We start from the raw sequence: 144,179 nt of genomic DNA on the forward strand, positions 1-144,179 counted from the left end.
AAATCCACCACTCACACATTTAAAACTCCTGCAGTTTTACTTAACTTCATTATATCAGATGGAGAAAATATATCTTGTTGAAAAACATTTCTGACAGGACAGTGTCAATATTCAGAAACTTAAACATGGACGATAAGTGAAATCGTAATGAAGAAACATATTGTGCATAGAAAAATATCTGAAGGCAAAAATATGATCTTTATAGAGATCGTCAACTGCCATAACCCTAACTAATCACTGCACCTCATCCATCATGTTCAGAGGTAGGTAAAGTAATAGATTCCTAAGTAAAGCTCGGACATGATTCTACCACTTACAGTGTAAAATGGCCACTTAATGTATTTTTGTAAAGCGTGCTTATGTTGCTCTCTCTTGGTGAAAAAGTAGTACTGTTCAAATTGATTGCCACCGATTTTTAAAAACTTTGTTTAAAGGTTTTCTTGTTAAGAGAAACAGTCTGTTTCAAAACAGCATTTTCAGTGCCATTTGCACAAATTGAAGTGCTAATTGCTAACCTTAGAACAGCTAGAACTGCTTTAAATAATTCCGAGTTTCTAAATTGACATGAATTAGAAGCCAGTTGGAGCACACACTTAAACGTTTTCATTTATGGCCTGCCAGGAAATTTCATTTTGTAATAAACAAAGTACCAAAGAAAATGAACAGGAGGGTACTAACTACTTAAGAAATTCAGCTTTGAGAACCTGATTTACTGAAAAGTAAAAGTCTTTGCAGTTTCCTAAGTGCTCTATCCATTTACATATTTGCAGAAACAAATTATGAACCATTTGAAAAGAAAACTTACTGTATAAACATAAGTAGTAGCAAAAGTCCAAATGATTAATAAAAAAAAAAAACTTGTGTGATTACCAATTTTAAAATCAGAGCCAGTGGTTTGCTGGAGCCAACCCTTACCAACTTGCAAAAGCTGACTCTGAAAATAATGTCCCAACTCCATGTTCACTGACATAATTTTGATATTAGAAATCTGTCATGTGGGAGTATTAACACTACAGAAATTGGCAAACACTGTAAATCAGCGTTTTGTTTTTCTGTATGTGTGTGTATTTACCAGCACACCACCAGAAATGTCAAAAAACATGCCAAAAAGGTCTTTCCCACTGGTTAACGACAATTGATCTATAATTAACAAATTAACGAAAAACAAAATTTTTCCTAATTACGATGAATATAAACACTGAATAAAGAACCAGGGGAAGCCATTACCTACTAAACATTGTATAAATGAAAATACAACTAAACTGAGTGTAGAATCTTGGAATAAACAGGCATCTTTTCCTTTCTCTTTAATTCACTTATAATTCAAGCAACATATAGCATTTTATTGTCAGAATAGAAACTTCACAATTACCATTTCCTCTCCTCCAAATCAAGAGTCTTTTCAGAGAGTCACTCCAGTCATACTTTAACCAGTTCTCTGCATTAGTCAAATAGACCTGACTAACCTTTGGGAAATTTAGCTTACCAAAATACCACACTCAACCAACAAAGTGAAAGAACGTTTTGTATGCTTTTGTATTTTAAATACGAGACTGAATAAAGTGGATGTTCTATCACGTGAACGAAGACATGAAAGATGTAAGCAAAAGTTTCTTTGACAAAGACTTGAAAATGGTATTCCGTAAGCCAAGCCCCTCTTGTGCTCACTGGGTCATCTTTGGAAGGCAAGACTCAGGGACTTCAGAGTTTTCCTTTCCCTTGGAAGACTCACCCATAAGTTTAGAGAAATAACCTCAGGAAACAAGTGTTATGTTGTTTAAAACCTTAGAGCAGGACTTTCTATCTACAAGGTACGAAAACTTGACTTCTGAAGTATCATAGTCTTCTGCAGCTCACAGATGTCAAAGGCAATGCAAGGAACTCACAGCGCATGGTCTGGTAGCTTGCATCTGCATTAAGTACAGCTCACTGTGCAGGGAGGATTATCAAATAGAGGTTTGATTATTATTATTTCAGTTCTGCCTCTTCCCACAGGATCTGCTTGAAGATGTTATACCACAAGGTGACTATTTTATTGAAAGTAATATACTATTAATTAATTAATGATTACATATAAATAATGGAAAGAGACTAACTGAGCAATAGTTCAGTTAAGTAGCTTAACAATGTCACTAAGAGTGACAGCAGAGCTGAGCAATGGAAAAACAGTACCAGATACTGAGGGCAGAAACAGTGTCTTTTAAATTAATCTTTCCATGTATTTCCTCCCAATGAAAACCAATAACAGAAGCACATTATAGATGAAAAGATGTTAGAGAATATATAATCATTAAAGCAGCAAGAGTTGTCTCTCTATCATTTAAACCTCAGAATAGAATATCTAGTGATATAAGGTTGTTGCTAGTATTATTGACAAACAGGAAGATCATCATATCAGTAACGTAGAAAGAAAGAATTATCACACTGCAAAGATCAATGGGAATGCAATTTGCACTGTTACAAGTCATTCAGTTGAAGATATGTGAGAATCAAGTTTTAAATACAACATATAATCAGAGTCTATTGTGAAACCATATAATAAAAATAACTTTAAAAACTGCATCAAATCAATAAGGTATTTCCTTACTAAAATAAAAACCTGACCTCTGGTACAGCTATTTTGAATGTTATCTAGCATAAGGAATGAAATGCATCTCTCTCATTGATGACTTCAGAAATGCACAAAAAATCTTCATAACCACCCTATCAACACTGTCATTATTCTCCCCATTTTACAGATAAGGAAAATGAGAAACAGAGTATTAAGGCCAGACTCTTAGGAGGTGGTAGGACTGGGATTCAAATCCTGACAGTTTCACTTCTGAGTCCTGCCTCCAAGCAGCTGCATTACACACCTCTCATCATTTGGACTAAAGCTGAAACTGTAGAAAATCCAGGAGTCCTTTCTGAAGAGAAAGTTTAACTGTTTTGTTTTCTTTTTTTACCTCTTCCTATTATGTGCTCCTATTTTTAATCTAAATATTAAGCATCAATTCCGCTTTCTGTTAAGCAAATTACTCATGGTACCTGGATGCCTATAAGGGCAATTCCATCTGGCAACCAGAGCTAAGCCCGCACATTACAGAGGTCCTCCATGTCACCAAGAATAGAACATTTTACAGAGTTCCTTACATATCTCTGTTACTTATCCTTAGTATATTTTATTATAACGATCTATTTAGATGACTTTTTCCTCTGCTGGAATTGCAGCTTATGGAAAGTGAGCATGTTGTCTTATTAATCATTTGTTTCTCTGGTATCTAGCACAGCTCCTGACATACAGCTGATACTTGATACATGTTTGTCAAAATGAAATTACATGTCTCAGCCAACAAAAGCAGGCTTGAAAGGAACAACTTCAGCCTGCATGTTAAACACAAATTTTTTACACTAAATTGTTCACAATAATTTTTTAAAAAGTAGACAATCCCTTGATCTCTTTCCTTCATTCCTCATATAAAATAGGTCCAAAGGTCTGAAGGATTCTTCCTCAGAAATGTCTCTTGAATCTGGATCCACCCACCTAAGTTGAGGCCCTGGTCCTCACTCCAGTCCTAACTAGTTTCCTGCCGCCCAGCTCAGTCTTCCTCCTTCTTCCACCAGGCCAGCGTAGCCAACCCCATAAGTCGCAGACCCCACCTCCTTACTACTTGATTTTTTTTTAATGCTCATCGATTCCAGTGTGTAAAGGGTATAATCCAAACTCTTAACTGTAGCATCTAAGGATTTTGCAGTTGGGGCTCAACCTACATCTCTTCATCCACTCCATACCCCAACCCACGCTGAGCCACACGGAGCTTCTCGGCTCTGTGAGTGAGTCGGGCCCTCTCACCTCTGATATTCCCTGTATCTGGAACCCTCTTCTTTTCTTCTGAAATCCTGCTCATATATCAAGACCTAACACCACTGCTGTCTTGTGACACTGTTCCCAGTTCTCCCACGCAGGATGCTCGTGGTTTCTGCTGTTCTCGCACAAAACCCTCATATCTCCATTGTGCCACCTGCCTGCGTTACCGCTACCTAGCAGTGCCTATGTATCTCCCTACCCAGAATGTGAGGTCTGTATACCCCAGAGCTCCGTTCAGCAGTGCTTGGCAGGTAGGAGGCCTAGTGCTGTTTGTGGTGCTGACAGCATACATCAAGCCCTGCTGAGCAAAACCAAGAGCAGCCCATAAAAAGTTTTCACTTATTATGATTTTTCTTTACATCTTGTTTCAGAAAAGGCATGTGCACGGTAATTCTGTGATGTTTATACTTAGCATTTCCTAAGAACAAATACGTAAGTCTGTTCCTTATAGAACACTCTATTTTCCCGCCTATTCAGTGTATTCAGAGATCTTGATGGTTAGAGGAACTTTTGGGGAATTGAACAGACACATTGTTCCCTTGACCAAAACGGACCTGCTTCAAGAGGAGGCACGAGCTAGACAGCAAGGCTGGAAATATGTGATGGGAGGACCCAGAGCATGGCCCAGAGTGCTGTGACGGTTCGGGGAGCTCTCAATCCTAAAATATCACCACAGAATTGTGTTTCTCTGGGATGGTGGAGAAAGGCATCACGTGGAAGTAAAATGACAGCAACGAACATTTATTGGGAGGTATGCACCAGGCTCAGAACCCTGCATAGAATAGTCCAGTTAGTTCCCTTACAACACTATAGGGAATGCCCTATTCTACCATGAAGAAACTGAGGCTCAGAGTCATTGAAACCCAGGTCATCTGGCATCTGAGGCCAGTCTTTCAACCAGCATCTTACTTTACTTAGAATAACAAAATCTACAGATTTTGGTTTTGTTTTGTCTAAAATCCCTGGCTGTGTAAATAACTTTTTTTTTTTTTTTTGCGGTACGCGGGCCTCTCACTGTTGTGGCCTCTCCCGTTGCGGAGTACAGGCTCCGGACACGCAGGCTCAGCAGCCATGGCTCACGGGCCCAGCCGCTCTGCTGCATGTGGGATCCTCCCGGACTGGGGCACGAACCCGTGTCCCCTGCATCGGCAAGCGGACTCTCAACCACTGCACCACCAGGGAAGCCCTGTGTAAATAACTTTTAACTTACTTGTGATCTTGAGACTGAATTTAGTGGGTATATGTACGGTGCTTTTATAGAATGGGTGAAGATGAGCACGACCTGGTAACAAGTTTCCTTCGTCTCATTCTTACAGATCCTGACATCCTGATGATACCCGACAGACTCAGAATCACAAAGAAGAGTCTTCTGATCGTCGGTGAGATTTTTTTTTATATACAATGGGGAAATGACACTACTTTACTACAGAGACTAGTGCTTCCTATATAGACAAAGTTGGTTTTTATTTTTAAGAAACGAAGACCCTGTCCCACTCAGGTAGATCATAGCAGAACCAGGATTGGAACACACATCATCTGCTTCCTATTCCATTGGATGTTCTATTACATAAGAAAAGTAAAAAAGATAGTAGATGAGAAATAATAAGCTAAGGAAGGTAATAAAGCAGACTCCAACCTTTATAAAGAACTTCCTTTTATTTTCCCAAAGCCTTGGGATTACTTAGCAAGGTGTTATGGTGCCATGGAGTTCTCTAGAAATCTGTAATCCCCTATTTAATAATTAAGTACCTAGGTCAGATGTGCAAACTGGTGTGGGAATTTCTAGCACGTATAAGAAGCAAGATCGATATTAGAACATTTCAGCTCTAGAAGTGAGCTTCTCCTGGTTTATCAGGATGTACATTCTCAGGAGATTCTAAACCACACAACTTAAGAGAAGTGAAACCATTTGCCTGTTGCTCAGAAAAAAATGGATACTATGTGGACCAAAATGCTGAAAAAAGTATTAATCCAAAAGTGTAGACAATAATGCAGAAGTGGAATCTGCCTTTGCACTTTGTATACATTTATAAGAACTCAATGTTTTAGTTAAAACAACCAAAATAGGCAATGACCATTTAGTATTTTTAAGAGAGAATAATGTGGGAATGCTTCACATGGTAATAAGTGGAACTAGAGGAGATGAAATGCAGAAAATTAGAAATGGTCAGGAAAAAAATTCAAAAACACAAATATAAGTAAGAAGCTAACTTCTGAAGAATGTACTTATTCTTTATTTGCAGTAAATGTTTCATGACAACAAGACTGTTGCTTCAGTTTGGAAGAGTCAGAAACATAACGGGATTAGCTAAAGTTGCTTTTCTTAAAAATAATCCCTTCATTTTCTTCCACAAATGTTGAGTTTTCCTTTGTACATCACATTATGATGTAGAACATTTACTGAACAAATACCAATTTGAGTTTAAATGATATTAGGGTTTGATGATCTACCTATTTTTAGACTAAGGACTATGTGATTTTCTGAATTCACATTTTCATCATTTTAATGAAAATGAGGTAATATGTTGAAATTGTATTTTCTTAGATTGCATTAATGTTTATATATTCTGTATTTTTCACACACACTGTCATATATTTTCCACAAAATCAGATATATTATAACCATGGCAATATATTAACATTTTTACTGCTAACAGCATACTGTATAGCCATTTTAAAAAATAAATTTTATTATGTTTCTTGACCTTTAAAAAGTTATCTTATTCTATCACTAGCAACAGCAGCATCTGTAATAGAACAGAGCTTGGCTAAATTTACATAGTTTTGTTATTATTCTTGAAGGTTTTTGTTACAACAGTGCCAATTTATGTGGTTTATGTCCGCTTGCACCTGTTCTTAGGACAAAATTTGGAATTTGCTTACCTTCACTGTATATTTCTACTTCTATATAAAATATTGAAGGCTGCCTTGCTATAAAGTTATAAAAATGGTGTCATTTCTGTACAAAAGTCTAGACACTACTTTCCAAGCCAAAATTTTAGTATTTTTGATAACTATATAAAATAGTTCAGTTTAGGCCATTATAGTACCATTCAGTGTATAACTCCCTAAATATATTGAATAGCAGTATTTTTCCTATATTTTTAAAGAGGGAGACTAATTTGGCAATATTTCATAAGGACAAATAGAAATGAAAGACGAAACTTCTGAAGGCTCCCAAAGTGTCTAACATACTGCTTAAGGAAAACTTAACCACAGAAAATAAATTGGCTCAGTAGATTTTGTCTCCCACAAATACAACAAATTTTTAATAAATTCCAGCTCTGAAGGAAACTTATCAGCCACAAACAGGCCTTTTTGTTTATATAAGAAGAGTCTTTCAGATGGCCAGCAAGGGCATCTAGATATATTGTCTGTTATACAAAGCTCTTATCATCTGCTGATGGGTGACGTTAGACTCTCATTAAAGACAAACTTTTATCATGTTAGACCCAATACATCATTAATAGTTTTTCATAAGGGTTTGAACCACATTCTGACCACATCTTAAGCATTTTATATTACTTTGCATATCATGATTATGTTTCAAGTATCTAATATAACTCATGTTTACCATTAAGACTACTTATCTGCAGTCATCCTTCTTGGGTCAAGACATTCCTGCTGAAACACTTGTTCAAATATTCCTCTGGAAATGACCAAATTCTCAAGCAACAAGCGCAAGTAAATTCTTGCACTAGATTTGTCAGTGTTCATAATTATACCACAGTTTATATTAAATAAATAAATACCTTGATTCCTTTATTAGTGAATGACTTGGTGTAGTTAGGTGTTTTCCAAACCTTAGTCAATAGAAGACTAGTCCTGGGAGATGCATTTCAATAAGATACCATAGTGAAATTAGTTTAGGAACTAGTGTATGTCCCAGTCCCTCGCTGGGGACTCTCAAAGCATCTTAGAATACTAAAGACTCTTGGTAGGTCCTGAAAGATACATACAAAGATACAAAGATGTATCTTATACATCCAATGTTTTCCACATTTACTTGACTGTGGTGATGGACATTTTCATCACTATATTCTATATGTACATGAATAATCACTAAGAGACTACTCTCTGCAAATTAAAGATCTATTATCTTACTTTCTACAAAAGAGCTAAATGTTAATCTTATTTTAAGGCACTACAAGAAGTTTTCTAACACTTGAGATTATTTCAGAATGATTTATTTATAGTTTTAAAAGATTTTCAATCATTTACTATATGTATATTTATCTTACAAATTATTTGATATAATAGGGAGATACTAAACTACCCACATTGGTCTCATCTTTATCTGTCACTGAAAAAAATTCAAAGTTTAAAGATTTTATAGAATATTTTTACTTTATAAAATAACAAATCTTTAAAAATACATTTAAAAAGTCAATATCCATATCACTTGTTGCTGAGGTATACATGCATTAAAGTTCCTATCATGATAGATTTTTATCCAAAGAGCTTCCTTTCTTTAAAGGAAAAATATTCAATTTCTTTATATACAATCATCTTATAGACAATGGTAATAGTGGCAATAAGACTATGATATGCTACTTATTGAGGTTTAGTATATTTTAATAGTGATAAAATTATAAATTCCTGAAAAAAATGTCATAGCTGAGATGCTGACACATTTCTATTCAGATTAGTAATACTATTGTTATAATGATGCTAGAAAGATATAAAAATGTCATTTCTAAATTTTAGACCAGTCTACCTTCCAGCTAACTAAGAGAGGAATTGACACCAACTCTGTTTACTCAACCTGACTTTAATAGCAGGTAAAGTTATCCCCACAGTTCTACTGCTGACTCTACAGCAGAAGAAAATTACTGTGAAAATATATTTCATCACGCTGAAAGCTTAATTGAGAGCCAGTCTCTTCTACTACTAAAAACAGTGTGTGGGGGGGAGGGGGAGTACAGAAATAACCATTTGATGACATATGTAGCTTTCTTATATTAAACATTTTTTATTATAGTAACATATCTGAGTAATTGAAATAACTTCACCATACAGATATCACATGCTGAAGCATGACAATGCAATACTAATTGCACATTGTGTTGACATTTCAAGCATATTTTCTGTAACAACATTTGCATTCATATACAGGTAGTAAAACACACGGGGATAATTTGAGTCATGATTCATGGTAGCAAATGTATTGCTTTCAAGCTAACCCTCAAACCCAGAATCTTCAGCAAATCTATCAATATTCAATGTAGTAACATGTACATTAGTTATTGTATGAACCAACCAGCTCAGGACCAGGAACTGTCATTGTTAGCCTTTGAAAGAGAAATATCAGCATTATCTGATTATTTTTGTAAGGTAAGACTTCTTACTAATTTAGAAAATATTAGTGTACTGAATGATGACTTTACCAATAGTTTTCAAATTAGCAGGTGGGGATAAAATAAAAACTTTATGTAGCTCTTTTTAGGTAATACAGCCCAGTTAATGCAGAATGTTTCACCTGAATAGTTTTCCTTCAATACCCATAACAAGGCAAAAAAGCACCAAAAAAGGGCAAGAATCTCAAAGTGTGCAATTAGTCTTAATTTAACAATTTTTGGTCGCACGACTGTTATTTGTGGTCATTATCTTGGTTCATATGGATCCAGACAATTAATGCTTTTTAGACATTGAAAGTTCAACCTTGTTCTTAAAAATCTCAGCAGAAAAACTGAACTTGATCCAATAACACATCTTATAAGTTTTATTGTTGCTGAAGCAAAAATACACCACCATAAACCAATGTTTAAAAGGCAGGATTTCTCTTTTCTTGAATTTGTCCATGCAAAGGTCAAAACTTCAAATGGAACTTAAGTTTAAAAAAGAAGAAGAAAGAAAAAACAGTGTAAGGAGTAAAATTTTGATCATCAAAATACTTTCAAAATTTTAATTTATTGGTAAGTAGCATTAGTGCAAAATATTTAGATAACTAATTCAGTTCTTGAAAGCTTTATTAAATTTCTCAATTTAAAGAGAAAAGAAATTTTCAAAAACCATCAGGTCACAGGAGCACAACTAATTGTACTTACAATTTTTATTGTTTAACCCTTAGAACCAAGTAAACTAAGACTCAAAATGTAAAACAGAATTACAGAACAGAAAAGGAAAGTATTTATTGTCACTCTTCTCAAGGTATTTGGTATTATATTTTCGAGAATATACGTTTAAGAATGAAGCAATGCTTTATAGAAAACTAGAAATAATAGAGTTTATGCAACTATCAATTTTTTGGTACTTTTGAAAATAAATAATGTGGAAGTTTAGATTTAAAGAGAAGTTTTAAATGGAATGACTTTGTCATGCTAAAGAAGAAAGCATTTGGATTAATTTATATTAAAACGTGAAATTTAGAGTTAGGTAACAAAATTCTATAATCATATACTTTCCAAATTAAAAAAAGAATTAGAATGAAATCTTTTTCTTGATGTCTAGAAGCCACTATCATCTAGCTGTGTGTAAATATTAGATGAGAAGAAGATCGGGGTTTTTTGCTTGAGTTTGGTTCATTTTAGTTCTGGGGGGAGGAATTAGTAGAAAAATTTTGTGTATTTAGACCTAATTCAGATATATGAAAAAATCTGTATAGATCTTTGCATCTGATAGAGGTTACCATTGGCATTTCCATATTTGATCCTGTTATAATTTCAGTTTTACACATGCAACATGAAATAAAATTTGTTGCTAATAATCATAATATGAATCACAAATAGTTCCTTCAACAGAATACATAAAGCAAATGGTAATTATTACAATGCTGGATTATTAGAGTGAAAACTAATCTGCAATCTCATACAATGTTCATAGATGATAATTTAACATTAAAAGGTTACTTCTTGTACAATTCTGCAATCATTCCAAACATATACAGTTCTGGAAAGCATTAGTCACAGAATGAGCAGGGATGTATTTTTTAATAAGAGAATGAAAATATGCTTTCATCACAAGTAAACCAAATTCCCTATCAAAATCTCTTGGTAAGATTGAATAGCTTCTGAGTTTTTCAGATAAAGTTATTTTCTCTCCTAGAAGAGAGAGAGTCAGACCCATACTATCACTTATACTGCTACGTTTTAACTCTATGAATAAAAAATTTATAATAAAAACTAAGGAATATTTTATATCACTAAAATATTTCTACGGCCTCTAAAGACTTCCACGGTTTATTACTGTACCTTCTTTTCTTAGTTTCTCATTAGGGAATAAGCATTAACACAACCGTAGTCCACAGCATACCAGGTAGTATACATAAATAATGAGCACATGGCTTTTATTCACAACTTCATCATATCAGACTAGATCAGTATAAAGAGGCAAATGTGGGCAATAAAATTCTAGCACTCAAACAATGCCAGACTTAGGTAACTAGAGGAATGAAAATGAAATTTGCTCATCAGTAACTGACTGGGTAGTTTCATACATTTAAATTTACTTTTTTTGTATTTATTTTTCCCCAGGGGGAGACATGTTAGACATTCTTTTTTCGTTTTAAATAAAAATTTCACTTTTATACAACTAAGAAAAGAACTTCCAAAGTACCCACTCTAGCAAATTAAGTCACCGTTGTGATTCAAGCTAATGCAATTGAGTGGCCAACAAACTGGGTTGATATCATATATCAGACACTTGAAATTGTGTCTCATTCATGAACAAAATCATAAATTTCAATGAAAAATGACTAAAACTGCTCCATGAAAAGGCCTACTTGATGATCATTCTTATAATAATTTTGTTAATCTCCCAATTTTTGCATTATTTATTCCAAAAAATTCTAAACATATTTAAGAATTCACAAAATGGCATCATAAACACTCAGAGCTACACTGCAATTTCCTTCATCCTGACATCCTTATCCTCTTTTCCCACAAAGACAATAACAAACTCTTCTTTGGGATGCAATTAGCAAGGAAAAGTATCCACTGGAATACGGATGATAGGTAGTCATAAAGAATCAAGTAGCCAGCAATAATTTAGGGAAGAACCTATTTTATCCTAATACAGCCTCAGAACATGGCTTCAAAAGCACAATATATCAACTTACAACTTTGGGTTGCCAGTTATCCAGCTTGTGAATTAAAGCAGGCCAGTTTGCCCCTCTCAATTCTCCTTCTGCTTTGGGACTATTTCTCCATTTACTGGAAATAGTTTTCAGGATAGTAAAAGGAGGTAAAATACTCATGAATGTTGCAAATAATTACCATCTGTGAGAGAATAAAAATACTGGGAGAAGTTTAAATAAAATTCTAAAAGGTGAATATTGCAACCTCTAAGGATATCCATGGTACTATTTATATTTGTATAGAAAACTGAAAGCTCACTCATTGTTTTTGAAACTGTAAGCAAAAAAAAAGGAAGTAAACTGCTATGAAACTTACACATAATAACTTTGGACAAGAAGAAAACTTCAAACTCTATTTTGATTTTTTTTTTTTAAATTCTCAAGGGCACATCGATAACTAATAATATTTAGTAATCAGAATCTCCTATTTGCAATAATTTAGATTATTTTCTATGGTGCAATATGAAACTCTGTATTAGTCTTTGCAATGTAATTTGGTCTCAGCATTGAGAGACTTATAAAATAAGTGTGACACTTCTGTAACACTGAAATAAGTTTAAAATATCAGCTCTTTGAACAGAAGAAATTGTATTTGACCATATGTACTCATCAGAGATATACTTTCCAAAAAAAAGTGAGTGGTAACAGCGGTAAGAGATACCAAAATCATACGGAACAATTTTGTCATTACCACCATTTTCTGTTCCCTTTATGTGACTCCCAATAAAAAGTAAAAATACAAGCTAGTAAGTTTTGTTTATTTTTAACCCACTGGATTGTCTTCCATTTTAGATCATAGTATGACCTTTCTAGATCCTTACTGAAAATTTACATTATCACTTTCACAAGTAGCTAAATTTCCACACTGAGGGATAAAAATCTTGGAGAATCTGGTTGGGATTTTTATAGTACTTTACAGTGTGCTATAGTAATGACAAACCTGTTTCATACTTAATCCTATCATCAAGCAACACCAGGCTTCTAATTTTTGTTTTCATTTTAAATAGCCACTATATATGAGAATTAATAAGGTAATTTACTATTAATGCTTTTTCAAGTCAAAAGACATATTACCTAGAAAATAATTTAACACTGTAATGGGATCTTCAGGATCAATTCTGTTTTATATACTCTGCAGCAAAAATAACATTTCTAGTAGGAAGGTATTAATTATAAACCTAGCAAATTCTAGACATTCACATATTTGTGTAAACAATTTTAACATGGTTTATTACATTTCCAGAAAGGTTAAATCTTATATCCAGTTTCCTGCTAATTCTTCCTTCATATATTATAATAAATATATGTTATTTGAGTGCATGTGTGTATATAGTTTCACACACATATATGTCATATATACATAAAACAGCACTTAATGGTCACTGTCTTTGCAATGTTAAGTTGGGAAAAATATGAATCGCTATTATGCATAACCCATGGCGATCTTCCCTCTGTTTCACAAATGGCCATACCGGGATGTAAACAAAACATTGGAGCGAGCCATTCCAGGTGAACTGTATTTCAAGTTGTAGGTTGGTGTTCTCATGAAGAATTGTGTACTTCCTGGTAGTAAATACCTAAAAATGATAGTTAAAAAATTAGACTTTACAAACTAATATTAACGTCTATCACTAAAATATTATGTGGTTAATAATTTGTACATCTTACATGAGAAATGATACTATAACAATGCAACCCACATAAAAAGATTCCCTCTCCTGAGTTGAGGAGGGGAGGCAGGGAGAGGGTCATAAAGCCTTACCCAAAGAGTTGAATATAGATGTAACATGTGATCTTAGTGTCCCAAGACATCCCATAAACAGCCATGAACTCACATGATAGGAGACTGTTTATATGGCTCATGTTAATTTGGAATTCATCATTCACCTCTGTAAATAATGTGTGTAACCAGTCAAATATTTCTTAAAAACATGTGACATGAGAATTTGGCTAACCAATTAAAATAATGTTTCAAGGATGTTGAAACCATTGATTATAATTTAATAAATATATAATTGATGTGTTATGACTATAGGTAATCTAAAAGAAAAAGTTAAAGATTAACATTCATAACTAGATTGTAAATTTTATATTCTTGGACTACTGGGTGCTTGTGATTACAGAAAACCAAAAACAATCATAATTACAGGTTGCATGCAACCGTTTCAGCCAAATATATTTCAGAATACATAAATTTTCCAGATTTTAGGACACTATAGTATATATTTTATATATAATGTAACATCATCAGGGTCTTGGGGCAGCATCCTGTAAACAAATCATTAATATTTCTGTAGTGAAATGGAGAAATATTCACAATAAATTGGATAAAGACTATTAACAACTTCGTGTCAATTCAGATGTGCCAATAAATGGGTTACTTTTATTTTTATTCGTTTGAGTTTTCAGAGCTTTGGGATTCAGTAATTACAAGTAGGAGTGTGTGCCTGTATAATCTGTTTTCTCTGGAAAACCTCTGATTAGCATTAGGCCAGTCCAATCTATATGTTAAGAGAGAAATGATCAAGGAAATCCACATGAGCAAATGCAAATAAGCATCACTATTAAAAGCGTTAAATCCTGGTAATGATGAGAAGGACATGCTAGAAAGTCAGGACAAAGATATCTATAAAAAATTCCAAGAGCAGAAGTAGCAACAGAAGGAGATTTATAATTAGTCTTGAAAAAAGAAACAAAGGTAGAGCATCAAATCACTTATTTTCTTCACTTGACTTTAGCATCTTCCAGCCACAGTATCATACTTCCAAAGACACGTGAAGAAATTGAAGGCCAAGGATTAGTTACCTATTCTATATGAAATAATGTTGGTAACTACTAACCTCTGTGTCAATGGGAAATTACATTTATAGTTGTGTTATATGAATTTTGTAGAAGAATATGAATTCACTATGATCAAACTGCGTATAGCATTCAGATTAAAATGGCAGAATTCTCCATAATATTCATAAATATCATTTGATCATGAATTATCTGATAATATCCCCTTAATCTATTAATATCACAAACTATAAATAATTGCTCAAATCATTAAGTTAATAGAGCAGTTAAATAATATACAACAATATAAATTAAATCGAAATTGCACAATGGGTGATGAATAACGAAACAATTGATTTCTCACATCACAGATTATATAAATTATTTTCTTAATACCACTTAGGTAATTTATATGGATTAATTATTATGTCAAGAGCTAGTGGAGTCATGATGATTGATCTGATATCTTCTGCCAGGAAAAGGCTACCCTTCCTATCTAGGGCAAAGGTGCAAAAGAAACTAAAGTGTTTGATCAAAAACCACTATTCCATATTAGTTGAGAGTTATTCTATCTTCTACTGAAAATACATTCTGATTTCATTGATAATTATTATAGTAAACAGTAACTTTTGCTGACTTTCTTTTGAAGAATTTCCAAGCAGTAGTTACTACTGACATTACGATAACATTCACATAGCCTTCTGAGCTAAAGATCTCCATTTTCACAGATGAAAAAATAAAAGTACAAAGTCCAGGGTTAGAGCTAACTAATACTATTTTCCTTAACACTATTTTGTATTTTAAAAGTGTTTTTGTGTGCCAGGACCATTATAATTGATTTAAAAATATTAGTTATTTCTAATGATTCTCTATGATACGTATTATTATCAGCTCCATTTTAAAGATGAAAACACCAGAGTGCACAGGAGTTAAATGCCTTGCCCACAGGCACGTAGCTAGTAAGTGGCAGAGCCAGGATTCAAATCTATTTGGTCTCACTCCAGAACCAGTGCTCCCAGCAGCTATACTATACTGTCATTTCTGTGTGAATCCCAATTTTAAAACTAAAGGATATAATGATTATACTCATTTTTTTCAGAAATATAAAGTATAAAAAACCTAGAAAGTAGAAAAATATTATATATCTGCAAACCTAAACTTTTTAATAGAAGCAGAAAATAAAACTTTTTTAAAGACTTAGAAAGGGGGCTTCCCTGGTGGCGCAGTGGTTGAGAGTCCGCCTGCCGATGCAGGGGACGCGGGTTCGTGCCCCGGTCCGGGAGGATCCCACGTGCCGCGGAGCGGCTGGGCCCGTGAGCCGTGGCCGCTGAGCCCGCGCGTCCGGAGCCTGTGCTCCGCAGTGGGAGGGGCCGCAACAGTGAGAGGCCCGCGGACCGCAAAAAAAAAAAAAAAAAAAAAAAAAAAAAGACTTAGAAAGGAAAAGAAATTCAGTGTGAACTAGAAAAAGCATATAAAATCACATTGGAAGAAACATTTTGCTTCCCTAAAGCAAGTGCTGTGGGATATTTTAAAGCATTACAGGGAAACACAATGGATTATTTGCCTTAATATCTCCATTAGTATCTCTTGGGAGATCCCACACTAGCTGAACATCAAAGATTATTTTTGAAATGTTCTTTGCAATGAAGTTAAATAATACAATTTGATATTTTTAGCAGGAAGAATCTCTAGAAAGTGGTTCTATAGACTGTATCTAAAGAGTTTGTGCTAAAGCACCAAAAAATGTGAAGTTTCCAGCTTTATTTTTATTGTAGCTTACTCTCAAAGTACAAAACTAGCTAACTTGTAGCTAACTCATCCCAAGGAGAAACACCTTAGACTTACACATTTTTGTTACATTTATTCCTAAGAATTATTCTTTGATGCTATTGAAAAATGATATTGTATCTAAAATGTCATATATTCTAGCTGTTTGTTATTAATATAGAAAAAATACAATTGATTTTATCCCAACTTTCATTTCATCAAAATTGTTAAATTTACTTAATAATTTATCTGTAGATTTACTTAGATTCTGTGAACACAATCATATCCATTAGTAATGAGTTTTAGTTCTTTCTCTCAAATCCAATGCCTTTTACTTCTTTGGCATGCTTCCTTGAATGAGCTAGGTCCAACACAATGGTAAACAGAAGCGGTAATAACAGTCAATCTTGTCTTGTTTCTCACCTCAGAAGGAAAGCCTTCAACATTTCACCATTAAGTATATGATTGTAGGGTTTTTGTACTTATCCTTTATTAGATTAAGGAATTTCCCTTTGGTTTCTAACTTGCTAAGCATTTTTTAAGCATGAATGTAATATACTGAATTCTAACAAGTGACTTATCCTTTTTTTTTTTTTTTTGAGGTACGCGGGCCTCTCACTGTTGTGGCCTCTCCCGTTGCGGAGCACAGGCTCCGGACACACAGGCTCAGCGGCCATGGCTCACGGGCACAGCCGCTCCACGGCATGTGGGATCTTCCCGGACCGGGGCACGAACCCGTGTCCCCTGCATCGGCAGGCGGACTCTCAACCACTGCGCCACCAGGGAAGCCCATCCATATATTTTTAAATGATTTTTTATTCTACTAAAATTACATTGATCACTTTTTAATGTTATTGTACAATTAAGCTGATGCAATAAACAAACGTTAGTCATGATACATTATCCTATTTAAGGTTTCTGGGTTTGTTTTGCTAATATTTTATGTAAGATCTTTCCATCTATGTACAGGAGCGAGATTAGACTGTCAATGTCCTGGTCAGGTATCAAAGGTATGGTAGCCTCATAAAACAAGTTAGAGAACATTCCTTCCTTTTCTCTCTTCTCTGGGTGGGTTTAATTAGATAGAAGTAGATAGTACTTCTCTCTTCTCTGGGTGGGTAGAATTAGATAGAATTAGATAGTAATTTTCTCTTCTCTGGGTGGGTAGAATTAGATAGTAAAGACCTATGAATCTGGACTTATCTTTGTGGAAGGGTTTTTAATTACTGATTCAATTTTTTCAATAATTAAGAGTATATCTTCTTCTCACTTTTGGTAATACGTGTTTTTCAAGGAATTTGTTAACAATCTAAATTACCGAATTTATCAGCATGAAATTATTCATATTTCTTATAAAATTTTCAATATTTGTAATATCTGCAGTAACATCTCTATTTCTATTCTTGACGTTAACTATTTTTGTCTTTTACATTTTGATCAGTCTCACCAGTTGTTTATCAATTTTATTAGCCTTTTAAAAAACCCACTTTTGCCATTTTGATCTTCTTTATTCCGTTTGCATCATTATATTAATTTCTGCTCTCATTTTTATTATTTCCTTTTTCTGTATTCTTTGGGTTTACTTTAATATCATTCTGTCATCATTCAGGACGGTTGCTTAGATCATTTAATTTTTGCCTTACCCCTCCCTAATATGTTCATTTAAGCCTATAAGTATTCCTATAATAATGATTTATGTACATACTGTGTTTTTATTTGTAATATTTTTGTTATCATTCAGTTAAAAATATTTTCTTACATTCATTATGATTTCTTCTTTGATTCATGGGTTATTTAAAGTATATTTTTTATCTTTCTAAAGTATGGATTTTCTGGATATTTTGTTATTTTTAATAGCACGTGATGAGAAATAATACTCTGTGTGATTTCAATTTTTCGAACTATGTTTTATTATTCCACTATATAGTTGATTTTTATAACAGATTCAGATATGCTTAGTGTATTGTATTCTGAAGTCACTGAATTCACTATAATATGACAGTTAAATTTGTTAATCATATTGTTAAAATGTTCTTTGTCTCTAATTTTTTGAGAAGTATATATTAAAATCTCCCTCAATGGTTGTAGATTTGTCTATTTTTCCCTGTAATTCTGTCAACTTTTGCTTTGCAAAACATCTGGGACATTGTCACTTGAAGGAATCTATGTTGTTTATCAAGGCCTCAATCTTTGACAGGCCCTGAACTCCTACTTTTTTCCCTTAGGCCCATGAGTCTGTCAAAAGCATTATTCAGTACTAACTAGTACTCGCTAACAAGTACCTGGTTTTAACTCTCTGATGTCTTCAAGCAAATGTTTTGGTATTTTGTCCAGCTTTTCTTGTTGTCATCAGAGGGAGGATTTGTCCAAATACCCAGTGCTTGCTCTATTACCAAAGGCAGAAGCCCTAACTCAGTGGTTTTTAAAAAATGTTTTTAGCCACGTAAATGAGCTTATATGGAAGCTCAGTACATGAAAGATAGAAATACAGAGATGCTGAGACTGAAAATTGTCTCTGAAAGTACTACAACTTACACATACTAAAAGTCACATATTCGTCTTTAATTCTAAATGGAACTACGACTGTCTTCAGAAGTGCTAAAATGTACTTCCTGTTTATTCGTGTATCTTTGCAGCTTAAAAACAATATTTTCATACTTTTGGAAAACTACCTATTTTAACTGGACAATATTTATAAAAATCCAGTTTTTAAATGGAACTTAAAATCCACCTCCCATAGATCTTTTTGGTGATGAAGGGAATAGTAGAGGCATACTGAACAATAAAAATTAAACTAAAGGCATCTTCTCAACTATATTAGGATAAGGACAAATGTTGAAATATCCCTATTGGGGGAAAAATTAAATTTATTACCCTTTTGTATGCTCTTACTTGGCTTTTGAAAGCAAAAGTATATAAGTTAAATAATACAATCTCCATGTGGGTTATTTCTGTCACCTCCGGGTTTGTAATTGCTGTCCTTGTTCAGTCCTTTAAAGGTAAAGATTGTTCAAATTAAAAGAATCTTATAGATAATAGCATGTATGAATTTTTAGTCTTTAGCTTTTTCTCTAACCATATAGACAAAAAGAGACTTTCAATTTCAAACTGCATTGTGGCATTACTTTATATAAAACTCACAGGGTCTAGGAAATGTAAACCAGTACCTGGAATTACCCCAATTGGTACCAATGCCTGAGAGTGATCCTCTTGAGTCAGTTGCATATTTGTAAACCACTAGCAGGCACTGTTTACAAAGCTCGACCAGGCGCTGGCAACATTGGAGCTGCAAAGGAGTCACCACCTCCGGGCTTTTACTGAAAATACTCTCCCAAGAGGATCTGTTGGCATGGAAACAGACATGACCTCATGTGGCTGTTAAAAATGGCAACCAACTATATCACTTACCTAGCAACAAACCCATTAAAAAAACGTAGAAATGGCCTCACACATTTGAAGTGACTACAGATGGTTGAGAGGTATAAAGTAAATATACAAATTTGGAAATTAATCTTTACATTAAAAAAAACACAACATAGAATTCATATCTTTAAAGACTTCACTGCTGCTAGCTCTAAGTAACAGGATGGTTTCCCAACACCTCCTAAAAATTGAGTTACTCTACATTAAAGTAACTGTAAAATACTGAGCTAATTTCTCACAAGTTAGGTATTCTAAGAATTTACATTTTCTAGGAAGCTAAATTTATTTTTATATTAATAATGATCCCACAAATTAAAAAGTTGCTGCAACTTAATTTGTGATCTCTTAATTGTTATCTCTCAGATACTCTCTGAGAATTTTGGTTAATCCTTTGCTTATGACCACCCCTTTCAAAACACTTTCATATGTAATTATGTCCATGATATTCCTAGAGCACAGGTTCTATACTGTAGATGTAATGTAATCTCCACAAGTCCTGCCCTACTGCAGTTCCAAAGGTAGTGTCTTCCCTCCTTCAGTGCACTCAGCTTAGTGCACAGCAGGCAGTAGTACATACTGTCTTGGTAAATTTAAATGTGTGCATGCATGCATGCATGCGTGTGTGTGTGTACACATATATATGTATTCACAATTCCTAAGCTGATTGTCATGGCCCAAATCAGGAAACATCTTATCACCCTACCACCATCGAGAAAGGGAGAGAGAGACAGAGAGAGAGAGAGAGAGACTGACTTATTTCCTTAGTGTAACTGAAACTCCTTTCAAGCCTCAAGGGGAAGGTTTGCTTTAAGACTTGGTAATGGTTCAAGTCTCATTTTACATAAACCAATTCGCTTAACCCGCAGAGAGAGAAAAGACTAGATTTTCAGAAAGAAAAAAATATTAAGGAAAATATTTTTCTGAAGAAAATGTACTTCCCAGTGGGAAATTCAAAGATTCCATTTTCAATCTTCTGTGGATATTTGATATCTTTGGAATTTTAAAAAAATGCTTTAGAAACTCAGAAAGGTATTTTTTAGTAGAAAGGCTACTGTTTATTTTTTCAGGAGAAAAGACAGCATGTCATCAGTGAATGACAGATTTTCTTAAAGGGAATAAGATTCAAATAAGTAGATTGAAAGGAATAAATTTTCTTCCATTTTCTAAGATGTTCGGGGCTAAATATAATACTATTTTTTTATTTAAAAAGGATTAAAAGTTACTTTCATTCAAGAAATAGTAATATGTTAGCTAAATTAACTCTAAAAATTTAATTACTAAATATAAGAATAACTAGATATGATATGCACATTTGTGTGTATATAGATATATCTCCAATTTACTTGATGTAATCAAGAAAAACAGGAGAACACCAATTAATAAGGGAATATGTTTATAACTGATAAGTCTTGATCTAGCAAGGCTTACATGACTGGGCCCAGAGAAATCAAAATTTCATACAAACGTAAATACACAAAGAAAACATTCTGACTGTCTGACTCTCAGCTGAGCACTTTTACTTTCTCTCCCCTGGGATTCTGGGTATTTCTGTAAAAGCCTACCTCCATCACCACCCTCACCCCTGAATTTGAATATATTTATATTTTGATACTTTGGAGACATCTGATTAGATTCACTATCAGGTTCCTCACATCACGGTAATTTTTCTTTTGCTGACTTGGAGTACAGACGTAAGAAAAGAACACATAAAATGGAGGAAAGGCAAAGGACCTTCTTCAAATAGCACCTTAATTTGATGTAACACTCTGAGAAATATGTGAGTTATAATATAAGCAGCTTTGGCTTCTCATTCTCTCATTGTTCCTTAAATATTCAAAATAAACATACGAATCAAGGTTCTCTACCTAATTTTGGTGTGTATGTTCACCACCACTGACCAAAGACCACATTCTACTCTATTAATCCATATTTAAGTGTCAACACTCCAGAATCACTCATAAAGAAAAAAGAAAATGACCAGGACTTGCTTTGTTTGGTACTAGGCTAATGGCACCCCCTCTGCACAAAAGAAACCTATTCTTCAACCTGAATGTTTTTGAACCGTGTCCCCTCCCTCCTACCCACTACCTGGCACAGCTGATATGAAATGCCTCTAGAACACGACAGTATCTCAATTTCCAATACTAACACAAAAAGTTTTAAGAAGGTGAAAGGATGGAGAAATAATTTAAAATACCAGTGCCTTTATCAAAGAACCCAGGGTCTTATCTGCCTGCTTTCTAAATCTAAATTCCAAGGAAATGGGAGGGCCAAAATCTATGAATTCAAAAAGAAAAATGAAATGGTTAAAAAGTTCTCTCTGGAACTCCCTAATCCTCAGAGAAATATGAAAAGAAATGACTTCAAATGACATTTTTAATAATATAACAATAAGATACAGAATACTGAATAACCTCCCGGTAACAAAGGGGAATGATTAATGAAATCCAGAGACTTGAAAAGCCTCATATTATCCAGTAATCCAATAATTTTTACCAGCTTTTTCATCAAAATATTTAATAAAGCAGCTATCTAAAAAGTGAAACATTCATTTCTTTCTCCTCTGGTAGAAGCCCAAATGAATGACTGAGTAGCCCAAAGAAGAAAGGAAAGTAAGAAAAAAAAAAAAAAAAATCTGGACTACACCAACCGGACAATCAGCAACAGAAAGATTAATGAGCTGAAAAGTATGAACAACGCAACATCCAGTTGAAAGTGATATGAGAACAGTAAGAGTCACATCATTTTAAGTAGTCTATATGATACGCATACATTTTCAGGTAGGCATATAATTCAGCCTAGAAGCAGACTGCTGCCTTAGAATATTCCTTACAATTTCTTCTTTCCCTGAGATTGTAAAAGAAAAGCTTTTCTACGACAAACTTCCATAGGAAAATGTCTTTGGCTAAAGGGTCTAAACTAGATTCTTTCCTTTGGGGTTTACATATCAGGAGTTTGAGTGGAAAGAGGGCTTTTCCAAATAATACATTCCTTCTCCCATAGTCCCCCTGCCTCCTCCTCTTTGCTTTACCTGGCAAATTCCTCTTCTTCCTCATTCTGAAAGTCTAAGCTGAAATATTGCTTCCCTTGGCCACCCTTCCTGAGCTCTGTGGCCTGAGTTTGAGTCCCATAGCACCTAGGCTTCCCCTGGCTCAGTAAAACATGGTGGATAATTTTATGCATGAAAATTCCAAAAGCTGTTCCCCTGGAGAGGACACATTCAGAACGTGGAGCATCATTCTGAATAGCACTCCCAGGAGGCTGCATGTGATAAAAAACGGTCACTGAGCATGGGCTTCAGCAGCCTGGAAGAGCAAGAGAGGGGGATGAGGGTGTTTTCTCTTTGATGCATCAGCCAAACCCCTGGGCCAATTCTAGGAAAACCTATGACAAACATCTACAATATTCTTTGAAGTTTCTGGACGTGGACAGGGAATGGTTTATTCATTTTGTTTTATTATTGAGATGTTGACAGGCAGAGGCAGGAATCAAGGTGGCCCAGAGTTATTTGGAATGTTTTTTCTAAGAGTTTTACACCTAACTGTGAAAGACAGCTACACCTTTTATTAAAATCATTCCTTTAGAAATGAGCTAAGAGTAGATTTTTACCTAGACCGCTAGGCTGTTAGATCAAAGGTTAAAGGAGTATACATTGACTAGATACGATTCAAAGAATAAGCAGAACTAGTCTGGGTCCAAAGTGACAATCAAACACACACAACACTATGTGACTTCACTAAGTTGAAGAAGCCTAGGAATGCCATTTGTAAAGGTACAAAAAAAAAACAAAATCGGATGTAAAACTCATCTCTACAAGCCTCCAAGTTTTTAAAGAAATGGATGGAGAGTGGAGGTCAAATAGGACTCAAAGCTACTCCTGCTCCAGCCGCTCCAGTGCAGTGGGCTGGGGATTGGGCTAATGCTATGGGCTTGCAGTATAGCAAGCTTGGCAACCATGGGCAATGCTGCTTTGAGAGGACTGAATAAAGCATAGAGTTAAGAGCTTGGGCTCTTGACTCAGACAACCTGGGTTTAAATCCAGGCTCACTATGAGAACTTGGGCAAGTTATATACTTTATGCTTCCATTTCCTTATCTATACAATGAAAATAATAATAATAGTTTACTCAAAATATTGTAGTGGTAATTATAAAAATGTTTACTATGAAAAACAGTATCAGGCACTTAGTAATCTTTCAATAAATGTTATTTACATTCTTTATGATTACTAGTAGTAATAGATACCACCAGAGACATCTGGGGGGGAGTGGTGTGCTAGGTACAAGAGAAAAGGATTCTGAATGGAGTCAGAGTAAATTACCAAAATAGTGTCATCAGCACCAATTTCAGTAGCAGACTATCTCAGTGCCTTCCATTTGTGAAGAGTAGCTGAAATCCATGTTCAACATTCCAACCAGTGGATCAAAAAACAGAAAAAAATTCTAATTATGACTTTAGATTAAGAGAACTTCTACAGACAGCCATCAACTAAGGGCCATGGAGTACAGTTCAAATGTTTCACTTAAGTCTCTGTAGAAATAATTTATGGCCAAGATTATTCTCAGATTTCATCACAACCCAGAGCACCTTGTGAATTCTCCCTGTTGGTGAATGGTAGCTGAGGAAAATTATGGTGGTGAGAATAAGTCTGCAAATGGTATAAATGATTCAGTACTAGATGACTAGAATATTTAAATGGAAGACATTCAGAGATCATGTCAGACTAGAATAGTCTGTTAAGGTTTTCCCAAAAAAAGGGCATGGTCTGGGTCTTTACATAGGATTTAAATAATGCAGAGGGGATTGGAGAAATGGGGTTGTAGAAGGCAGCCCAATCAGCTACCCATTGACACTAACAGTTTGGAGGCAGAAAAGGACAAATTTTTAAGATATTTGAAAAATAATGAATTTGTTTTTGGGGAGCAAAGTTTAAGTAGGAGAGTAATGAGAGAGAAGACTGGAGAAATAAGAAAGAATCAGCATATTAAAGAGTCTTATATCTCTAGATAAAAAGTCTAGACTTTAATGATAAATGAGGGAAATCATTACAGATTTTAGGAAATGACTCTGACAGTAGGATGGATAAGGGAAACAAAAAACTGGAGGCAAAAATGCCTGGGAATCTATTAATTTCATTTAGCCTTTCTACCAAGAAGGCTCCTCTTCTCTGAAGTCCTACAATAACGTATCTGTCATCTCCTTCATAATCATGACTTTTGCATGTATCTTATTTTGTCTATTAGAGACAGCAGAGTTTTATTGGTTAAGAGCATGAAATGTGGGACCAGGTTGCTTAAGTTCAAATCCCAGTTGCACTAGGTCCTTAGCACCTATCTGTGCCTTGGTTTCCTTATCTATAAAATGGAAATTATCATAAAACCTGCTTCAAAGTGATGTTATGTGGATTAAATTACTTAATACATGTACAGTGCTTAGAACAATGCCTGACACATAGAATAAGTGGTGTAGTGTTAGCTATTATCATTTTTAAGTTTCTTCAGGGCAGGATCTATGTCAGATTCAGCTTTGTATCTCCAAAAGTATTTAAATTATCAAATAAATACTCAATAATTGTGAAGAACAATGAAAAACAACCTACAATTAAATAATTGTTAAGAATAATGAAAAACAATCTAGAGTAGCCACAGTGGGGATGTGACAGAAAAACTAACAAGATTTAGCACATGACTGAGTAAAGAAAATGAAGGAGAACAAGGATGTGGATGCCCCTGAGATATCAAACCCATGTGATTCGGAGAATAACAATGGGGTTTTGGGAAGTCCAGAAGGGAAGCCATTTCTGAATAACAGGGAGGTATGGAACGTTTGGTTTTCGATATCTTGAAGACAAAATGACAGTGAGTCACAACAGCTTTGACAGGACTGAAAGTCTGCAGAGGAGCAGGAGTGTAGCCATGATTTTGGAAGTCTGCTACATAAAGGCAACAGCAGAAGAGCTGTAAGGATACAGATTTCTAACTGAGATTTTTCATTAATTAAGACTACTTTCTCTCCACTGAATTCAACTTTGTTGGGTGGTGTTGTGTTCATATCCATCATCTCATCTACATCAGCTTAAATACTATAATTTATAGTTGAGTACCGAAACTTACATGCAGTTACAAATCCACATTTTAAGAGATTAAAGAAATTCAGCCATTTTATTGGGCTAACTTTATAACTAAATAGTAAATTATTAAAAATGACAATAATAAAAGATAACTTAAAACTTACCCTGAATCACAGAAACAGTTCCACAGTCCTTGTCCATGACTCCAGAGTAAGCGATTAAAAACTCGGTTGAAAATCCGATATAAATTTACTTCCTCAACATCAGGTACCTTCCAGATGCGTGGAAGAACTGTACGGACACTTGTTTTTACTATGTCCAAAACCTAGTGGAAAACCCAAAATATTTCAAAATCTAGGTGTATACGTGTGTGCTTAAAATTCAAAGATGAATATATATAATTCAAAAATGAATACACACACACACATACTCACTCACTCACTCACTAAACGACAGCACAGAATGAAAAGTCCAGAAATAGATCCAGTATTTATGAAACTCTGGTATATGACATAGGTGGCAAGTCTGACTCATTGGAGTAAGAAGAGATTAAATTTAAAAATTAAAGTTAAGTGAAATTTAAATTAAATCGATAAATGGAGAATTTTTAAATAGTAATCTTCATGGAAAAAATAGATAAAGTTGAATCATTCCCTCAATTCATAAAAATCAACTCTAGAGTGATTAAGGTTTTAAGTTTGAAAAATAAGCCATGAAATATCTTAGTGAAAAGTATTAGTGAATATCTTTTAGACCCTGGTTTAGAAAAAGGTTACTTAAGTAGCAAAAAAGTATAGAACATAAAAGATTAATAGGTTTCCCTTATATTAAAATTAAGAACTTCTGGCCATCAAAAGATAGCTTAAAAGAAACAAAGATCAAGTCACAAACTGGGAAAGTACATTTAAAACATATACATCTAACAAAAGATTAGTATCAGGAATATATAATGAATGCCTAACCAATTGTTAAATACACACCAACAAATTAACAGAAAAAAAAGGACAAAAATACATGAACAGGAATTTCACAAAAGAGGAAATAAATACGTCTGATAAACATAAAGAATAAAAATTAAGACTTATATAAGACATCATTTTCTATCCATTTAATTGACAAAAATTAAAAGTCTGACAACACCAAGTGCTGGAGAAATATGGATCTACAGCATCTCTTAGACTTGTTGGCAGGAGTACAAATTGAAATAGCTGGGCATTATCTCCCAAAGTTGAAAATGCATATACCCCAAGACCCAGCAAGTTCATTCCTAAGAGAAACTCTCTCACAGGTTAAAAACAAAAGCCATGTACAAGAATGTTCAAACAGCTGTTCACAATTACAGACAACTTGAAATATTCTAACTCTCGATCAATGGGAGAGTGAATAAAAGTCATATACTCATTCCCTTGGACTTTTATACAGCAGTCAAAATGAATGAAATTAAAGGGCACACAACAACCCGGAGCATCTTAATTATCAATGGTTAAGTTTTTAAAAAATACATACCAGTCATTACATACAGTATGAAACTCTTTTAATAGAAGTAAAGACAATTAAATTTTAAAAATACTTATGAGGAATACACATAGATATAATAAGAATATATAAAGAAAGCAAGCAAGGGACTGGGGAATACTGAATTTAAGAAAATGGCTATCTGAGACATAAGGGCCAGGGGGATGGAAGGTAGTCATTTGATAAGAAAATAGATTATTGCCAAGATACTTGATTTGGGTGTTGGGTTCACAAACGGTACAATAACTTAAAAACACTAACTAAATAAAAGCAGACCATATATGGACCAATAATGAGGAAGTATCATGAAACAGGCCTAGGATTAATCTAATTCTGGGAAACTAAAATCCTAGAGGTTCTGAAAAATTTATAAATCCCAAAAAGCTACTTTGACTAATTCAATGTATTTAATACTTCTGCAATTCAGGTATTTGCAAGGAAACACTTTTTTTAAAAAGTAAATATGAACAAATACAGTTATCCTAATTTCAGTTCACCAAAGTAGATTTTTCACTTCTTATTTTATCTAATTAAAGGGACTCCTTGTAAAGATGAGAGTGAGAGATGAAAAGAGAAAGACTTTCAAACATACAGACTGAATGAAGATACGATTTTTCTCCATAGGTACAAACGTATAGAAAATTGGGAGCATATAAAAGAAGAATTTAATTTGTTTCTCTTTAAAACAGCCATATTTAAAGAAGTGATATTAGTTTTCTCTGAAAAAGGCAAATTTAGAATAAACATCTGTTTAAAAACTCATTCTACGAGGCCACCATCACCTTGATACCAAAACCAGAAAAGGATGTCACAAAGAAAGAAAACTACAGGCCAATATCACTGATGAACATAGATGCAAAAATCCTCAACAAAATACTAGCAAACAGAATCCAACAGCACATTAAAAGGATCATACACCATGATCAAGTGGGGTTTATTCCAGGAATGCAAGGATTCTTCAATATACACAAATCAATCAATGATACACCATATTAACAAATCGAAGGAGAAAAACCATATGATCATCTCAATAGATGCAGAGAAAGCTTTCGACAAAATTCAACACCCATTTATGATAAAAACCCTGCAGAAAGTAGGCATAGAGGGAACTTTCCTCAACATAATAAAGGCCATATATGACAAACGCATAGCCAACATCGTCCTCAATGGTGAAAAACTGAAACCATTTCCACTAAGATCAGGAACAAGACAAGGTTGCTCACTCTCACCACTCTTATTATTCAACATAGTTTTGGAAGTTTTAGCCACAGCAATCAGAGAAGAAAAGGAAATAAAAGGAATACAAATCGGAAAAGAAGAAGTAAAGCTGTCACTGTTTGCAAATGACATGATACTATACATAGAGAATCCTAAAGATGCTACCAGAAAACTACTAGACCTAATCAATGAATTTGGTAAAGTAGCAGGACACAAAATTAATGCACAGAAATCTCTGGCATTCCTATACACTAGTGATGAAAAATCTGAAAGTGAAATCAAGAAAACACTCCCATTTACCACTGCAACAAAAAGAATAAAATATCTAGGAATAAACCTACCTAAGGAGACAAACGACCTGTATGCAGAAAATTATAAGACACTGATGAAAGATATCAAAGATGATACAAATAGATGGAGAGATATACCATGTTCTTGGATTGGAAGAATCAACATTGTGAAAATGACTCTACTACCCAAAGCAATCTACAGATTCAATGCAATCCCTATCAAACTACCACTGGCACTTTTCACAGAACTAGAACAAAAAATTTCACAATTTGTATGGAAACACAAAAGACCCCGAATAGTCAAAGCAATCTTGAGAACGAAAAACGGAGCTGGAGGAATCAGGCTCCCTGACTTCAGACTATACTACAAAGCTACAGTAATCAAGACAGTATGGTACTGGCACAAAAACAGAAAGATAGATCAATGGAACAGGATAGAAAGGCAAGAGATAAACCCACGCACATATGGTTACCTTATCTTTGATAAAGGAGGAAGGAATGTACAGTAGAGAAAGGACAGCCTCTTCAATAAGTGGTGCTGGGAAAACTGGACAGGTACATGTAAAAGTATGAGATTAGATCACTCCCTAACACCACACACAAAAGTAAGCTCAAAATGGATTAAAGACCTAAGTGTAATGCCAGAAACTATCAAACTGTTAGAGGAAAACATAGGCAGAACACTCTATGACATAAATCACAGCAAGATCCTTTTTGACCCACCTCCTAGAGAAATGGAAATAAAAACAAAAATAAACAAATGGGACCTAATGAAATTTAAAAGCTTTTGCACAGCAAAGGAAACCATAAACAAGACCAAAAGACAACCCTCAGAATGGGAGAAAACATTTGCAAATGAAGCAACTGACAAAGGATTAATCTTCAAAATTTATAAGCAGCTCATGCAGCTCAATAACAAAAAAAACCAAACAACCCAATCCAAAAATGGGCAGAAGACCTAAATTGACATTTCTCCAAAGAAGATATACAGACTGCCAATAAACACATTCTTTCATGTGTTTCAACATCACTAATCATTAGAGAAATGCAAATCAAAGCTACTTTCATGTGTTTCAACATCATTAATCATTAGAGAAATGCAAATCAAAACTACAATGAGATATCATCTCACACCAGTCAGAATGGCCATCATAAAAAAATCTACAAACAATAAATGCTGGAGAGGGTGTGGAGAAAAGGGAACACTCTTGCACTGCTGGTGGGAATGTGAATTGGTACAGCCACTATGGAAAACAGTATGGAGGTTCCTTAAAAATCTACAAATAGAACTACCATATGACCCAGCAATCCCACTAATGGGCATATATCCTGAAAAAAACATAATTCAAAAATAGTCTTGTACCAAAATGTTCATTGCATCTCTATTTACAATAGTCCAGAGATGGAAACAACCTAAGTGTCCATCATCGGATGAATGGATAAAGAAGATGTGGCACATATATACAATGGAATATTACTCAGCCATAAAAAGAAACGAAATTGAGCTATTTGTAATGAGGTGGATAGACCTGGAGTCTGTCATACAGAGTGAAGTAAGTCAGAAAGAGAAAGACAAATACCGTATGCTAACACATACATATGGAATTTAAGAAAAAAAAATGTCATGAAGAACCTAGGGGTAAGACAGGAATTAAGACACAGACCTACTAGAGAATTGACTTGAGGATATGGGGAGGGGGAAGGGTAAGCTGTGACAAAGTGAGAGAGTGGCATGGACATATATACACTACCAAACGTAAAATAGCTAGCTAGTAGGAAGTAGCCGTATAGCACAGGGAGATCAGCTTGGTGCTTTGTGACCGCCTGGAGGGGTGGGATAGGGAGGGTGGGATAGGGAGGGTGGGATAGGGAGGGTGGGAGGAAGGGAGACGCAAAAGGGAAGAGATATGGGAACATATGTATATGTATAACTGATTCACTTTGTTATAAAGCAGAAACTAATACACCATTGTAAAGCAATTATACTCCAATAAAGATGAAAAATAAATAAATAAATAAAGCAAAAAAATCAATTTAGGGAAAAAATTTCAAAATAACATTTTATTTATAGAAGAATATCAACTACAGCTTCTCACAGTGAATTGTGTAAGCAGCATGATTCCTTCCTTTCCTGCTCCAGCTTCTTTCACTGTGAAGTGGGAACAGTATGTAAACCCTACAGGCGTCAGGAGTGTGTGGGCTGAAGGGCAGGAGAATGAGGAGAGATCATGCAATCTGTAATAAAGTAGCTTGTGAAAAAAATTGTCCTGGAAAAGCTTGTTATTAGATATTGAAAGCTTAATTATGAAAAGGGATTTAAAAATTTTTGATATGAGTTGTTCACAATAATACTGATATAATTTGGACATCAGACATTAATTCATACCTTTTATCTTTTTACGATTTTCAGTTAAGCTAATAGTTTAACCTTTTATATTTTTAATGTAGAAAAGAGGACTCATAATTGATGTGATACGAGAATCAACACTAGCAGTAAATGGCAAATTTTAATCAATTCTCTTCTCAACTTCCCTTCCTCCTTTCTATGTATTAGTGAGTAATAACAGACAGGCCAAAAGTCATAACGCAGGAAGAATTTAAAAAACAGCAAAGATAACCCATAAATTGGTTTCAAGAATAAATATGAGTTCTACATAATAAATGCAATTAAAATGTTAACAATACTGGAAATTTTAACATTACCTTCATTTCATATTCTATTATTAAATAATCATTCAGCTTTAAAGTGACACAGCATTTGAGATGACGAGTTATTCGTTATTTCCTTCTGAATATGCGCACAGTGAAAACCATAGGATGCGACAGAACCAAAGAGGAGGGCAGCTCACATGAACTGGCTGCCTGCTCCACGCCAAGCACTGCTCTCCGTACATCACTTAGAGGAGGCTCTCTTGGCCACTACTCTGTATATGCTTTGTTCTTAATTTCGACGGAATTTTAAAGCATGATGGTCTAATATACTAGCCTACACATGGCTAAAAGCAGCAACTTCGGAAAACGGCCCAGGAGTTAGGGATAGGGAATGCAGCTGTGCCACTCCTCATGTTTCCTCCAACATGGAGACGGATAAATCTTCAGACCTCTTGCAACCCAGCAAACAACTCTGCCTGAGGAGTGATCTCCCAGATTGTGAGACCAGCATGGCCTGGGCAACCCAGAAACTTGCTCGTTCTTTGCCAGAGCACCTTCTGGGAAGATACATTCTCCTTTGCTTCCCTTCATCTTTCAATTTCAAGCTCTGGTCCTGGAGAAAGGAGTGCGTTAGACCTGTAATTTGGAGGATACGAGGGCATATAAACCAAGGAAGCAAGAGCCCAAACCCTTCATCTCTCCTCTGAGTCTTCACATAGCCTCTCTCCTCTGCCTGGAACAGTCTTGCCCCAACTGTTCACCTGGTGAACTTCTATGTTTTACCTCAAACATCACTTCTCCAGGGAGACCTTTACCTGCCACTAAACTACTGTATGATCCCTGAATGCCCAACTCTTCCCCTATTAATAATTATCTCACTTTATTTTAATTTCCTGTTTAGTTAATGGAGACTGTTAGCTACATAAAAAGAGGAATTATACCAGTATACCCTGCCATGTCCCCAAGGCTCAAAAGAGGTCTAGCACTTAGTAGGTGTTTGTCTTAGTGAAAATGCTTCTTGCAAGAAAGTGAAACCTATGCAAACAAGGTAAAAATCAGAGCTAACACTTATTGAAGGCTTACAATGGACCAAACACTGTTCTAATCACTTTTACATATAGCAATTCATTTAATCCTCAAAATAAAAACATTGAGATAGATAACACTGGTCTACAACCCCTTTCCAAAAATCTTGAGGCTAGATTTCATAATCATACACATTACTATTTCCACAGGAAAACATGTGAATATTCAAACCAAGAGACAGACAAAAATAACAAATAACTTCCTGTAGGGTCATTGTCTCCAAAGGAGTTCCGGCAGGTTAGGTTTTGCTGCCTAATGGTTATGAAAAATGTTTGGTTCTGAAAACATTTTGGATCTCATCTTATGGATGAGAAAACCCAGGCATAGAGCAGATAAGTAACTTACCCAGGATTGCACAGTTAGGTAATGGATAGCTATGTAGCCAGACCCATGATCTTAACCACTACCTGACAATGCCTCATAATTAATTTGATCTGTCCTGGTGCCAACAGCAAAATCCTAGAAGAGATTGTCTCTTCTTAGATTCAGATTCATCTCTAGTCAAGTAATACTTGGGAAAATGGGTGGAGTCACTGTGTACAAACAAGGTTGCCCAGGCACCCCCTCCAATAAGGCCATGCAGTCCATCAGGAACCAGTTTGCTTAAAAGGCCACACAGATGGGGAGACAATGCCTGTACCTCTAGCAAAACACTGGCTGAGTAATTTTAGGAAGGCAGAAAACAGGCAAGAAATCAGACTGGGATGAGGAAAATTAGTGTCAGTTCTATCTGCAATGCTATTTGGATTTCTGGGTGTTTTTCAGTTAGAAGTAAATGGATGGGAGATGAATAACTTGTGAAACACAAAAACAAATAGTCAGCAAGGTGCCCTTTGTGTTTACCTGTGGACTCATGTGAGGCTAACTTATAGAATATGTTAGGTAATGGATCCATTTCCTGACATTGTGACTTTTAAAAGCATCCCGATCCAACATCAAGCTCTCCAAGGGAAAAAATAAATGGGATACTCAGTCAATGAAAGCATTAATAAAATGAAAAGATTTATCTTTTCCATATGAAATATAGCATATTTGAAGGCATAAAGCCCACAGACAAATTCATATTTTGCAAGAACATACAGATGCTGAATGACAAACTGCTCCATATGGTTGAACAGTTGGTCCTAAATTAAAATAATGGCATGAGGTGAGGGAGGTTTAGAAATAACATTAAAATCACTACATGCTGTACTAATGATGCATGCAGCAGCCATGACATAGAGTAAAGGCATCTTTGCTGATGGAAAATGAACAGCCCTGTACAGCATCTATGTCAGCCCAAATGAAAAAGAGATGGAAAATAATAACAGCAAAATTCATGCAGAAGCAGCTACAGTAGGTATTTTAAAAATTACTATTTAGAGAAGAAATACTTGATAAACAAGGGTTTCTTAGAACCCCAAAATAAATGCAAATATTGTACAACCTTATTATCACTACTTATTTCTCTTCCTTCTCCAATCTTAGCTTATGCCTAGATATCAGAGAATAAGCTTTTCAGAAAATTTGGCATTCTTCACAGCCCACCATTGCTGTGATATTTTCATACTTCAAGTATATTCCTTACAAACTATATAAAGCAACTGCATTCTTAGCAGAAAGCTGAATTATGCTAGTGTGGAGTTACCACAACATGACATTAAGTAAGATCAGCTGATTCCATTTTCACCTGGTGAGGATTCCTTTCAGTAGTTTAGTCCTACATCATTGACCTTTAAATTTTACTCCCATTAAGAAAAATTTGAAATAAGACATGTGGAAGAGTTTGTGTGTGTGGCATTCTAATCTTAAGAGTTTTGCAATATTCAAATGAGAAACTAGCAAAAGCTTCCAATACTAGAGCAGAAAAATTGAGATACATATTTCAACAATGGTTTCTAAATGGAATTAAGAGATTTAAATGAGAGTCTTGTGCATTCCACATCTAGAATTCTGCTTGGGACATGGTCGTCTCTCAATCAATATTGTTGAGTGCATGTTTTAATGAGCAAATAAATAAATGAATGAATAAACAACTCTCAAAATCCCCAATAGTGCCTAGTGTAGCTCTTGTACAAAATTGGCAACCAATAAATGTTTGTCAAATTAAATTGTATCACACACAACCTTTGTGGTAGTCATGGAGACATGCCATTTGAATCAACCAGCTTCTAAGAGTGCAGTTAGCTGACAGCATCCCCATTCAGGATCCGTTACAACAGTCAAGCCAAGCTTATACTCTCCCCAGGCTGCTCCCAACTAAGGATTGAGCACGGTTGGGATACCAGAGGAGGAATATTTCTGCCCAGTGTGATCCTTCTAACAGGCAATCTGTGTTCTGGGCTCCCCATCAGCCTGACAGGCCTTTCTCAGAACTTCACTAAAGTCTGAAGATCTTCATCCCCAATCCTCCTGCCTTCCATTCACTGGTGTTAGACCAATATTGCAGGTGGAAGGCTCTTCTACCTGCTCAAACTTTCTCTCCCCTTTATCCTTCTTGGGTGTCTTCTCTCATAAATGTCTTTCACTTCTAATTCTGTCTTATGTCTGCTTCCCAGGGAACTGAACTGACAAAGCCATCCAATGATTATTGACTACCATCATAGTCCAAAGGATAGATCTGATTAATCCACATCTAGATGTTAAATTAGTTAAATTCTTAGCCTTCTAAATGGGTAACTTTTAATAATACCTAATGCTACATTCTAAAGCTGACCCACATTTCTAGGTTTCTTTTTTGTCTTGGATGCAGTTTCTAGCTTTATAAAGCAATAGCACAGGTTTCAAACAGATAGTCAAATGAAGAGCCAACATGTTACAACCCTACAGACAAATTTTTATACTTCATTTATACATATTCTACATAAAATAATTCTACACATGAAGAGTTATTAGTAATAAAATACATCAGAGAAACAGCCTGGCATGAAGATCCTTAGAAGGAAAAAAAAAATCACCTGCATTTTATACCTTCTAAGCCTAGAGCACCTTTGCCACATGACACATGACGGCTTACTTCCTCACAAGAACTCTCCAATACTTAATGCTACAAACCTCAGAGAAGTTGTGAGAAGTTACCTGCCCCCGCAAAAAGGGCAGGGGCAGTACTGAACCCAAGTCCATATGACTACAAGTCCAGTTCCTCTTTCCACTACCTATTATTGCCCCTTTAGTTTAATATCAACATATAAAAGCTTTAAAAAAATGTTTCAATTTATTGAAACTAATTATTTATTGAATAATTATTGAATTTATTGAATAATTTATTGAATAAATTTATTGAATTTATTGAATAAATAGCTTCAATTTATTGAAGCTAATTATTATATTGGCTCTCTTGTTGTCAAGAAAAAAAAATATTCCAGTCAGTCAGTCATTCTCTGATCCCACTTTACCTCTGATTTCATCTGAAATAAACAAGGTAGGGAATAATGTATAATATATACATTATTATAAATATATAAGGAAGTCTCATCCATCGCTATATATCCAGGAAATTAGAGTCTGTTTGGGGGGAAGAAAAGCCTTTTAAAGAACAAAATGGTTGATGAAAGAACAGGAAACAGAGTAATCATAACAACTGGAAGAAAAGTTGCTACAGATAAGTTGCATACTGTGTAAATACTGGGCTTCCTCTTCTCATCATAACCTACACCTAGCATCCCTCAGCCACCTTTCCAGACCCTCCATGAACCTGGGCAACTTTGCAAGATAAACTTATTCTTGTTAATATCTGCCCTTACTCTTCTCTGAGAGTCAAAATTCAAGCTATGAAATAATGCCATTTGCAGCAACATGGATGGACCTAGAGATTGCCATACTGAGTGAAGTAAGTCAGACAGAGAAAGACAAATATTGGGTTGGCCAAAAAGTTCGTTCGGGTTTTTCCGTACAGTGTAATGGAAAAAAACACAAACGGACTTTTTGGCCAACCCAATATCATATGATATCGCTTATATATGGAATCAAAAAAAAAAAGGTATAAACGAACTTATCTAAAAACAGAAATAGAGGCACAGATGCAGAAAACAAACTTATGGTTACCAGGGTGTGAGGGAAGAGGAGGGATAAATTGGGAGATTGGGATTGACATATACACACTACTATATATAAAAAAGATAACTAATCAGGACGTACTATATAGCCCAGGGAACTCTACTCAATACTCTGTAATGACCTATATGGGAAAAGAATCTAATAGAGTGCATATATGTATAACTGATTCACTTTGCTGTACAGCAGAAACTAACACAACATTGTAAATCAACTATACTCCAATATTTTTTTTTAAATTCAAGCTATGAATTCTTCTGCCCCAAATAGAACTGTCTATTAAATTACCTTGTAGAAGAATGACTGTAACTGCTTGGGTAGCTTTGTGTTGGAGATGGGACATCTTATCACTGATAACAAGCACAAAGGAAATATAGTAGCTTTCATTAATGCCAAAATGGAAGATGCAACAAAGGAGTTCAAAGAAAAAGAAAAAGGTGTTTAAGTTGGAATAAAAAACATGCCCTCTCTCATCAGTGCTCTCATTCCCTTAACATAACAGGGTATGATGAACACAGAGATGCAGATGCACATCTGAGAACTGGAGGGAAGGATTACACAAAGATAACTTACTCCAAATATTCTTAGAGTAAATCAGTATAGCAGAAGTCACTATACTGACACAAGTACTTGCTAGTAAATTTATAAGCAAGTATTTACTTTTACTCGAAATTTATAAACACAGTCGAGCATAACAACCCTAAAACATGAAATAGATTGTTTCTTCTAATTGATAAACATTATTACTATTCATGCACATCATTTGATCACCCCATACAATGTTTTATCAGACCTTCTCATATCACATGTTAAAAAAACATAACAGCATTATCTTAATTTGTTGATGTTCAGATAAATACATAGCACTAGGAAAGAAACAAGGGTAAAGAAAGAAGAAGCTAACTTGCTATTGACAGAATCCACAAAAGAGTCTAGATTTGAATCAACTGAACAAATGTTTATAGAAAGCCTACAGCTGACTACAAAGTAAGACACACCTCCCCTCCTCGCCCCTGGCTTTTAGAAAGGTGGAAAAAATAATACAGAAACCTCTCAAGTCAGATCATAAGTACAACTGAGTATGAAGTACTGTGAGGATTTAGAATAGGGAAAGATAATATCTGGTTATGGGGGAATACAGACAGGCCTCACAGAAATGTCTGTGTCTCCCTGTCATTCTTTCATTTCTAAAAAGATTATGTTCACTTGAAAAAAAACAGAAATATACAAAAACAAAAGGAAACATGACACCAAATATTACCACTTTCCTTCCTCTGGCTCAGTAAGTCTATCCTCCAGAAATAAAATATCTTAATTTTTGAAATTTTTGTAACACTAGATATATATTTTTAAAACAGTAAAAATCAGAGTGGTGATTTAAAGTAGGACAACACATATTACTGTATAACTTGTTTGTTTAATTTACTATCTTGGTAAAAGATGGCATATGAAAAGGAAAAAGGCACTCTCTCTTTGAGATGCCCAAGGCAATGGTGACCTTAATGGACATTCTTGCAAACCCTCTGATAGAATTTCTCAGCAGGAAAATAACTGAGAAGGTTCTCATGTAAGAACTTAGAAAGCTACACGTGGTCTGTCTAGATCCACGCTCTTAAATGCAGTAGTCACTAGACACATTTGGCTATTTACATTTAAGTTAATTAAAATTAAAAGTTCAGTTCCTTAGTCACAATAGCCACATTTCAAGATCTCACTCAGTGGCCACATGTAGCTAGTGACCACCGCATTGGACATCACAGATACAGAACATATCCGTCATTGCAGAAAGTTCTATGGGACAACACTCACAGTAAATAAACCTGGTATTTTTATTTCACCTGGCTAAAGAATGGATTGGTCACAAAGACTGCATGGGTAACTAATGAAGAATAAAGATGAAAGCCACCCAAATCTGGAAGGCTCCCTCAGGGCCAACGTGAACCACACTTAATTGGCACTCATCACTCTGAACCAGAATGCTTCCCATATGTGAAAAGAGATGCCTGACGGCTGATGGACTCATGGCCTCCCAGAAACCATGCACTTGGTGGCTGCTTATCATGATTAGTAAAATCTGGCTAATTTTACCAATGTACATGTGTTGCATATGTCACAAGTCATAATCTTGTGCTGTATCTCAAGTTAAGATCTATGATTCCAGAATAGCACTCAGTTTAACACAACTGAGTAGTATGGATGTACTATAATTTATTTAATCATAAATCTACTGATAGATATTTAGTCTGCTTCAAGTGTTTTGCTTGTACAAATGCCACTGCAGTGAATGTTCATGTGCATAAATCTTTTACACATACATTTTATACAGATTATTATTCTGTAGGACAGAATGCTGGAAGTGGTTTTGCTAAGTCATAAAGTTGTGAACATTTGTAACTCTAACAGATACAGCAAACTACCTTTCTAAAGAGCTGTACCAATGTGTTCTCTCTCTAATAGTATAATAAAGCCCCTTTTATCCAAACTATTTCCATCACTGGATATTATGTCTTATTAATTTTTGCCGACATGTTTTTTACTTGCTTTTCCTTCAGCATTAGTGAGGACAAGATCTAGTTACATGTTAATTGGCTCTTTGAAGATCCATAAATTGTCTTTTCATGGCTTTTTTATATGCTTTTCCATTTTATTTATTAACTTTACAAGATAGTATGTCTTCTGCTGATTGATCGGTAGGAAGTATTGGTTTCCTTGTGCTACTTTGTGTTTTATGTGCTGCAAACATCTGTCCTCTTCAACATCCACCCCTTTCCCCTGCCATCCAGTTCTCCTCACCACTTCTGCCTTTTAACCTGGTTTAAGACACCTTTTGCCATCCATTAAGTTTTTATGTCACCAAATATGTCGTTCTTCTCCTTTATGATTTCTGGGTTCTAAAACCTAAGTCTTCCTTATGAAGTTGTTTCTTCATTCTAAGATTATAAACATAGCTTTCTGTATTTTCTTTTAAACTTTTAATATTTTTTTACATATAAAACTATCATCTATCTAGAATTAATTTCTGCATATGGTGAGAGGTAATGCTCCAACTTAATTTTCTTACAAAAAGGTAGTCAATTGTTTCAGTATCATTTAGGGGAAAAAATTATCTTTACTCCACTGATTTGAAATGTCACATTTATCAAGTATTAATATCTTATAAGTATTTTAATCTGTTTCTGGGTTATCTATTTTGTTTTAATTACCAATTTAGCTAAACTCTTCTATCTTCTAGGTTACAAAAAGTACAAGGACTTGAAAAGATTCAGGGTTCCAATTCCACTAAGAGGTCCTTATTTTAATGAATAAGGCCACAGTTAGTGACTTGACAAACAGGAGTTCTGGGCTTACAGTATGTTTTCAATCTACTTCTGTTACCAGCTTTGTTACACCCTCCTCAACAGTAGCACAGTGTTTGGCACATGACAGGACACTAAGCTGTCCTTTGTTGAATGAGTTAATGCTTAATGATGAGTTCAGTTTACTCAGAGGAAAGTACATAACTTCAAAGTCATTATTTGATCACTGTCAGCTTCCAGCTTACTAGCAATAAATCCTAGAAAGGGGAAGTAATAGTTTGCACTATTTAGGAATACAACAGCTTCACTAAAGCTACTAAAATAGTACATCTCCCCCCAGATAATGTTGCAATGCATCTATGGGCCCCTCGGGCTGCTGGCCACTCCCCTCTCCTACTCTCTGAGATGTTGTACTGCCTCTGAAAATCTCCAAAGCCCCTCCACATTGGAGGAAAACCTTCACATCTTCCCACCACAATGCCACAGACTCTACCTTCCCTCCTATTAGAATAAGTGCTCCTGGTAGGACAAACCTGCCCAGCTTACTTACTTCGAGAATTTTCTATCACCTCTCTTTCCTGTACCATTCCTCTCTTCTAGATCATTCTCATCAGCAACTAACAAGTGTAAATAGCTTCGTCTTAAAAAAAAAAAAAAACCTTGTCCTCAACCCACATACCTGCTATTCAGCTACCACCACACTTAACTTTCCCCTCTATAGCAAAATTCCTTGAAAAAGTGCTTGGGCTAGCTGTGCTTTTTCCCATTTCTTGAACCTACTCCATTCAAGTTTTACTCCCCACCATTCCCCTGAATTTGTTATGATCAGGTAACCATTAACCTCCATGTTGTCAAAAACAACAGTCAGGTCTTGCTGTTCGTCTTATAACTCCTATCAGCAACATCTGACTCAGTTGATCACTCCATCCCTGAAATAATTGCTTTACTTGGCCTCAAGGACCCCAAGTTCCCATGGTTTTTCATACTTTACTGGCTGCTCCTTCTTAGTCCCCTTAGATTAATCCCTCCACCCCATCTCTCTGATTTCTATACATAGAAGTGGCCCAGGGCTCAGTCCTCAAAACTCTTCTCTTTTCTAACCACACTTACTCTCTAGGTAATCTCATCTAGTCCCAAGGCTTAAATATCCTAGTGACCCTTAAATTTTGTATCTCCATATGCAACCTTAGCTCTGAACTAAAAAACTCATATATACACCTACACACTCAATATCTTCAGTTGGATATCTAACCAATATATCAACCTTAGCAGGTCCAAAACCAAATCAAAGTAAAACAAAACAGGAACAACAAAGCCCTGCAGGTTCTCCAGCATCCACCCAATTCAGTTACCACCCTAGCTAAGTAACCATTAGCTCTTGCCTCAGTTACTCGAAAAACCTACCTGGTCTCTACTTCTGTTCTGCCACATTCCCCCTCCCCTAGTTCTATTCTTCACAAGTAGCTCTCATGAACCTTCTAAATTATAAACCAGACTATGTTACTCCTCTGCTCAAAATTTTCCAGTGGTTTTTCACTACTTGGAATAAAACCCAAAGACTGTCCATGGCCTGTAAAGTTGTGATCTGACCCCTGATTGTCTATCCAACTGTCGCCTCCACATCACTCACTCTTAACCAGCACAAACCAACTATCCTGTACATAAGGAAATAAATGGTGTCTCCTGTCACATGGATACATCAAGCTGACTTCTACCCCAGGGCCTCTGTATCTGCTCTTCCCTCTGCCTGATGCATTGTACCTACAGATGTCTGCATAGTATTTTTCTCATTTCATTTAGGTCACCTTCTCTCAATTTTTTAATCCTGATTTATTTTTCTTCATAGTACTTAATACTACCTTACATTCTAGTATATATTGGTTTATTGTCAAACACCTTAACTAGAATATAAGCTCTATGAGACCATGGAATCTTTTTTTAATCTACTTGTTTATCCTCAGAAGCTAGAACAGTGCCTGAAACATAGTAGATACACAATAAATATTTGTTGAGGAAATGAGTAAGCAGATGAGCATTTATATAGTTTGATTATGAATGTGGCTTAATGATCCTAGCTTAATACATAATCCAAAAGAGCAAATCTGTTTTTGGGTATTCATTACTCACTTTTCGTTGTTTTACAGAGTCCAATTTTATGAGCCAATATGAAGCCACTTTTGTTTTATGATACTTCCAGTTACCAATCATCTGTTTTGGAGGAGAAACATTAAGAAATTTAATCTAATTAATTTGTGAAATGAAAGCACTATAATACTATTTGCAATAAAGAATGTCTACTTTCATAAAAAGACATGTGAAAAGACTTTTAATGTAAGATAAAGAAGCCATCTGAATTTAAAGCTTTCCTCTTTTTGCTGTAAAAAAAGCACACAATCTCTAATGGCTGAAAGTCAAATGTCTTCAGGAATATAAGGTTTGGGAAGAAGCCCAAAACATAGATTTTTCATTTTAATTCCAAGAACTGTATTTACAACATCATTCACAGTAACAAAATATTGAATAACACATTAGAAGATAGCCTATATTTAATTAGGATTCCATTATGCCCCTGTTTTGTTTTTTGTGCAAATCTGCAAAATTTCTGAATATATATTCTAGTTATATATATTATAATAAGTAGATTAAAATAGTTGCTGAATAAGTAAACATATAGTAAATAATCTAATGTCTTGTATAATTATTAATATCTTTTATCAATTATATAAGCCTATATCCACGTTCTTTATAGAACAATCACAGTAGCCACAAATATTAGTTCTACTCTCAGATTATCTAATTTTTCATCTAGCTGATTCAGAAAGGTATTACATAACTTATATCTCTAAGATATAGAAATAAAATGTCTGGTACAAAGACGTCCTACTTTATTGAATAAAATAACATATGTAAATAAAAATATATCTAGCATAATGCTTTATAACTAATGTTCATTTTTCTTCCTTTTCCCCTGATGTAACAAATAGCACTTCATTTGCAAACAAGATACCATTTCACTTTTTAAAAAATATATAACAAATGCAACGCATAATATTTGGGGATTTTGGTTATAACTATGTTATGACTACAAAATACAAATTGCCATTATTGATTTGTTAACTAAGAAAGTCTTTTTTATTATTGTTTTTTGTTTGTTTTGTTTCTAGACAGCGCTTTTAGACAGGCCTAAAGTAAAGCTAAAAAGTGAAAAACGCCAATGTATGGCTGTGGTTTTTATCCTACAATTGGCCACTAGATGGTGCCTTCTCCTCTGGATTAAAAAAAAAAAAAAAACCAAAAAAATAGGGAAACCAGAAAACAACGTTCTATTCTGAGGAATTATCTAAGAAGGACAATTTGAGAAGAATGCTTGAATGAAGAAATAGAACTCTGAGTGAAGAAATGCTCTTTCACCAAAACTATTCGAATAACTTGGACCTTCTTTCTAAATTAGGAGTAAGTCATTGACTTTAATGTGAATTTTAGGACTCTGACATTTTAGAACGTTCCACTGGGTGGTGCAAATGCTTGTGTAACAAGAAAACACACACAACATAAGCCATTTCAAAATCTGACTAACACCATGCAAGGTGTCACATTCAAATATTCTTGACACTTTATGCCCATGGCCCCACTTTTTTCCTTATTATCTCATTCCATATTAGATCTTTCTAAATCGTGACAGGAGCAGGCTTAACTTGATGTGCCTTTAATCATTAAGAACAATAATTATTTAACACTAATTATTTTCACTTGATGAAGCATCATTAAAATAGGACTATACACTAAAGATATTTTGCATTGCTGATTATAAATGTGATTTCATTGTTCGTGAATCATAACAATTAAAATAACCCCTGTATCTTCTAAAGCTTGTGGAGGTTGAAAAGAACATCAGTTAAGTTTACTATGTCATTGAGGATAATGCCATCAAGCAATAAATTTTAGTATTTTAAGAAGATGAATAAAAAGTTATGAGCTCCTTGGTATTTTATATACATCAAATACTCACATCTTCTATCAGAAGTAATGATTCTGCATCTGATTTTCCTGGAAACCGGATCTTCATGTCCTTGAGAACAAATAAGGTCTGACTTGTTAGATCATCTTCTTGTTCTTTTGGTCTCAGTTGCCGCAAAGACTCACTCTTAAATTTGAAAGAATACAGATATTTGGAGGGGGTCTTATTTCATTGTGCCACTATAATCTGAAAGATATTTCTAGGTAAAAATGATGCACTTTTAATTGATAAAATAACAATAAAAAAGGAAGAAAATAATGTTTTTACATTTATTCTTAGCATTAAAATCTTAGGATTAAAAGGGTATGACTTCCCAAGAGTGTCTTTCATACTTCCACACAGTTGTATTTTATGTAGCTCAAAATACTAAAACAAAAATACAAGTGTTTAAAAAAGACTTCCTGGTCAGTTTCATTTTCTACATATACCTTAGGCAATTCTTGATTAGAAAAAAAAGCATTCATTGTTACCCAGTGAAATTCATTCACTTATATTCTTCAGACTCTTCCCTTTGGAAGCAACTTCCACATTAAATAAACAAATTAAATAAGTCCCTGGTCTATGTGAAGGTACATGGAGATATCTATTTGAGCATTTATAAAACTAATACTATATGTTAACAACATACAGGAAACATTATAAACAATGCCGTACTTCAGTGCTCTAAGGCTAATTTACCAATAGTTTATTTTTTTAAACTATTAATCAATAGTCCCATTAAGGAAGATTTTCCATACAACAAATTTCCCCAAATTTACAGATATACTGTACAGTACACTGGAAAATCACATATTTGCTCAGATGATTTTCAACAAAATTATCCTGCTCCATCAGCAAATGGAAAATAAAATACTATTCTCAGTGTTCATCCTCAAGTTCTGTGATACAGTGAAGTCTGCCTTTTAAGAGTCCATACTCAGTTATAGGTGAAGAAAGATGAATAAACCCAAATTCCAGGAGGCCATGAGTTGAATTATAGAAAGGATCTGAAGTTCAATCTGTCCTCCTTCCAGCTAATCTCTTTGCCACTTAAATCCTAAATACAGCGCTAATCTCAGGGGAGCAAAACAGAAGACTTACCATCGGAGAGTTGGTAGAGCTGGAAACATTTCTTTGAGGCGGATGCCCCATGTAGGAGGAAGCACGGTTTAAAGAATGTGACCGAGACCCTGAAGCTGACCGGGATGATGATATCACTTGTTGAGCAGAAAAGGGGCGGTTGTCTGCACTGGATGGTGATTGAGAAGAGATGGACCGAGGGCAACTGACTGAACGCCTTATGGAGCCTATGGATGATGGAGAGGAGGGATCGCACAGTAGCAGAGTTAGTAGAAGTTTTCCACTGTATTGGATCTATACAAAGTAATAATTAGCAGGGTAGAAGTAAATGTCAAAGCATAGGCATCATCATGAGAATATGAGTTTGGAGTTAATTCTTCAATTTAAGCAATGAACTTGGTGCAGAACCCCTGTCATGTATAAAGAATGGCTATCATGAGAATAATACTTATACAGTGCTTTAATGTTCTATTCTCAAAACATGACATAAAAGGAATAAAAGAAAGGAACACTAACATGTATGGAGCTCCTTCTATAAACCAGGCATCATGCTAGGTGCTTCACTTTTATTTTTGTTCTCACAGAAACCCTCTGAAGTACAAATCTCCATCACCTGGAGACTCAGAGAAAGAAATTTCTCAAGGTCACATGACAAGAAAGTTACCAAGTTCAGATTTAAATCCTGACTTAATGGCAGCAGCCTCCCTCTTTCTATAATGTCATGATGCCACCTACTATCTTCGGACTAGACTGGTCGCTTATTAGAATCTGTGTAGAGGTTAGAAATAGAACATTTTACAGCAGGATTCATAGGGGGAAATGGATAGGAGTCTATATAATGGCCAGGATAAGTGGATGTTATAAAATTTAGGGCCCATGAGAATAAAATAATGATAATAAAACAGAAGAAAAACAAAGATTATCCTAATGAAGTTTAAATATGTAACTGGTTATTATAAGAGTAGTACTAGACAGATAAGTCTTCTTATTCACAGGACAGAAGAATTTTAAAAATTAGATTTACATTCCTATAGTAAAAGATTTAAGTGAAGAAAAATGTCTGGACCAAAAGGGTTGTTATCAGAACAACTAGGGAAAACCACAGAACATCTTCCTCAGGGCATATTGAGAACATTTGAAAAAGAGAACCAACTATTCCAGGTAAATTTTAATTCCTGACACAGAGAAATAGAATATCACTCAATATTATCAACATTTATATCTTTTTTAATAGATGTATTCTATATACGCTCTGTTGTATATTCTCTCTCTGCTTGGGAAATATATCAATCACTCTTCATTAATTAAATAATTTAATAAAACTCACATGAAGGCAGGATGAATACCCAAATATTTCTCTTCATTAGCTGTTGAAAAAAATTTAAACCTTTATAAAGGCAATGGACATGAACCTTATGTTTAGGGAAGTATTTCTAAAGAATATTTTGAATTGATGATAAGTCTAATAGTCCTCTTTTGGTTCTGGAGAGGACCAAAAAAGTATACTCATTCAAGCTATAAAAGATGTTAAAAAAAAAAAAAAAAACCTTCCATTTGTTCCAACCTCCTTCTGAACCTGAAAGTCACACTATTTTTTTAAAGAACGGTGCTTCTAAAAAGGGCTGTGTGGGGTACATAACACTGGTCAATCTTCTACTAAGAAATACCCATAAGCATGTACTAATACCTACACCTTGGCCCTGCTCTCTTCAAGGGCTTACCATGATGGGTTTGGACATATATAATCTGATCATAGCTGCAGAAAGAAATATCCTTTCTCTTGAGTCACCAGAGATTTCCATTTTTTCCTCTGCATACACTAGAATTCAGACAGAATAACTAAATAGCTAGACATGCCAATGATACTTAGGTAGACTAACAATAAATGGTTGAAACTTGCATACACAAATTATCTGAGAAAAAAATACGTCATATAGTTTTGTGTAGGACTACCATATATCAAATCTAAATATATCCTTTGGTACTGTAACAATTTTAAATTGCCTAAATTAACTATCTACAACAGAAAGCATTGTACATAATCTGGATTTTTGTCCTCGGTTATACACATCCCTTTGTAGAGAAAACTCAAGGAGTGTTTGTGGCTAAAATATTCCTTAGTGTAAGATTAAAGAGGGAATATAATACAAATTGAAACCCTTGCTGCAATTCTTAATGACTATAAAAACAAATAACCAATAAGGAAAAAGATATTAATTGAAATAGACTAGCTTTAAAGTGTGAATTTATGCTTAAAAACATTTCTAGTACACTCTTTGTCTGATCTCAATTTATTAACCTATTGGTCTGAGAAGAAAGAAGAATCTCAGCTATAAGAGCCCTAGCAATTTTTTCTCACCACTACCCTTATCCTCTGTCAGTTCCTGCTGTTAAGGATACACACATTAGCCAATAGAAAAGGGGCTCCAAAACTGACAAAATCTGGGCAGAACAATGTCAGCTTCCAAAAGAGAAACAGAGTCATATTTACACAGAGATGCACTGAAAGTACGTAAGGAGTCTTTAAGAAAAAGGGAAATAATAGATAAAATAGCTTACAAACTCTGGAACAGGTGCTCAATAAACATATATTAAAGGAGTAAATAAACAAATGAAATGGAATATAATACATTATTTCCCCTCCAAACACATAAGCCCTCAAAGACAGGAACTTTAGCACGTATCTTTATGGAATAATTTGGAAGTAAAAGAAAGACCATTAAAAATCTTCAACTATTAGGTCTGCATTCCTTATGCATTTTCTCATAAGTCTGGGAGGCCAGGTTTAAAACATACATATTATCAGGTAACTATTAAACCATTGCTGGAGATAGAGCAACAAAGGCTCAGAAATGTGTTTATTGCGTGATTGGACCGGTCCCTTTGTGGAGCCCTAGGATGAGGGAGGACAAGGCAAAGAGCGAGATGAGAAACAGAGGTTAAGAAAAGTCCTGCTTTGGAGGCAGCATCAGGAAGGGGTATCCGACTGAGCCTGGGCAACAGCAGTACCACACTGGACATCTGGGGATGAAAGACGAATAACAGACACAATAGCGGACATTTGGGATCGAAGAAGGAATGAAAGACAGGAGAATGCAAGAGAGAGAAAATGGGAAAAGGAATAAAAGAGGAAAGAGGAAAAAGGCAGCAGGAAAGGAAGGAGACAGAGAAGCTGGTTGGTTCCTCTCCTGAATACTTCCTTCCTATACACCGAAGCCCTGACTGAAGTGCTTACCTGTGACGAAAATGGGAGGAAACAAAACTTCTAACTATTTCACAATTGTGTGGCTCATAGATACATTCCAGTCAAATGCCTAGGGAGATACACACGTTTTTAAAAACAGGCGAGAATATGAAACAAAATGAGTGCCAGAGTGGGGAATGCAATGAGAGAATATTTGGGCTTAAAAGAGAATGCAGTCATCAGATCAACCATGAGGCACATTTTATACAATTCATGCAGAAATCTAGGACTTAACAAAAACTTTGAAATATAGAAGAATGGACTGTAGAGATCCTTAAGTCAACTCTTTTGTTTTCTATTTGCAGACCCCGAAAAGGGTTGTGGGATCCAGACCTAATCAAGTTCTGGTTGGAGAAGGAAGTGGGATAAAATCCAGGTCTCCTCACACACAAGGGTTCATTTGGCCCAAGGTCTTTTTATTGAGTTCAGTAATTTCAGTTCCATAATTTGTCACATAACAACTAAATTAGAAGAAATTAACTTACTGGATGGTTGGATTAATCTGTAGTGGTTGGACTGTTTAAGATTATATGTAACTTGCTTTTCTCTTTTCTTATTTTGGTACTCTTCTTTTTCATTTTCTTCTGATTCTGAAGAGCTGCTGCTACTACCATAGCTGCTGTCACTGCTGTAGTACTTCTGTCTTTTTGTTATCTCGGTACTCTCAGGCATGGAAGACAGAGGCTAAAATGGAAGGAAATGTGATATTTTGTTAGAATTCAGAAAGGCTCATTCACATGATTACTCACTATTTTTAATTTCTCACTTATGATTACTGCTTTTCACTTTAGTCTGAAAAATCCCCCCAAAGTACTACTGCTCTAATGCTATCCACTAATTGTTCTGTTTTTGTGAAATATTCTTTCTTAAATAATATAGTTCAGTCATGATGAGGAAAATGCTGTTTATGCACGATTCAAATAAAGGACCAAAATATCCACAAAGAATAACAAAATAAAGAAAAAACATTTGAGATAAAAACATAAAAATCAGACATAGCTTTTCTTCATTCCATGCAGAATGATTACTCATCAAGACTCAGAGGTATACCTCTGTTGTATCCCTAATGTTCAAAATCACTCAACAAATGTGTATTTGTGTGTGTGTGTGTGTGCACTTGTGAGAGAGAGAGAGAGAGAGAGAGAGGAGAGAAGAAGCGGAAGGAGGGGCAAGAGAGGCAAAAGTAAAATAAAATAAGGAAGCAGAAGCCAGATAAACCACTATAAGTAAAATAATCCACTATCAATAAAGTAGGCCTCATCTTAAAACAGAGCCTATGAGCCTATGATACACTCAGATAATATGCAACAAGAAGCAAGGCATTCCTCACATGTCTAATTTCTCTTTGGACATTTTTAGAAATAAAAATTTTTAGTTAATTATCCACTTTCCAAACTGGCCATGCACAAACTCACAGCTTTTCTTGGAGGATTTCTACCTCTGTTACATAGGATCTGGCCATAATGGAGCAACATTACTTTTCATTGCCCACACTACATTTTTAAAAAGGGATATAATGTAAAAATCAGTATGGCATAAATTTTTTAGAGGATAAGTGCCATGTAGAAGGGTAAATCTGTTAAGATTTTAAACGCCAGGCTATCATGTTCCAATAATATCTCCATCAGAATCACTTGTCTTTGAATCTCCCAATCAATGTGTTTCCAATGATGCCAGCTGAAGGAATAAAAGATAAGGAAAGTGGGACATCTTCACTTCAGAAAGAATGTGCACAACCAAGAGCACAACAGTTTTGTAACTTAGTCATTTTAAGAGACAATTACACATGCCACATGCCTCTTATTTCCTGGGGAAGGTTCCTGCAGTTGTATACTAGTTTCTTGTTCTCTGTTAAATCAAACAAAAATGCTTAGATGTTAGCATATACCATAATGAAATCCTGGGTTACCGTGAGATTTCACTGAAATAAGGTATATCCTCTCATGTAACAGTGTAGGATGAAAGATAAAGAAAGAAAAAGCATTTCACGAAGTGCCTGGAATACATAGTAAGCCAAAGCATGATGTTCTTAAAGTTACTGTCTTAGCAGAGGATGAAAAATAGCCAAAGCAGGGAAGTAGTTTAATACACTAAGGTACCAACTTGTGTTTAAAAATATGTTCTCCTTTTGATAGTCTTAATATTTACTGAGCACTAACAATGTTCAAAGAGATATGCATAAAAACATTTACCAGTAACACAATCATCAAACATTTTGATAGTCTTAGGGAATATGAATTCTAGAGGAAGGATGTTTCTTCAGAAGTCTAGCGTACCCAGAAGAAACAGTGGCACAATCAGGCTTGCTAGTAGTGCCTTCCTTCAAGTAGGCAAACAGCTTTAAAGTTTCTTAAGGAGCTTGACTACATAATGAGTTACTCGATCCTATAAAGAATCACAAAGGGAAACGGATAGTTGAACCTTTGTGTCATATATGCATTTGGGATTTGTTAACCAATACACTGTTAAAGCAATAAGTAATAAGAAGTCACAGCAACATAAACTCCAAACAGTGCCGTAACTACAAATTGGAATTTGTAAACCGGCGTTGAGTTCTGACACAAACCATACCATTTATTTTTATGTCCAATTGTATTATGAACTGGCTCATATATTAAAATATATATAAATGGCATAAAGAATAATAAATACTAAGTACCTAGCACTTGGCTGAAGAACAATGCTAATACTTTATGTGATATTATTTACATAGCTAATTAATACTTCTTAGATTCTCAAATAAGTGAAAAGTTATTTCTCCCAAGTTCAATTTAACCTTGATAACCTTCAATTATTCTACCAGTAAAGACACTGGAAATCGGTGTTTGACATGTGATAACAACCCTCTAAAAAGGAAAGGCTGCTTTGAAGATTGGCTCACTCCAGACCCTCAGTATACCTAAGGTTAGAAGTTATAAAAATAATTTTACTTTTTACTTTTTTACTGATTATGCAGTTTTCAACATTTCAAATTATTCTGGTGTTAATAACTATAGAAACTAACCAATTCATTTCATTTCAACGAATACATTGTTAGTTCCTACTATTTGCCTGGAATAAGAGGGGTTGAAAAATACACAGTGTGAATTCTGCCCTCTAGGAGGTTATATTTTTATTTGGATGATAAGCCTTATTTGATGAAGCAAAGGAAAATATAAGACAGTAGAAGACTGACTTAGAGCCTTTGCATTTGCCAATCTTCCATGAATATTGTGCCCCCAGGTTGCCTCATATCTGGTTTGCCAAATTGCTAAATAATTAATATACAAAGTTCAGAGACTTTCCGATGTTTTCCAAAATGAAGCAATAACTCACGAAGGTATTCACTTTTACAGATACTCTAAAAAATATTTGTTCCAAAGGAATTATCAACATCTTCTACAGTTCTTTGATACAGAATACATAATTCAGAAGAACAGTGCCTGACATTCAAGGTCTCTGGTCTTCATCAGATATGTATCTTTTACCAGGTTCATCTTGCACCAATTTACTCTCCAAGAATCTTCCACCTGAGTCATACCAAATTCCTTGTCATTTCTCCAACATCCTAAGCAGCATCATACCTCCATGTCTTTGCCTTTAATGTTCAATTCAAATGGCACTGCCTTTATGAAGCCATCCATAATCTACCAATCCCTTTCTTCTCTATGTTGCTGTAGCACTTCCCACTCCCTTAATTACAGTACTTGCCACAATATACCCTGATTTTTGGTTCACCTATCTGCCCTTCCACTAGTCAGTGAGGTCCTTGTGGACACATTCAACAAATTTAACTAATGGTTTTGAGAACCTACTAAGTGCCAGATGCTGTGCTAGGTGCTAGAGATGTAAAGATGGAATACACCTCCTATCCTCAAGGAACTTACAAGCTCATACTAAGGCAAGCATGCAAACAATTATTTGTCACATCTGCTCTATAAAAGTGTCACTTGTGGTACAGCAATAGAAGGAGGGGACAGAAGATCTAAGTCCAGCTAGGAGAATGAGGGAAGATTTCACAAAAGCAGCTGGATTAGGAGGGGGGTCTCTAATCAATCAAGCAATTAATCAATTATTCTTTTAATAGGCAAGCATTCCAGGCGTATAGAAAAAGCATGACAGAGCATGATGTATGTAAGGATATAGTAATAGTTCAGTATTGCTGAAATGTAAAGTGAAAAAAAGCAGAATGAAAAAACTTTCCAAGACTTTACAAATTCAACTCTTTCCTACTCTACTAGCAAGGACTTTGACATATAACAAAAGAACATGTGGATGTCATCACCACCATTTACCACAGATGAAGGTAAAGCAAACACCTACCTATTTTTGCCAGCATGACAGCTTTCTATGTCTTCCTAGAAACTGTAACTATTTTTCCTTACAAAATTTCAATATTGCCGTGTCAGCAAAAGATGGGGCTCCCCATTAGGATCTCTGGAGTCATGATTTGCCTGATCTATAATGCTACACGTCTCTGATAACTATATGTTTGGAGACAGGAAAACATAATACTGAGTATAGAATGAGGGTACCAGTTCTAGGTCCTGCTTGGCCCTGACTCACAGGGCTTTCACTAGATGAGGGAAAGAGTCAGAAAATGAGGAAAACTATCAAAACAAAACAAAGCTTCTCCTGAGTATAAGAAAGCATGATCTTCCCAATTCTATGTTCACTGGAAACACAGTCCACAGAGCTCCTTGAAAGTAGCATCAGTCATTCTTACAGTGAGAAATACAAAGGGAAAATCAACTGTCCTTAGTAGAGTCTACTCTGATATTAAGGAAGATAAAGGTACTGCACCTTTGGTCCTCGAGACTTGGCAGTTTTGCCCATCAACTTTTCGTCATCAATTTCACATTGCTCCAGAAGATCCAAAATATCTTCCTCCTTAAAAAAATTTAATTAAAATCGTTATGACTAATGGACTCCAGAATTAATTAAAAGATTATTAATCTTGCGTACAACAAGGATTCCGAAAAGTATTTAACAAAGATTGCTCAGATCAAATGAGAAATAAAGGGTCATAGAAAGCCCTCTTAAAGAAACTTTCACTAAAACCTGGCAATAAAAATAATACTTAGCTGAAATCTATTATGTATTGATTATCATAAACAAATATATCCTTATGTTCTAGTATACTATTAAAATCTTAGAATACAATACTTCAATAAATTAGCCTATTGGACACTTTAAAATTTCTAAAAGTTCACTCTAATTTTTCCAGACCGCAATTTCATCAATCATTGCTGTATCAATTAGTGCAACATAATATTACGACTGCAGACAGAACACTGATGATTGGCCTAATAGTTTCATTTAGAACAATCTAATGTTAGTATTTAGGTAACAGGCACAATTTAATGAAACTTTTAAATTTTTAACTATTGCACACGAGTATCTTTAGAACTTTATGAAAGGTTTTCGCTCTATAGGCCTAACACCTTTTCTCATGCTCTTCTAGAGTCACTTTGAAGTCAAAGGGTAAAGTTATAAAAACATACACCCAAGTGGATGTTGAGCAAACCAGAGCAATAGGAGTACAACAGCTTTACTAAACGAGGTAGAGTTAACTGCTTTCATTGAGTTATTTATTCAACCTATACAAATATCACAAATTCATTTATATATTTATGATTTATATCTGTGCTTTTTTTAAAAAAAGGGTTTTAGAGAAACTAGAAATCTCACTGTGCAATGGAAATCTGTAAAATAGGTTACTCTTCATCGCCATCTAAGATTTAGCTATTAAAATATCAAAAGACTCTTAATATAAAGTTTGATTAAACAATAATCCTACAAAGGATTCCAAAGACAGCAGCACAAGACAGTTGAAAAGTAAGGAGTTCTGCTTCTGTTCAGGAAAAAGAAGGTCATATAGACAGCATTTTCATCATAAGAGCTAAAAAAAGATGATAAACTAAATAATCATATATTTTAAGACATTAGAAAGCTGTGGATAAAAGTAGTGTAAAAGGAATTATACCAGAGAGGGAAAAGTTCTCCCTAGGTGAGCAGAGATAAGTGGCCACTTTCTACTTTACGTTCATTTGTCAGGTCTGGACACAGATGAGCAGAGATTAGGTCTATAATAGATTCTCTGGGGGTAAAGAGAATCCAGTGGAGTTTTCAAAGGTCACGTGGGCTACTGAGACATCTAGAAGAGCCCCACAGAGCTGGTTCTCTTCGCCTGCTGGGTCTTTCCAATAGCAATTTTAGTTGAGTATGTAGTAGAATAGGAGGATAGAGGCATGGATGGCAAACCAGAACTAGAGAGAAGCTCACGTACTGCAACAAAGAGCCCGCGCTGCAACGAAAGATCCTGCATGCCTCAATGAAGACCCACGTGCTGCAACTAAGACCCACCACAGCCAAAAAACTTAAATAAATAAATATAAATAAATAAATTTAATAAATAAAATAAATAAATAAAACTCTATAACCATCGCCTGTAGTGTACACATTATTTTCAAGTAGACTTGGACATTCACTAATATAAGTACCATATTGAGTTAAAGCAAGTCTCAATTTATTTTACAAGACTGAAATCAGAATATGTTTTCTAACACCAATGAACTAAACTAGAAACTTTACCAAAAATAAAACTAGAACATTTTAAATGTATGGAAATTAAGCAACAAACTTCTAAGTAACCAAAATAAAAATATAATTTGAAATACAGCTGGTAAAAATACAATATATAAAAATGCTAGATATAAGGGTAATATACAAAAATAATCAGGTGTTCACATCCTGGCAACAAGTTAAAAATAAAAAAAATTTACGAACAATATTATCAGCAACAGCAGCAAAAACATCAAATACTTAAAAATAAGTTTAATGAAAGATGTGCAAAAACTATAAACTGAAAACTACCAATATAGCAGAGTTATTAAAGATCCAAGTAGATGAAGAGATATGCCATATTAATGGATCGGAAGACTCAGTATTGTTAATTCCCCAGAAATTGTTTTGTAGATTCCTCAGTCCAAATTAAAATCCCAGCAGCCTTTTTTGTAATTAAAAAATTAATCAAAATTTAGAATCAAACTGATTCTAAAATGTGTATGAAAGCATAAAAGGACCTAGAAAAGCCAAAAGAGTTTTAAAAAGAATAAATTTGAGGACTCACACTACCTACTTTTGACACTCATTATAAAACAACACTAATAAAGACTGTGTGAGTGTTATATAAGAAGAGGCTCCCAGATCAATGGAAGGGGGCAGGCAAAGTGGTGACATTTAAACTAGATTTTGAAGAATCAAATTGAGACTTGAAGCCTATTTATTATGTGCCAAGGTACTTAAAACAGACTATTTTAATTAACCTCAATTTTATTTTCATAACCTGTCAAGTATACTTTTAATACTACTGTTTTAGTGATCTGATTGATCAAATAGTTTAATGTAAGTTTACAAAATTAACATGTGGGGGAACTGGAATTTGAATGTAGGTCTATCTGGCTCCAGAATCCTTAGGATTTCTAGGAGCAGAGTGATGGGAAGATGGAACAGAGGCTGCATCCAGAGGAGAGAGAAATGACATTATAAAACAGGTAGAGGAAAATGAAAAGGTCTCTCACTGTCTGGATCAGGAAAAACAAAAAGACCACAGCACATAATTCTAATGGTGGAAATACTTGCATATGTCAAAAGAGGGAAATTTAAAGGAAAAGAGCATTGGTGTATACAATATTCCTTCTGCTTCTGTCCCTTAGGCCTAGCCAGCTTGAAAATGGCTTTATATCTTCCTGTTGCAGAATTTTAGTGAAAAGACCATAGCAAAATCTATATATAATAAACTTTATCATGATTTTTGAATCACTCAATATAACAGGGTATCCAAGATACTGGAGGCATCACTCTAGGGAGATTTCCAGTAATGTAAAATATAAACAATTTTAATAGGTCTGTGTGATGGAATGAAGAACACAAGAAAGGGTAAGTATGTGAGTAAATATGAATACTTAGAAAACTACTAAAGACCACTGACTGTTTAGACAACAAATAAAAACTTATTTGTCCAATGGAACATTAGCAAGCATGATGCTAGCAGAGGCTTGATTAGTTGCTGCACTCTGGGCTTGTCCTCTTGAAATGCTCCATTTTGGAACCCTGAGCTATCATACTAAGAGATCCAGTTACCCTCCTTACATGGTCATGTAGAGAGAAAGAGACACCCAGCCTGCTCCCCAGATGTTCCAGCTATCTCATCTGATGCACCAGACACAGAAGTGAAGCCTTCTTGGATTTCCACCCCCAGTTGAGTTGATAAATGCAAATATATAATTCACTCCAAGCTAGCTCAGCAGAAGAACCACTCAACTAAGCCCAGCCAAGACTGTGGAATAATGAGCAAATAAATGCAATGGCTTATTATACTGCAAAAGATAACTAACAGACCTTTTAGTAAGGCAAATAGATTACTCTGTGTGTGTGTTTCAATTACTTCTCATATGCCAGGTCTATGCAGTATCAGGAAAAAATTATTGTATAATGTTAGTTACAATCTAACTATGTAGCAATATAGTTACATAGTTAACTATATTGTTAACTATGTAACTCATAGTTATATCTCATTCTCAAACAATGAGAACATCACAAACCACTAGGTTATTTCAATCTATTTTTTTATTCAGTTATGTATAAATAACTCTGTAATAAAACATTTATTACAATAGATTACAACATAATATCAACATTTTCTACTGCTTAACTTGTCTTGTTAAAAAAACATCTTATTTATGAAATCATTTGGTTGGTTATGAAACATTACCAACTGTTAAAATGGAAGGAAAGTGCATCTTAAAAGTAAAATGTTTTTATATGTGGAACTAAGATGGGTTGTTTAAAAAGACATATTGTGTGGCTTCATTCTTTTTTTTCTTTATAAACATTCATTCCTTTACCTTCATCCTTTTCAAAGGATTATTCATCTCTCTCTGGAATGAAGCTGCTCTTCCTGAAAGGAAGGTCTGAAAGGCAACAGCCAACAAATTTTCATACTTTTCAAGTAGTGTTTTATCTTCAGGAGGATAAATTCGCCTACAATAAAATCAGATAAACCAGCTTGCTTAAAAAACGCTATCATAGCACAAGAGTTAAGGTCAACTACATAGATAATTCTTGACCATCTACTCTGTCAGTCACTTTACTAGATGCTAGAAATAAAGATGAATATAGTTACAAGAAATCCATTCATTTGTTACCAATACAAATTGAAGTTTATCTAGAGAATTATCATTGAACAATGCAGTTCCAGAAGGCACAGTATAAAGGTTTGGTCAAGGGGAGGTGGTTGAAGAAGAATCGCAATTGGGCATATTGAGAAATATAGCACTTTACTGGAGAGAATTTAGGTGATGAGGGATAATTTGAGAAGTTTTAGACTCAGTGTGATTATTGATGTATACAAGAATGTAGGGATTAATTCTAATGATCTTTTGAGGTGTGGTGGAATTATCTCTCTGGTGGAGAGAATTAGGTAGACGTAGGGTGAGAGGAATGTGTTCTCATCATCACTGTTGATAGTGTTAAGGCCAGAAAGAACATCCGGAATGCGGGAAGCTCTATGACGTCAAATCCTCCTAATTCTGCTGAGTCAGTTTCAAAGCTTGGGAGGAGGGGCTGTCTTTCCAAGAACACAAAGAGCTTAGGGGGTCCCCTTTTCTCCTGTCAAAGGTGATACTGTGGAGGAGGTCCAGTTCTGTACAATCCAAACCCCTTTCTATTGTCTCATACCTATCTCCTCCAAACATTTTCATTATTTGCCTGGTTCCTGATATATCTGAACTTAAAACAAAGTACAGGGGCTTCCCTGGTGGCGCAGTGGTTGAGCGGGTTCATGCCCTGGTCCGGGAAGATCCCACATGCCGCGGAGTGGCTGGGCCCGTGAGCCATGGCCGCTGAGCCTGTGCGTCCGGAGCCTGTGCTCCGCAACGGGATAGGCCACAATAGTGAGAGGCCCGCATACCGCAAAATAAAAAATAATAATAAATAAATAAAAATAAAACAAAGTACAGCAACCACTCTGAACTGACAGAAAGAATACTAAGAGACCTGAAACCTGACTTTTTCAAAATAGTGTATTATAATTAAATAAGGTCACATGATTACATCAGCCTGAAAAGACTTCACACAACCACCCCAGGAGCTCTCTCCAAGTCTGAACCATCTACTTGCTAACTATCTTTTCTTTCTGGAAATAAATTAAACAAAAAGCACTTTCTCAGAATGAAATAAACAGTGCTTAAAGTAAGCTTAAAAGTTAAAAAATGCAGGCACTTCTGTTTTGACACTGCACTTCTTCAATCTATTAAAAAACAAAAGCACAGTTACCTGTAATTCCCCATGTGTCGATTTTCATGTTCTTCTTTCGAGATCTGCTTCCGTACCTGAGCAAGTCTCTCCTTCTAGAAATGAAGAAATTTTACAAATAAAACCTGACAAATGAATTATGCAATTCAAATTGCAGGTACATTGTTAAATTTTTCATACCAACTCTTCTTTCCGCCTCTCCAACTGATGTCTTTGCTGTTCTGAGTCTGAGGAACCCGGTAAAAGCCTTTTGATTGAATTTTGACCATAAAGTCTCCTTTGAGCCTCAGCTTTTTGTTTAGCCAAGTTTCTCCTTTTATCACTGGTCCTAAAATACAGAACACAAGACCATATTCAAGAATTCAAATAAGCTCTAACCTTATCCCTGTGAGAATCAGCAGAAGAGGGGACCCAGTGGAGAAAAGAATCAGTTTTTATTAAATTTATATATTCACATATGTTATATTCACCTAGTCATTCATCAAATATGGATCTCCATACAGTAAATAGAAGTTCTGAAGGTAACAAGATAAAATGGAGACAGTATAGCAACTTACTAGCAATACAACCTTAGGTCAATTAACTGTGGGGTCTGTTTTCCCATCCATTAAATGCTAACAATATCATTTCCCTCCTAGAGTTCTTATAAAGATTAACTTGGGGTAACATTAATAGGTCCTTAATAAATGTTGCTTCCTTTCTCTTCCTTCAACCAATGCCCTTTATATTTAAGCATTCTTACTTATACTGACCACCCTTCAGCATATTTTCAATTCAGATTGAAATCTCAGCCTAACAATCATTGCTGAATTGAAAGCATTTGCATAGTCCTTCTCATTTTTGCCCAACAATGCAAATTTACTCATAGCGGTCTGATTTTTATTGGAAAATTCCAATAAAGTTGTAAGAGTGCTTTCCTCTGAACTTGTTTTCTCTCTCTTCCCTCCCATGTAGCTGGTATGATCAGATAAGCCTGAGGTCTCTTCTCTCTCCCCCTGACTTACACTCTTATATACCAATCTTAAAGATCTAGCAGGAACAGGGTGGACTCTAGAAAAAAAAGGAAAGGCAAAGCCAATTTTTCCCTCAGCCACAGGAAAAAATAGAGTTCTTATTCTTGAGCTTATATTTCCATGCCTTGCAATGTCATTAGTCTGGTAGGGCCCAGATGAAGGTGTAAACCAAAGGAAAGCGTACAAGGAGGCCATCTGGCCAGCTTCTAGTGTGGAGAGGTAAAAGACACACTTAAGCTTACAGGAGGTCCCATTCTATTCAATAAGGGATTGCACTGAGAATACTGGGCCAAGGCCCTAGATAATAGAGAGTGTTCTTTTGACTCAAGTATGCACCACCTCACAACTTGAACTTGCAAGGGTGTTAGGAAACTGATCTATTATCTTTCATAACAACATGATGGTTTCAGTGGCAGGAGTTCAACAAGTGAACAGAATAGAAGGAATAATTTGAGAAGAGGAATAAAGACGTCCAGAAACTTGTAAGTCATTTAGTATGTCTGAAGCTATCAGTGAATGCAGGAAACTCAGCTAATTAAAGCCTTCTAGCTTTAATACTAGGTTACTGACTCTCAAATTGAACTTTAGGCAATGGGGGAGAGGAGAGAGTGAGTTTTAAAAGGAGAAGGGAATAATTATTTTTGCAGGTTTTAAATGTTATGCCTTGGCAGCAGAAGCAAGAAGAACCACAATCCTGCAGCCTGTGGAACGAAAACCACATTCACAGAAAGATAGACAAAAAGAAAAGGCAGAGGACTACGTACCAGATGAAGGAACAAGATAAAACCCCAGAAAAATAACTATATGAAGTGGAAATAGGCAACCTTCCAGGAAAAGAATTCAGAATAATGATAGTGAAGATGATCCAGGACCTTGGAAAAAGAATGGAGGCAAAGATCAAGAAGAGGAAAGAAATGTTCAACAAAGACCTAGAAGAAGTAAAGAACAAACATCTAGAAGAATTAAAGAACAAACAAACAGAGATGAACAATACAATAACTGAAATGAAAAGTACACTACAAGGAATCAATAGCAGAATAACTGAGGCCGAAGAACGGATAAGGAACCTGGAAGCCAGAATGGTGGAATTCAGTGCTGTGGAACAGAATAAAGAAACAAGAATTAAAAGAAATGAAGACAGCCTAAGAGACCTCTGGGACAACATTAAAAACACCAACATTCACATTAGAGGGGTCCCAGAAGGAGAAGAGAGAGGGAAAGGACCCAAGAAAATATTGGCAGAGATTATACTCGAAAACTTCCTAACATGGGAAAGAAAATAGCCACCCAAGTCCAGGTAGTGCAGAGAATCCCAGGCAGGATAACCCCAAGGAGAAACACACTGAGATGCAGAGTAAGCAAATTGACAAAAATTAAAGACATGAAAAATTATTAAAAGTAACAAGGGAGGGCTTCCCTGGTGGCGCAGTGGTTCAGAGTCCGCCTGCCGATGCAGGGGACGCGGGTTCGTGCCCCGGTCCGGGGGGATCCCATGTGCCGCGGAGCGGCTGGGCCCGTGAGCCACGGCCGCTGAGCCTGCGCGTCCGGAGCCTGTGCTCCGCAACGGGAGAGGCCGCACTGGTGAGAGGCCCTCGTACCGCAAAAAAAAAAAAAAAAAAAAAAAAGTAACAAGGGAAAAATGACAAATAACATGCCACGGAACTCTCATAAGGTTAAGATCTGATTTCTCAGCAGAAACTCTACAAGCCAGAAGGGAGTGGCATGATATATTTAAAGTGATGAAAGGGAAGAACCTAAAACCAAGATTACTCTCCCCGGTGACGATCTCGTTCAGATTCAATGGAAAAATCAAAAGCTTTACAGACAAGCAAAAGCTAAGACAATTCAGCACCACCAAACCAGCTCTACAACAAATGCTAAAGGAATTTCTCTAAGTGGGAAACACAAGAGAAGAGAAGGACCTACAAAAATAAACCCAAAACAATTAAGAAAATGGTCACAGGAACATACATATTGATAATTACCTTAAATGTGAATGGATTAAATGCTCCAACCAAAAGACACAGGCTCACTGAATGGTTACAAAAACAAGACCCATATATATGCTGTCTACAAGAGACCCACTTCAGATCTAGGGACACATACAAACTGAAAGTGATGGGATGGAAAAAGATACTCCATGTAAATGGAAATCAAAACAAAGCTGGAGTAGCAATATTCATACCAGATAAAATAGATTTTAAAACAAAGAATGTTATAAGAGACAAGGAAGGACACTACATAATGATCAAGGGATCAATCCAAGAAGAAGATATAGTAATTATAAATATATATGCACCCAACATAGGAGCACCTCAATACATAAGGCAGCTGCTAACAGCTATAAAAGAGGAAATTGACAGTAACACAGTAATAGTGGGGGACTTGAACACCTCACCAACAAATATATCATCCAGACAGAAAATTAATAAGGAAACACAAGCTTTAAATGACACAATAGACCAGATAGATTTGATATTTATAGGACATTCCATCCAAAAACAGCAGACTACACTTTTATTACAAGTGCACACTGAATATTCTCCAAGATAGATCATATCTTGGGTCACAAATCAAGCCTCAGTAAATTTAAGAAAATTGAAATCATATCAAGCATCTTTTCTGACCACAATGCTATGAGATTAGAAATAAGTTACAGGGGAAAAAAACATAAAAAACACAAACACATGGAGGCTACACAATATGTTACTAAATAACCAAGAGATCACTGAAGAAATTAAAGAGGAAATCAAAAAATACCTAGAAGCAAATGACAATGGAGACACAACAACCCAAACCTATGGGATGCAGGAAAAGCAGTCCTAAGAGGGAAGTTTATAGCAATACAATCCTACCTCAGGAAACAAGAAAAATCTCAAATAAACTATCTAACCTTACACCTAAATGAACGAGAGAAAGAAGAACAAATAAAACCCAAAGTTAGTAGAAGGAAGGAAATCATAAAGATCAGAGAAGAGAACGCTGAAATAGAAACAAAGAAAACAATAGCAAAGATCAATAAAACTAAAAGCTGGTTCTTTGAGAAGATAAATTGATAAACCTGTAGCCAGACTTATCAAGAAAAAGAGGGAGAGTACTCAAATCAATAGGTTTAGAAATTAAAAATGAGAAGTTACAACAGACACCACGGAAAAACAAAGCATCCTGAGAGACTACTACAAGCAACTCTTCGCCAATAAAATGGACAACCTGGAAGAAACGGACAAATTCTTAGAAAGGCATAACCTTCCAAGACTGAACGAGGAAGAAATGGAAAATATGAACAGACCATTCACAAGTAATGAAATTGAAACTGTGATTAAAAATCTTCCAACAAAGAAAAGTCCAGGACCAGATGGCTTCACAGGTTAATTCTATCAAACATTTAGAGAAGAGCAAACACCCATCCTTCTCAAACTCTTCCAAAAAACTGCAGAGGATGGAACACTCCCAAACTCATTCTATTAGGCCACCATCACCCTGATACCAAAACCAGACAAAGATACTACAAAAAAAGAAAATTACAGACCAATATCACTGATGAAAATAGATGCAAAAATCCTCAACAAAATACTAGGAAACAGACTCCAACAACACATTAAAAAGATCATACACCATGATCAAGTGGGATTTATCCCAGGGATGCAAGGATTCTTCAATATATGCAAATCGATCAATGTGATATACCATATTAACAAACGGAAGAATAAAAACCCTATGGTAATCTCAATAGATGCAGAAAAAGCTTTTGACAAAATTCATCACCCATTTATCGTAAAAATTCTCCAGAAAGTGGGTATAGAGGGAACCTACCTCAACATATTAAAGGCCATATTCTTGGATTGGAAGAATCATTATTGTGAAAATGACTACACTACCCAAAGCAATCTACAGATTCAATACAATCCCTATCAAATTACCCATGGCACTTTTTACAGGACTAGAACAAAAATGTCTTAAAATCTGCATGGAGATGCAACAGACCCTGAAGAGCCAAAGTAACCTTGAGGGAAAAAAACAGAGCTGGAGGAATAAGACTCCCTGACTTCAGACTATACTACAAAACTACAGTAATCAAGACAATATGGTACTGACACAAAAACAGAAATATAGATCAACAGAACAGGATAGAAAGCCCAGAGATAAACCCACGCACCTATGGTCAACTAATCTATGACAAAGGGGCCAAGGATATACAATGGAGAAAAGACAGTCTCTTTAATAAATCATGCTGAGAAAACAGGACAGCTACATGTAAAAGAATGATATCAGAACACTCCCTGAAACCATACACAAAAATAAACTCAAAATGGATTAAACACCTAACTGTAAGACCGGACACTACAAAACTCTTAGAGGAAAACATAGGCAGAACACTATGACATAAATCACAGGAAGATCTTTTTTGACCCACCTCCTAAAGAAATGGAAATAAACCCAAAAATAAACAAATGGGACCTAATGAAACTTAAAAGCTTTTGTACAGCAAAGGAAACCATAAACAAGACAAAAAGACAACCTTCAGAATGGGAGAAAATATGTGCAAACAAATCAGCGGACTAAGGATTAATCTCCAAAATATATAAACAGCTCATGCAGCTCATTATTAAAAAAAAAACCCAATCCAAAAATGGGCAGAAGACCTAAATAGACATTTCTGCAGAGAACATATACAGATGGCCAAGAGCCACATGAAAAGCTGCTCAACATCACTAATTATTAGAGAAATGTAATTGCAAAACTGCAATGAGGTATCACCTCACACCAGTTAGATGGGCATCATCAGAAAATCTATAAACAACAAATGCTGGAAAGGGTGTGGAGAAAAGGGAACCCTCTTGCACTGCTGGTGGGAATGTAAATTGATACAGCCACTATGAATAACAGCATGAAGGTTCCTTAAAAAGCTAAAAAAAGAATTACCATATGACCCAGCAACCCCACTACTGGGCATATACCAAGAGGAACCCATAATTCAAAAAGAGTCATATATCACAATTTTCATTGCAGCACTATTTACAATAGCCAGGTCATGGAGGCAACTTAAATGCCCATTGACATTTGGGTGAATGGATAAAGATGTGGTACATTTATACAATGGAATATTACTCAGCCATAAAAAGGAACGAAATTGGGTCATTTGTAGAGATGTGGATGGACCTAGAGACTAAGTCAGAAAGAGAAAAACAAATATCATATATTAACATATATATGTGGAATGTAGAAAAATGGTACAGATGAACCAGTTTGCAAGGCAGAAATAAAGACACAGATGTAGAGAGAGAACAAACGTATGGACACCAAGCAGGGAAAGTGGGGGCGGGTGGTGGTGTGATGAATTGGGCGATTGGGATTGACATATATACACTAATATGTGTAAAACTGATAACTAATAAGAACCTGCTGTATAAAAATAAGTAACTAAATATCAAAAAAAAAAGAGTATCCCTTGGCAATACGTACAGTGGCTTAGAAGTGGATGAGAAAAGAAGCAGACTGTTAAGATAGTCTATGGTCTGAATGTTTGTGCCCCCCCCCCCCGCCAAAACCCATATGTTGAAATCTTAACTCCCAAAGGTGATGATATTAGTACATGGGGCCTCTGGGAGGTGATTAGGCCATGAGGGTGGAACCCCCTTGAAAGGGATTCGTGTCCTTATAAAAGAGACTACAGAGAGCTCCCTAGACCCTTCTGCCATGTGATGATACAATAAGTAGTATGTGATCCAGAAGCAGGCCTCACTCAACCATGCTGGCACCCTAATCTTGGACCACCAGCCTACAGAACCATGAGAAATAAATCTCTGTTTTTTATAACCTATTAAGTCTATGGTATTTTGTTATAGCAGCCCAAACAAATTAAAACAAATGGAATGCTATTTCATTAGCAAATATAAAATATGACAGCCTGGACCAGGGAAGCAGCAGTCAGATTAGAAAATAAGGAAAGATTTGAAGGGTTATTTTAGAGGAAGAATGAATGACTTTGGTGATTAATTATTATTATTAGTTAGATGTGAGGAGTAACAAAAAGGGCTGAACTTGAGATGGCAACAAGATTTCTGATTTTAGTGACTGGATGATTGAAAATATCATTTTTCCAATGGTAAATACTAAATCTGGATGAGTTTCCTTTGTTTAGGGAAAGGGTAAATGTGGTTTAGGTAGCTCTTAACTTTTAATTTTTTTGATATTCCATTTTATGTAGAACAATCATTTCTATTTACCATACAATTTAAAAGGAGAGGAGAGAAAAGAAGAACAAAGACCAAACAGTTGGTAAGAAAAAAATGTAAGAGAAGAAGGAAAAATGAAATGACAGAAAAGAGGAAGGGAGAATAAAAAAAAAGGATTGAGAATATTATGAATGCTGTGGAAGAAACGAACATAGAGCTATATGCACCTTCACAGCAAACACGGCACTCACAGACAAGGACACTGACACACACACAGCTCAAGAACATACCTATAAAGAAGAGTAACAGAAATAAGCTCACAAAGAAGTTCCTTTGGACACACTGAGAAACAAAGAAAAGCCAGTCACACCCAGACATTTTCTCTAGACGACTGCTCCCATATTCTGGCCTTGAGAAATACTGCCATTCTAAAAACTGTGTTTGGATTCCTATAAATATAGGTATAAATCAGCACTAATGACTCTTAGTCCACAATAAAAATTTAACCAGAGACCAAAGGATCTCCATTCACTTAGCACTGTAATGAGCATTTTTCCATTCAGCTGTATCCACACACTGTCCTAAGGAGTTTTGTTTATAGTTTCTGGAGCTCTTTCCAATACTCATTACTCTGTGCTTCCATACAAGGGATTTCTCTTTCTAATCAGCTGGCTTCGCACACTCAAGCTCCCGTAATATGGAATCCCTGGAAGTTCTATGAACATCCTGTGCTTGCCTCACTTCCTTATCTTACCACAAGAAGTTACCTTGGAATGAAATGTCCTTCCCCTACCCTTGTCTTCCAACCTAAATTTTTTTTAGTACTCACTATACGCTAGTTCTAGATATGGCCCTGGGAATACAAAGATGAATAGACAGAGACATTGCCCTCAAGTGTCAGCAATGGCATGTGAATAAATACAGAGTACAATGGATGCTATTTAAAAAGTGATAGTAAGTAGGGTGATGGAACAAGGGAGGAAGTAAACCACTTTGCCTCAGCAAAAGCTTCAAATAGGAAGTCAGGCCTGTGCTAGGTATTTAAGGATGAGTTGACAAAAATGTGGTATATGCATGCAATGGAATATTATTTGGCCTTAAAAGGGAAGGAAATTATGACACATGCTACAACATGGATGAACCCTGAAGACATTATGCTAAGTTAAATAAGACAGTCACAAAAGAGCAAATACTGTATGATTCTACTTATATGAGGTACCTAGGCAAATTCATAAAGACAGAAAGTGGAATGGTGGTTGCCAGGGGCTTGTGGCAAGGGGAAATGGGGAGTTGTTTAATGAGTACAGAATTTCAGTTTTGCATAATGAAGAAAGGTTCAGAGAAGGATGGTGGTAACGGTTGCATAGTAATGTGAACGTACCTATTGCCACTGAGTTGCAGACTTAAAAATGGTTACAATAGTAAAGTTTAAGTATATTTTACCACGATTTTAAAAAATGAATCAACATTCACCAGAGGAACAAAGCTAAGAGAAAATTTAAATAAGAATACACGCAAAACCATGAACATGTAAAACAGAATCGCATGAGAGTTCTTAGAAAAATTAATTCTAAGTCAGGGAAAAGAGAAGAACAAAAAGTGATCATATTGGCGAGATATGCAAGGGCCAGATCAAAAATGTCTTGTGTCTAAAGATCAAAAACACTTTGTAGGCAATGTTTAAACTTTATCTGATAGTGTGGAAACAATCTGAGCAGAATATTAGAGTTTATAAATATCTCTTTAAATGTTGGCATCACTCAGGCTCTGCCCTTACCCCGCCTTACTTCTCAATATATACACTCCAACTGTATGTTTTCATCCACTGGATTCAACAGCAATCTATACACAGATTTCAATCACATAGATGTCTCTATCCCCTGGAGCCCTGTATATCAAATCTCCCACTTAACAATTCTGCCTGGGTGTCTCAAAGCACTTCAAAATCAACATGTTTAAGACTGAATTATCTCTCATTTCTACCTTCCCCCATCACTTCTAAGCCTGTTTCTTGCTTTAAAGCTCTATCTAAATAAATGGTATACTGTCAAATAAGTCATCCAAGCCAGAAACCGAGACTTTGAACTCCCAGCACCTACCCCTATAGTAGTGGGCACTCAATAAACACTTGTTAAATGATTTGCAGAGCAACAGAGTGGACACTGCAAAACGGGGTGAAGTTAGTGCTGAAGGAAGGAAGGAAACCAATAAAATAGCCAAGGAGAGAAATGAGAAGTCCCTAAACTTGAAAAGGAGTCTAAGAAATTAAGCGGAAGTCATACATTTGACAGAACTACTTAAACTATATGCCAAAAAATGTATAGGCATATTGCTTAAATAATCTAAAATACTTGATACACTTGTATAAGCTAAATAAAATTTTCCCATTCTACATTTCTTTCCTTTCTATTCATTTCCTTTAGAATAACTGAAATATCAGTAAAATTTAGGCAAATCTTAATTTGATCATACAAAAGAAGGGGCCATATGAAAATTTCTGAACAAGTTTACATGTCAATCTTTTTTTAATAATGCCTTCCACATAAATCTACTTCTCAATCAGGCATCTGTTAAATGCCTGAAAATATTTCAAATAAATAAATTGCTTGGAAGTATCCCACAACTCTTTTAGAGTTCTTGAAATGACAATTAGAACCAACTGAGATCATAAAATTCCTGAGCTTAAATGACCTCAGAGGTCCTTTAATCTAATACCTTAAATGCTATTTGTTTTTTTGGTTTTTTTCGCACACACACACTGTATTTTATTTTTACAAGAGATAAATAAACTGACACCAAGCATTGTAAATGAATGACCACAACGAAAGCAACGATTGCAATTGCCAAACACGAAACACACTCATACTATGTCACGATATTGACATTCAGTCCAGTAATCCTCCACTGTAACAGCTCCTTTACTTTGCAGTGAAAACTCATTTGTATATTTTTGGCCTCTGAGTCCTTGAGGGATTTTTTTTTTATTCAAACAGAAAGTCACAAAAATTATAATCATCCTCATCAGTTCACTCAGTTCCATGTAATTATTTTTTTTATCTTGATCTTTTGTTAGCACTTTCATGAATTCATCAGTTTTCCATTAGAGTTCTGAAAATGCTTATTCATTCAGTTCAGCAGTATAGTCAGTTACCAGAAACCTGTACTTGTCAGAGTCTTTTCCATGAATTCCTTGAAGATGACACCCTTTTATAAGAACGTTTTTGCAAAAGCATCAGAATACACCCAGAACTGTCTGTAAATGACAAAAGACTTAAAAATGACCACGGTTAAAGATTTGATGAAAGTTCATAATAATGCAATTGACAAGGAAATTTAGTTATTTCTGAGATATACATTTTAAAGTAATAACTAGAATTATGACTTATAACACTATACCAGAACGTATAAGATTTTTAGAAATTTCATGTAATGTATGAAACATTTATATTAACATATTTCCATACAAATAACCCAAAGAAAGTTTAGTATTAGTTGTTTCTATTTCTTTGGTTGTTTTATTTTTATACTGCAGGTTATTATTAGTCAACAATTTTATACACATCAGTGTATACATATCAATCCCAATCGCCCAATTCAGCATACCACCATCCCCACCCCACTGCGGTTTTCGCCCCTTGGTGTCCATACATTTGTTCTCTACATCTGTGTCTCAACTTCTGCCTTACAAACCGGTTCATCTGTACCATTTTTCTAGGTTCCACATACATGCGTTAATATACGATGTTTGTTTTTCTCTTTCTGACGTACTTCACTCTGTATGACAGTCTTTAGATGCATCCACATCTCAAAAAAAGACTCTATTTCATTCCTTTTATGGCTGAGCAATATTCCATTGTATATATGTACTACATCTTCTTTATCCATTCGTCTGTTGATGGGCATTTAGGTTGCTTCCATGACCTGGCTATTGTAAATAGTGCTGCAATAACACTGGGGTGCATGTGTCTTTTTGAATCATGGTTTTCTCTGGGTATATGCCCAGTAGTGGGATTGCTGGATCATATGGTAATTCTATTTTTAGGTTTTTAAGAAACCTCCATACTGTTCCCATAGTGGCTGTATCAATTTACATTCCCACCAACAGTGCAAGAGGGTTCCCTTTGCTCCACACCCTCTCCAGCATTTGTTGTTTGTAGATTTTCTGGTGATGCCCATTCTAACTGGTGTGAGGTGATACCTTATCGTAGTTTTGATTTGCATTTCTCTAATAATTAGTGATGTTGACCAGCTTTTCATGTGCTTCTTGGCCATCTGTATGTCTTCTTTGCAGAAACGTCTATTTAGGTCTTCTGCCCTTTTTTGGATTGGGTTGTTTGTTTCTTTAATATTAAGCTGCATGAGCTGTTTATATGTTTTGGAGATTAACCCTTTGTTGCTTCGTTTGCAAATATTTTCTCCCATTCTGAGGGTTGTCTTTTCATCTTGTTTATGGTTTCCTTTGCTGTGCAAAAGCTTTGAAGTTTCATTAGGTCCCATTTGTTTATTTTTGGTTTTATTTCCATTACTCTAGGAGGTGGATCAAAACAGATCTTGCTGTGATTTATGTCAAAGAGTGTTCTTCCAATGTTTTCCTCTAAGGGTTTTATCGTGTCTGGTCTTACATTTAGGTCTCTAATCCATTTTGAGTTTATTTTTGTGTATGGTGTTAGGGAGTGTTCTAATTACATTCTTTTACATGTAGCTGTCCAGTTTTCCCAGCACCACTTATTGAAGAGACTGTCTTTTCTCCATTGTATATCTTTGCCTCCTTTGTCATAGATTAGTTGACCACAGGTGCGTGGGTTTATCTCTGGGCTTTCTATCTTGTTCCATTGATCTATGTTTCTGTTTTTGTGCCAGTACCATATTGTCTCGATTACTATAACTTTGTAGTATAGCCTGAAGTCAGGGAGTCTGATTCCTCCAGCTCTGTTTTTTTCCTTCAAGACTGCTTTTGCTATTCGGGGTCTCTTGTGTCTCCATACAATTTTTAAGATGCTTTGTTCTAGTTCCGTAAAAAATGTCATTGGTAATTTGATAGGGATTGCATTGAATCTGTAGATTGCTTTGGGTAGTATAGTCATTTTCACAATATTGATTCTTCCAATCCAAGAACATGGTATATCTCTGCATCTGTTGGTATCATCTTTAATTTCTTTCATCAGTGTCTTATAGTTTTGTGCATACAGGTCTTTTGTCTCCCTAGGGAGGTTTATTCCTAGGTATTTTATTCTTTTTGTTGCAGTGGTAAATGGGAGTGTTTCCATAATTTCTCTTTCAGATTTTTCATCATTAGTGTATAGGAATACAAGAGATTTCTGTGCATTAATTTTGTACCCTGCAACTTTACCAAATTCATTGATTAGCTCTAGTAGCTTTCTGGTGGCATCTTTAGGATTCTCTATGTATAGTATCATGTCATCTGCAAACAGTGACAGTTTTACTTTTTCTTTTCCAATTTGGATTTCTTTTATTTCTTTTTCTTCTCTGATTGCCGTGGCTAGGACTTCCAAAACTATGTTGAATAATAGTGGTGAGAGTGGACATCCTTGTCTTGTTCCTGATCTTAGAGGAAATGCTTTCAGTGTTTCACCATTGAGAACAATGTTTGCTGTGGGTTTGTCATATATGGCCTTTATTATGTTGAGGTAGGTTCCCTCTATGCCTACCTTCTGGAGAGTTTTTATCATAAATGGGTGCTGAATTTTGTCAAAAGCTTTTTCTGCATCTATTGAGATGATCATATGGTTTTTATTCTTCAATTTGTTAATATGGTGTATCACATTGACTGATTTGCATATATTGAAGAATCCTCACATCCCTGGGATAAATCTCACTTGATCGTGGTGCATGATCCTTTTAATGTGTCATTGGATTCTGTTTGCTAGTATTTTGTTGAGGATTTTTGCATCTAAATTCATCAGTGATATTGGTCTGTAATTTTCTTTTTTTGTAGTATCTTTGGTTTTGGTACCAGAGTGATGATGGCCTCAAAGAATGAGTTCGGGAGTGTTCCTTCCTCCGCAATTTTTTGGAAGAGTTTGAGAAGGATGGGTTTTAGCTCTTCTCTAAATGTTTGGTAGAATTAACCTGTGAAGCCATCTGGACCTGGACTTTTGTTTGTTGTAAGATTTTTAATCACAGTTTCAATTTCATTACTTGTGATTGGTCTGTTCATATTTTCTGTTTCTTCCTGGTTCAGCCTTGGAAGGTTATACCTTTCTAAGAATTTGTCCATTTTATTGGCATAGAGTTGCTTGTAGTAGTCTCTTAGGATGCTTTGTATTTCTGTGGTGTCTGTTGTAACTTCTCCTTTTTCATTTCTAATTTTATTGATTTGAGTCCTCTCCTTCTTTTTCTTCATGAGTCTGGCTAATGGTTTATCACTTTTGTTTATCTTCTCAAAGAACCTGACTTTAGTTTTATTGATCTTTGCTATTGTTTTCTTTGTTCTTATTTCATTTATTTCTGCTCTGGTCTTTATAATCTCTTTCCTTCTGCTAACTTTGGGTTTTGTTTGTTCTTCTTTCTCTAGTTCCTTTAGGTTTAAGGTTAGATTGTTTACTTGAGATTTTTCTTATTTCTTAAGGTAGGCTTGTATAGCTATAAATTTCACTCTTAGAACTGCTTTTGCTGCATCCCATAGGTTTTGGATCATTGTGTTTTCATTGTCATTTGTCTCTAGGTATTTTTTGATTTCCTATTTGATTTCTTACGTGATCTCTTGGTTATTTAGTAACGTATTGTTTAGCCTCCATGTGTTTGTGTTTTTTACTGTTTTTTCTCTGTAATTCATTTTTAGTATCATATGTTGTGGTCAGAAAAGATGCTTGATATGATTTCAATTTTCTTAAATTTACTGAGGCTTGATTTGTGATCCAAGATATGATCCTAAATGTTATTTGAACGCTTCTAATAGCAGACAACTCACTACCTCATTAAGCAGTTCAGTTAAACTTCTAACAAATTTTTTCATAATGAGCCAAAGCTTACCACATAATAAGATTTCAAACATTTGACATTCATGATTATGTATGCTTCAACCAAACTAATAATATTCTATTGATCCAGCAATCCCAGTTCTGGGTATATATTTAAAGAAGTTGAAATCAGGATTTGACTGATCCTGTTGAACCAGGATTCAACAGATACCCTGCGGGTATATGATCTAAAGATACCCACATTCCCATGTTCACTGCAGCATTATGCACAACAGCCAAGACATTGAAACAACCTAAATGTTCTGCAATGGATGAATGGATAAAAAATGTGGTATATATAAGATGGAATATTATTCAGCCTTAAAAAAGAAGGAAATCCTGTTAATGCTGTTCAATGGGAAAGTTAACTCTCACTTAACTGCTTCTCTTTTCTTCTCTGTTTACCCAGGCAGCATGATACAGTGGAAAGACCTTTGGACAGAAACGTCGGAAATGCATTTTTGAGGTTTTTTAACTCCCTGAGTGACCTTTGCACTTTAGTTTTTTCTTGTGAGGTGAGGAAAACAGTCCAGAAGGTTTCCTAAGGTATTCTCCAATTCGACCCCATAGTCTGTATTATACCAACAATGCAATTTAAGCATATTTACTGTAGGTTCAAATAATATGGGGAGAAGGAGAAGCTGAGTTCAGGAGAAGAGGAAAAGATATTTAAAAAGAAGAAAACTAAATGGGTTTGAAGAATGGAATCAAGAAATTCACAATACAAAATACTAAAATTAAAAGACAATTCTACTTACAAATGATTGTTCTATGCCAAATATGGTGAAAAAAATTCCAGAAGATGGAGGAAACACTTTACCTGATATTTAGTAGCTTCAGTGCATTTAGCAGCACTCCCCTTTTTACATCATAGTCTATTTTCTGATCAGTTCCAAAGCTTGGAGCTCGATTGATCTGAAATTTACAAAGAAAACAATAAGTAAACAAACGTTGGTAGGTCAGTCAATATGCAGTACAAATTTGTTAATTTAATGTGGGATCCCCAACCAGCAAAAGGACTCTATAATAAATCTCAAAGCACTATATGGTAGATGGCCCAGTCACCATTGCCACTCCTCCCTTCCCCAACACCTCAAGTCAAGGAGTTGCAAGGAATTGACTGTCATCACTGCCCCTTCCCCCTGCTGCCTTAGCTTCAGATTTTCAGTCAGCATATCTGCCCTCTCCCTCCTCTCCACTCTCTCCAATCTATTACTCCATGAACTCTAGGTCTTAACTTTAGGAAGTTAAAGTGACTCATCCAAACAAAAAGGTTGGAGGACCAGTAATAACAATAACAATAATAAAAATGGAACAAAAAATAATAGGGATATTACCAATATAGTAATAATTATATTCATGTATGTATTTCCCATATTGAAATTATCAGTGCCCTCTTTTCACTGCTTTCAGATCTTCTGGATGAATATGTCTATTGTTGCCTGAAAAATAAATTGTATTTCTTTCTTCCTGGGTCAGACAATAATTCATCAATTTTCATTTCATTTCATTGAAATTACTCAGAGGATACCATTAAAGGTAGCTGCAAACTAACCTCTATGAGCTTTTCTAACTGTTTAAGGAGTCATGGGAATAACTGAGCCATTTGTGGTTGTTCTTCTTTCCCACATCATTTCTAGGATTTCACTAAAAAGAAAAATAAGAAGTAACTACATATACTCTGAAATCTAGTATACAATATATTATCACTTCAAGAGCTGGAGTGTTTGTTTTTGTCTTTGTTGTTTTGGGTTTTATTGTTGTTGTTGTTATGAAAATGTAATTGGGATAGCAGATGTTTAAGAAAATTACTTACTCAATTAACTCAGTTGGTGAGAACACTGCTGAGTTCAAAACTACAGCTTTGCTTCATGACCACCAACTAACTCCACAGGCTATCTCAAAAAACATACATGCTACTCCTCATAGAGGAGGGTCATGTTATACAAAACCATCACCACAAAAGACAAGATAACTGACAACACACATCTTACAACTGGCAGCTGAAGGAAATGCCACATTACACTTAAGAAATCATCCAGGAATACAAACGCCTCTAATTGTAAATGTGGCACAAGATCACTGCAGAAAAATTAGAAACAGAAGCCAAACAAACAACAGAAAGATCACCTGCAATTCCACTACCTTGTGTCTTGTTAACCATTTGATAAATGGTGCTCCAGATATTTGCTATGTATACATTTTATAATATTCATTTGCCTTCCAATATATCTCTATACTAAATATACTACTTTATAATCCAAGGTTTTCTCTTAATAATGTATTGTGAAAATCTTTCATGTCATCATTTTGATAGTTACCTGGTATTCCTTGTATAGAATTATGGCAAACTATTTTTTTCAATAGAGAAATGCCTTACTATATTATGCCTTTGCTGATTTCTGATATAGAAGGTGATGAACATATTCTTGTCTGTGTGATGTGGTCTCAAGGGGAAGAGAATAGCTTGGTAATTGCAAGAACATCCATTTATTCCAGGTAAATTTGAAAAAGGAAGTTTATTAATCTACTACTTCAAAGTTCCAAGTATTTCCTCTTACAAGTGCAGAGAAAGGGTAAAGTAATATTTTTATATGACAAAAGCTTCAACCATTCAATACTGATTCAAATCTCTGGAATTTGCAAAACAAAGATAGTTCTGCTACTACATGTAACAGGATTATTAAAAAAAAATTTTTTTTGAACTGATGATTAAGTGGTTTACTGAAATGTAATCTATCTTTATAGAATTCCTCAGTGCTTCATTTTAAAACTGCAGTCTAGAATTCTGCCAAGCATATCCCTCCTCCAGGATGGTAGACAGTCTTGGTACAACATAATCTCAGACCCTCTCTCTTTTCTATTTCAGATTCTTCACTCTACTCTCATGCAAGAGAAATTGGTCTATCAAGAAATGTACCTACACATCAAATAAACTAATACGTGGAAAGGAAGAAAAACTTAATTCAATTAACATTTTGGATGTTTTCTTTAAGTTTTATGAGAAAGGTAAAGAAAAGAATAAAAGAAAAATCACAAGTGGCTGACAGAAGAAACGCTGAAAATTAGGGTTCCATCCAGCCCAAGTTCTATTCTATAACGTGGACGGCTTCTTTTGGTTCTCATTTCCTAACCCAACTGTAAAACAAACAAAACCCACAAGTGTTAGAGTCTTAAAGCTCAGCAGCTTGTAAATGCGTGCAAAAAGGAAAATTATTAGAAAGCAAATTAAATTAATAAATACTATTTATTAACCAACCAAATCACAGTTTTATTATCAAGATAAGCACAATCATTTCATGCACACATAAAAGTTTCCATAATAGATTCTGTGCTCCTAAATTAGTGCTGTTTCCTCCAACTAGTAACTTCTCCCAGCCCCAGCCCCTACCCCACTTTCTACCACCTTAAATACTCCTCAGGTGTTCCCTCTTCTGCAAAGACATTTTTTTAACTCTCAAATATACACATGTACACAGAGAGATTAATCACTCTGTTTGTGCTGGCTCCTTATTCCCTACTTATACTTGTAAATACTAGCATAAACACATATCTGAGTCCCCACTAGACCAGGACAACCTCATTTTTCTTCTATCTCCACCATCTGGCCCAATGATTTGTTGAAATTAATTCAAGGATACTTAAAATATTAGCATTATTTTATACTCCACTCAATTTCCATGTTTTTCCCTAAAAATGTTTTCTATGATTGAAAATTTCTGCAATTTGCCACTACGAATCATTGCCTGCAATTATTCCAGTTAACTAAAAGTTAACATGTTCAGAGGCACTCTCTACCTAATTCCACTTGATGGCGCCAAAAGGTTTTTACCAATGTATATTAGAAGTACTATGATTGCAGCCAGGAGAAAATACAAAGGAAGATCTAAATAAGATTCTTTAAACTGTTTTGATATAATAAATGTTCATTACCCACAGCTGTTGGTTATTGCGGAGTTTTTAAATGGTTATGATTGATCTGAAAATGATGAAAGAATGAATAGAAAATGAAAAGAAGTTATTGTGAAGTTTTTTAATGGTTCTTATTGATCTGGAAATGATGGAGAAAATAAAGTATAAAGAAACATGAATGTCACCAATAGTATTTCTGAGCCTTTAAAAAATATAGAACCATTTAGTCAGTTCTGATCTACCAAGCTAATGGTAAGCTCCAGTTAGGCAAGTGCTTTTAAAAACAGGTAAATAAAATATCTATAAAATCATTATTCCTTGCTATCCTTTCAGTTCTACTTCATGCATACTGCCTTCACTTCTTTCCCACTCCATCAAGGCTAAAAGACAAGCAACAGGGGCAGAAAAAAAAAATACAGGTAAAAACAGGAAAGGAAAGTAAGAAGAGGAAAACAGCAAAAATAAAGGAAGAAAATGTTAGGCCTTAGGTGAAGGGCCATAGTCCAGAGTCAAGTGCTTTCATATCCAAGGAATGGAGGAAGCAAAATAATAAGCAAAATTCTTCACATTTATCATATTTCTAGGATCCAGGCAGGAGCAAAATTTGAATACCTGACAGAACTGTATTTGATTGGAAATATAATACACATTATTTGCTCATAGTAGATTCAACACACACACAAATGAAACCAGTAGCCCTCAAACTGGAAAAGTGTTCTTTCCTAAAAATATATTTTGAGTGTCTTGATCTCACCTATCACTCATTCAATTTGCTTTTGCAAACCTTGATATTACAGATGTAACTTCTAAGTCATTAACAAAAAAAGAGATAACCAGCTTAAAATGACAGGTAGTTGTTGATGATATCTTCTATAGTAATATTTTCCTTAAAATGTAACTAATCTAGTAAACACTGTTTAGGTAGGTGTTATTTTCTTGACAAAGTTTCCTAAATGCAATATTCTGTGGCCATGTGATCTATGACCATGGAGCTCGATGATCAGAGCCACATACTCTATGATCAGGGAGCTTAGGGGAATTGCTGGATGTGGTACTGTGTGACTTCTAAGGTTTCTTCTGTATACAATATAAATACAAACATGACTGAAAAGGTACAAAAATCTTACACATTATTTTTATTTTGCCTTTATATTATTCTATATTTTCCAAATGATCTTTTATAATGGAAGAAAAATAACGACGACTCTGACCAAACCAGGGTCTGGCAGCAAGCCCAAAGGCACAGTTCACAGGCTAGACATGAGGGGAGCCCCAGGCACGTAATATGGCCTTAAAGGAGAATTCATGTCACCTGGGGTGTCAAGTATTAACTACTGATTAATGAACTAATTGGAGCCTCTCTCCTCTTAGAGAGTTTGAAGGGGAGACACACTGAAGGCAGGGAGCTACAGTCCTGCAGCCTAGTCACCCACGGAGAGGAAAGACAACAACCAGAAGTCATGAAGTGGTAGAGCTGTGAGGCTGAGAAAATAGTGGAGAGAGTAGACAACAAATCAGTAAAAGCAGATCCATGCGTATATGCAAAATGCCTAACCTAGAAATTCACCCAGTGCTAATTTGGGAAAAGTAAGATTAAATACACTGACCCACTATCGGAACTGTTCTATTCCCCGAATGCTCATTCTCTTCCTCCCACATACTCTATTCAGGCTTCTTTCTGCTTAGTTAATGAAACAACTGTGCCAAGTACACATGTAAGAAACATTTGTTTTAGTACACAAGAAGAGGGATCACAGGGGCCCTGAACCAAGATGGCAGAGTAGAAGGACGTGCTCTCACTCCCTCTTGCGAGAACACCAGAATCACAACCAGCTGCTGGACAATCATCAACAGGAAGACACTGGAACTCACCAAAAAAGATACCCCACATCCAAAGACAAAGGAGAAGCCGCAATGAGATGGCAGAAGGAGCGCAATCACAGCAAAATCAAATCCCATAACTGCTGGTGGGTGACTCACAGACTGGAGAACACTTATACCACAGAAGTCCACCCACTGGAGTGAAGGTTCTGACCCCACGTCACGCTGCCCAACCTGCAGATCCACCAATGGGAGGAGGAATTCCTAGAGAATCAGACTTTGAAGGCTAGCAGGATTTGATTGCAGGACTTCAACAGGACTGGGGGAAACAGAGACTCCACTCTTGGAGGGCACACACAAAGTAGTGTGCACATCGGGACCCAGGAGAAGGAGCAGTGACCCCAGGGGAGACTGAACCAGACCTACCTGCTAGTGTTGGAGGGTCTCCTGCAGAGGTGGGTGATGGCTGTGGCTCACTGTGGGGACAAGGACACTGGCAGCAGAAGGTTGGGAAGTACTTCTTGGCATGAGCCCTCCCAGAGTCTGCCATTAGTCCCACCAAAGAGCCCAGGTAGGCTGCAGTGTTGGGTTGCCTCAGGCCAAACAACCAACAGGGAGGGAACCCAGCCCCACCCATCAGCAGTCAGGGAGATTAAAGTTTTGCTGAGCTCTGCCCACCAGAGCAACAGTCAGCTCTACCCACCACCAGTCTCTCCCATCAGAAAACTTGCACAAGCCTCTTACATAGCCTCATCAACCAGAGGGCAGACAGCAAAAGCAAGAAGAACTACAATCCTGCAGCCTGTGGAACAAAAACTACATTCACAGAAAGACAGACAAGATGAAAAGGCAGAGGGCTATGTCCCAGATGAAGGAACAAGACAAAACCCCAGAAAAAGAACTAAATAAAGTGGAGATAGGCAACATTCCAGAAAAAGAATTCAGAATAATGAGAGTGAAGATGATCCAGGACCTCGGAAAAAGAATGGAGGCAAAGATCGAGAAGAGGCAAGAAGTGTTCAACAAAGATCTAGAAGAATTAAAGAACAAACAAACAAAGATGAACAATACAATAACTTTAGTGAAAAATACACTAGAAGGAATCAATAGCAGAATAACTGAGGCAGAAGAATGGATAAGTGACCTGGAAGACAGAATGGAGGAATTCACTGCTGCGGAACAGAATAAAGAAAAAAAAATGAAAAGAAATGAAGACAGCCTAAGAGACCTCTGGGACAACATTAAACACAACAACATTGACATTGTAGGGGTCCCAGAAGGAGAAGAGAGAGAGAAAGGACCAGAGAAAATATTTGAAGAGATTATAGTCGAAAACTTCCCTAACAAGAGAAAGGAAATAGCCACCCAAGTCCAGGAAGCACAGAGAATCCCATAAAGGATAAATCCAAGGAGAAACATGCCGAGACACATAAAATAAATTGGCCAAAATTAAAAACAAAGAAAAATTATTGAAAGCAGCAAGGGAGAAACAACAAATAACATACAAAGGAACGCCCATAAGGTTAACAGCTGATTTCTAAGCAGAAACTCTACAAGCCAGAAGGGATTAGCATGATATACTTAAAGTGCTGAAAGGGAAAAACCTACAACCAAGATTAGTCTACCCAGCAAGGATCTCATTCGGATTCGATGGAGAAATCAAAAGCTTTACAGACAAGCAAAAGCTAAGACAATTCAAAACCACCAAACCAGCTCTACAACAAATGCTAAAGAAACTTCTCTAAGTGGGAAACACAAGAGAAGAGAAGGACCTACAAAAACAAACCCAAAACAATTAAGAAAATGGTCACAGGAACATACATATCGATAATTACCTTAAACATGAATGGATTAAATGCTCCAACCAAAAGACACAGGCTCACTGAATGGTTACAAAAACAAGACCCATATATATGCTGTCTACAAGAGACCCACTTCACACCTAGGGACACATACAGACTGAAAGTGATGGGATGGAAAAAGATACTCCATGCAAATGGAAATCAAAAGAAAGCTAGAGTAGCAACAATCATATCAGATAAAATAGACTTTAAAATAAAGAATGTTACAAGAGACAAGGAAGGACATTACATAATGATCAAGGGACCAATCCAAGAAGAAGATATAAGAATTATAACTATATATGCACCCAACATAGGAGCACCTCAATACATAAGGCAGCTGCTAACAGCTATAAAAGAGGAAATCGACCGTAACACAGTAATAGTGGGGAACTTGAACACCTCACTTACACCAATGGACAGATCATCCAAAATGAAAGTAAATAAGAAAACACAAGCTATAAATGACACAATAGACCAGATAGATTTAATTGATATTTATAGGACATTCCATCTAACAACAGGAGATTACACTTTCTTCTCAAGTGTGCACGGACCACTCTCCACGATAGATCACATCTTGGGTCACAAATCAAGCCTCGGTAAATTTAAGAAAATTGAAATCATATCAAGCATCTTTTCTGACCACAATGCTATGAGATTAGAAATCAATTACAGGGAAAAAAACCGTAAAAAACACAAACACATGGAGGCTAAACAATGTGTTACTAAATAACCAATAGATCACATAAGAAATCAAATAGGAAATCAAAAAATACCTACAGACAAATGACAATGAAACACGATGATCCAAAACCTAGAACTGCAAAAGCAGTTCTAGTGGGAAGTTTATAACAAGCCTACCTCAAGAAACAAGAAAAATTTCAAATAAACAATTTAACCTTACAGGTAAAGATAAAAGAGAAAGAAAAACAAACAAAACCCATGGTTAGCAGAAGGAAAGAACTCATCAAGATGAGAGCAATAATGAATGAAACAGAAACCAAGAAAACAAAGCAAAGATCAGTAAAATTAAAAGCTGGTTCTTTGAGAAGATAAACAAAATTGATAAACCATTAGCCAGACTCATCAAGAAAAGAAGGGAGAGGACTCAAATCAATAAAACCAGAAATGAAAAAGGAGAAGTTACAACAGACACCACAGAAATACAAAGCATCCTAAGAGACTACTACAAGCAACTCTTTGCCAATAAAATGGACAACCTGGAAGAAACGGACAAATTCTTAGAAAGGCATAACCTTCCAAGACTGAACGAGGAAGAAATGGAAAATATGAACAGACCAATCACAAGTAATGAAATTGAAACTGTGATTAAATATCTTCCAACAAACAAAAGTCCAGGATCAGATGGCTTCACAGGTTAATTCTATCAAACATTTAGAGAAGAGCAAACACCCATCCTTCTCAAACTCTTTCAAAAAATTGCAGTGTAAGGAACAGTCCCAAACTCATTCTATTAGGCCACCATCACCCTGATACCAAAACCAGACAAAGATACTACAAAAAAAGAAAATTACAGACCAATATCACTGATGAATATAGATACAAAAATCCTCAACAAAATACTAGCAACGAGAATCCAACAACACATTAAAAGGATCATACAACATGATCCAGTGGGATTTACCCCAGGGATGCAAGGATTCTTCAATATATGCAAATCAATCAACGTGATACACCATATTAACAAATTGAAGAATAAAAACCATATGATCCTCTCAATAGATGCAGAAAAAGCTTTTGACAAAATTCAACACCCATTTATGATAAAAATCTCCAGAAGCTGGGCACAGAGGGAACCTACCTCAACATAATAAAGGCCATATATGACAAACCCACAGCAAACATCGTTCTCAATGGTGAAACACTGAAAGCATTTCCCCTAAGATCAGGAAAAAGACAAGGATGTCCACTCTCACCACTATTATTCAACATAGTTTTGGAAGTCCTAGCCATGGCAATCAAAGAAGAAAAAGAAATAAAAAGGAATCCAAATTGGAAAAGAAGAAGTAAAACTGTCACTGTTTGCAGATGACATGATACTATCCATAGAGAATCCTAAAGATGCCACCAGAAAACTACTACAGCTGATCAATGAATTTGGTAAAGTTGCAGGATACAAAATTAATGGACAGAAATCTCTTGCATTCCTATACACTAATGATAAAAAATCTGAAAGAGAAATTACGGAAACACTCCCATTTACCAATGCAACAAAAACAATAAAATACCTAGGAATAAACCTCCCTAGGGAGACAAAAGACCTGTATGCACAAAACTATAAGACACTGATGAAAGAAATTAAAGATGATACCAACAGATGGAGAGATATGCCATGTTCTTGGATTGGAAGAATCAATATTGTGAAAATGACTATACTACCCAAAGCAATCTACAGATTCAATGAAATCCCTATCAAATTACCAATGGCATTTTTTACAGAACTAGAACAAAAAATCTTAAAATTTGTAGGGAGACACAAAAGACCCCGAATAGCCAAAGCATTCTTGAGGGAAAAAAACAGAGCTGGAGGAACCAGACTCCCTGACTTCAGACTCTACTACAAAGCTATAGTAATCAAGACAATATGGTACTGGCACAAAAACAGAAACATAGATCAATGGAACAAGACAGAAAGCCCACACACCTATGGTCAACTAATCTATGAAGAAGGAGGCAAGGATATACAATGGAGAAAATACAGTCACTTCAATAAATGGTGCTGGGAAAACTGGACAGCTACATGTAAAAGAATGAAATTAGAACACTCCCTAACACCATACACAAAAATAAACTCAAAATGGATTAAAGACCTAAATGTAAGACCCGACACTATAAAACTCTTAGAGGAAAACATAGGCAGAACACTCTATGACATAAATCACAGCAATATCCTTTTTGACCCACCTCCCAAAGAAATGGAAATGAAACCAAAAATAAACAAATGGGACCTAATGAAACTTCAAAGCTTTTGCACAGCAAAGGAAACCATAAACAAGACACAAAAACACAGCCTTCAGAATGGGAGAAAATATCTGCAAACAAATCAATGGACAAAGGATTAATCTCCAAAATATATAAACAGCTCATGCAGCTCAGTATTAATAAAACAAACAACCCAATCCAAAAATGGCAGAAGACCTAAATAGACATTTCTACAAAGAAGACATACAGATGGCCAAGAGGCACATGAAAAGCTGCTCAACATCACTAATTATTAGAGAAATGCAAATCAAAACTACAATGAGGTATCACCCCATACCAGTTAGAATGGGCATCATCAGAAAATCTACGAACAACAAAGGCTGGAGAGGGTGTGGAGAAAACGGAACCCTCTTGCACTGTTGGTGGGAATGTAAATTGATACGGCCACTATGGAGAACAGTATGGAGGTTCCTTAAAAAACTAAAAATAGAATTACCATATGATCCAGCATTCCCACGACTGGGCATATACCCAGAGAAAACCATAATTCAAAAAGACACATGCACCCAATGTTCATTGCAGCACTATTTACAATAGCCAGGTCATGGAAGCAACCTAAATGCCCATTGACAGATGAATGGATAAAGAAGATGTGGTACATATATACAATGGAATATTACTCAGCCATAAAAAGGAATGAAATTGGGTCATTTGTTGAGATGTGGATGGATCTAGAGACTGTCATACAGAGTGAAGTAAGTCAGAAAGAGAAAAACAAATATTGTATATTAACACATATATGTGGAAACTAGAAAAGTGGTACAGATTAACTGGTTTGCAGGGCAGAAATTGAGACACAGATATAGAAAACAAACATATGGACACCAAGGGGGGAAAGCCACAGGGGGGCGGGCGTGGTGGTGTGCTGAATTGGGCGATTGGGATTGACATGTATACACTGATGTCTATAAAATGGATGACTAATAAGAACCTGCTATATAAAAAAATAAAATAAAATTCAAAAGAAAAAAAAAAAAAGAAGAGGGATCAGTTCTCTTTCTTCTTAAAGAAATGCCTTACCTCTAGAAGCCATGGCTTTAGTTTTCTATCCAACAAAATATCAAATCCCAGGACTTCGAAGCAGACACTTTCACTTCCTGGAGGTTGACCAGGTCTGCACATTCGATATGCATGCAGGACATGAGGTTCTGCTACAATCAGAGTCTTTACCACCAATTCCTGTAAAGATTGTCATTTTTAAAAAAAGATGAAAAGCCTTATTTCTTTGTATCTCATTTACATACATGGAAATCAGGCCTGGACTTACAAACTAGCATCCTGGCCAGGTTCACAAAGGTCTGTGGCATCTAACCCCTGCCACTGCTCTGACTTCATCTCACCCAACTCTCCCCCTGCCCACTGTGCTCCAGCCATGCTCCTCTTCTCTAGGCCTCTCATACTAGCTGATCCCTCTTCCTGAAACACTCTTCCCCCAATATTCCCATGTCTGGCCCCTTGATACTCAGAGTCCTTCCCTGACCCCTGAGTCAAAAGTAGGCACCCATACATCATTCATTACTGTGTCACTACACAGCATAGGATCAGCTGATCTTTTTCTTTTTTGTTGTTAAAACAGAGTCCTTGTCTGTATTATTTACAACCCCATTCCCAGAGCTTAACAATAGTGCCTGGCATTTAGTAAATGCTCAAGATCACCTGTGAACAAATAAAAATTTATGAATGCGGCTTGTATTTGTTAAATAAGTAAGGTAGGATCACATGCTTGCCTTCTCAGAAACCATACAGAAGGCGAGGGGATGGGAGGGAAGACAATTCCAAGGAGAGTAAACTATTTCACAAACAACATTATAGAACCTCCACTTAGACAAAGCCTGAAAGGTCAAGAGGACAGAATCTAGGAGAGCTGGGTTTCTCTGTGCAGTGATGATTCTGTTGTTCATAAGGTTTATCTGAAATCAGAGTACTGCCAATTAACAAACTAGCTGTCAAGATTTTCTGTGAGAACACATAATACTACTAGGGTGAGTTACTAATGCTAATAAAAGAAAAAGTTGGTTTACCGAAGTTTGAGAACAAGCTATGGATTGTGGAAAAGCTGTCTCGCTGGTTTTTGCTTAGAATATACTGTCTTTTTAACTCCCATTCTACAGGTACAGGCAATATAGCATGGCAGTTAAGAAAATGGCTCCAAAGTTGACTTTCTGGCTTTATCCCAGGCTTTGCTACTTGTTAGATGTGCATCCTCAGTCATGTTGCTTAAACTTTGTCTCATTTTTCTAAAATGTAAACTGGCAATAGCAATAATACCTGCTGCAAAAGACTGATGGAAGGACAAAATGAGACTCCATGTATAACTCTTAGCATAGTGCCTAGAACAGAGTAAACCGTCAAGAGGGGTTAGCAACTTAACTACTATTGTTATATTTATTCTATTATCCTTCTGGAATTCCACCTCATATATCTGGTCAGACACAAACATTCAGCTGCCTGGTGGGAGCAGTATTTATTATGAGAGAAAGAAATGGAAGATGAAGTTAACCTCGCTGTTACCAAGAATCCCAACCCAGAACGTATGTGGGGATATCAGAGATGCCACAAGAGGCTGTTCTTAGAAAATTCTATTCAAAATAACAAATGCGTGGTAGCACCACAGTATATGAGGATAAAAAAGAAAAGTTCACGTTATATAAATCTTGAGATATTACTGAAATCACCTGAGTAGGAAAAAGAGGTTAAAACCTTGACTAGTAAGTGTCTATGTGAAACAAGACAGGTGGGGAGATGGGGGGGCAGAGTGAGGGGGAATGAGTATTTAGACTCTGGATTACAAATCTGTGTTTTTACTACATAAAAACAGCATACTTTTAGGAATCCAGAGGCAAGACTGCAGGTATATGTGAAATCAGTAATGATACAACCAAATACAAATTCCACTAATCAAATCAAATTCCACTAATGCTTTTGAGAATATACAACATTGCTTTGAAAGACGATTTTGTAGATTTGTACCCAAAGTATATAAAAAGCATTCATTAAGGATGATCTTATGAGTGATTAAAGTCATTTTTAACCTCCATGGCCTGCTTTTCTATTGATTTCTTATTTATTCTTGACCAGCACAAAAGCACATATATCTGTTCTTCATAGAAGGTATTGCTGAATGTTAGTTTTCATATGCAGACAGCTACTTTTTAGAGAAATTACCATCAATAAAGTAGTCACCGAAAAAAAGTTCTAAGTTAAATTCATGAAATTAGTAAACTATTAAGATAAAAATTGATTGCACAATTGCTTTCTTCATCTCCTCTTATTCGCTTTTTATACTATCCTATCGATTCACCTTCAACAGACATCTGTAAGTACATGCAATTCTTAACAAGAAAAAGTACTACTTATCTATTAAGGTCCATGACAAATTTCAATTCTTAAAAGAATTACATAAGTGCAGATAGCTTGACAAGATAATTGTAAGAAGGTACTTGGAAAAGTTAATGTTATTAATTATTTATTAATTGGTTACTTATAGATTTATTAATATACATTTTAACAAATGTAGGCAAGAATGATGCAAAATTTACCCATTTATAGAAATGATCATGCAGTGTATCAGAGCTTAATAGGCCGGCAATTGCTATGTTCAGGTAATATCTGAAAATTATATTTTAAGCTCTGAGGAGTTAATTTCCATACTCTTATTAGTATTAGACTTAGTTGTATACCTTGTCCTAATTCAATTATGTGGGGAAAGTACCACTTAAAACCAATGTCTGTAAAGCTAATGATATCCATTTTTCTCTCTGACTGATTCTCTCCGTACATTCCTCACCAAGGCAACCCAACAGATTGCACCTTTTCACAAAGACTTTCCTGAACAATCAAACTCAAAAGAAGTGAAGAATCTGGTAAAGAAAAAGAATACCAGAGGGCATCTAAAACTTTCTTGGTCTCACTGAGCTAGTCACCAAATGACCCATTCATTAAATCATCCAGGTATCACCAAGTAGATCTTCCATCATTGAGCTACTGTATCAAAATTGCAGATTTTACCACTTTGATGTTTCTGACCCACATGATAGTAAACTATCATTATTAGAATATTTTTTGGAATTTCCAAAAAACTGGCCTTGTTAAAGTAAATAGATAAATAAACGGCACTGTTGGAATCAAATTTCTTATTTGGATGTATCAATATTTAGTCTCTCAGGAAGACATAAAAGAAAGTTAACAAGTTGGTGAGAATCTGACCAAATCCAAATGACAAACTTTAAAATTTGATGGAACCCCTAAATTTTTAAAAATTTTGAATTTGTTGCCAACATTTATAAATCAGGAGACTTAGGGCATCTATTGACAAATTAGAGAATGAGGCACACTGGGCCCAAAATACCACATGGCACCAATAGGCTGGTGCTGAGTGATATCTATCCCCTTTAGACGGCTTACGCTCCTCAAATGACCACCGTTCTCAGCCTGCCCTATTTTCTTCTATCCAGACTATTTAACTCCTTTTTACTTGTCTGACACCTAAGTATCTTCCGGTTTACATTCTGTGATCAGAAAATAAGATTTTTAAAAAGATTTAAACTAACAAAACACTAAGAAAAGGAATAAATATAATGATGCTGATTTTTTCTCTGATTTTCTCAAGAGAACCAAGTTCAACCAACAATGAACTTTCACATCCATTTTCCACGATATTTTTATTTAAATATATATTACTTATCCCAGAAGTCAAATTGTATAGCCCTAATCATGTTAAGTATTTTCAACATACTCTTCTTAACTATGAATACCATTTTAATATTTCTGCTAGGATTAATAAAAGGGTCTGTTTCACCAAGGTTATCTTCTCATACATGTTTCCTTTTCTCTCTTTACCCTTACCATTTGGAATTTCATCTACTGCCATGGCTTTATTTATCCATTACACCTCATACATACACTTTTAACTGCCTGCTCGACTTTTCTACCTGAGAGAGCATTTCAAGTTTAACATATCGAAAGTAGAATTCATCATAGCCTCATGGACCTTTAAAAAACTGAGTTCAGGTGTCAATGCCTCCAGGAAGTCCTGCTATGCCCATCCACTCAAAGCTACTACATGTGGTCTTCCTCTACAACCCCACAGAATCCAATGTATGCCTCTGTTTTTGTACTTGCTACATTGCATTTCATTAACAATTTAAGTGCAAGTGTGTCCTACCAAACTCTTGAGTTTTTTGAGGCTTGGAGCTGTATCTTATAAATCCTCAAATTATCAGCCAGGGACAGGCTTATATTATGGGTTCAATAAATGTTTACTGAATAAATGAATAAATTAACCAGCAAATAAGTGAATAGAACTCTTTTCTCTCATCTGCAAAACTAAGCTCTACATCTTCTCAAAATAAATTCCTTCCTATTCTATTTCTAATAAGGCCACACCCATTCTCCTTATAATTATTCCTCAAAACTGCAGAAGAATATCTGAATACTTCTTCCCCCCTCCCCATTCTAAACATTCAGTTAATCTCAAGGTCTACTTCATTGTCACCTCTTTTATTGTGGTTCAATTCAGGCCATTCTTTTCCCTGAAACTACTCCCAAATGCCCTCCTCTACTTACTTCTGGTCTTCACTCTAATCCATCCTATACCCATTGTCATATTTATCTTTCAAATGCATGCATGGTCTTTGGCCTTATTAATCTCCTCCCTTAAAAACTGAATGAATCCTTACTGCCTACCAAGTGAAGCCTTGATTTCCAGACCTAAAACTTGGCTCCACATATCTTTCCAGCCATTAAGTCTTCATGTATCTCCCACAAATATGATATGCACCAACCTGGGCCACTTTGAACTATTTTCATACCTCCATGCCTTTACTCATGCTTTTGCCTCCGCTTAGCATTCCCTCTTTCCGATCCTAGCAGTAAAAGTACTACTTATCTATTAAGGTCCATGACAAATTTCACTTTCTTCATAAAAGCACACTTTATCTGCCCGATCTAATGTAATCCGTTCTTTATCTAAAATGGTTGATGATCCTTTCAATTAATATGAGGAAAGACAGTTAAAATTGTGAAATGGTATAATCTTACTGAAATATCACTCCAAAACTTAGCAACATCATGTTGATTTGCTTGTAGAAATTCTGTAAACCATCTGATGGAACGTTTGCTGCCTTTGTTTTCAGTTTCATCCCTTTCAAAATGCTCATTGTGCTTGTTCACAGAGTAGTTTGTCAGATGCATGTATAACTGGGTCTGTAACAAGTCAGAACCAAAGTTATCACCTATGAGACTCTAGAACCATGACATTTCACAGAAAAGAAAGCATCCAAAGAGGAAAGCCAATTTTAAAGTTTAAAATATACATATTCATAATTTAATGATTATAAAGGTAATTTTCAAAATGCAATGGCACATTTTTCTAAAAAAGGTTGTGAAAGTAGTCACCTTCAAAGTTACTTTGTATATTATTGAAAAGATATCTACCATAGAAAGTATGAAAATAATAAGGATATATAGAGTAATTAAATGAAAATGTGAAACTACATATTGCTAAGCAAGAAAAATGCTGTAACTCTGAAGTTTGTTTTTCTTAGTTGGTTTGTTTTTAATGTTTTTCTAAAATTTTCATCCTAACTTGTTTTGGGAAAGGAATTTTCTGAGAGAGTATTCTATATCTTCTCAAACAAAGATTTAAAAGTAAAAGCTCAAGTAAGTAGCAGAAACCTGGAGGCAGGATACCAACCTCAACCTCTGCCCTCCCATCCTGACTGGAAGATCACTGTAACTTGGTAACAAGACAGAGTGCACTCAGAGTCAGGAGACAGAAGCACCACACGATGCTGTACAAATGTCTAAATGATTAACAGCAAATTTATAGCGCTCCATACTTGAGTTCTTAGGTCTTAGTCTCTCTATATTCTTATGTTTGTTGACAATGTTATCCTCAAATAAACTTGAAAAAGAATAGAAAATTTAAAATTTCTCATAATTGTCAATTAATATACATTAATAGCTCCTTATCAATCTATCATAAACATTCATGATGTCTGTAAATCCCACCCTCATGATCCTATTCCCAGAAACCACTTTAGATAGCAACGTTGCATCACAATGAATACATACTTTGAGCACATCATGACTATTCTGATTTGTTAATAACCAATGATATTTATATCATATTTTATTTTCACTACAGTTACTTAAGTCTACAGTATTGAAATCTTTGAAGCAAATATGCAGAACTGATCATATGAGCTACATGTTATTTATTAATCCATATGCCCACCAGTAATTAAGAATTTTTTTTGTTCATTGAACAATATTTAAGGAGCACCCACCACTGGCAGGAATGTGTGCTGTGCACTGTGGACACAAAGATTAACAAGGCAGACATAGTCCCTACCTTCATGAAAATTATCACTTTAAGTGATATTTAAAAGAAAGAGCATAACTTCATACTTGTCTAATTTTAAGTGCTTGATTTAAAGAAAACAGGAAACTAATCAAACTATAACATTTTTTAGTTTCCAAAATAGAAATTATTTTTGTTTGGAAAATAATTTTTTGAGGAGCTCTCCATTTGGCAGGAATTTCTTAAAAAAATACTAACAGCAGTAATAAAAACCCTAGCTATCCTAGTGGAAAAGTGAATAAGAAATGGAACTTTGCATTTTTCTTAAAACATTATTTTTATATGTAGCATTGGAAATTCCACAATTTCACATCTACCTTGACAAAAATCCCCTTCTAAACAGTTCACTGTCAGTTGGACATTTGCCATAAGGACAAGTGATGGCAGCTCTGAATCATATAGCAACCTGCAATGCATAAAAAGTATATAACTATTCTCTACCCTATTTTATAGTGTATAGGCTCAAAATAATGAACTGGAATATACAGAACCTTTCAAGGATTGACTGCTACATGGGGTGGCAAAAAAAAATTATGTTTATTATATTTCAATTTCTAAAATTCTCTCTTATGATTTCCTTACATGTAGCTTATCAATATACAGCTCATGATAAAATGCACACTATTTTAAAAATTGGAAATACGAAGAAGGAAAAAAATATGAAGCAGTCTGCTGTCCAAAAACAACCAATGGGAGCATTTTGGTTTATTTTTTCCACCTTTTTTCTTAAACTTATCTTTTACATAAGAGTGATCTCACTTTAGATAAAGTTTTGCACTTCTCTTTTTAAATTTTTCATATCTTCATGTAGGAACTCAATCATGAAATTTTAGAGATATATGAGGAACACTGATGTTTATACAGGAGAATATCATTTTTCATATATGTGAAAACCAAAGCCAGGAGATTATGTGACTCAAGAGCACTTGGCAAAGCGAAACCTAGAGGCCACATTTCCTGACTCTCAGTCTTTCAATATGATTTCCTAACCCAGTGTACTTAAGCAAATCACATACATCCAACTTAAGAAATTAGAATAAATCACTTTATCACCTAAATGAGCTTTCAAGTCTTACCCTTTCCTATCTCTTCCTTTACTCTTTCCTCTCAAAACATGACTATCTGCCTTACATATATATAATCCAGTCTTACCCACTCCAACTATTTTAATTATAATCTATAAACTGATAAGCCCCAAATTACACCTGTAGCTCAATTCTCTCATCTAAGCTTTAGACCTATACTGTATATCCAAATGCCAATAGTATAGATCCATTTGGAAGTCACACAGGCATCTCAAATCAAACAGATCAGCTTTCTGCAAAACTTTAAAAGCTCCTATACTCCCTATCACAGTGAATGTCACCATCCACCCAACTGCTGTGCCAAAACTCTTTTGAGTTTTATCCTTAATTTCTCTCTCTCTTTCCCTTATTCTACAAATCAAACTGTTGGTATATCAGTGTTACCCATGGTATAGTAAATATATCTGAAATCTGTGTTCTTATTCGTAGTCCTGCCCTACTATCACTTCAAATTAAGTCATCTTGTCTCTCACATGTGGTTAGACTAGAATACAGCTTCTTGTTTCCCTTACTCTAGTCTCCCCTATCCATCTACAGCCCCATCTCACATTCCCCACACTATAGACCAGGTGACCTTTTTAAGACAACAATCTCATTCCTTCTTTCCCTTGTTTAAAATCTTTCAATGCTTCCCTTCTTCTTAGGTTAAGTTCCAAAATCCTAGCCATGATCTACCAAGATCTGGCCTCTGGGACTCTCCATCCTGATGTCTTAGTCTGTACTTTAGCTATATTGAACGTGTGTGCTCTCTCCAGACGTATCACTCTCCCTCCTACCTCTGGGCCATTCTTCTACCTGGAGTCTTAACCCATCCCACCCCACCTCTAACTTAGCTAACCCCTCACTCTTCAGATTTCACTTTACAAACTCCCTAACTGTATCTCCAACTGAGTTAGATGTTCCTGCTATGCACTGCCATAGCATTCTCAGTTTCTTAAACCATTACACTTACCACTGGGTATTATAATTGCTTATTTTATTTTCTGCCTCCCCACTAGATTGTTGCTTTTGTGAGCTCAAGTACTGTATCTGTCTTGGTCACCGTTTTTCCAAAACCAGCACAATGTCTAGAATGCAGTAGAGTCCAAACATTTCTTGGAGCTTGGATGTATCCACACCTTATGACCTTTGAAGAGATGATTCTTTCTTTTATCTTCCTTCCCTGTAAAAACTTTGACAGTTCCCTTATTCTTCTTTTGCCAGGTTTACATCATTTTTTAGTTAATTGAACGTAGCAACATTTATGATTAGTCATTTAATTTTGGAAAATGACCACTCAATGTAGTCATTTATGTGCATAATATTATAGAAGAACAATAACCAGGCCTTTGACAAAAATGGGAAACAATCCTTAATTACGTATATTTTTTTTACTGTAATTAGTAGATACAAAAATAGAGGTAGAGGTTAACTGAACTTTGAAGTATGGATAATAAACTACAGTTTGTCTCTCATAAACTATAAATTACATTTATGACTTTCATGATAAATTATGATAATAAATTACAGTTTGACCTTCATAAACTACACAGTTATGACTTTCATCAATATGTTATGGTTACACAAAGATAATCTTAATGGAAAAATACTTACAAAAATCTCCACTTAACAGAATTAAAAACGTACTATGAAACTGCCAATTTATGTCTCTACTTCACAATTGATCAACATAAATTTAAAATCTTCTCTTTTGTTCCAACAAAACATAACTATACTTTCTGATAACTTTTGCTTTCTCTGTTTCATGTACTTTCTCCCACATTCTACATGTTTAAACCATACCTTTCATACAAAGACTGCTCAAATACCATCTCTCCCATGAGAAACTGAACAAAACCTATTCCTACACTCAATTCTATAACACTTTATCTGTATTTCTCAATGGCATATTATTTTTATTTGTATTTCTGTATCAATCATTTCTATCCAGGACCACTACACACACATATATACTTTGAAATCCATCCTCATGCTCACAGCACCCAGATGGGGTGTATTTTCCTAATTAGCCTACCTGGAGCAGCAGGCACTTTTTTTTCTAATTTCCACAAAGTTGTCTTAAATTAGAGGCAGTCTTATTTATGTATATAATTCTTCTAGACTATAAAAGCCTGAGAGGAGGAACTTTGTTCATTTAACATTTATACACAATAGGTGTTTTAAAAAATAGATGTTGAATAAATTAATAAAATCATAGTGTCTGGTATCACTTACCAAATTGGTCTCATTAGGTGGAATGTACTTCTCTGTTCCCATTCGCACAAGTCCATCGTGGTAGAGAAATATTTTTAGTGGATCACACGATGTTACCAGAATATAAATTCGTAAATCAAACTTGTAACCTTCCATTAGGAAAGGTTTTTCAATGTATTCTTGAACAATCAAATGATCCTGAGATGGAAGTTTGTCACCATTTCTTATCAAAGAAATCCTAAATTTAAAGAAAAGATTAAAAGAATAATTTGTTATGGAGTCAGGATTTTAACAAAGTTATATGTAATACTCAAGAGGAAAGTGGTCCCATCACACACACACAAAAAAAATACAGCATAAAAATACTGTCAGAAGCAACTTTTTAGAACCATGGATACTAACCAAGGAACATGTAATAAAAAACAAACAAACAACAAAAAAAAAAAACCCAGCTGAATCTGTGTAAAAGAGATTCCTAGCATTTTAACTTACTCTGGTACCACCCCCAACCCCCAGCTCAGCAGTGGCCTTGAGCAGTAACCTGTGTTCCCAGTACAGGTACTGGTTCTAGAGGCAGTAGAATAGACCTATTCTTGTGGTTGTTTTGTTTGTTTGCTTGTTTGTCTATTTGTTTAATTCAGTTCTGTGGTTCCCTGGACAATCTCAAAGGTTTTCTTTTATCTTGTCTAACTGCGAACTCTCCCAGTGCTGAGGCAGCTACCTGGGGGGGTGGGGGGGGTGGTCGGCAGAGACAATGTTGAAAACATTTAAAGACAAATGTAGTAGTCCCTGCAACAAATAGCAGTTGGGAAAACCATCAGACTAACTGCAAAGATTGGGGGGAAAGACAGGAATGACAATCTTTGGGGAATAAGGGCTTTGAAAAGCTCTCATATATTTCTGGGATTCTAGAAGACCATATGAATGCCCAGGGCTAAGTGCATGCTAAGGAAAGACCTGAGATGGCCCTAAGCTCTTACATCCAGCTAACCATCAAATAGGAAGTGAAGGCTAAGGCAGAGTTATAAACTACCTAGCTAAGTGTTGAGGGCATGTTCTAACACACACACACACACACACACACCATCTGCAAGGACTAGGGGATATATATATATATATATATATATATATATATATATATATATATACATATACCTATATCTATATATACACACACACATACATATATATGTATGTGTGTATATGGATATAGGTATAGATACAGATATTTGGTTCCCAGTGTTTAAGGAAATTTCTATTCAATTACTAATGGACTGGACAATTACACTGACCACTGACCTAACAGAACAGGAACTTCAGAGGTCACACACAATTAAAAAATACAAACTTTACAAAATTATTTCAGAAAGGTCACTAAACAAATAAACATCAACTAGAACAAATGGTAACAAAAAACCCTGTAGAGGAGGGAGAATCTAATTGTCAGAGTTGCTACATTACAATACACAAAATGTCCAATTTTCAACAAAATATCATGAGTCATTCAAAAAAAAAAAAAGTATGACCCATACATAAAAAAAATTCTCAATTAATAGAAACTATACCTGAGGAAACCCAGATATTTGGATTATTAGACAATAAATTATTTAAATCAACTATTTTAAATTTGTTCAAAGAGCTAAAGGAAATCATGTACAAAGAACTGAAGGAAACCATGGGAATAATATCTCACCAATGCAGAATATCAGTAGAGATAGAAATTACTTTTAAAGGTGGCAGAGTAGGTGGGGGGAACCAAACAAAAATTCTGAAGTTGAAAAGTACAATAACTGAAAAAAAAATACATTAGAGGGGCTAAACAGAAGATGTGGGAAGGCAGGGAAAGACTCAGCAAACTTGAAGATAAATCAATTGAGATTAGTCTGAGGAACAGAAAGGAAAAAGAATGAAGAAAAAGGAACAGAGCTTACGAGCCCTGCAAGACAACATCAATAATATCAACACACTAATAATGGGTGTCTCAAAAGAAGAAAAGAGAGAGGGTCAAAAAGACTCTTTGAAGAATTAATGGCTGAGAATCTCCCAATCTGATGAAAAATATTAATCTACAAATCAAGAAGCCTAATAAACTTCAAGTAAGATAAACTCAAAGAGAGCCACACTAAGACATGTTCTAATCAAACTGTCAAAAGCCTAGAGAAAGAGAGAAAAAAGTAGCAAGACAGGCCACTCATCCCACCCAAGGGATCCTCATTAAGATAAAGAGCTAATTTCTCATCAGAAACAATGGAGGGCAGAACACAGTAAGATGACATATTCAAAGTGCTGATAGAAAAAGAAAAAAAAAAAAAACTGTTAACCAAGAAATCTATATCTGACAAAATATTCAAAATTGAAAGAGAAATTAAGACATTACCAGATAAACAAAAACTGAGAGATTTTGTTGCTATTATACCTGGCCTATAAGAAATGCTAAAGACAATCCTTCAGGCTGAAGCAAAGGGACACTAGGCAGTAATTCAAATCTACACAAAGAAATAAAGAGCACCTGTAAAGATTACTATATAGGTAAAAATAAAAGTCACTACTAGTGTAGTTTAGGTTTGTAACTGCTTATTTTTCCTGTATTATTTAAAACACAACTGCATAAAACAATTATTATAAATCTATTTTGATGGGTACACAATATATACAGGTGTAATTTGTGACAAAACATCATAAAGGGAGCAGAGGCAAATAGAAGCAAAGTTTTGTTGTTGTTGTTGTTGTTTTTACTGTTAAAAGTAATGATATTAATCCAAACTAGGTTGTTATAAATGGAGATGCTAATTGTAACCCCAAAGCAACCATTTAAAAAATAACTCAAAAAAAATATAGTAAAATAAATGACAATGAAATTAAAATGGTACACTAGAAAATACCCAGGTAATACACAAGAGGGCAGAAATGCAGAAATTGAGGTATGAAAACTATATAAGACATAAAGAAAACAAATAGCAAAATGCCAAAAGTAAATCTTTCCTTATCAATAATTACATAATAAATAAGAATGGATTAACTCTCCAGTTGAAAGACAAGATTTGTTAGAATGTATAAAAAATATGGCCCAACTACATGCTGTCAACAAGAGCCACACTTTATATTCAAAGACTTAAATAGGCTGAAAGTGAACAGATGGAAAAGATATTCCATGCAAACAGTAACCAAGAGAGAAATGAAGTGGCTATACTAGTATCAGACAAAATAGACTTTAAGACAAAAAGTACTGCAACAGACAAAGAAGAACAGTAATATAATAATTTTTAAAAGTCAATGCATCAAGAAGATATAATAATTATAAACATATGCACCTCAAAACAGAGCTCCAAAATATATGAAGCAAAAACTGATAGAATTGAAGGCACAGATAGACAGTTCAACAATAGCAGCTGAAGTGTTCAATGCCCCCCACTCTCAATAATGAACAGACAATTAAACAGAAAACCAGCAAGGAAATAGATATATTCTACAGATGAGAGGTGTACTTTACCTATGTACTTCTGCACTGCATGAGATAAACCATGGCAGCACAGTATGTATAGTATACTTTTTCAGCTATTTTATTACTGTAGTCAATGCATATTATTAACTATACTAACATTAAATATATATAAAAATGAATTTTGAACATAATTTTTAACATTAAAATTGAGAAAATGTGAACTTCAATTATCTTCCCCAAAATGTTTACCTTGATACTAACATATAGTGAACCAAATTTACATTAAACAATTAATATACAATTTCCACTAACACTACATGTTGTTTGTCTTTTAAATCACTAAACCGCAGTTTAAAATAATGTCTGATTAAATTATTAAATTATGATTAAAAGTTAAAAAGAAATGTGTTGAACAGTAATTTACCTGGCAGCTATATTTCCAAATATCTTTTTTCCCCACAGCACTCTAAATCAAAGATAAAAATTACTTGTGTTTTTATTAAAAGTAGCTTCAGCCACATTTTCTTTGAAAAAGTAAACAGCAGAAAACTAACATAAGAAAGCAAAAGTAAACAGGAATATTAAGTTGTATAATCTATCCCCAGCTAACAGGTCTAGTTCTCAGCACTTTAGCTTAAAATGTGTTCTACTCATCTTCAATCCAATTACCATGGCTACATAAAGAAAAAAATTATTTGTAAAGCAAAGAAAATAGATATTTTGTGCTTAAGATTTTTTTTAAGATGAAAACAGCAACACCCTTTCCATTTCATTCACCAACTCAATTTAGCTCTATTGTATCAACTGATTTTCCTCTCCAAGCTTACTCTAAAATTATGATGAATGCAAATTTTATGTTTAAGAAAAAAATTAGAAAATATTTACTTTCTCTATTTTGTAGTCTCCTATCAAAGTCTCACAACCTGTTGATTAAATTTTTAGATTGAATTATTGAAGTCTCCGGGACAAGGTGAAAGCGCTCATTAAATATTCAGTTCCAAAAAAGCAAAAGTTAGAAAGCTATTTTATTTTTTTTTCATATTAGTACTCAACCATGAGCAAATGGTCACACTTATTCTTTCCCCCAATTTTTTAAAATTTTTATGTATTCCATATGAAAAATACCTACCCATGACCCATTGCACCATTAGCTGGTTTTACTATAAAAGTCTTCTGCTTTCTTTTTTTCTTTAATTCTTTCATATAATTCTGAAATTGTGTATATTCAGCAGGGAAGATCCATGTTCGAGGAACAAAGGTATAATCCAGAGGCCGGGACTTGATCATTCTGGAAGTTAGAGATAATATGAAAAGTAATTTCTATTCAAACTTATCTAAACTTTCTTTCTCTGTGCTACTGACATTTACTACAAGGATTTAAATTCCCTCCATTTCTTCATTTATTGATCCATTCATTAATTTTTTAAAATGCCTATTAATCACCTACTATATGTTAGGCACTATTCTAGATACTAGGGATACATTAGTGGAAAAAATAGACAAGAATTTCTGCCCCATGTATTAATTTACATATTAGTAGATCAAACATTTGAGTATATACTACGTGTTGGGCACTGAGGATTAACATGGTCTCTGTTCTAAGGAATTTATATATAGGCTATTAATTAAATACAGTGTGATAGGTGCAATAAAGCTACATAAGGCAAGGTAACATGTGGAAGGCGGCATTAACTCTGCCTCTGGGATGAGGGTGGTTAGTATGGTTCACAGCCAGGTGCCATTCATACTGCTTCTTAAAAGATGATTTGGAGTTTGCTGGGTCATCCATAGGGAAAAATTTTAGATTGCCTTTTACCCCAGTGTTTTCTGGAGTTTTACTACTTTTGTGAGAAAACCATTGAAGCCTCTGAGTCAGGTTTTGTTTACATCAACTACATCTACCTATACATGTAGTTTTATGGCTACAATGTATGGCCTGACATTTTTGTATTTGCTATAAATCAGGCTGCCTATTTGGTACATAACTTAGTGATACTGATACAATACTAGGTATAAAATGTTTGCTTTTGATTAATCCAAATGCTAATTATTTGGTACATACTGATTCCCAATAACAATTTTTAAATTCTTAGAAATATTTTTAAATATTACCTATTTAAGAAAACCTGATTGTTTCAAAAAGTCTTCTTTATAAATGTATGCAAGTCTTTTATAGATGAGTAGTTACTGTTTCCAAACGAGATTAGTTAAAACTAAAATGGGACCATAGTATATAATATGCACAGAAGCAGGGCCTATACTGTAAGACTAGGGTGTGGAATATATAAGCCACCTGGCTTCCACAAAAACTGGAAGGTCATACAGTGACCATATTTCAAGTGCTCTTTCAAGAGAACCCGATAAAAAAAGTTACGTTTCCTCTATGAGAAGGAAAATAATCACCAACTACATCTGTCAAATCCAAACTAAGCCAACCAGGTAAATTATCTCAGTACAAAATAGGCTAACACTGATTGCTTTGAAACACACACACACACACACATCTAAAGGAAGCACAATAACAGTGCTATTGTACTTGTTTTTATTTCCAACACCTTTGCATGTATTTATTATATTTTAACAATAATGTGAAGTTAGATCAAGTTAAAGATTTAATAGAACAATACATTTTAAAACTAACCATGAGGTGTTTATGAATGATACCATTCTTGTTATATTTAGAAAAAAATCCAAGCATACAATTTATCAACTTTCTTAAAATAAAAAAAAATCTTATCAACAGAAATATAAGCTGCACAAAAATTCTGCAGTATATTCAGTATAACACTTTACCTGTTAACAGTTTTTCCCATGAAAGCAGATTATTACTCTAAATAATGGTCTCTGAGATAAATATGTGTGCGTGTATCCCCGGGTAGGAACGTATACATGTGTGTATGAGTATATGTGTGCACACAGGCACCTATTACAGTGCCTGGCTCATATTAGATGCTCAATAACCAGTATTCTGAACACACACATACCCACAGGTGGGATATAATGCAACGAATTAGTTCCTGCAAGGTTTAACTGAAAATAATTAAGTATATATTGAATGCCATGTACAGAATACTTTTTACATTTAAAAGAAAAACTTATGCTGCTAGAGAGACAGCAAGTTGCAGTGAAAAGAACCTTGAAATTCTGGAGACCAGGTTTCTACTCCAGCTCTGCTGTTAGCTATTTGACTTTGTGCAAGATATTCATGTCTCTGACCCTCAATTACCTCCTCTGCAAAGTCAAAGAATAGAACCAGGAAAATTTTAAAACACTCCTAGGTCTAAAATTCTATCTCTTCCAACAAAATATCATTTCAAATCAATATAAATTTGTGAAAGACAGCACTATGACATTCAAACTGTAATTTTTGAACAGGTCTTCTCTACTACAAGAAAATGAAGATTACTTGGTCATATTTCTTGCTAGGAAATCCTTCCTACAGATCTCCCCCATTCCTGGAAAATGGTTGATCCTCTGGAAAATAAAAAGGTCAACATTAATATTTTCATTAACTTAACGAATATATTCATTTATACTATAATAAAGTTACATTCATTCTTTGAGTTTAATTTTTTTTAGTAAAAAACAAAAAACCTGATGAAAATGGACTAATTTGTTGCCTACAGTCAATTTTGTATAACCCTCTACACTAACAGGACGAACTATTCAAAATCTCAATTGTCTAAAATTCCATGTATTTGGCTTTTTTATTTTTTAATATGTTTGTATTACATTCCAGAAATAAAATAATGAAGCCAAATTACACATAGCTGACATTACAAGGGATATCTGTGTTCAGATCTCTTTATGCAATCTACTCCACATCATTCATCTTTAAGCATAATGCAAAGCACCAGCCTAGGAAGGGTTTTCCTCTATCAATTCTTCCTTAAAGATGGAAAGAGGTTAAAAGTTAAATTTGAGAGGATGCAGTCTTCAGGCAAAGAGTCAGTGAAACTGGACAGCAACAAAACAGGCTATTCAGGTAAATTAGAACTGAAATTTAATATGTCAACATATTAAGAGCCTTATCTAAAGAAAATTATAATGGAATCCATATAACTTTCCTACTGACCAAAAATTGGTCATGATTAATTTCCCACCTGGTAATTTTGCAGCTCTGCAATCTTCTCCTGCTGAACAGCTGAATCACACCATATAAGGTTACTTGTTTCATCCTCATCTGGCGTTTTCATAAATCCCATTTCATCTATTACTAAACGAACTGCAAGTAAACAGTTAAGTTAAACCAAAATTAAAATACTTCTGAAATACATTCATTATGAAAATATTTTTTGTTATATATCAATTTTAGCTCACAGTATTTCACTTGTAAAATTTCCATTAGTTATAGCATAACCTTATCTTTAGCTACAACAATTTAATGCCAAATTATACTCAATAGCAACAGAGAACTGTTTTTAAGTGGCACCCAAAATCCTTAGTTTCAATTTTCTGAGATTTAACAGGTACACAACACAATTAAAGAGTTTAGTGATTATTCATAGCATAGTGAAAATACACACACAGCTGACAACACCTCTACTCAGGAAAATGTACTTATGGCTTTTTCATGACCTTGGGTTAGGTACAAAAAGGAAAAGATAAAAATAGCCCCGATCATTAGACCTATCCTATATTTTCCACCTCCCTAGTTCAAATTATTTTTAGCAGTTAAAACCAAGTCAGCGATATTGACACAGGATACAAAATAATGAAGCAGAATTACAGTAGAGATTTGGAAACTCTGGCCCTCCTATCTGCTCCCAACCCTCTAATCCTATGGAAAAAATTTATGCTCAGAGAAAATCTTGTTTTTTAGATTTCACAATCAACACATTGATATCACAATTACACAATTAACATATTGACATTTTTCTTCTAATGAAGTTCAAATTTAGAATAAAGATCAGCAAATACTTAGGATAAATATAGGATCCAACAGAATTTGGAGTCTTAATAGAATGGCATAACAAATTAGCAGCACTTTGATTAAACATTTTTAAACATTTTCTTTTTACTGCCCTATATATGGGGAGATACGGTAAAAAGGGATTAATTGTCTGAATGTACTTGGCTCAAGTATGAAACATGACCAGACACCTGCTGGTCAAGTCCTAGGGACTCTTGATTTCTTTTTGGCTGAGGAGAAAGAATGGGCTTTTTATGCAATAATGCCTAGAACACAGGCATAATAAAAGAAGAGGACAGTGACTGGAGACAGATGAGGTCGGGGAAGGGATTGTTGAGGTGAAGTTGCTTTTATCCATGAGAAGCTTGATAAAACGTGGGGTTGTTCTGAAGACCTACGTGACAACATACAGTACAAGAATTTGGGGAAAGGGCTGTTCCTCTCTCTGCTGCAGACCACCATGCAGTGCTGGCGTCCTGAGGGCCCAAGGGCTTCTGTGTCATCTAGAGCTCCTGGGGAGCGCAAGGACCGTAGTGACACACCTAGGAGAGTTCTTTCACTGGTTCACAAGCAGAAGACAATGACAAGGCCAGAACCGCAGCTCAGTAGCAGACCCATTTCTGAGTGCATGGAAGTCATTGCCCTGGGCCTCTCAAATAACTGGGAAACCCCTGAGGAGAGAAGTGGAACTGGTGGCAGTTATGGACGGAGGGAGTATAATGAGCTACTAAAATGTGGGTATTAATGTACACATGAGCTGGTGAGGCTGGGAACATTCAGGGTACATAATGGTGGAAAAGATCCATTCTTTTTTTAGATTCTCAAAGTCAAATCTGTAAGGTCAGTCATATATAAATCTCTCTTATTATGAAATTCAAAGCTTGGAGAGCTGACAAAGTTGAACTTCAAAGAAAAATACAATGTAGGATATTAAACTGTCACTTTTTTTTTCAGCTAAGCTATTTAATCATATTTTTGTTTGAATTGAAGTTTTAGAAATCAATTGGCATCTTTTTAAGTATACCATCCTCCACTGCATAGAAAAGAACTTCCTTTAACATGTCAGTTTCAAATAGAAGTCTGTTGGCAGCCAAAGCCTAAATCCGTGCTTTTAAATGTTGGTCTTTTAGGAGCTCTCTGTACAAAAAGAAGTGAAGTAATTGCCTCAATATTGAATTTCTACCAAACCAAACTCCCCATTGGTAAAATAGAGATAACCACACCAACCATTTTTCTCACATTTCCCCTTGCATAATTAAGTACCCCCTTCTCCAATCTGTCTTGTCCCCATTTAATGAAAATTACCAAAAATACATTCCTCACAAATTTGTCCTACTTTTTTTTTACCTTGACCCATAGAGCTTTCAGAAGCTGTTCAGGAGTTTTAAAAATAGGAATCCATGCAACAACTCTCTGAATTTTAGATACAAAGGACACCTTAATGTTCCTCAATTTAAATTTCAATTCATGTTTTATTTAGGCAGTATGATAGAGTAAAAAGAACACTAAATTTGGAAGCAAATTAATTCAGATTCAAGTCCTACTTTTGCCATCTGTACGATCTTGAGTAAGTTGCTAACTCTCAGTGAGCTTCAGTTTCTTCAACTGTGCTAAGGGGCATTTTAAAAAGTAATAATTAAAATTTCATAATGTATTAATTATAGGACTAGTGTGAGAATGTAGTTCCCCATTCCACAACGTGTCTCCAAGAGGAATTATGGGAGAGATTTCTCTCAAGACTCAGAATTAGAAAAAAATTGCATTTCTCTTGAATAACCAGTATGGTTTTATCTTCTGGGCACTGTGTATTCTATATGGCTGATTATGTTTCGATTATTTGCTTTGCTTGCTAGGAAGCTCAGAGTCAAACCCATGCACATCTCTAACTATACAGGATTTCATGGAATGCAGTTTGTATTCTGATCAGCCACAAGATTCATACTATTTTACTGTTTTTATTTTTCCTTATTTATTTTCTTATGGCTGTTAGCCACTTCAAATTCACTATTAGAGTGAGGAAAGTCGGGGAAAAGGACAACAAGGGAGTAATGCAGCCTATTTGACAGGGTTACTGGAAGATTAAATGAGGTAATTCATGTGAAAATATTTGGTCCAGGGTTATAAAAGAATTAATATTAAGACTAGTAGTGATCAAAGTATTCTACATGAGGAAACAGGCAACACCAGGAACAAAACACAAGTGTCCTGACTATGGATTAATTATCTTTCTATTATATAATTCAACCTGTCAAAGGAGCAGTAATTAAATTACAAGAAGTAATCTGTTGCATATCACAAGGTTAAATAAGGGAAAGCAAGGTAACACTTTCTCCTGGACACACAGCCAATTGTCTCTTTCCCTCCCCTATACTTAGCTTTGTATTCTCCCAGCAGTCCCTTGTCCAAGTCTCCAAGCCTGATCTAGCCAGGGCTTTTGCTAAACACAACTGAGCAGGCTCAGCAAAGAGGTCTGGAATCAGTGTGAAGAAGGCTAATGCAACTTCAGCCCTTAGAAGTGAGAGGGAACTACAGTCAAAAACACTCTCCTTTAGATCAAGCTGCTTTTAAACCCCACCAAGACCTTAAAAGCAAACAGGAGGATAAGTTGACACTGCCCATTAGTCACCTTGACAACGGTTATTCTTGTTTTTTCACTCTAGAAAATACGCTACAAATAATTCACATCTCACCCTTCCACACTAACTCGCCCAAAGTTTTTTCCTCTGAGGAACACGTTTTGAAATAGAGTATTAGGGGACCTCGATTCCTATGAAATATTCCATTGACCCCTGATGAACTTTGGTGAATTACTGTAAGTGGAAACATGACCCTCAAAGGTTAATAAGAGTAAGAATAATTAACATCCTTGAGATTCACATGGTTTCCTCAACTCTTTTAATGCAAAATTATGTTTTAAAAAGAGGAAGATTTTTTGAGTACTTGTAGTAGTAATGAGTTTCTCAGTGCCAGGCAAAAGTATCTTAATTTAAAGTAATTAATTCTTACCTATTCTCTCCACTGCAGATACTGCTTACACGTAAAAACTAAAATTCTATTAATAAAAGGCAACAGTATCATCAAAATAATTTTTAAAGCATAGAGAGAAATATGTTCTTACTCTATTGTCATTGTTTAATATAAATCTCAAATTCTGCACTTTTCATTTTACATTTTTAATCTGTTTTAAAAATGATTTACAGGGCTTCCCTGGTGGCGCAGTAGTTGAGAGTCTGCCTGCCAATGCAGGGGACACGGGTTCATGCCCCAGTCCGGGAGGATCCCACATGCCGCGGAGCGGCTGGGCCCGTGAGCCATGGCTGCTGAGCCTGCGCGTCCGGAGCCTGTGCTCCACAACAGGAGAGCCCACAACAGTGAGAGGCCCGCGTACCACAAAAAAAAAAAAAAAAAAAAAGATTTACAAAATAATGAATGTTAAAGATTAAACATAATTTTAGCCCCAGGTGAAAAATGCATTACAACAATACAATTTTCCTAAGCACTTCTCTATTTAAAGATTAAAGCTAAAACCATTGGTTTTACTGCTCATATTACTTTACACTTGATTTAAAAACTAAGTATTAATCAAAATCATATATATTTAATCCAATTCTATCAATAACTAAAGCTTTTTAGTTTACAGTGATGTTCTATTTGATTACTGACATGTTAAATATCTCATAAAAAAAGAAAATTTTATAGAAGCCATTCAAAAATCCATTACATAGAAGATAATTATCTCTGGGAAGATAATTATCTCTGAATTTCTATGTTGTTTTCAACATCAAATTAGTTTTTCCGACAGTTATGAAAATCTCATGATTCTGAGGAGACCTACCAATTTCAAACTTTGTCCCAGCAACATTTGCTGTAATGGTTCCCTTCTTTTTCTTCTTTCTGACTTTCCTTTTCATCGTGCTCTGATAAGGCAATTCTGTATTCAGATCCAGGGGAGAGGGTCCCTGAATAACTTTAAAAGAAATGTAAACCAACCAAACATCACTGAAATAACAAAAACTCCATACCAGAGAACATAAATGCCCCCCACAAGGTAAAATTATAAATGCTGATTCTTTGAGTCCCCAATTAATTTTTAATTCTTAAAAAAATTAGCAGTGATGATCTATAATACAGCCACATAATAGGTACACATGATTAAATCGCTGCTTACCTCTTTCTTGAGGCAAAGATGGCATTCTTGCCTGTGCCGATTAACAACAGCAGTGTGCGCTGCTGTACAAGCTCTTAGGAAACCTGGAAGGCCTGCATTAGTCTAAGTAGGATACGGCTCCAAATCACTGAAAGTTCCTATCATATTATCTTGGTGGAATCCTCAGATTTCAGGACATTAACATTATGAGATAAGAAGGGACCTGCAGTGATTTTAAAACAAAGGCATTAGAAAACAACTTTTATGACATTTTTTTGATATATGCCAATATTCTTCTTTTTAAAAGTCAAGGAGAGATGAAAGTTAATGTAGTTAATCAACAAATACTAATTTATTAAACCTTATGTAAAAATGCCAAGCAATAGTCCCCCGTTTTTAAAAGTGCACAATCTAAAGGAGGAGGTTTTAAGTCATGTATCATATTTGCATACAATAAATAACATGCTTTACACAAACAAGGACAACAATAACAATATTCACTACCATTTGTTGAACGTTTACTATCTCAGGTCACTTATACCACTTAAACTTTCAACAAAACTATAAGGTAGAAGCTTTTATCCCCATCTAACAGAGAAGTAAATTGAGCCCAGAAAGGACAAATCTTCACAAAGAAAGTAAGTAAGTGACAAAGTAGAGATTAAAATAACATCTCTCTGATGTTAAAACCAGTGCCCTTAACCAGGACCCCATACAACCTTCAACCCAATGCCTGTAACTTAGTTGCAGCCCCGCTTTTAATATGAAACAGTGAAATAAGTGCCAGTGCCAGGGTAGAGATCACATGCTGACAGAATGGAGGAAAAAGAAATTCCCTTTAAGTTGTGTGAGGGGGAGGGGTGACTTCATCAAACAGACCACATTTGAATTACGCCTTTAAAAATGAGAACAATTTTGAAAGGCAGAAAATAGGAGTCATTACCATGATGATCTTATTTGGGCACACGGAGGAACACAATAAACATTTTGTAATGAATGAACTAATTAGTTTGGCTATGCCTCAACACGGCCTATTACACTTCACTTATATTTTCATTGTGTATGTATGAACCTAGGGGTTGTGCCCTGACTATACTACACTGCCCAGTCTATACTATCAACTTTCTAACTTCTCCTTTCATACTTCAAGAATCTTCAAGTTCTTGTAAAATGTCTCTAAACATAATGAAAGTTAAAAAACCTATCACAATAAACAAAGGTATGATATCAACAACTTTATCAGGATATTATCAGGTTTAGGAGAAGTTCACAAGTATTTAAAAATTCAGCTACATAAAATGTGACTCATATACACCACTCCCAACAGACATTATTAATAATAAGATTCATTATTAAAGAAAATATAGAGCTTAATTTGTTCTCAAGTATCATTTCACTAGAATAATTCTCTAGAATAATTCAATATCAAAACCAGGGCACTATCATTTATTACAGACCAACTGTGGGCAGGCACTATGTTAAGAATCTAAACTATTTTACCTCATTAACAAACTTGGAACTTAGGTATCATTTCCCCCAGTTTTCCAGACTTGGAAACTAAGGCTAAATAAGTTAAGTAAATCAAGGTAATACAGCTTATAAATAGAAAACCTGGGCTTTGAACCCAATTTTGTCTGATTATCTGTTCTAGTCACTGAGCCCCACTAGTTTCAGACAGCGTGCTAATATGCTACATAGATGTACAAGAAGTTTGTGACTCTACTGCAGTCCATACTGCAAGATATGGGTGTATCTGGGAATTCACGATACTTCAAACCCAACAGTGAAATCACAGTAAACATCCCTAACCTGACAACAGTTCCCAATTCCAAGCTGGAAATAGACTAGATCATTTTTCAGAATAAAAGAAAGGAGTAGTCTATGGTTCAGTCTGGTTTCCTTCTGGAAGGTCTGATACCTCAGGGAGGTAACTATTTGAGTTTACAAGTCCTTGTGCAACACCTTGTTACTGGAGTAAACAAAGATCCTCTTACGGTAATGGAGTACTTATTACATTGAAAGTAGGTGACAAAGTAAACAAGAGCTTGAGAACAATGTTTGCCTAACTATACTAACAATAAATTAATAATTGTTATAGGCTGTAAAAACAGATTTATTAATTTCTGACTTACATAATGAGCCTAATAACTTCGATCTGTATAGAGCTCAATACAAGAACTGTTATCCCTTCCCCCAACCACACAGAATTTAAAGGCCTTAAAATTATTCTCTCCATAGATTATGCTTAATTCCATTTATGGTTTGGTGATTAACAATAAAAGTGCTCTAACAAACTCCAGGACCTCATTCTGCCATCCAATTCTAACCATTTCACTTTATTCTAAACAAGAGATTTGAGATGACAGATTGATCACACCACTCAGATGAACCATGGTTACCTACTTTCCAAAAGCAGAAAGCATGTTTTGGTTACCTCCCAAATAAGCCAAGTTTTGCTGCAAAGTAAAATCACCTGAGGCACTTTTGAAAATCCTGGTACCCAGGCCACATCCCAGACCCAGGTGGGACTTAAGCATCAGCATTTTTAAAGCTCTCCAAATGTTCCTAGTGTACAGCCAAGGTTGACAACCTCTGCTGTAAGCACATAACTGCACTAAAGCAAATAATAGTTAATTACAACATACACATATCAAATTATAAGAAAAAAGTAAAACAAAGATGAAAACTCTTATAACTGAATGAAAAGGGTCAAATAGGTAGAAGTCATCTATAAAAATCCTCATATCTAGTTCAAGTAAACAAATTAGAAGAAAAAAGAATTAGATCAGCAGAAATTGATTTCTAAGACAATTTTATTTTGCAAGTAAAGAAGCCATCTCCAAAAGGAATCAATTTACTAAAATGTCAAGCAAATAGTATCCTTAAATGTAGAACTTCAAGTGCTACCACGCAAAACAACAGCTGCATAAGACTGAAACAACAAAAATTCTAATATATTCGTGATGGAATACCCTTTCTTCCCAGTTCTTCCTGCTGAATTTCTACCCATCACTTAAAATCCAAATAAATTTCCACTTTTTCCTTAAAGCTTCCTCTGATCATGTCTGAAGAAATTCATTTCTCCCTCTTCTGGCCTTTCCTAGAGACCATTATTTGTACCCCTATCATATCACCAATCACAAACCAAGAAACTAAGCTCTGTGAAAACACTGGTTTTCTTTTATCTTGTTTACTCTTCCACTCCCAGAGCCTAGAATAGTACCTAACACAGTGCTCAATAAGTGCTTGTTCATGAATTTTAAAAAATCAATCAACTAACGACACCTGGGAGTAAGAAGCGGTGGTTATGGAGCTCTGAGAAGCAAAACACATGTATATAGTACTTTCACATTTTTAAGTGAAAACAGCAAAGTACATAAAAGTTTACATTTGTGTAAAATGATAGGTGAATACATGGATATACGCACAGAGCAGTGGTGGCCTTTTGTAACTGGGGGCAGAGCTAAGGGAGGCTAACTTTCATGTATACCCTTCAGTGACCCAAGCATGTATCACCTATTCAAAAAGTTAAATATATGTGATAAAAGTTTGTGTCAACATTATCATGTTGACAACAAAACCCATCAAATTGTGTATTTCATTTAGATGAAAATAATTTAATCTAGATGAAAGTATAATATGGTAGAAAGAGCACTAAACAAGAAGTCAATTAGAACTCTTACCCTTTACTCTGCCACTTACCAAATAGACGACTTAATTTCTTAATATGCAAAAGGAAGGAACTGATTCTTTCCAGCCCTAAAGTCTAAAATGTCAGCAAATGAGGACAGCATTGTTGATATTTCGGATGACAACAAGATGAAGGCAAAACTACTTTTGTGTACAAACACAGGGAAACTCAGAACTTCTCCAACAATCCCCCCAAACCCATGCCCTGGTGAATGGTATATGGGCTCTTTGTACATACTGAAATTTTAGCTTACCAAAGATTACTAAAATAATCTAACAAAAGGTCACGGGAACCAAAATTAGAGCTAAATTGAAAATATGTGTAATAACATTAAATAGAAATGAAATAAAAGCTGGTTTTCTGGTGATGAGAGAAAGGAGAAGGGATCCAAATAAACCAGTACCTACTGTATACTAAGCACTTACACATAACTTTATGTGTATTTAGTCCACACAAAGCATTTTTTATTCTAATTTTCCATATGGTAAAATTTAGATTCCGTGGATAAGTAACTTGCCCAAAGTCACACCTTAATAGGTGACAATGAAGTGATTTCTCTCTAAAGCCCATATTCTTTCCCACTTTTTGTGCTACCTTCAAAACTCAGTCTTTAAACATGACATATTAACAATTTCACAAAGAAACTTAATTCTGCTTGACTGGAACTATTTTAAAAGCTAGGGAATGAAAGCAAGAGAATCAAAGTGTAGTTTAAAATGTGGTTGAGATCACAAAGTTGCATCAGCTTTAGTTTTCCTTCTTGGAACACCTAGGCAGCTAGCAGGATCCAGATCATCTTCCTGGGTTTCTCCTTCATGAATGTACTGCAATTCAACAAGTACTGTTATATATCAGGTACTGTTCTCAGTAAACAAAATAGATAAAAATTTTCTTTCTCTGTGGTGCTTGCATTCTAGTTGTGGAGAGACAAACAATAACAGTAAACTACAGAAATTTTCTTAGGTCACTCTTCCAAGGCAATAGAAATAAAAGCAAAAATAAACAAATGGGACCTAATGAAACTTACAAACTTTTTGCACAGCAAAGGAAGCCATAAGCAAAATGAAAAGACAACCTACGGACTGGGAGAAAATATTTGCAAATGATGTGACTGACAAGGGCCTAACTTCAAAAATATACAAACAGCTCCTACAATTTAATAACAAAAAACCCAGTTGAAAAATGGGCAGAAGACCTAAATAGACATTTCTCCAAAGAAGACACATGGATGGCCAATAGGCACACAAAAAAGATGCTCATCGTTGCTAATTATTAGAGAAATGCAAATCAAAACAACGAGGTACCACATCACACCAGTCAAAATGGCCATCATTAAAAAGTCTACAAATAATAAATGCTGGAGAGGGTGTGAAGGGAACCCCCCTATGCTGTTGGTGGGAATGTACATTTGTGCAGCCACTATGGAAAACAGTACAGAGGTTCCTCAAAAAAGTAAAAATAGAATTGCCATATGATCCAGCAATCCACTCCTGGGCATATACCCAGACAAACTATAATTAGAAAAGATACATGCACCCCTATGTTCATAGCAGCACTATTTACAATAGCCAAGACATGGAAGCAACCTAAATGTCCATCAACAGATGAATGGCTAAAGATGTGGTATATATATTCAATGTAATATTACTCAGCCATTAAAATGAAATAATGCCATTTGCAGCAACATGAATGGACCTAGAGATTATCATACTAAGTAACGTAAGTCATATAGAGAAAGACAAGTACCATATGATATCACATATGTGGAATCTAAAATACGACACAAATGAACATGTGTACAAAAACAAGAACAGACTCACAGACATAGAGAACAGATTTGTGGTTGCCAGGGTGTTGGGGGGGGCAAAGAATTGGGAGTTTGGGATTAGCAGATGCAAACTATTATATATAGGATGGATAAACAACAATGTCCTACTTTATAGCATAGGGAACTATATTCAATATCTTGTGATAAACCATAATGGAAAAGAATATGAAAAAGAATATATATGTATAACTGAGTCATTTTGTTTTACAGTAGAAATTAAAACAACATTGTAAATCAACTATATATGTCAATAAAATTATTGACATAAATTTTAAAAATAAGTAAATAAACTAAAGAATATGCTAAGTTCTATGGGAAAAAAAAACAGAGCTACTGGTTAGGATGTCAGGAGTGTGGGGGGGAAAGGGTGAAGGTTTGCAATTTTAAGTACTGTATCCAGATAGGCCTCACTGGGGATGATATACTAAGGAGGACAATGATTTATAATCACAAGTGGAGTTGATAAAAATATTATACAGGGGCTTCCCTGGGCGTAGTGGTTAAGAATCTGCCTGCCAGGGGCTTCCCTGGTGGCGCAGTGGTTGAGAGTCCGCCTGCCGATGCAGGGGACATGGGTTCATGCCCCGGTCCGGGAAGATCCTACATGCCGCAGAGCGCCTGGGCCCGTGAGCCATGGCCGCTGAGCCTGTGCTCCGCAACTGGAGAGGTCACAGCAGTGAGAGGCCCGCTTACCACAAAAATAAAAAAAAAAAAAAAAAGAATCTGCCTGCCAATGCAGGGGACATGGGTTCGAGCCCTGGTCCAGGAAGATCCCACATGCACCACAACTGCTGAGCCTGCGCTCTAGAGCCCGCGAGCCACAACTACTGAATCCCGAGTGCCTAGAGCCCATGCTCTGCAACAAGAGAAGCCACCACAATGAGAAGCCCGCACACCACAACGAAGAGTAGCCCCTGCTCACCACAACTAGAGAGAGCCCACGAGCAGCAACAAAGACCCAACTCAGCCATAAATAAATAAATAAATATTTTTTAAAAATATTATGCATATGTGAGCATATGGGCATGTAAGCATGTTTGGATGTGAACATGTACGATAGGGAGGAAATGGGGAAACCTACTACCTTCTGGGTACTGAACAATCTTTCAGCCCTTCAACATGATTCTTCCTAAATCCTAGTTTTCCTACATCATTTTCTACATTGATTTTCATATTTCTATTTTCACACTGGCAAGTAGAACAGATATGTCTCACAATGTATGTAGATTTGTATACTTTTGATAGTGTATCACTTTTCTGAAGGAGGGAGGCACTAGAAAGATCCCAACCACTCCCTCCACCTTGTGTCCCCTATACCGACACTAGATTGTGACACACTCCTGAAGACTCTCTTTGGTTCTTGGGCTCCCAGCAAAAACTGTGTAGTTTTTGGCATCTAGCTCACTCTCACCCCACTTCCATACTTTCAGTTTTCAAAACCCATCAAAAAATCTATATTAGTCAGTACAAGCTATATAATGCTGCAATAATAAACAACCCCCAAATCTTAGCAGCTTGAAACAACTAAGGTCTATTTCTTGATCATGTTACATCTCAACCATGGCAGGGGTGCTCCACACATCACAGTTACACAGAAACCCGAGCTGTCAGAACAGTCATCATCCTAACAATAACCAGTCACTGTGCCAGAGGGAAAGAAAGTTTTGGAGGATCTTTTGCCAGCAGCTAATGACACACACAATTTCTGCTCACAATTCAATGGCCTCAAGCAGTCACATGACCCTGGCCAACAAGAGTTAGGAAGTGCAATCGTATCAAATGACTAGCAGGAAAAAAAGCCAGTAAATAACACTAAGAACCATCACAGACTCAGACCTTGATTACTGCTTACATGAACCTAGTTTCTAGTTCTCCGTGACTCCACTTTATAGTATTCTCCCTTGCCTGGAAGAAAAATGCTGAGATCTGTATTGGGTCCACTCTACCTCTCAGCTTTACGCAGTAGATAGATAAATTTCTCTATCCTGAGCTGCTATGGAATGAAATAAAGATGGTGAAGAAGAGGAAGAAGACAAGGAGGAAGAGGAGGATGGGGTTGACCCAGTCATTTATGTAAAACATACTATGTGCCAGGCACTCTTTTAGGTTTCTACATATAAGACTCTGATCTTCCCAACCCTAAATGGTATCCTGTTATCATCATCCCCACAGACAGTTGTTTAAAAAAAAGAGATATAATGAACAATGATATTAAAACACAAATAAAATTTTTAAGTGATAACAATTTTGCAAATTTGCCCCAAGTTAATTCTCTCTGGATGTCAAACTGTTATCATCTGATGAAAGATATTTCGACTACTACTTCAAGAAAAATGAAAAATAATAAATATAACAAAAATTATATCCAATTAAGCTTTTACTTGGTGGGGAAAACACTTGCCATACACATAATGTATTATTTGCAGAGAGGTTATTGCAAGTAGCAGTCAGGAATCTATTATTTCATGAAAATCATCAAAATAAGGCAGTTGGTTTTTTAGGTAAAATAGTAATATTTCCAAACATCAGATCATAAATACAATTTTGTCCATTGTTGTGTTTTAAAACATCATTAAATTTCAGCAGTTGGTCCTCAAACCAAATTTGATATGTTATTTTTATTTTCCAAGAAATGATGCATTTTCTTACATGAAAATAAGATAATGAAAGTAAATGAATCATGTGCTACTTTTTAAACGTTAAAGTTTGAAGTGTTTCTTATTTGTTTTACATATTATTAGGATCATATTTAATGTGAGCCTTAGACCACCAACTTCAATTTTAATGGGCATACTAATCACCTGGGTATGCTGTTAAAGTTCAGATTCTGATTCATTAGGTCTGGGGTGAGGCCTGAGAGTCTGCATTTCTAACAAGTTCCCAGGTGTGTTGGTCTACAGACCACACTTTGAGTAGCAAGGCTCTAGACAACCACAATGCTTAATACTATGCTGATAGAATTTTTTTAACTTAAAGCCTTTCTTTATAATACGTAAAAATTATGAAATTATAAACTGATTTTTAAATTTTTTTTATTTGTTTAATTTATTTATTTTTGGCTGCATTGGGTCTTTGTTGCTGCGCGTGGGCTTTCTCTAGTTGCAGCGAGAGGCGGCTACTCTTGGTTGCGGTGCGTGTGCTTCTTATTGCGGTGGCTTCTCTTGTTGCAGAGCACGGGCTCTAGGTACCTGGGCTCAGTAGTTGTGGCTCGCAGGCTTTAGAGCGCAGGCTCAGTAGTTGTGGTGCATGGGCTTAGTTGCTCCGCAGCATGTGGGATCTGCCCAGACCAGCGATCGAACCCATGTCCCCTGCATTGGCAGGTGGATTCTTAACCACTGTGCCACCAGGGAAGGCCTAAAATGATTTTTAAATTCATGTAGTTATGTGAAGTTATGTATTAATATTAAATGGGTTCATGAGTCAAAAAAATTTAAATAAAATTTAAAAGGTTGGAAAATGTTGACCTAGAATAGTGATTCTCAAAGTACGGTCCTAGGAACAGCAGTATCACCTGCAAACGTATGAGAAATGCATATTCTCAGACCCAACCTGAGATCTTCTGAATCAGAAATCTGGGGGTGAGGCCCACCAGTTGACAAGCTCTCCAGGTGATTCTGATGTAGGCTAAAGTTTGATAACCACTGTACTAGAGGGCCAAGCACCAGTGACATGCAAACCCCAAGAAAGTAAGGGACACCACTACTGGAGCCTATTCTCTCCTCACGGGTCTTTTGAAGCAAAGTCATATGACTTAGAAATCACCTGGCCAAGCAACAAGTAGTGGAGAAAGCACATGCCATGCAGGGCTTTGAGCAGCTGCAAAGGAAGGCATTTGCTACAAAGGATCTCATTTACTACTGCAGACAGCCCTGCTAAGTGAGGTGAGGTTTTGCTAATTTAGAAAGACAATTTATACCCCTTGATTGAGCCCAAGGCAGTTGCCAGTGCTGACCAACAAAGAAATTCATTTTAAAGATAAGCAATCTACCAAAAATAATTATTTGAAGATTAACAGCAACCACAAAGATCAATTATATACCCTCTACTCCCAAGTATTGGTCCAGGAGTGTGGGAGCTTGATCTGAAAAGGTCATGGATAGCAGTAAAATCGTGGGGGAGGGGATGAAATGAACATCAACAGGACAGTGCATACATTGTGGCACACTCATACAGTGAAAGCACTATACACAAATGAAACTAAATGAACTAGAACTACATGGTGAATCTCACAAACAATGCATACCAAAAAAGTTGAGGAATATACACAGCAGGACATTATTTACATGAAGTTTAAAATTATTAAAACAATAATATATGATAAACATTGAGATATACATATAGATCTCTTAGAAATTAGTGCATATGAAATAAAAATGTAAAGAACTACATGGGGATGATAAACACCCCATGATACCTCTTGCGAGGAAGGGAGAGCATGTAATAGCCAGTCCTGTTTTACAGAAAGTGAGCAGCTACGCTCCTATACATGCCAAAGATGTAACTCAATGTAAAGAATGAATATATCCTTATCATTCTAGCCTTTCGGTAGAAAGGCTAGAATAGGTAGAAACGAAAATAGCCAAAATACTTTTGTTTGAACCACTATATGTCTCCTTGGAAGTATTCTGTTTTAAGTCACACTGTTGAAAATGTAGGTCCAATTCTGACTCATTAGCAATATGGTGGAGTCACTGAAGGATTTAAAGAGGAGTAACATAATCCAAATTTCTTTTTTATAGATTACACCAGCAGTTATCGTGGGGGCTGGATGGGAGAGGGGCAGGAGTGAACAGAGAGTCTCAAGAGTTGCACAAGTCCAGGAGAGAGATGGTAAGAGTTCGATCATGGATACAAGCAACAGACACAGGGAGAAAGAACACGTCAACTACAGAAGGAACAGCAGAACTTGGTGATCAAGAAGGAAAAAGTAATCTTGGATGACTTACAGATCTCTACCTTAGGAGAACTGGGTAGAAGACAGCACCATTCAACAAGAGAAGGCAGAAAGAAAAGCCATTTTGAGGGATAAGATGATTTCAGTTTTATATTTGCAGAAAAGGATAGATGGAAAAAAATAGATAATAAGACAATGGAATTAGTGATGACTGAAGATAAGGAAAACCTCCACTTTTAAAAATAAAATGCTTTTGGTTAAACACGGAAAGGTCCTTTCCAAAGCATAAATGCTCTTATCTCTGTGCTCTCTGCCAAGAAATGGCAACAGATTTTCAAAATGCCCAGCTGCCTGACTGGTGAACAAATGACATCACCCAAACAACTGTCACAGCGATACTGCTTTGCCACCACTCATTGTGTGTACAAATTAAAAGGGTTTTTAGAGAAGCTACTTACTCCCTGAACACAGAAACTTTTGTCTCCCTATCCCAGACTGGGTATATTCTCAAAAGCTAGATCCATAGTGTTTTCCAGACCTTAAAAAAAAACATTTGATCAACCACTTGTAAAGACCCAATAGGAAGCCAAGTGTGACATTACATAAGAATAAACAGAAGAACTATTTATTCATTCTAGCAACAATTAATATTTACCTTGAGCAACAGTAGCTCCCATGAATGTACTGCTTATTTATATTTCAAATTGCCTTAGACTGTTTAGCATTTGTTCAATGTTTATAATTAAATTACAGCACCCATACAAAATTCCACTAAGCTCTGTGGAATTCCTTGTCTTTGGAATTTAGTGTAGTATGGCATGAAAAAATAGGGATTGATAAATAAGTAATGATAACAAAGCATAGCTTGAAGGCATTTTTTTCCTTATTAATAGCTGTATTTCCAGTACTTAGGATAATGAAAAATACCCAAAACATGCTTGACTCCACAAAGACCTCTCTCTTGTTCTAAGCTATAGAATTGGAATTAAAGGTTCCTTGGACCCAACTTTCCATGATTTTCAGGAACCTAGATCACAAGTTGAAAGAGAGGGACTGAGGGAAGTGGAAAATTTCTAAAGTATCTAGTTCTCTGTACTCTGCCAGAAAATGCACAATAGATATCAAAATGCGCAGCTGGTGAACAAATGACATCACCCGAAAGGTCATTTGATGCCAGCATTTATAGTGTTCAATGTCCAAAACTTAACTCTTTAACTTCTGCTGAAAACCTGGCACTCCTCTTATGTTCCTTATCTTAGGCAAAGGCATCACTACAGCCAAGTATTCAAGAGACAGATAAGTCAGAATCATCTTTAACTCTTTTTTTGACTTCCTTGTTTGATATTCATTCAATGAACACCCTGTTACTAATTTTAGGGTATACATTAGTTCCATTATTCATCTTACCATCTACCTCTAAAATGTGTTTTAAGTCTTAAATGTATAAAATGCATTGGGTTGTTAAACCTCAGATGGCATCCATATCAGTTAATGAGTTGACACATGTAGAAAGACCACTAGCTATCTACCTAATAGCCTTTCACTAGTTCTTCCTTACTAACAACACCTATTGAGTTATTATTAGAGGTGGCATTGTACCGATCTACATAAGCACATTTCCCAGACATCCTTACAGGTATAACATGGCCATGTGACCAAGTTCTGGTCAGTGAGGTGCAAGTAGAAGTTGTTGAGCAGGACTTTCCAGTAAAAGGGAGGTAGACAATTGATGTACACTCATTTATTTGCTTTCTTCCTTCCATCCTGGAATGCAAATGTGATTGCAGGAGCTGCAGCAATTCAAAGGGGCGTTGGTTTTGTCATGGAAATGCTAATTCAGTCTTGGACTGCCCACCTGGGGTGGGGGGGCCTCCATCTTGTTAAGCCATGGTTATTTTAAGTTTCTGTCATCATCAGCTAAATGTGCCTTCTAATGGACATGCTACTCCAATAGAAATTATGAGTTTTGTTTCTGAAAAAGATAAACCAAATGCAAAGTCACTGGCACAAGTGACTTTAGGCATTTATCGTTTTTGCCACAGCTTACATTTACCCATTTTCTGTGAACAGTGATCTGAATCTCCTGTGAAGAACTACTCCGCCTGCTTTCAATCCATGTGCCTTCATGGGGTTGATGCCAATCCCAGCTCCAAGGCCAGGCAAATGACTCAGATCTAAAGTGATTGTGGAAGTCCATTCCCTTAACCATGGAACTGGTTCAGAGAGGAACATTGGATCCAACTAAGACCAGCAAGAATCAAGTCTAGAACTCGTCTTCAGACTCTTAAAGAATATAGGTTCTCTTCTGAGCTGGATTTGAACCTGAGAGGATCTGCATTGCTGGTCGTCATCTTGCCTCTACACAGAGTCTGAGGATAAAGTCAACGTGAAGGAGGCAGAGACAAAAACAGATAACATATTCCTGAACTTTTCAGTAACATAACCTAAAAAATTCATTTTTTGCTTAAAACAGATTCCTAACCAATGGAACTTAACCAACATAGGTTCCATTTTTAATTTTGATTTTAAAGAAAGAAAGTTACTTCAAAATGTCCTTGCATAAAATTCCACAACTCAAGTGAAATAAGAACAGGCTTCCTTGCACGTTTTCTCCATGAGACAATTGGCTCCAAGGCAGCATCTTTAGAAAAAAGTATTTTAATTTACATATTCTTCAATCTCAAACACACAGCCTGGAACATAGAAACTAAAAGCTTCCATATCAGAGGGATACAGTTCTGTAGGAGGTTTTTGAACTTAAAATAAGAAAGCAGACTCACAGATATAGAGAACAAACTAGTGGTTACCAGTGGGGAGGGAGGGGTGGGACAATATAGGGGTGAGGAAGTGGGAGGTATAAACTACTGGGTGTGAGATAGGCTACAAGGATGTACTGTACAACACGGGGAAGATAACCAGTATTTTGTGATAACTGTAAATGGAGTGTAACATTTAAAACTATATAAAAACTTTTTAAATTTCCATTGTATTAATTTCTATCAATAGAATCAGGTAAATTTGTCACAGTTTTCAAATCCCTCTAAATTAAATTAAATCCCAGTAAAATTAATCCATGGTCTTAGAGTCATGCAGTCTAAGTGTAGAAAATCCATATGGAAAAAGGAAAATGCACAGGCCTAGTTCATATAATGTTCTGCATGCCCCCATCAGCTAAATTAAGCCGAGTATGTCACCATAAGATCCTAAGGAGGGAAGGAATAATAAGACTACTTTGTTTCTAGATCGTTAAACTAGGTGTAAAGAGAATTTACAAGATCAGCTTTTGGAAAGAAGTAAAATACTAATAGCTTTTATCTAACAGGCCCAGTATTAAGAAAACTAATTAAACTTAACTATATTTTAATAAGTTTAGCTCATTTTAAAATAAGAATCTTTCCCCAAAGTCATTCCATACCTTTAAAAACAGTGTATCTATCTGGCACCACAATCTTTTCTGTGAAACCAGTCCTTTTATAGAAATGCATAGAAAAAGAACTATTTTTGTCCTTCATTCTAAAAACAATAACGGACTGCAGAATAGAATTAGTGCCCGAAGTTAACCAGTGCTCAATAATATAATATACACAGATACTAAATGCTCAAGCAATACAAATTTATTTTTTAATAGTTCTTTCTTCTCTTGACCTCTACCTTCCCTTCTCACACAGAGTAAATAAATACTATTAGGATGTATCACCGATCTGTTTGAAGTTTAGTTACCCTCCATTATTTCATTACATTCCTAATTAAGGCAATACACATTTTTAATGCTCATCATTTTATTAGGTGCTCTATTGAGAAAAAAAATATGTATCTTGCCTTCGACATACACATTTATCTTTGAGAGAAGTAGCTAAGCATATCCAAAACTACCTAAAAGATAAGAATTCATCTAAAACAGACTGACATACTGATTATATCAATAGAAATATACTTAAGAATGAAAGTAGACCCTAAGTATCTATAAAATTATACATGCAACCACATATCCACAACATGTATCTCAGTGTTATAAATTAACTACTATATAAAATCAACAAAGCTGATTTTCAGTTGTGCCTCATGGGATTTACATTTACTATTTTCTACTCTTACCTAGTATTCAAAGTTATCCATATACAGGAGATCAAGATGGCAATGTAAGACGATGTGGAGCTCACCTCCCCCCACAAACACATCAAAAAAACAACTACAAGTGGAATAACTCTCATGGGAAATAACTGGAAACCTGCAGCAGGACTCCTATATAACCAAGGCTGCAGAAAAGATTTACACAGAATTGGGTAGGGTGGGAAGAAAAGCATGAGGTCGGGACCTCTGCCCCTAGGAAGGGATTAGGAGGAAAAGGGACATCACACAGGCAGACATTCCTCCCAGGAAATGAGTGGGTGTCCCAGTCCTGGTGTCCAACGCAAAAGAGACAAGCCACCTTGACTACTTGAAGAACTGCTGGGACAGATAGAAAGACTGGGGAAGCCTAGACTCCACTGGTGAGAGAGCACCGGTGCTGGCTTGCCCCTAGGCAGGGCGGAAAGAGGCCTGGCCTAGCAGCTACCGCCTCTCCACTACCTAATCTGAGCCAAGTGAACACCCCAGCCCCCCTCACTCCACGCCACAGCTTGATGCTGGGTCTATAGCAGCCAGGACCTGGGAAAAGACTCGATCTAGGGATGCACAGGTGACCCAGGGGCCTAGGGTGTGGTCCAGGTGGGGCAGCAGCAGCAGCACTGTTAGCGCTTACATAAACAGCACCCCAGAAGCAGCCCAAACTCCTGGCACCATGGCCACCAGAATTCCTGAGACCACCTTGCCCTACCCAGTCCTAGCTGAGCAAATGCTCCTGCCCCACCCACTCCATGCTATAGACTAGCACTAGACCTGGGGCAGCCACAACAGGGGAAAAGACACAACTGGGGGCTGCATCTGAACAGAGCCACAGATGCCTACACAAGCAGCCGATCAAATCTCTGTAAGTACACAAACTCAAACTGCTTCAGCACCTCCCTCTATTGGGGCAAAGGCCCCAGTGCAGAGAGAAGGAAAAACACACACTTAAACGGAACAGAGTCAGCTCAAACCTGACACTCAGGGATTCCACTCCAGCAACTTGGAAACAGATAGGCCCTTAAGCAGGCAGTGACAGCCACTGAGCAAAGAGGAAGTAGTGCCTCACACCCTGCACAGGCTCTAGCTGCTCCATCACCAGCCACACCACCTATTAAGGAGATAGTGGTCAGCACACCCTGAGGAAAGTCAGCTGGGGTCCACATCAAATCCAGCCCTCCCACCAAACGCACTGGGCAAACACAGTCTACATAAGGATGCTCCTACATAAGAATACCCTTTCAAGACCACAACAGATAACTATTTCACCTAAATTCATAGAGACAGATAAAGTTAAGTAAAATAAAAAGGAACTACTCTCAATTGAAAGAGCAAGAGAAAACCCCTGAAAAAACTAAATAATGAAACAGAAATCGTCAATCTACCACACAAATAATTCAAAACCTTTGCAATAAATACACTAACTGAATTAGAGGAGAGAACTGATCTAAACACAAATCATTTTAACAAGGAACTAGAAAATATAAAGAGTCAATCAAAAACAGATAATTCAATATCTGAGATAAAAAGCACACTAGAAGCAATGAATAGCAGACTAAATGACACAGAAGAATGCATAAGTGATCTGGAAGAGAGAATAATGGAAGTCACTCATTAAGATCAGCAGACAGAAAGACAAATAAAAAAAAATGAAAGCAACATATGAGATCTATGGGATAACATTAAACATGCCTGCATTCATATTATAGGGGTTCCAGAAGGAGACGAGAGAGCAAGATGAGTAATGAGAATGTATTTGAAGAAATTATGGCTGAAAAAATAAACTAAAAAATTCCTTGTTTGCTTAAACCAGATTCTTAACCAATACAAATAATTATAAGCTTATGTTTCATTTTTTTATTTTGTTCTTAAACAAAGAAAATTACTTCCCAATGTCCTTACATAAAACGCCACAACTCAAGTGAAATAAGAACAGGCTTCCTTACATGTTTCTTCCATGAGAAAATTAGCTCTGAGGCAGCAGCTTTAAAATTGTCTTTTAATTTACACATTCTTCAATCTCAAATACACAGCCTAGAACAAGGAGCTAAACTGCTGACTACCAAGACTGAAACAGGAAGAAATAGAAAATACGAACAGACAAATTACCAGTAATGAATTTGAATCAGTAATTTAGAAACTCGCAACAAGCAAAATTCCAGGACCACATAGATTCACTGGGGAATTCTACCAAACATATAAAGAACTAATACCTATCCTTCTCAAACTATTCCAAAAGACTGAAGAGGAAGGAACACCCCCCAATATAATAAAAACCCTTTATGACAAACTCACAGCCAACAGAATACTCAACGGTGAAAAGCTAAAAGCGAGGGGGCAGACAGCAGCAAGAAGAATTACAATCCTGCAGCCTGTGGAACAAAAACCACATTCACAGAAAGATAGACAAGATGAAAAGGCAGAGGGCTATGTACCAGATGAAGGAACAAGATAAAACCCCAGAAAAACAACTAAATGAAGTGGAGATAGGCAATCTTCCAGAAAAAGAATTCAGAATAGTGACAGTGAAGATGATCCAGGACCTCAGAAAATGAATGGGAGCAAAGATTGAGAAGATGCAAGAAATGTTTAACAAAGGCCTAGAAGAGTTAACGAACAAACAAACAGAGATGAACAATACAATAACTGAAATAAAAAATACAGTAGAAGGAATCAATAGCAGAATCACTGAGGCAGAAGAATGGATAAGTGACCTGTTAGACAGAATGGTGGAATTCACTGCTGTGGAACAGAATAAAGAAAAAAGAATGAACAGAAACGAAGACAGCCTAAAAGACCTCTGGGACAACATTAAATGCAACAACATTTGCATTGTGGGGGTCCCAGAAGGAGAAGAAAGAGAGAAAGGACCTGAGAAAATATTTGAAGAGATTATAGTCAAAAACTTCCTTAACATGGGAAAGGAAATGGCCACACAAGTACAGGAAGCACAGAGAGTCCCATACAGGATAAACCCAAGGAGAAACACGCCGAGACACATAGTAATCAAATTGGCCAAAATGAAAGACAAAGAAAAATTATTAAAAGCAGCAAGGGAAAAATGACAAATAACATACAAGGGAACTCCCATAGGGTTAACAGCTGATTTCTCAGCAGACACTCTACAAACCAGAAGGGAGTGGCATGATATGCTCAAAGTGATGAAAGGGAAGAGCCTACAAACAAGATTTCTCTACCCGGCAAGGATCTCATTCGGATTCGATGGAGAAATCAAAAGCTTTACAGACAAAGCAAAAGCTAAGAGAATTCAGCACAACCAAACCAGCTCTACAACAAATGCTAAAGGAACTTCTCTAAGTAGGAAACACAAGAGAAGAAAAGGACCTACAAAAACAAACTGAAAACAATTAAGAAAACGGTCATAGGAACATACATATCGATAATTACCTTAAACTTGAATAGATTAAATGCTCCAACCAAAAGACACAGGCTTGCTGAATGGATACAAAACCAAGACCCATATATATGCTGTCTACAAGAGACCTACTTCATACCTAGGGACATATTCAGACTGAAAGTGAGGGGATGGATTTGCAATCAAAAGAAAGCTGGAGGGCTTCCCTGGTGGCGCAGTGGTTGAGAGTCTGCCTGCCGATGCAGGGGACACGGGTTCGTGCCCCGGTCTGGGAGGATCCCACATGCCGCGGAGTGGCTGGGCCCGTGAGCCATGGCCGCGGAGCCTGCGCATCCAGAGCCTGTGCTCCGCAACGAGAGAGGCCACAACAGTGAGAGGCCCGCGTACCGAAAAAAATAAAAAAAGAAAGCTGGAGTAGCAATACTCATATCAGATAAAATAGACTTTATAAAAAAGAATGTTACAAGAGACAAGGAAGGACACTACCTAATGATCAGGGGATCAATCCAAGAAGATGTAACAATTATAAACATATATTCACCCAACATAGGAGCAACTCAATACATAAGGCAACTGCTAACAGCTATAAAAGAGGAAATACACTAACGAAATAGACAGTAACACAATAATAGTGGGGGACTTAAAAACCTCAATTACAACCAATGGACAGATCATCCAAAATGAAAATAAATAAGGAAACACAAGCTTTAAATGATACAATAGACCAGATAGATTTAATTGATATTTACAGGACATTCCATCCAAAAACAGTAGATTACACTTTCTTCTCAAGTGCACACAGAACATTCTCCAAGATAGATCGCATCTTGGTTCACAAATCAAGCCTCAGTAAATTTAAGAAAACTGAAATCATATCAAGCATCTTTTCTGACCACAACGCTATGAGATTAGAAATCAGTTATAGGGGGAAAAGAGGGAAAAAAACAAACACATGAAGGCTAAACAATATGTTACTAAATAACCAAGAGATCACTGAAGAAATCAAAAAGGAAATCAAAAATTACCTAGAGACAAATGACAATGAAAACACAACGATCCAAAATCTATGGGATGCAGCAAAAGCAGTGCTAAGAGGGAAGTTTATAGCTATACAAACCTACCTCAAGAAACAAGAAAAACCTCAAATAAACAATCTAACCTTACAACTGAAGGAACTAGAGAAGAAGAACAAACAAAACCAAAACTTAGCAGAAGGAAGCAGAAATAAATGAAACACAAACAAAGAAAACAATACTAAAGATCAATAAAACTAAAAGCTGGTTCTTTGGGAAGATAAACAAACTTGATAAACCATTAGCCAGACTCATCAAGAAAAAGAGGGAGGGCTTCCCTGGTGGCACAGTGGTTGACAGTCCGCCTGCCAATACAGGGGACATGGGTTTGTGCCCTGGTCCAGGAAGATCCCACATGACGCAGAGCGGCTAGGCCCGTGAGCCATGGCCGCTGAGCCTGCGCGTCCGGAGCCTGTGCTCCGCAACGGGAGAGGCCACAACAGTGAGAGGCCCGCGTACTGCAAAAAAAAAAAACAAACAAGAAAAAGAGGGAGATGACTCAAATCAATAAAGTTATAAATGAAAAAGGAGAAGTTACAACAGACACTGCAGAAATACAAAGCATCCTAAGAGACTACTACAAGCAACGCTATGCCAATAAAATGGACAACCTGGAAGAAATGGACAAATTCTTAGAAAGATATAACCTTCCAAGACTGAACGAGGAAGAAATAGAAAATATGAACAGACCAATCACAAGTAATGAAATTCAAACTGTGATTAAAAATCTGCCAACAAACAGAAGTCCACGACCAGATGGCTTCACAGGTGAATTCTATCAAACATTTAGAGAAGAGCTAACACCCATCTTTCTCAAAGTCTTCCCAAAAATTGCAGAGGAAGGAACACTCCCAAACTCATTCTATGAGGCCACCATCACCCTGATATCAAAACCAGACAAAGATACTACAAAAAAATGAAAATTACAGACCAATATCACTAATGAAAATAGATTCAAAAATCCTCAACAAAATACTAGCAAACAGACTCCAACAATACATTAAAAAGATCAAACACCATGATCAAGTGGGATTTATCCAAGGGATGCAATGATTCTTCAATATACGCAAATCAATCAATGTGATACACCATATTAACAAACTGAAGAATAAAAACCATATGCTCATTTTCAACAGATGCAGAAAAAGCTTTTGACAAAATTCAACACCCATTTATAATAAAAACTCTCCAGAAAGTGGGCAGAGAGGGAACCTACCTCAACATAATAAAGGACATATATGACAAACCCACAGTAAACATCATTCTCAATGGTGAAACACTGAAAGCATTTCCTCTAAGATCAGGAACAAGACAAGGATGTGCACTCTCACCACTATTATTCAACATAGTTTTGCAAGTCCTAGCCACAGGAATCAGAAAAGACAAAGAAATAAAAGGAATACAAATTGGAAAAGAAGAAGTAAAACTGTCACTGTTTGCAGATGACATGATACTATACATAGAGAATCCTAAAGATGCCACCAGAAAACTACTAGAGCTGATCAATGAATTTGGTAAAGTTGCAGTATACAAAATTAATGCACAGAAATCTCTTGTATTCCTATACACTAATGATGAAAAATCTGAAAGAGAAATTATGGAAACACTCCCATTTACCAATGCAACAAAAACAATAAGATACCTAGGAATAAACCTACCTAGGGAGACAAAAGACCTGTATGCACAAAACTATAAGACACTGATGAAAGAAATTAAAGACGATACCAACAGATGCAGAGATATACCATGTTCTTGGATTGGAAGAATCAATATTGTGAAAATGACTATACTACCCAAAGCAATCTACAGATTCAATGCAATCCCTATCAAATTACCAATGGCATTTTTTACAAAACTAGAACAAAAATTCTTAAATTTTGTATGGAGACACAGAAGACCCCCAATTGCCAAAGCAGTCATGAGGGAAAAAAATGGAGCAGGAGGAACCAGACTCCCTGACTTCAGATTATACTATAAAGCTACAGTAATCAAGACAATATGGTACTGGCACAAAAAGAGAAACACAGATCAATGGAACAAGATAGAAAGCCCTGAGGTAAACCCACGCACCTATGGTCAACTAATCTATGACAAAGGAGGCAAGGATATTCAATGGAGAAAAGACAGTCTCTTCAATAAGTGGTGCTGGGAAAACTAGACAGCTACATATAAAAGAAGGAAATTAGGGCTTCCCTGGTGGTGCAGTGGTTGAGAGTCCGCCTGCCGATGCAGGGGACACCGGTTCGTGTCCTGGTCCGGGAAGATTCCACATGCCGCGGAACGGCTGGGCCCGTGAGCCATGGCCGCTGAGCTTGTGCATCCGGAGCCTGTGCTCCGCAACAGGAGAGGCCACAACAGTGAGAGGCCCACGTACCACAAAAAAAAAAAATAAAAGAATGAAATTAGAAAGCTTCCTAACACAATGCACAAAAATACCCTCAAAAGGGATTAGAGACCTAAATGTAAGACCGGACAGTATAAAACTCTTAGAGGAAAACATATGAAGAACACTCTGACATAAATCACAGCAAGATCTTTTTTGATCCACCTCCTACAGTAATGGAAATAAAAACAAAAATAAACAGATGGGACCTAATGAAACTTAAAAGCTTTTTCACAGCAAAGGTAACCATAAACAAGACGAAAAGACAACCCTCAGAATGGGAGACAATATTTGCAAATGAATCAATGGACAAAGGATTAATCTGCAAAATATATAAACAGCTCATGCAGCTCAATATTAAAGAAACAAACAACCCAATCCAAAAAAGGGCAGAAGACCTAAATAGACCTTTCTGCAAAGAAGACATACACATGGCCAAGAAGCACATGAAAAGCTGCTCAGCATCACTAATTATAGAGAAATGCAAATCAAAACTACAATGAGGTATCACCTCAGACCAGTTAGAATGGGCATCATCAGAAAATCTACAAACAACAAATGCTGGAGAGGATGTGGAGAAAAGGGAACCCCCCTTGCACTGTTGGTGGGGATGTAAATTGATACAGCCACTATGGAAAACAGTATGGAGGTTCCTGAAAAAAGTAAAAATAGAATTACCAGATGATCCAACAATCCCATGACTGGGCACATACCCAGAGAAAAGCATAATTCAAAAAGACACATGCACCCCAGTGTCCATTGCAGCACTATTTACAATATCCGGGTCATGGAAGCAACCTAAATGCCCATCGACAGACGAATGGATAAAGAAGATGTAGTACATATATACAATGGAATATTACTCAGCCATGAAAGGAATGAAATTGGGTCATCTGTTGAGCCATGAATGGGTCTAGAGACTGTCATACAGAGTGAAGTAAGTCAGAAAGAGAAAAACAAATATCATATATTAATGCATATATGTGGAACCCAGAAAAATGGTACAGATGATCTGGCTTGCAGAGCAGAAATTGAGACACAGATGTAGAGAACAAACGTATGGATACCAAGGGGGGAAAGCGGCAGAGGGTGGGGGTGGTGGAGTGATGAACTGGGTGATTAGGATTGACTTGTATACACTGATGTGTATAAAATTGATGACTAATAAGAACCTACTGTATAAAAAAATTAATTTAATTTAATTTAAAAATTTAAATTAAAAAAATGTGACACAGACAGTAAGTAAGCAAATGCTGTTGGAAAAATGGCACCAATAGTCTAGCTCCATGCAGGTTGTCACAAACCTTCAATCTGTAAAAAAAAAAAAAAATACAGTATCTGTGAAGTGCAATAAAGTGAAACAATAAGAAAAAAAAAGGAATAAGAAAAGCTAAAAGCCTTCACTATATTCAGGAACAAGACAGGAATGCCCACTCTCACTACTTCTAGTCATATAGTATTAGACGTCCTAGCAACAGCAATCAGACAAGAGAAAGAAGTAAAAGATATCCAAATTCGAAGGGAAGAGGTAAAATTATCACTATTTGCAGATGACATGACACTCTATAGAGAACCTCAAAGTCTCTACCCAAAAAAGTATTAGAACTAATAAATGAATTCAGCAAGGTTGCAGGATACAAGATTAATATACAGAAATCTGTTGCATTTCTCTACACTAATAATGAAATATGAGAAAGTTTTTTAAAAAACTAGGAATAAACTTAACCAAGGAGGTGAAAGACCTATACTCTAAAAACTATAAAACATTGATGAAGGAATTTAAAGATGATACAAAGAAACAGAAAGATATCCCATGCTCTTGGATTGGAAGAATTAATATTGTTAAAATGGCCGTACTACCAAAAGAAATCTAGAGATTTAACATGACACCTATCAAAACACCCATAACATTTTTCAAAGAACTAGAACAAATAATCCTAAAATTCATATAGCACCACAAAAGACCCTGAATTGCCAAAGCAGTCTTGAGAAAAAAGAACAAAGCTGGAGGTATAAACCTCCTAGACTTCAGACAATACTACACAGCTACAGTAATCAAAACAGCATGGTACTGGCACAAAAACAGACACAAAGATCAATGAAGCAGAATAGAGAACCCAGAAATAAACCTATGCAATTGATCTACAACAAAGGAGACAAGAGTATACAATGAAGAAAAGACAGTCTCTTCAACAAGTGGTGCTGAGAAAACTGGACAGCCACATGTAAAGCAATGAGATTAGAACATTCTCTCACACCATATACAGAAATAAACTCAACATGGTTTAAAGACTTAAATGTAAGAGCGGTTTGAAACCATAAAACTCCTAGAAGAGAATGTAGGTGGAACACTCTTTGACATAAATTGTAGCAATATTTCCTTGGATCAGTATCGTAAGGCAAAATAAATAAAAGCATAAATAAACAAATGGGATCTCATTAAACTTAAAAAGCTTTTGCATAGCAAAGGAGACTATCAACAAAATAAAAAGACAACCTACGGAGTGAGAGAAAATATTTGCAAATGATGTGACTGACAAGGGGTTAATATCCAAATTATACAAACAGCTCTTATAACTCAATATCAAAAAACAAACAATCCAATCAAAAAATGAGCAGAAGACCTAAATAGACACTTTTCCAAAGAAGACATGCAGATGGTTAACAGGCACATGAAAAGTTGCTGAATATCACTAATTGTTAGAGAAATGCAAATCAAAACAATGAGATATCACCTCACACCTGTCAGAATGGCTATCATCAAAGTCTACAAATAATAAATGCTTGAGAGGGTGTGGAGAAAAAGGAACCCTCATACACTGTTGGTGGGAATGTAAGTTGGTACAAACACTGTGGAGAACAGTATGCAGGTTCCTCAAAACACTAAAACTAAAGCTACCATATGATCCACCCAACCCACTCCTGGGCATATATCCAGAAAAGATGAAAACTCTTAATTCAAAAAGATACATGCACCCCAATGCTCATAGCAGCACTATCTACAATAGCCAAGACATGGAAGCAACCCAAATGCCCATCAACAGATGATTGGATTAGAAGATGTGGTATATATACATAAATATATATATGTAGTATATGCATAATATGGAGTATAAAATGGAATATTACTCAGCCATAAAAAAGAATGAAATACGGCCATTTGCAGCAATGTGGATGCACTAAGTATTATGCTTAGTGAAATGAGTCAGACAAAGAAAGACAAATACTCTATATCACATGTGAAATCTAAAAAATAACACAAATGAATGTATATGCAAAACAGAAACAGATTCACAGATATAGAAAACTAATTTGTTACCAAAGGGGAGAGTGACAAATTAGGGGTATGGGATTGACAGACACAAACTGCTATATATAAAATAGATAAACAACAAGGATGTACTGTATAGCACAGGGAATTATACCTATTACCTTGTAATAACCTATAATGGAGTATAATCTGCAAAAATACTGAATCACTATGCTGTACACCTGAAACTAACATACTATTATAAATTAACTATACTTCAATAAGAAGGAGAAATTTTAAAAAGCTATCCATATATTATACAAGTCTGACTATAAAAATGTGCTTTCTTTAAAACAATTTTAAACAAGGTACTGAAAAACTGTCATCTATTTCTGTCTTGGGCTGACTTTGGTGATCATGCTACATTGCTAGAACTTATACTAACAGATTTTTTTTTTAAGCTTCATTTATATCTTCCCAATCAATCTATTAAAGAAAAAAGATTTGCTTTCTTTAAGAACATGAAAAAGATGAATCTTAAAACAGCAATATACATTTGGTGTGCAATTTTAAATAGTGTCTCTACCTATATTATTTTCTGCCATTATTTAGTTATTTAAATATTCACTTTAATGTCTTCTTTAACTAGAATATAAGCTTCTGTACAGTATATATATTCTGCATTCTCCACAGCCCTCCACATGTTCAAAATGTGAGTGGGCCTCATTCAATTAGTTGACGGCCTTAAGAGAAAACAAACTGAAACCCCAAAGAAAGAGGGAACTCAGCCTCAGACTGTCTTGGACTTGAGTTGCAACATCAGCTCTTCCCTGGGTCTCCAGATTGCCAACCCCGCAGATTTTGGATTTCCCAGTGGCCACAGTCACATAAACCAATTCATATTCATTCTCTCCTCCTCCCTCTCCCACTCCCTCTCCCCCTCGTCCTTTCCACTCTCTATATACTATTGGTTCTGTTTCTTGAGAGAACCCTGAGTAATACATTCATTATTCCACAGGGTCAGCTACATTTCATGAGACTAAAACCATGATTTAACATACTCTTTAAGGCAAAAAGTTTCTGGAGAAAAAAATATACCAACCTAAATATAACCAAGGCCTAAACTAAGGATGTTAGATTATTATAAAAAGGATGGATAAGGACAGTTGTATAAAGAACAATCTACAGGATTTATCTTAATAGAAGAGAGAAAAAGAGTAGATTATATAGACTATTTCATAATTACCATCATATTTCTTTGATTCTAAGCCATACTGTTTTGGTTTTGTTGTTTGTTTGTTTTTTGTTTTTTGGGTTTTTTTGTGGTAAGCGGGTCTCTCACTGTTGTGGCCTATCCCGTTGCGGAGCACAGGCTCCGGACGCGCAGGCCCAGCGGCCATGGCTCACGGGCCCAGCCACTCCGCGGCATGTGGGATCCTCCCAGACCGGGGCACGAACCCATGTCCCCTGCTTCAGCAGGCGGACTCTCAACCACTGCGCCACCAGGGAAGCCCCTGTTTTGTTTTTTAACATTCAAAAACATATAAAATTGTGATGCATCTTACAATCACTGACAGCCGGGTGGCAGTCCTGACATAGTGATCACTGCCTGTGCATTTACATCAAAATTCGCAGAACCAGTGTCAGAGACTGAGAGAAAAACACAGATATGATAATGGAACACTCTTTTAAGAAATGTTGCATCACCAACTCTTGATGACAGAGAGGATGATGTTGTACAGAAAAACATGGACAATGAGGACTCTAAAGAAGAGATTCAAAAGTGTCTGTCTTTGAATGTGAAGAAGTTTAAGGAATGCCTTGATCAATTTATTTGACTTATATTTTTCCTTTTCTTGTTTGCGTGAAAGTGATGTGACTTTTTAAAATTATCTTTAAGAGCATTTAAAATAAATGCTCTTCCAGTGTGTATAAAATAAAATTGTAGTACTAAGAAAGTGTCGCTTCATAGTTGAAATTGCAGAGGGTTTTTTTTCCCAAACTGATAAAACAACACTGTGTCTTACAATGAATGTGATCTTAACTGCAATGAAAAATAGCAGCATACTGGCTATCAGAATATAGAGTGTATAGAACTAATGACAACTCCAACCATCTTTTGAACCTTCACTCTATGCCAACAGTTCTCAAACTTGAATGTGCATCAAAATCTCCTGGAGGGCTTGAATAAGATCGCTAGGCCCCTTCCCCAAGCTTTTCGCTCAAGGCAGCACAACTCATGTCAGACCTACTACAGCAAGGCTGCGAAACCTCATATACTCTTGACCTGGGCAGGATTAGCTCAGGGCAAAGGGTTGACCCTACAGAGAAAGGGTATCAGTACCTGCAGCTGCACAGAGGGAGGGGAAACAGTGACTGACACATGTGTGATCCATCTCCAAATCCAATTCTGACACCAACAATCTGTGTGGTAACTGCACAACGTACTAACATTTCCAATTATTAACCTGAAAAAAAAGGAAGAACTAAGACCCCTTCTAGCTCTAAAATTCTAAAATCTTTGTCCCAAGCAAAGAAAAAAAAATTATAATCTAGTTCACTCATGATCTGGATAGGCTTTCTACTCAGGCCTCACTCAAAATATAAATTTTAACATTCCAGTTAAAACTGGACTCCAAATGAAGAACTTCTAAAGTAGTGAAGTGAAAAGTTCAGCAATTCTTCTCCTCAAAACAATGTTTATCACTGCACAAAACTGTCACAAACAACCATTCCAGGCCTCTGGAATATAAGAAATTGAAAGGCTTTCACTCAAGAAAAAGTACTGAACTTGGAGGAAGAACAGTGGGAGTGGCATTTTAGCCTGGAGCTGTCCTCATACACCAGTACCCTCTAGCTCCATCAGTACCAGGGCTGGGCCGGGCATGAAATGCAGCAGCTTTGCTGCCAAATAGACCTGACTTGATTTGAAGCAAAGTGTGGAAAAGCACCATGCCCATAGGCATTATGAAAAAGAATAGCAAACTTGGTGGCAAATAATCAGGGAAGGCCAACATCACAGTTGCCTGTGGCTGTGATCCTGTCTATACCATTACTGGACCAGAAAAATACTGGAGTCATAAGTACCCACCCTCCATCACACCTAATCCCAAAATGAAGAGTGGCCTGCCATTTTCTCTGCCCTCTTTACTCATCACCTCCACTCCTTACCCACCCCTAAAAAGAATAAGAACTTAAGCATGGAATCCAAAGACACACAGATTATATCTAAATTCATGTTTTCAATGAAGACATTACTCCCCTCTGGCTAGTGAGAAGTCAATTATATCTGCTTCTTGACTCTCAGTTGGCTTCTAGTTAGATGAGACATATTACAATTGAGTTCCAAGGAGACGAGGTTTTATTACAAACACTAATAAAAGTCAGCTAGGATATTGGCCTGGAAAAGTATCTTTTCTTTTGCCCTCTTGTAACACTAAGGTTAAGGAATTGAGATAACTTTCTCAACTTATGAGTCCCTAATGTTTATCCCCACAACAGAGTTTCCATCTTATGCTGTCAAAGAAAAATGGAAATGCTAACTTTATAATCTCAATCTATATAACTGTCAAATGGAATTTTCCTTCACCCAAGGAGGTGGTAAGTTGAGGTGAAGATATTAATAATAAATGTAGAAGTTCTTTATAGGAAGTCTCTCTGTCTACCCTTTATTTAAATATGTATTTTATTTATTATTATTATTTTTTTATACAGCAGGTTCTTATTAGTCATCAATTTTATACACATCAGTGTATACATGTCAATCCCAATCTCCCAATTCATCACACCACCACCCCCACCCGCCACTGCTTTCCCCGCTTGGTGTCCATACGTTTGTTCTCTACATTAATTTCTGCCCTGCAAACCGGTTCCTCTGTGCCATTTTTCTAGGTTCCACATATATGCGTTAATATATGATTTTTGTTTCTCTCTTTCTGACTTACTTCACTCTGTATGACAGTCTCTAAATTCATCCACATCTCTACAAATGACCCAATTTCGTTCCTTTTTATGGCTGAGTAATATTCCACTGTCTATATGTACCACATCTTCTTTATCCACTCATCTGTCTATGGGCATTTAGGTTGCTTTCATAACCTGGCTATTGTAAATAGTGCTGCAATGAACATTGGAGTGCATGTGTCTTTTTGAATTATGGTTTTCTCTGGCTATATGCCCACCAGTAATGGGATTCCTGCATCACATGGTAATTCTATTTCTAGTTTTTTCAGGAACCTCCATAGTGGCTGTATCAATTTACATTCCCACCAATGGGGCAAGAGAGTTCCCTTTTCTCCACAGCCTCTCGAGCATTTGTTGTTTGTAAATTTTCTGATGATGCCCATTCTAACCCGTCTGAGGTGATACCTCATTGTAGTTTTGATTTGCATTTCTCTAATAATTAGTGATGTTGAACAGATTTTCACATGCTTCGTTGCCATCGGTATGTCTTCTTTGGAGAAATGTCTATTTAGGTCTTCTGCCCGTTTTTGGATTGGGTTGTTTTTTCTTTAATATTGAGCTGCATGAGCTGTTTATATATTTTGCAGATTAATCCTTTGTCCATTGATTCATTTGCAAATACTGTCTCCCATTCTGAGGGTTGTCTTTTCGTCTTGTTTGTACTTTCCTTTGACTTGCAAAAGCTTTGAAGTTTCATTAGGTCCCATCTGTTTATTTTTGTTTTTATTTTCATTACTCTAGGAGGTGGATCCAAAAAGATATTGCTGTGACTTATGTCAAAGACTGTTCTTCCGGGGCTTCCCTGGTGGCGCAGTGGTTGAGAGTCCACCTGTCATTGCAGCGGACACGGGTTCATGCCCCGGTCCAGGAAGACCCCACATACCGTGGAGCGGCAAGGCCCGTGAGACACGGCCGCTGAGCCTGTACGTCCGGAGCCTGTGCTCCGCAACGGGAGAGGCCACAACAGTGAGAGGCCAGCATACCACAAAAAAAAAAAAAAAAAAAAGGGGGGTTCTTCCTATGTTTTCTTCTTAGAGTTTTATAGTGTCTGGTCTTACATTAAGGTCTCTAATCCATTTTGAGGGTGTTTTCGTGCATTGTGTTAGGAAGCTTTCTAATTTCATTCTTTTACATGTAGCTGTCTAGTTTTCCCAGCACCACTTATTGAAGAGACTGTCTTTTCTCCATTGAATATCCTTGCCTCCTTTGTCATAGATTAGTTGACCATAGGTGCGTGGGTTTACCTCTGGGCTTTCTATCTTGTTCCATTGATCTGTGTTTCTCTTTTTGTGCCAGTACCATATTGTCTTGATTACTGTAGCTTTATAGTATAATCTGAAGTCAGGGAGTCTGGTTCCTCCTGCTCCATTTTTTTCCCTCATGACTGCTTTGGCAATTGGGGGTCTTCTGTGTCTCCATACAAAATTTAAGAATTTTTGTTCTAGTTTTGTAAAAAATGCCATTGGTAATTTGATAGGGATTGCATTGAATCTGTAGATTGCTTTGGGTAGTAGAGTCATTTTCACAATATTGATTCTTCCAATCCAAGAACATGGTATATCTCTCCATCTGTTGGTATCATCTTTAATTTCTTTCATCAGTGTCCTACAGTTTTCTGCATACAGGTCTTTTGTCTCCCTAGGGAGGTTTATTCCTAGGTATTTTATTCTTTCTGCTGCAATAGTAAATTGGAGTGTTTCCTTAATTTCTCTTTCAGATATTTCATCATTAGTGTATAGGAATGCAAGAGATTTCTGTACATTAACTTTGTATCCTGCTACTCTACCAAATTCATTGATTCGCTCTAGTAGTTTTCTGGTAGCATCTTTAGGATCCTCTATGTGTAGTATCATGTCATCTGCAAACAGTGGCAGTTTTACTTCTTTTCTGATTTGTATTCCTTTTATTTCTTTTTCTTCTCTGATTGCCGTGGCTAAAACTTCCAAAACTATGTTGAATAATAGTGGTAAGAGTGTGCAACCTTGTCCTTTTCCTATGTTAGAGAAATGGTTTCAGTTTTTCACCATTGAGAACGATGCTGGCTGTGGGTTTGCCATATATGGCCTTTATTATGTTGAGGTAGGTTCCCTCTATGCCCACTTTCTGGAGAGTTTTTATCATAAATGAGTGCTGAATTTTGTCAAATGCTTTTTCTGCATCTATTGAGATGAGCATACGGTTTTTATCCTTCAATTCGTTAATATGGTGTATCACACTGACTGATTTGCATATATTGAAGAATCCTTGCATTCCTGGGATAAACCCCACTTGATCATGGTATATGATCCTTTTAATGTGCTGTTGGATTCTGCTTGCTAGTATTTTGTTGAGGATTTTTGAATCTATGTTCATCAGTGATATTGGCCTGTAGTTTTCTTTCTTTGTGACATCTTTGTCTGGTTTTGGTATCAGGGTGATGGTGGCCTTGTAGAATGAGCTTGGGAGTGTTCCTCCCTCTGCTATATTTTGGAAGAGTTTGAGAAGGATAGGTGTTAGCTCTTCTCTAAATTTTTGATAGAATTTACCTGTGAAGCCATCTGGTCCTGGGCTTTTGTTTGTTGGAAGATTTTTTAATCACAGTTTCATTTCAGTGCTTGTGATTGGTCGGTTCATACTGGGATCTTATATTCACCACTTACCTGCTTTACATGTCACATTCCATTTGTTTTTGTTTGCTTGTTTGTTTTTAACATCTTTATTGGAGTATAATAGCTTTACAATGGTGTGTTAGTTTCTGCTTTATAACAAAGTGAATCAGCTATACATATACATATATCCCCATATCTCCTCCCTCTTGCGTCTCCCTCCCACCCTCCCTATCCCACCCCTCTAGGTGGTCACAAAGCTGAGCTGATCTCCCTGTGCTATGTGGCTGCTTCCCACTAGCTATCTATTTTACATTTGGTAGTGTGTATATGTCAGTGCTACTCTCTCACTTTGTCCCAGATTATCCTTCCCCCACCCCATGGCTTCAACTCCATTCTCTACGTCTGCATCTTTATTCCTGTCTTGCCCCTAGGTTCATCAGAACCTTTTTTTTTTTTTTTTTTGGTTCCATATATATGTGTTAGCATATGGTATTTGTTTTTCTTTTTCTGGTTTACTTCACTCTGTATGACAGGCTCTAGGTCCATCCGCCTCACTACAAATAACTCAATTTTGTTTCTTTTTATGGCTGAGTAATATTCCATTGTATATATGTGCCACATCCTCTTTATCCATTTATCTGTCAATGGACACTTAGGTTGCTTCCATGTCCTGGCTATTGTAAATAGAGCCACAATGAACATTGTATAGGGTATATGGCCAGTAGTGGGATTGCTGGGTCATATGGTAGTTCTATTTTTAGTTTTCTGAAATTTCAAAATACTTTAAAGCAAAGTTACGAAAATCATCAATTATGAATTATATGCCAGGATGAACTTTAGTATACAATATTAATAAAAACCACTTAAAATAAATCTATAAATTGGCTACTTCTAAAAAAGACTGATTCCTAAGTATTACACAAAGATTATGATTGTGAATTACAACATTGTGTTTATTTTGGTACTGAAATGTTTTCTAAACTACCTCAGAGGTTAACATTTCTAGAGTAAATCAAAATGTAAACTAAGTGATCCCAGATTCCAGGAATTCAAGCCAAGACTTAGATCATCAAGTAAAAGTATCTAGCAAGTTAGATACAGTACAAGTTATACTTGTTGGAGGTTTTATTCACGTTGCAACTCAGAGAAAATTAAGAACACATAGTAATACTGAACTCACTTAAAAATGTTTCCCTTTAGGGCTTCCCTGGTGGCACAGTGGTTGAGAGTCCGCCTGCCGATGCAGGGGACACGGGTTCATGCCCCAGTCCGGGAAGATCCCACATGCCGCGGAGCGGCTGGGCCCGTGAGACATGGCCGCTGAGCCTGCGCGTCCGGAGCCTGTGCTCCGCAACGGGAGAGGCCACAACAGTGAGAGGCTCGTGTACCGCAAAAAAATAAAAATAAATAAGATGTAGTTCTTCACCTGTCTACCTTTCAGCTGGGAATATTATGAAAGAGATCTCCCTTAGTTTGAGATCCCCATAAACAAACCCTAATAATAGGATTCAGATACAAGTTGTTTATTTCAGGAAGTACAGGAAATCCTGTTAGGGGAACTGGGAAGTGAGACAGGTAAGGGAAGGAAGCCAATCAAGCCAGTCAAAGCCAGCTACACTATAGGTGGCTGACCCTTAATCCCTGAGGAAACTCTGAGAACCAGTGTAAAACACCACGCTTCAGAGTTAACCTAGCCATGGATCAATCACTGGTTGACGGCTGCTGTAGGGGGCAGATGAGTATTAATTCCCTAGCACTTTTAGCCCTCCTGAGGGGTGAGAGTGGGTGTGGGGAGATGAGGTCTGGAAAGGCAAGGGTCCTGTAGTTCCATGGCTTCCAGAAAGGTCGTCAAAAGCCCTAAGGGAAAGTAATGCAGATGTTGGCAAGCAGGTGGAAGCAGGGAGAGCATAATGAAGTGGTAAAGTACCAAATATATGGTCAGGACACTGAGGGCTTTTAATCAACAGCTATCCCTAAATTACATTATTTGTGTCCAAGACTTAATTATCACTTACCGGATGATGGATCCATTCTACACTATGCTTTAAATTCAACCAACAGACCATCTATCGTGGCCCAGCTATCATATGAAAACAAGTTAAAATATCAGCACCAGTTCTCAGCAAGGTCTAGGATCCAGTTTCTATTTGGAGGACTTAGGAATAACAATCTGGTTTAGATGGGTGTGCTAGGAGATTTGATATTGCACATCGAGTACACTATAGTTGCTTATATTGTTTACTTGCTGTATTTGCATAGTAGGTATTCTATGTTAATTAGATTGGGTTGTGTGTGTGTGTGTGTGTGTGTGTGTGTGTGTGTGTGATTTTGATGAAGTTGATGTAGAGGTTCTACATATGTGGTTCACATCCACAGGATACACTTCAGTGGCCCACTGCTGGAACCTTTCATTCTGTCAGCTCCACTGCATGCACTGGAGTTTGCTACACTCCTGGTTCTGTACCCCATCCTTGAATGTTTCTTCTGGACCCTACAGTTTTACTGCCTATTCAGACTTATCTTCCAGTTCTTGGCATGTAGTCCTTGGTTCTCTTTGCTGTTAAGGTTTTAATGCCTCTGTTATCTCTAATAATAAACTTCCCACTCCAGTCCCCCTGCCCTGTAAAAACCAATCCTAAAAATATAAGGTAAGAGGAAGAAAAGGAAGAGAAGGGAAGAAAGGATTTACACCATTTAAACCTCTAGTTCCTAACTCTCCTTTAAACTCCAGATTCTATAACCAACGCTTTTCCCTCTGACATTTCAAACTTAGTAGCGTTTTCTATCTTAAAACTTCAACAATCCCAGTAAGTAACACATCCCATATGTCTACCAAGAGACTTGTATGAGAATATTCATAGCAGCTTTAGTAATAATAGGATGAAACCAGAAACAACACAAATAACAACTAAGAGTAAAATGAAGAAATAAATTGTGACATATCAATACAATGGAAAACTACGTATTAAAAAAGAATGAACTACATCTAGTCACAACAACATGGATTACTATCACAGCATAATGATGAGTGAAAGAAGCTGGATATGAAATAGTATGCCCATATATTCTGTATGATTTCATTTATATGAGGTTCAAGAACAGGAAAAACTAAATCTATACAATAATCAAAACAGCATAGTACTGGCACAAAAACAGACACATAGATCAATGAAACAGAATAGACAGCCCAGAAATAAACTCATGCACTGATGATCAATTATTCTACAACAAAGGAGGCAAGAATATACAATGGAAAAAGACAATCTCTCCAATAAGTGGTGATGGAAAACTGGACAGCTACATATAAAAGAATGAAATTAGAACATATTTTCATACAATGTACAAAAATAAACTCAAAATGGATTAAAGACCTAAATATAAGACCTGAAACCATAAAACCCCTAGAAGAGAACACAGGCAGAACGCTCTTTGACTTAAATAGTAGCAATATTGTTTTTTTATCTGTCTCCTAAGGCAAAAGAAATAAAAGCAAAAATAAACAAATGGGACCTAAAAACTTAAAAGCTTTTGCACAGCAAAAGAAACCACCAACAAAAAGAAAAGACAACATACTGAATGGGAGAAAATATTTGCAAATGATATGACTGATAAGAGGTTAATATCCAAAGTATATAAAATGTTCAAACAAATCAGTATCAAAAGAACATAAACAACCTGATTAACACATGGGCAGAAGACATGAATAGACATTTTTCCAAAGAAGATATACAGATGGCCAACAGGCACATTAAAAATGCTCAACATGGGGGCTTCCCTGGTGGCACAGTGGTTGAGGGTCCGCCTGCCGATACAGGGGACACGGGTTCATGCCCCGGTCCAGGAAGATCCCACATGACACGGAGCGGCTGGGCCCGTGAGCCATGGCCGCTGAGCCTGCGCGTCCTGAGCCTGTGCTCCGCAACGGGAGAAGCCACAGCAGTGAGAGGCCCATGTACCGCAAAAAAAAAAAAAAAAAATGCTCAACATCACTAATCATCAAAGAAACTGCAAATCAGAACCACAATGAGATATCACCTCATGCCTGTCAAAATGGCTATTATCAAAAAGTCTATAAATAACAAATGGTGAGGATGTAGAGAAAAGTGAACCTTAGTACACTGTTGGTGGGAATGTAAATTGGTGCAGCCACTATAGAAAGCAGTATGGAGGTTCCTCAAAAAACTAAAAATAGAAATACCATATGCTCTAGCTATTCTACTCCTGGGTATATATCCAAAGAAAATGAAAACACTAATTCAAAAGGATACATGCACCCCAATGTACAATAGCTAAGATATGGAAGCAACCTAAGTGTCCATCAACAGATGAATGGATAAAGAAGATGTACACACTCATACACACACGCCCACACAGACAGGGGTATTACTCAGCCATAAAAAAGAATGAAATAATGGCATTTTGCAAAAATGTGGATGTACCTAGAGGCTGTTATGCTTAGTGTAATAAGTCAGACAGGGCAAGACAAATACTCTATGTTATCACTTACATGTGGAATCTAAAACAATAAAACAAATGTGTATAACAAAACAGAAACAAACTCACAGATATAGAGAACAAACTATTGGTTACCAGTGAGGAGAGGAAACAGGGGAGGCACAAGATAGAGGTATGGTATTAAGAGATACAAACTACTGTGTATAAAATAAATAAGCAACAAGGATATATTTTATAGTACAGAGAAATAAAGCCATTAGTTTGTAATAACTGTGAATGGAGTAGAATCTATAAAAATATTGAATTACTATGTTGTACAACTGAAACTAATATAATATTGTAAATCAACTATGATTCAATTTTTTAAAAAAACATAAACCTAAAATGACAGAATTCAGAATAAAGGCCACCTCTGGGTAGAATCAAAGGTCATTCACTGTGATTAGTCATGAGGGAAACCTGGGATGCTGGAAATGTTCTATATCTCTACCTGGGTGATGCTTACACAAGTTTAAACATACTTAAAAATCCATCAAGCCATATCCTTAATATGTGTGCCGTTTACTCTATATATGTTACATATATTTGTGTGTGTGTGTGTGTGTGTGTGTGTGTGCATGTGTGTGAGACCTCAATTTTTAAAAAAGGTAGTGATACAGAACCATCAGAGATAGGAGAAGAATAAGGAGACTCCAGGGTCACAGAAGTCAAAAGGAGAACAGGGTTTCCAAAAAGGTAAGGTATGATCAACCACATGAGTACTACAGAAAGAAAAATCAAAAAGAAAAACGACCAAGAAGTAGTCACCTTATTTAGAAAAGTGGAGGTTATGACTGTTTGGGGGACAGCAACAGGAAAAGTCAGATTACTGAGGGTTTACTAGATACAAGAAGGAAGAGATGACCTTCAAAAGGGAATGGGAAAAGAAAGATGGCATGTAGTTTAGGGGAAAGAAGGTCTAAAGGAAAGTTGGGTCTTTTTGGAGGTGTGTAGTAAAAGAGGGATATGAGAGAAAAATCTTGAATATGTTGAGCCAGTGAGTTAAAAATAATTAAAAATAAAAAAGAAATGAAATGCCTAATGGGCTAGGCTCAAGGATCTAACTACAGCTCACAGGCCAAATCCAGCCTACTGCCTATTTTATAAATAAATATTTAGTGTAACACAGTGACCCCCCCATTTGCATATTATTGTCTAAGGTTGTTTTTGCCCTAAAACAGTAGGACTGAATAGTTGCAATAGAAACCATCTGACCTCATACAGAAAAGTTTACTGACCCCAGAATGAGGGTACTCTAAGAGCTAAAAGGAGAATTAATAGACATAAAGAGGTTAACTCTCTACAAGAGTAGAAAATGTGAGATTTTGTCAACAAATAGTGGTCGAGAGAGGGAGGGATATAAAAAAATTAGTCCTATTCTATGCCAGGGAATGAGCAGTGCACTGAGTGTCCATATATAAATTAGAAATGGTTTCAGGCCCCCAGAAAATAAGTCAACTATAATAATGTTAACAACTACTACTGATGCTTCTACTACTACAGCAATGACTAATATTAATATCATACTGCTTACTGAACATTTCCATCTGGATATTTTCAATGTCACCACAAACTCAAAACCAAACTCATAATCTTGGAATCTTCCTCTCCCTACCCACTAGCAATTCCATGCTCAAGTCCTGCTTTGTTTACCCCCGATTATTTTTGGAACCCATCTACTTGTTTCTGTCCCCTTCACCTCCACATGTAGTCCTAGCCACCATCACTCTTTCACTTGAACCACTACACTAGCTTCCTAATAGAACGACTCATATTTATATTCTTAGTCCCCTCCAATCCATTTCCTACAATGCAGATTCCAAAATACAAATCTGATCACAATCTTGTCATGTTATTCTCGCACTTCCCTTCCCCGCACCCCCCCCACCCCCCCGTCATCCTAGCTGGCTTAAACCCCTTTGACAGCTTTTCAGTGCTCATCTGATAAAATCCAAAAGCCCACTCATGGCCCAAAAAGAC

The 144,179-nt window shown here is 36.0% G+C and overlaps 1 protein-coding gene across 1 annotated transcript; it reads right to left on the reverse strand.

Moving 5' to 3' along the window:
* Positions 1-13,377: 13,377 nt before the first annotated feature.
* TTLL7 (tubulin tyrosine ligase like 7) lies at positions 13,378-106,601 on the reverse strand. Its single transcript, XM_065881409.1, has 20 exons — positions 106,577-106,601; positions 106,244-106,375; positions 101,600-101,721; positions 100,903-100,970; positions 98,626-98,784; positions 94,076-94,292; positions 89,453-89,617; positions 84,434-84,592; positions 73,654-73,748; positions 58,845-58,992; positions 58,686-58,759; positions 57,257-57,392; positions 53,151-53,237; positions 48,854-49,052; positions 45,146-45,351; positions 44,057-44,191; positions 42,175-42,255; positions 26,123-26,283; positions 19,634-19,807; positions 13,378-13,498 (listed from the first exon to the last, which is right to left on the reverse strand). The coding sequence occupies exons 1-20, from the start codon at positions 106,599-106,601 to the stop codon at positions 13,378-13,380; spliced, it is 2,664 nt and encodes an 887-aa protein (XP_065737481.1).
* Between the last annotated feature and the right edge of the window lie 37,578 nt (positions 106,602-144,179).

Source organism: Phocoena phocoena, chromosome 1, assembly GCF_963924675.1.
Source record: "Phocoena phocoena chromosome 1, mPhoPho1.1, whole genome shotgun sequence".
Classification (NCBI taxonomy): domain Eukaryota; kingdom Metazoa; phylum Chordata; class Mammalia; order Artiodactyla; family Phocoenidae; genus Phocoena; species Phocoena phocoena.

Bases quoted from the DNA above. Each gene is read 5' to 3' on its own strand.
- TTLL7 (XM_065881409.1), bottom strand. From the start codon at position 106,601: ATGCCATCTTTGCCTCAAGAAAGAG. The intron at 89,618-94,075 runs GTAAGTGATACC...GACTTGTTACAG, and splicing joins CACCTAATGAGACCAATTTG to ACCCAGTTATACATGCATCT. The intron at 49,053-53,150 runs GTGCAGTACCTT...CTTCCATTTTAG, and splicing joins CCAAGTCTCGAGGACCAAAG to CCTCTGTCTTCCATGCCTGA.